Below are 144,179 nucleotides of genomic sequence, written 5' to 3'. Positions count from 1 at the left end.
AAACTTATTAAATTAAAATTTTATTTCTTTAATTTATTTATGTTTAATTAATTTTATTTCTTTAATTAAAATTAAAAAGTTGGAAGGGATCACCAAAAAAAAAGTGTGAAATACATTACTAAGGAAAATTTCTGTCAATAATGCATATCTTTGTAAACATTACTAGCGGAATTTTCCCTCGGTAATGAAGAGGTGGTTTTGACAATGCATTACTGAGGGATTATTCCCTCAGTAATTACTGACGGAATAATCCCTCAGTAATGCTTCATCAGATCACCCATTACGTTACTGAGGAAAAATTCCGCCAGTAACATTACTGATGCCAGTATTACTGAGGGATCGTTTTCGTCACAAATTCTGTCAGTAATGTGTATTATGAGGGATTTGATACACTACTGAGGGATTAGTTCCGCCAATAATAACCAAAATTTTTGTAGTGAATTAATATACCACACACCCTGAGCACAAGCCCGACCGGACAAATGGTAGCGGCATTGTGCGTGTGTTGGTCATGTTGATTAAATTATCAATTGCTTACAAAAATATATCACATATCGGATATATTAGACACATCACTAGTGTGAGTGCATTATCACTTGTTTACAAAAATAACTCTCACATTGGATAGATTACATACATCATTAGTGTTTTTGTGTTGGAGATCGTGTTGTGTGTAATCTATTTGATATGAGACATGAATTTTTCAATTCACACACTAACACTCATAGTGTTCCAACTCCTTGCCGGTGAATAAAAGACAACAACACAATTAATAAAAGATGCAAATTGTAAAGGTACAAAAAAAAAAAAAAAAGAGAAATAGAGTTTGAATTGTGTTGAAAATGTAAACACTTTTGTTGAAAACTATGCTCAATTCTTTGTTTGAAGAAAATCGTATCACAACCCGTTGTGACATACTCCCTCCGTCCCAAATTGTATGTCATTTTAGAAAAAATATTTGTCCCAAATTATATGTCGCTTTACGATACCAATGAAAAATTAATGTTACTTTTTCTATTATATCCTTAACTATTTATTACTTTATCTTCTTTCAATTCCTTCATTTATCTTTCTCATATAATTTATTGAGGACAATTTTGTAAAACAACTCATAATATCTATTCCCCACACAATATTAATTACATTTCTTAATATGTGTGAAATGCCCAAAACGTCTTACAATTTGAGACGGAGGGAGTATAGTGCTCCACTTAAAAGAGATTTTTCCTTCATGACTCGAAGGACTTAATCCACTATAATTAACTTAATCCACTATAATTAACTGGTTGAACAAATATATTAACCACCCCTCCAAATGTTTTTGTATTGTTTTCCAAAGCCTCGTCAGACTCCCTGAATTCAGTGGCGGAGTCAGAAAAAAATGTTAGGGTGGGTCACTAAAATTAACTATTGAAAAATTGTTTAAAGTCTCGCAAATTAGACCTATAATTGAATTATTTAAATTTTTCGGGTGGGCCACTACATCAATTTGCGGGAATTTGGATCAACCGAAACCTAAAACCAACATAAAATTGTATAAAATCTCGCAAAATAGACCTATAATTGAATTATTTAACTTTTCGGGTGGACCACTACACCACTTTACAGGAATTTGGATCAACCAAAACATAAAACCGACACAAAATTGCATAAAATCTCGTAAAATTGACCTATAATCATTAGTTTTTTAATTTTTCCGGGTGGGCCAGCCCATGTAGGGCTCCGCCACCTGTATTATAATGTGTCAAAGGGCAACCAAAAGAACCAGTTTTGGATTTGTCAAGATTTTGAAACATGCCTCTTTAGTTGAGTATTATTCTTGCCTCTCCTGGCCATACGAGTATTCTTTTCTATTCCTCACTAGGCTTCACAAAATTCTTTTCTCTACCTCTCCGAGCCTTATAAGCATATATTCTTTACTCAACCTCTTTAGCATTAACAAGTATTTCTTTTTTTATTTGCCACTGAAGGCTTCATGGGTATTCTTGTCTCTTTCTTTGCGGTTTTATATAAATAGATATTAAATGAAAATTATCAGTATTAATATAATATCTCTATTAAATGGAAAAAGTGATTAATAAGTTTAGTTAGGATATCTTATTTCATTGTAATGTACTAATGTTATCCAAAATTGTTGATCTAATAAATGTTGATCCAAATTTAGTATTGTGATTTACTTGAATTATGTAAAAGCACTCGTTATGTGATTTCTAGATTCAATGTGGTGGATTGAGTACAAAAACTCTTATACATAATCCATTTTTTCTTATCTATTTCGATCAGTAACATTTTTTGGTAGATTCACAATTTTTTAGTTTAGACAAGTTTGTGACATTTTTTACAGCTCTGTAACATTTCTTCATTGTTACTAGTGATGCAAAAAGTGTTACAATAATATAACATTTTGTTTTGTGACACTTTTTAAATGTCAGAGATAATACTATAAATTGTAACTAAAGCTCATTTCTAACAAGGGTTTTATCTAACAATTGTTCAAATATTACTAAATTTATTTACTAACATTTTTCTTGATTTTGTAACAATTGAAATAAATCTCAATTATGTTGTAGCGGCACTCAAGTGTCGTTCATACTTTGAATTTGCTCTATTATTAGCCATGCAGAAAAAACCATAGGGCACCTCGCATAGTGCATGTGTCATGCAATCCTGCCAATGTGCACGGGACGTTGATTATAAGCTAATAAGCCTACAACCAGTTGACATGTTCCCACTCACACCTCATACTGAGTGTGTTTGCCTTCTGGAGCTTTGTTTATTTGTGATCATTAAAACCTTTCCATTTTAAGGTTGGGCACGATTTCATTTTCACTGCTACATCTGAGGCTACTTTGCAGTTTGGACCTTGAATGTCTGATGAATTTTGAGCCAATAGTATCAATTCATTTGGATTATATTTGGGAAAAGATCAATCAATTATCATATTACTTCTACTTGATATATATCTTGTCTAATATGGCTGCCATATGCAATTACAGTTTTAATGAAATGTGAAGTTCAATACTTAGTGGATAAATGCACTCTGGATTTATGCTCTTCAATAGGATTAACCTATGAATTGCACCTAAGTGCATCAATTAAATAAATTTTACAATGCCTTTGGGGGTGCATGGGAGCAGTTTCGGAAGTCTAATGAGCAATTTTCCGATGATAAAGTAAGTTCGGACCTCAGAGACCAATCTAGTGAAAAAAATGTTATTTGGTAATGCACACAGATTATTACTTTTCCCACTCCATGATCTTCTCATGCGCCCTATTATTATTTCTGAAAAATGTCCTTAGGATTTTTGAACTATATAATCTGAAAAGAATTTTCCCCTATTTTTAGACGGAAAAATGAGTTTTTCACTGATTAGGATTAAAAAATCTGAAGAAAAAAAATAAATTCTTCGGATTTTATAATCTGAATATCCCCATAGAACATACTTTTAAGCATGTATAGGGGGAATTCAGATGATAAAATCTAAAAAAATTTGTTATTTTGAGTTATAAAATCTGAACCTCCTCTTATGCCAATAATTCATGGGAAAAATGGGTTCATGTTATATAATATGAACTCTATCAACACAAATACTAAACCCTTTTGTGATGGGGATAACTAGTTTAAGAACAATACTAACCATCATAACTCCCCTCGTTGCGTTTTAGGTCATTGTTAGTTGTTTCTACTGTGTTTTCCGGGTGTCCCATTCAAAAATACAGTTTTTCAGAGTGTTTGATCAGATTGCTCCTAAACTTGGCCACAAAATTAGAAAAAACCAAGGAACAAGACACTTACAGAAGGGACTTCTTGCGGGACTCCGCCCTCCAAAATTTAAAATTCCATCATTTAGACCTTTTTTTTTTTTCATATTCTTGAAAAAATCCGTAAAAATTTACCTTAGTTTTATTTGTTTTTAAAATTTTTTGGTGTTTTTTTTACATGTTTTTTTTGTTGTTTTTGAAAGTAAAATTCACAACTGTTTAAATGGGAGGAGTTTTGATTGTTGCTTATATATAAGTATATCTCAGATTAGATAAATCAAATGGTGTTTCGATCATATAATTCGAAAAGTAAAGATATTTTGAAAATAAGCATAGGCTGCGTAAAATTTTAAATTTATTATTTTTAGTTTCACTCTTAAGATGAATAAGTAGAAAATTCTAAATTCAAATTTCGGTTATTAAATATCGTAGTGCAACAACGTCGATGCAAACTAGGTATGATCACAAAGACTAATTCTTGCTATTTCCTAAAAAAAAATGAGAAAGTGGTTTACATATTTTATTTTTCTCTATCATTCCTATTCTTGTTTTTCTTTTTTTGTTGAAGAAAATCATTCCTATTCTTCTTGTTGTTGTTGTTATATTATTTTGTGTTATTAACTTATTATAATAAATGAAAAATTATGATAGTTTAATGATTGAGAAAGTAACATGCCTACCTGTTTATACATAAAAAAGACTGCGTTATCAAGTGTAAATTTATACATAAAATATCCTACTAAAATTTGTAGGTTTTTTTTTTTTTTAATTTCCATTGTATAATATTTTTTTTAGAGAAAAACACATAATGCAAAGGAAAATTATGTTATAGAGTATAGAATCATTGTTCAAGACCCTTCATCAATAAACAAGAAGATCATTCTTTAACATGTTAAAATTCAAGTGTGAGCAGTTGGTTTTACATTGATTATGAATGAAAAAAAAATATTGGATAAATAAGAGAGGTGACTCGTAAACGTAATGTCTTGAGATTTTTGGCAAAAATATGGTGTTAATGTCTCTTAAGGGTCTAAAAGGTTAGCTCAGTGTTGCTCTTGACACTCCTCGTTTTATACAACAAGTGGTATTAAAATCATGATTCAACTTGGTAGTTAGTCTCACATCGCGCATGAAAAGAGAAATGGAAATATAAGATAGTTGACTCATATACCAAACATCTTAATATTTTGGTGAAAATATGGTGTCAATGTCTGTAAGGGGTCCTGAATGTTTAACTTATTGTCTCTTCTGACGTTCCCTGGTCTCCCCAACAAGCTCTAATATCATATCTCATCTCATATAAAACATTCATGATATAATGTGAAATTTTAACTCACTTACTTGCTGAAACCACCTAGTCTCTCTATTTATAACCTTATAACCCTAGGTATCATCATCATAGATCAGAGTGGTTGGGCCTGCATTGTGTTCCGCATAAATTAATTAGTAGAGATTTAGCCATACTTCTCGTGTCACTTAAAATTCAAAAAGACACTCCAATTTTTGAAATTTATCCTAAAGGACGAAAAAAGTTTATGAAATTGCATTGTCACAAGAGTAGTTCGAAATATGTAACGTAACGAGTGTTCGGATTTCAAAATTCGGATGTGTCAAATTGACATTTTTAGAATCCAAATGTGTAAAAATTATGAACCTAAGATGCACCGCTTAATCAAGATTCCGTTCAACAAAAATTAAATGACAATGAATCATGGCGGTAGTTATATCTTTATTATACAACGCATTTCATGGTTACAAATTTACCACCAACTTCATTGACTAGTCATTTGTATAGAGTACAAAGTAAAATTATTGCATATCCATTAGTCATAAACAAACAATAGAATCCAGAGTAACAATTCACCAAACAAAAAAGAATACAAAGTAACAACACATGATATTCTTTCCCATCGAATTAGTTTTCAATACCATTCTCTAGCTTATCAATATAAATAAGAAATTTTAGATGGCCACGCATACTATTTAAGCACACATATACTTGAAAACTAGTAGAAAGAGAAAAGAATTCAATAATATTTACATTTAAAATAATTAAATAAAATATTTTTTTTGTATGTATTTTGAAGTAATGTGTTTAAATGATTGTGACCACTCGAATATTTTTCCAATATAAAATCTAATGACTTTGTAACACATATTTTCTTTTAAGACAACAAATGTCGTGAACATATTATTATATGGTGGGCATAATGTCTAAGTAATTTTTCCTCCTATTATTTTCATGAGATAAAAATGGAGAATTTTTTTATTGATGTGTCAACATGTGAACTTGCCTACTTCTTGAGGGGTGGAATATGATGAAAGTTTCAACCCACCTATTTAAATTGGACCATTTAATCCCACTTTCAAACGGGTTGATGATAAGACAAGATCAATGAAACGTACTTATCCGTTTTGTCAATCCTAAATTACATGTAACTTGCATATAGTGTACCCTACAAAACAAAAATGTTCTAGGCCAAAATATACAGGCACCATTAAAAATCTTGATTGCAATAAATGTAAGAATATATCGGGTTGGAACCGGCGTAACCATGAGCTAATGAATAATGAAAGAGATGACATGGTAATATCATTTCATGTGGAAATGAAAGAAAATAACAACAAAAACAATAAAGTCCCTCCCAATACTCGGATTAGAAAAGAATAAGTGCACCTAGATGTGAGTGCTTTCTCACAGTGTCTTGATATCCTTATCCCACAATTAATGAAGGAAGTAAAACTAAAATGTGAAAATGACATTGCACTTGGCCATTTAGAAGATACGTCAAGTCTCACAATCTACTCATGGAAAATACATATATTCAGGAAAATTTTGATTTTAGTGGTTGACTAGTCTTTTTTAACCACCTTTGTTTGTTGCCTTGCATTTTCCTATTCTTCTTTATATTTTTCTCCATTTCCCATTAGTCTTCTATCTCATCTCATGTGGATATTGTAGGTCTTTCCTAGGAAAAAACGAAGACAAAACATATTGACAATTTGTCACCTTGTTTCCGGGTAGTTACAATTTGGCTGTTCCCACTCCCAAACATGTTGCAAGTTGATGCTTGGTATCAAAATCAGAAAATTATTAAGTGATTATGTGAACAAAACTCACCTATATATCTAAATCTAAATAATAAAAAACTTCATATAATCATGATAATCAAAAATATTAAAGACAAAGAAAATCTTGCACTAAGAAATTGCCACAAGTATTTTTTTCAGACAAAACCCTTTTCCTTTGGGTTTAGTGTCTATTTTCTTAAGCGGCATCTACTACCAAAAAGTAAAAGAAAGTGCCACTATTTCATGGAACTTTTTTTTTTCTTTTCACTTTCACTTTAATGCGTTTTCCAACGCCCCTGCTGTAAGCTTTGTGCATTAAGATTGACATGAAAAAATTCATAAAGGATAGGACAATCAATGAGACCGCATAACATGTCCAAATCAGGCCACCGGAAAATTATGCAATGTTTGTGTCCCCATAAATTGGGTAAAATTGGAGGGAATTGATACAACAAACAAACGACATTGCTTAGTTATTTCTTCGATTTGTTTTGGACGATAAAGTCTTGCTCTGCTGATATCTAATATTCTATATAAAAAAAAAAGTTTAATTTGTCACTGGGAGAACTAAATCACAGCATCGTCATTGTTAAAGAAAATTTGATGCTCAAGTAAAACTTCATACAAAACTAGGGATCCAAATTTTTTGTAGTTATTGAACGAATTTTGGTCGTAATCGATGGTTAGTTAAATCAACTAGTTTGAACTAAATATTAGAAGAGTTTAAGAAATTAAAATATAGAAATCCAGACTATAATCTAACTAAATATGTATCAATAAATATACAATTATTGACATTCCAACTTCTCATTATCTAATCTCAAAATATCAATCATCTGATTAAAATGAACATTGTGTAAATTCCTAATAATATGAAATCCGCTTTCCAAAATTAGATTTTGCAAACAAGTAAGGTTACAAGACTTTAAATCATGCTTATCTACATTATTTATTAAAAAAAAAAAACTTACCTATATTATAAAATTCAAGTTAGCACTGCCAGTGGCGGAGTTAGAAATTTTATAGAGCCTGGGCAAAAAAATAATCGCAAAATGTTACTCCCTCTGTTCCTTTTTAATTGTCATATTTTGACTTTTTACACAAACCAAGACACTAAATGTATTTCACTACTTTTGATGCAATAACTTATGTTTTGCCTATAATATCCTTAATTATTTAATATCATATTTCCTATATTTCTCTCTCTGCAATAAATTACTAAGGACATTATAGGAAAAACAACATTTAATGTTACATTGAACTTTGAAAGTGACAGTTAATTAGAAACAAAAAAATTCTGTAAAAGTGACAGTTATAAAGGAACGGAGGGAGTACTTCATTCCTGCGAATAATTTCACATTTTCTGCAAAATCTGCAGGAAATCCTAGGCAAAATCTGCAGGAAATGTGTTTCCTGCGGAATTTACATAAAAATTCCCAGGTAAATCCGCAGAAAAAGCTAAAAGTTCTGGCAATGGCTACGCTTGCTACAAAGAAAATTGGAACTGAGCTTAGGCTAGTGCCCAAGCTAGCTGGGTGGTGGCTCCGCCCATGAGCACTGCCAAATTTCCATATGAAAGACATTTTTATTATCTTCAACATTTAAATTATTTCCACATATGTATTTGGAAATATCTACAATAGAAGACTTTATTGAAATGATATCATCGAGGTTTGCCAAGGTATTGTGTGTGTGGGTGAATTATTTCCTACAGTATGTCATTAGGATTACCAAAAGTACGTAATTAAGCATGATGTAGAATATTTACATTTTTTCTTCTAGATATAGTAATGAAATTTCAGCTTTCTAGAGTCTTTTCTTTTTTCTTTATTTTCTTAAAAAAAAATAAAAAAAAGAGTCTAGACAAGTGGGAATGAGATGTTTTTCCCTGAAATTTTTAACACTTAAATTTCAAAGGAGTGTGAATATAGGTAATGATATTAGTGGAGGGTCCAAATCGAGAGGACAAGTCCAAAGTGTTCAACTTGATTTCTAGAAGGGATAAGCTCCCCCAAATCTTCCTTTAATCCTTCTTTCTTTGGTGAAAACTGTGGAATTTAATGATTAATATTGCTACTGCTATAAAAGACAAATATCACTTTTTTAAGATCTTGTAATTTTCTTCAATAATAATGTATCTACCAACTCTTCAGCCTTTGTGTGTTTAAACGTCTAAGCACTTCCTAAATTCTTCTAGGTTGAAAATTTGTGAGGTTTTGAGTTTTGAACAAAAGTTTAAAGATAAAAGGTCTTTTCTTTTACAGCTAAAGATATATGAATCTAAAATGATAATAGTGCCATGTGATTAAATTCTACAAATACAAATTCAATTATCACAAATTAAAAAGTAATTATTAAAAAAAATTAAAAAGTAATGAAATAGGACTATAGACCTTTTTAAATGTCACCACAATCAACAATTCAATACATCTTTTTATCACTACCCCTCACGTTCCATATCTATATTCAACACTGTTATATGCAAATTAGAGATTTTATAATAGCTTTTACATAGATGAATTATATACATTTTATTCATATTAAGTATACATCAGCCTGCTAATTAAATAATAAAGTAGTACAAGATATCTATTTATTTGTCCAACAGTACACGATTCCAAGATGATTTATCTACAAAGACTAATTAATTTATCTTTAGTATAATAATCTTCTAATCCAAGAGGTTAACCGCGTAAGATAGACCCACACGATAATGCAAAAATGAATCTGTCAAACTTAGGCGCTGCATAATTAGCACACATTTAACATAACATTTGCAGTGCAAAGGGTTAGAGATGAAGGTGCTACATAATTAGTACACGCATTAATCTTTCTTCATTATCCTAATTAGTCGCCAAAATTGCAAATCACAAGCTGATGCTGCCTTTCGAACATAATCAATTAATTAATCAACACTACTATTTTATATTAGATTATATACACACATTTTAGCCTAAAAGCAACCTAACATATACTTTGTCATCTTAATTTATAGTAGAAACAATCCACCAACACATTAATTCAAAATTCAAATACAAACAAAACCTACCAGAAACTTGTATAAACAAATCATCATACATAATAGAAGTTTTATACCTAACTAAAACAAAATCTCAAAAATTTCAAATAATTTACAGGAAAAAGAATAAATACTACCTCTCAACCTCTTCAATTTCATATGATACATTGCCCCCAAAAATTAAATAGACTAAATGTATGTTTGGATTAGCGGTGATTTTGACATAATCATTATAATTTTAATGAATTCACCGTAGTACCAAACATACAGAGTTAAACTTACATAAACACACAGGGATAGACTATGATTAAATAAAATAAAAAAAGAATAATAATACTGATAATGTTTGATTCGGGTCGGAAAATCAAAACGGGTTCAAATTCCGACCAAGCCCGTTAACATTAGAGAAAAGTCCAACTAATTCAGGCTTGTAAGGCAAAAACGACTTCCTCTTACTCTGATTCTTTCCACCGTCATTCTCCACCGCCGGCGACACTTTACTCGCCGTCGTCTTCGGAATCTGAAACATCACCGGTTGTTTATCCTTCCCATCGCTATGACTCCTCAAAAGCAAGTTCCGTAGCTTCCACCGATTCGATCCTGAACCTGCTGAACTACTCTTCTTTCGCTCAATTCCAACCGAATTAGGGTTCCAAACGCAGTAACTCCCTTCCGCTACGCCTTCTAGGTCGATACTCTCGTCGGTTGAAGATGAACACGATGCCGTAGCTTCGCTGCTTTCTTCAAACATCAGCGTTCGTAGCGGTAAACGACGTCGTGTTGTTGTTTCGTTCGGAACCGGCGAAACGGAAGAAACGACACCGTCATCGTCGTCGTTTAGTAGATTTTGATCGAAAACTGGATAATACAAAGGTTTGATCTGACCGTTGTAGAAAATGTCATCGGCGGAAACCACGGAGAAATTCGTTGAATCCCTCGAAACCACCGCAAACTCAAATTCACTATCCTCGTCTTTTTCGTTGTCGTTTTGAGTCTTCAATTTGTTGTCGTCTTCCCATGGTTGATAAAGCGCGTCTTCGTCGGAATGAGGATCCCACCGAAGCTCATCGATGACTCTAGCGGCGATTTCAGCGAGTGTTTCCGACGAGTAACTGCTGAAACTGGGAGAAGGAGAAACGTGATTATTATGAGAAGAAGCAGAAAAAGAAGCTTCTCCTTGATCTCTCTGTTGTTGCGGCTGCATCGTTTCTACCTCAATCATGATAGCTTATGATTTTATTTGTTTTCAGCTTTTGAAACGCGATTCCGTTGGCTTTATTTATTTTTTGTGTTATCTCACAGCTATTGAGAAAAGGAAAGGGAGATGAAGGAAAAGAGTTTGGTTCAAAAATAAAGGAAAAGTATGTGGAGAGGTTGTGGGTTGGGATATATAGGATGTGATCAAATTAGTGCTACAAGATTTTTATTTTCTTTTGTGCTTTATATATATATATATTTCGAATATTGATAGGGATCTTATAAAATAAAAAAGGAAAATGGTATAGACATTTTTTTTATAAGAGAAATGATATTTGTACAATCATTTTGGGACAACTTTTTAATAATTATCAATAAGAAAAGAGAAAAATAAGGTTGTCATCAAAGTTGCCATAAAATAGATGTATATATATCACTACTCTTTTGTTTTTTAAAAAACACTCTTTAATCCATTCATAAGTCGTGATTATAGTTTGAATCCAATTCATTTATTTATGTGAGTTTTTAATGGTTTTTTCATTTTATTTATCTATAAAAACACTATTTAGTACACATATTTTTTTTATACTTATAAACATATTTCAATACATTATGAGCACCACTCTTTCTATTGATTTTAATTAATATCTTTTATTAGTGTATAAAATCGTTTTTTTGAGATCAAATGACAATAATTATTAAAAAATAACTCATATTTATAAGTGGAGGGGTTAGAGTTCGATCAAAACGTTCAATTAAACAATTTTAATAATTTAACGAATTTAACTAGAAGTTTTTTTTTGAGAGAAAATTTAACTAGAAGTTGTGAGCTACATCAAATCATTTTATAGTGTCTTTATATAAGATAGTTTTTCAAAATTTCTATTCAACCTTGTTTGATTAAATACACGTGTAAAAAATAATTAATGAGCATATTTATTGAATTCATATGGGTTTTATTGTATATTAATTTGAGAGATTATATAAATTTTAAATTTATAGAAAAGAGTTGTGGAATGTGTTAAATCATTTAAATTTATTACTAACACTTTTCTTATTTTTATGTGCATAAAAAGAAAAAAGAGAGAAATGAAACAGTAACCAATTCGGTAAGGTAATATACTTATCTTGGTGAAGTTTGGTGTGTGTGAGCTTAAATAAATCGTCTCCTTCGGCGCTCAAACTCAAATCTAAACAGAAGAGATTAGAAAAAAGGTTATTTTTATTTTTTTGTAGGTGGTGTATGAAATTATGAATGTTTATTTTCATGCTTGCTTCGTTAACACGTATCACGTGTTATGATATTGACACGTGGAGATCAAACAAGGTTTAATTCTATATGACACGTGTACGCTTGTAGGTTGTTATGCAGTCATTACCTATTTTTGTTTCTAGAAACAAGAACTACATCTAGAACGGTTGATTAAATTTTAGAGAAAATAAAATTTGGATGGACCATGGATATGAGGGAAGTGCTACTAGCTTGGGCCTAAGGTGTTCATCAACGGCAAAATCAATCAATAAATATCATAGCTGGTTGAAAATTATTGATTATGCTGCATCAACCACGAATTTGGACCACATAATTCACTTGATTTACATCAATTAATTGTAACAATTAAGATATTTCTTAGGGGAATTTATTAATGATAGATATGCTTAAGTGGAAGAGAAAAATATGTAAGCATGGTATAGTACAACTATAACATGAATGAATAAATGGACGATAGAGTATCCTTAAGAAGTGAAAATTGAAAAGGCAATGACGTTCACGGATTATGAGCAACAAAGAGATGATTCTAAGACGTGTTATTAACTGCATTGTTTGCTTTGTTTTGGGTCACTATTTTGGTGCCACATAATACAAGTGATTGATAATGACGATGAACGTATGAGGAAAGTAAAGCATCATGACAACTTGCTTAGCTTGAGGATAGAATTTGCAACGTAAACAAAAATCAGAAATACCACCAAAAATGTTTGCTATAACAATTTGGGTAAGAAACCTAGTAGTTGTGTTCACTATGACATATTGGCCTGTTTTTTATTTTTTATTTTTTTGGCTTTGTGGTTCAACAATATTGTTGCTTTTTATGTCTTTAGTGGAAAGTTGTAATTGGTCGGCTGAAAACTGAGATAGCTGGAATTCTCAATTATTTCCATTTAAATCCAATATGTCATTAAATTTTTTGGCTTAAATATTTAAGCAGAAGTCTTTTGAATACGGCAGGAAAATTAAAAGACTTCAATTCACCACCATTTATAGCAAAATAGTTTCTTTAGTTGTATGCTACAAGCATCTCCAATGGTACAATCCTTAATGGCTAAGGTAACTTAAGTGAGTCCCATCATCCCACACCACTTTGAGTAATGCACTCTTTTTTTTTTCCTTTCAATAGTACAACTTTAAAGAACATTTTGTAATTTTTTTTAAAGAGCTTATGTTAAATTTCACAATTTATTTCATTTTAACCATTAAAATATATTAGTGAGAAAGAAAAAAAAATACCATGTGAGATCGTTACTTCATTAACAACTTTCAATTTTAAAGAATATCGTTTGAAGAACTCAATGGTGCACCTTTTAAAGGACACACTTTATCGTATCAAGGACTAATGAAGAACTCCATATGAAATGTTTTAACTATGTGAAAGTCACATAATTTTAAATAGAATGAAAAATAAGGATATTGAATATTCCCTCGGTCACATAATAATTGTCACTTTCAACTACTAATAATATTTTAACGGAAGTAGCATGATCCTCATGTTAGAGATATCATGAGTATTGTGAATATATTTTTTGCAATATGGTGGCTCACACTATTCTATATGCTTGTAAATTAATTTTTTCAATATTGATAATTTTTTATTTTATTTTTTAGACATAATTATTTTATTCATTTTTAATTATTTTGAAGTTCTAATACTTTTCTTTTTTATATTTGTTGAAAATTCATGGTAAAACGAGGTAAAGAGATAAATCTATTTACTCTAATTTTTTTTTCCGTAGATTTTCTTCGCTAGAGATAAATCTACGCCTCTACTATATTTCAAGTACACAATTATATATTAAAATATTTTTATTTAATCAACTATATATTAAAAAAATTAACTATTAGTGTTTCCGATTGGACCAAGATTGCTCTACTCAAAAAATCATGCCCAACTTGAAAATGATCCGTATCCAATTAATAACTAATTGAACACTATTGGTTCAAAATCACATAAGATCACATTATGTGATCAAATCACGACCCTAGGATAACAATCAAATGACGGTATGTGGTTTGCTATAGATAATCATTTTAGAGTCAAAGTCCATTTATACATCACCTATAAAGAATTTTAATTTTTAAAAAATTGCACGTTTTCTATTCAAGTAACATTCAGACTCTCCTAAAACTCTCATTGGCTTGAACACTAGAGTCATTTCATGCACACCAATATCCCCTTAGCGGAGTCACCTTTGTGCTCTACTGCACCCAAGGGACTCTATTCGTCCTCTAGTTATTTATCGACTGTTACAATGAAAATAAGTTTTGATATAAACAAAATTATGAAAACACTAATTAATGCTTATTATTGTTTTCTCCAAGCGGCATGATGAGCTTTAAAATCTCATTAGACCATAAATATTGTATATCTTCTCGATTGTGACACCTCATCAAATATCTTGCGATTATTATTTTAAAAGAAATATTAAGTTGGGCACATATATGCAAATTAACTTATTCCACAAGTAATACAAGGTCAACATTATATGTGCATATATAGGAGACATCAATAGAGACTAGAGTGAGATTTGCATACACATGCATAAAAATAATACAAGTTGCCTTGTATCCGATAGATATCCCCACAAACAAAAACCCAATATTCTAAGTCGAACACTCCAATATATTTTGGAGTTTTATTAGATACATACTCATCATCTAATAATTTAATGTCATGGCATTTTTTTATGTAGTTATTTTAAAATGAATATAAATTTAAATAATTTTATCTACAAAACACCCAACCAAATATAATGGGTGCCTAAAATTTCTTCTTATTATATTTGTCAAATAGGAGAACACAAGATATATTGGGGATTTTCCCCCTAAAAAGGTTTTTGCTTGTGGGGATATATGGAGGACAAATGCACACACAAATATCGTGTTCACATGCAAATATTTTATCTTATCTTATAATTTAAAATATTGTAAGTGGTGTAACATTATCAAAATTTTACATTAGTGTAAACGTGCAATTAATCTGTATATCTTCATAAATGAATTTCCTAGCTTAAATATAGTAACTTTTAACTATATCGGTTGGGCATGTTCACATATATTTTTGTTAGAATATCATTCCAAAACATTAGTTTAAGCCCCTAATTAACGTTGAACAGTTAGAACAATGAAAGTGGCTAATTCATTCAAAAGAATACAAAAAGATAAATATATAAATTTGGGTGATATGAGATAGCTAGGTCGAGGTGGATAGCACTGCTTAGAGTGTTGCGTGATGTTAACCATCCACTTGGCAATTTTGTCTGATGGTTTACAACCTCTAATACATCATTCTCTTTGATGTCATGCCAAGGTGGTCTCAACAAGGACACTCATCATTTAAACAATTTTAAAATATATGTGTGAATTACGATTATGTATATGCTGGGATCAATGAATATGCTGGAGAAAAAGCACGGGAAGAAGGATATCTAATTTATTAGTCTGGCTGAATTGAGTTGGTCAGTGATGATTGATAAGGAAATTAAAAGTAGCAATTTTATATTAGATTCAATAATATTTAAACTTTTAAAAATTTAAATTCATCACTTTTCATTCATTATTTTTTATGTAATATTTTTCTTTTTACATCTTCTTAACTAATGCCTTAAGGCACTTTAGTATTTCTCGTAAATGAATGGGGCTTTCATAACAAGCTGCTTAAAATAAATCCTTGATTTAAAGGATGAATTCTGCTCATTATCTAAATGGATTCGTTCATTTCTAAAGTAAATGACCGAAATGCTCCTACGTATGTTTTTTTTTTGGGTAGATAGATGAAATGACAAAGCCATTATAAACTCACACACACACAAGTGGAGGTACCGGGGTTCGAACCCCGGTCATGGCATCCGGCCTAACAATTTCGGCATTTTGCCAGTTGAACTAAGACTTCTTGATATGCCCATACGTATGTTAACATGCGCTAGTGCAAATTACAACGTAACTTAAGATACGTTGCGTAGGTTAACATGCGCTAGTGATATTTGTAGAATAACTTAGCGTAAGTTAACATTCGTTAGTGTAATGTGTAATGTGAGTTAACTCACGTTGACATTTGTACTAGCGCGAGTTAACTCACGTTCATAGCAGACATCAGAAACTGCAATAAATGCAGTGCAGTAACAGAACTGAAACTTGAAAAGTGTAGAATGACCCGTAATCACGCCACATTTATAACTTAACCGAATTATGTCAGTTTAACAAGATTATCAGATAATACGACATAATCGATCCAAATTACTCAAAAACATTGTTTTTCTCACAATCACGTAATCACACATAAACTATCCAAACGGTCCAAATTTCACAAATTCGCCGGTAATGACCCGTAATAATTTAAACACAATTAATGACACGTAAACGATCCAAAATAATTCATTTCATATATTTATATAATATTAGTTACATATTGGCCATAAATATCAAAATTATACAACCGGCCACCAAAAAATATGTCAGGGTGTAATACCACAAAAAAATATGACGAACACCGACCGACTCAAAAGTGTCATAACCTATCTAACTAGACTAGTGATAGTGCATATTCTTCGTCTTCATTCATGACTTCGATCTCTTGCTCTGGCTTTTCCGAAGTGTCCAAATTAATAAGATTGTGCTCATTTGTTGGTTTCTTTGGCGGCATCGGCTCCTTAGACATGAGCTCATCGAAGGCGGCTTGTCTATCCAAAAACTGAAAAAGTCATTGCTCTGCCACACCAATCTTGTGAGTCATCCACTCCTTAGAAGGAGGTGGTAGCGGACAATTTTCATTCAACTTCACATGAAGAAAGTGTTTCGAAATTAAGCAAAGGCACATTATGTTGGAATGTGGATTAAGTGGTGGAGCCCTCCGGATTGGGAAATATATCTCACATGCACCACCCATATCCGGAGTGGTAAACCACTTCTCCGGTGGTGCATCACCATTTTTACTCGTTGGAGGGTGTAAACCATCAAAGATCTCTTAACGCTTCTTGGTAGCATAAAATGGGAAGTAGTCACTCTTGTGATTTTTCAACTCATTAATAAGTGCACGACGAACCAAAACATGACTATCCTCATTCAATTCCATGTGCCTAGCTACGACTCGAAAACCACAATTACCATCCCCTTTAACATTCACAACGTCTTCAATGTAAGGTCTCATGAGATTTGGAATTTGTGAAATGTATTGTACTTGCAAATAAGGTTCCTTTTTTGAAGTAGGAGTTGAATTTTGTGAGCGGGACCAAGTGCCAAGACGTGAACCTTTAGTCTCTGGAATATTACTCTTGGCATGTGAGCATTGACAATCGGGATTTTGAGCATCAATAGTCTCCCACCTAGAGGGGATTCGGCCCGTGGACCTCGTTTTCGGTGTAGACTTCACCCTTTTAGGTGCCCCCTTGGTGGCCAATTTTCTCGGAGGTGACTTCAACATTGTTTCCTCCGGAAATCCAAGTTCACGCAACTTGTATTTGATGAAAAGTTTCATCTGGTAAGGGGCCCTCTTGATACGTTTTTGAACGCCGTCCCATTCCTCCGTAACGGAAAAATTGGCATCAACCTCTTCTCCAATTACACTTAACCTTCGCCAATGAGGGTGTATTTCATCCAAAAGAATAGGTAATTTTTTCTTTCTCTTCTCGGCAAGAATACAAGCACAAGGCAACCCGAACGTTGCCATTTGCACACAACCATAATCTTCTTTAGCAAACCCAAATCTCCTAGAGCGTTCAAATTCATCATCAATGAAACCCAAAGCGGCCTTAGAGACATACCCCTCCAACTTCGAGAATAATTAGTTTGTTTGTTTTTTTTTTTTTTTTTTTTTTTTTTTGTATTTGTGTACCATGACGGTTATGCTCCTCTCAAAACTCCCTTGTATCTCACCAAATTGGTTTTTCAACATTTTGTCAATTTCATCCCAACAAGATGCCAAGTCTCCCACACTACTCCTCAAGTACCTTTTCAATTGTGCATGAGCCGATTCAACAATGTTGGTACTTCTACACCCTAGATGCAAGTATTTATTCGTCCATGCCCTCACAAAATGCTTCTTAAGGGGCAAAACGGTTTGCTCAACATATTTAACAAATAATGGAAACGATCCGCATACCTCATCTTTGAATGTCAACCATGCAATTGCAAATGAATCCTCCGTAGGAGAGTTAACCACATCTCTCCAAGCCCTCACAATTTTCTTAACAAGCTCACATTGCTTGTCATCATCTGCTTCCTTCGCATCTTTGCCTTTTCCTTTCTTTGGCTTGGCATTGACTCTACAATCCGTGATGCACCTACCTTTGACATTCTTCCCAATATGAAAGTAGAAAAGTACATGGTCCGTTTTAGGGAGAACTTCAGCAACGACTTTCATCAAAGCGGGGTCCCTATCGGTGACAATCACCTTAGGCATGTTGTTTTTTGAGGTCAAAAGACCAACCAACATCTCAAGTGTCCATATGAAGTTATTCTCTTTTTCAAAGGAAAGAATTGCAAATGTAACCGAATAAGTCAATTTGGTAGAGGTGACACCAACAATCTCAAATAAAGGCATTTGGTAGGTATTGGTTTTGTAGGTGGAGTCTATGACCAAAACAGTGGGAAAAATGTTGAGCATATCAATTGATTTCGGGTGAGCAAAGAACAAATCTTCAAGTATTGTAACACCTCGTTTTCCCAACTTGAATTTTTTTGCATAAATCAGAGTAAACAACTAAAACAGGATGATGCACTTCTTTCAAATATAAATATAGTAAAATTACTATTTGTTTCAATCAACTCATGTCATCAATTTAAATCTCAATGCAGCAGAAAACATTAATTAAACAACGTAATGACACAATGGCCTCAACTTAAATGACTTATTAAAATCCACTATAGACAAATCTTCAACATAAATTCATAATAAATACGTAACACATGGAAAACAAACAAGAATCCCCCATCCCGTTACGTATCAGAGCGACCCTAAGACGACACGTGAGAGAGTCACTCACTTCAACAGATAACCTTGATTACCTGCAAGTTACCCAATTGTAAAGGCAACATTTCCAAGCAGAAGGGGTGAGATTTCACATTCAATAATAATAAACATATAATTCATCAATTGCATTTAACAACTTAACCATCATCAATTAATAATAATAATTCTTCATATAGTACTTCATTAAATCATCAATCAACTTCTGATCATCATTAACATCATATACATTCATACAATAATCCACCAATAATAAACAACATCATATAACAACATAATCATCACATCATAGACATCATTATATAACAACATAAACAACAACGATTAATAAATATTAATACTTCACATAGTTCATCGTTAACAACTTATTGATAAATGATAACTTAATGACAACGACAATGCAACATTAACGACATCCACTCGACAATGCAACAACAACGACATCATCTCGACAAATGCAACTACGACAACTGAATCATGCATGTGGTACCAATCTAGGGCATCAAGCCCCCAACATATTGAGCATAAATACACTCCCAGGGCATCAAGCCCTCAACTTAAAGAGCAAAAGCTCACAGGGCATCAAGCCCTCAACGTATTGAGCATAAATACACTCCCAGGGCATCAAGCCCTCAACTTAAAGAGCAAAAGCTCACAGGGCATCAGGCCCTCAACGTAAATGAGTATGCATGGACTCAACAACTAATGCAACGACAACCAACAACTTCAATGACATCGACAACAACTTATAACTTTAACGACATTGACAACAACTTACAACTTTAACAACTTGACCAACATATGCAACTTAATGATTTAATAATCAATACAGCAGAGACAACAACATACAACAACTTCACAACATAGCATCATTAATAATAACAACTTGAATGATATAACAACATTATTTTCTATATCATACTTTTTCCACATAAATATATGTAACTCAAATTGTTCAACAACAACATTCACATAATATATGTATTTCAAATTATCCAACAAAGATATTCACGTCAAACCAAATTAGATCCATCACAACATAGGTTAAATACTCTTAAACACCCTAGTTGAACTCATAGTACTTCTAGTTTTGAGGTTTGAATTATTCCTTAAGTTTTGGATTAACTTAGAAACGGTTATGCTGAATTTTCATAAGATTTCACTAAGACCTCATGGGAGTATTTTCATCATATCTCAAGAACCAAAAATAATTTTCACGTCAAACCAAAGCCACTGGAAAGCTAACTCAATTATCTACAACTTTCATGTTTACACCAAAGGCCAATTCAAAACAGAAACGTGTGAAAAAGACGTAAGAACATGAAACAGGATGTGCTGTCAGGATGCAACTCGGGAAAAACCCACTTTTCACCCCCAAAATCCCAATTTTAACTTCCCTATGCCCAAATTTGATCCAAAAACTTGTCTAACCATTTCTATACATGTTAAGGCACTCAAAATTATATAAAACATTGCAGTAAAAATAACCCATGATCTGAACATCAATTCTACACAAATTCAACGGATTTTCTACTATATTAACAACCAATTACAACTTCAAAACAAAAAAAAATAAATAAAAGAAAAATTACAACTTCAAAACCTAATTCCCAAATTTCCATAACTACAACCTACAACATGCTAAACTCAATTTCAAAATTATACAACTTAGAATTAGAATTACACCAGATAACATATATATTTCTACACCAAATACAAAAAATATTTCTACATCACATAACATATATATTTCCACACCAAATAACATAATATATTTTACTATAACATAACAAAATATTACTCATCAAAATAAATCGACTAAATTATAAAAAGACATCTAAACTCAATAAAATAAATAAATAATAAAATAGGGCGTTACAAGTATGGTTTCCTCGCTATTAGCTCTTGTGAAGTAGACATATTGATTCTCCTCCAACCTTGTAATCAAGTATTGCAACTCGGTCTTGTCCTCTCTTTGCCCCTTGCGCCATCTAGCTCGTGCATTATACACTTGCTTGATGAGTGTCACACTTTCTTTGTTTCTTTCCTTCAAATCCGTGAGAATATTCCTAGGCTTTGCCAAGCTCTTTGTCATGTCGATAACTCTTTGCTTCTCCTCTCCTTTTAGTCGACCCGCAAGAAGCTGGCCGGATAAATTTGACGCCAAGTCATGATTATGAACTCCACAAAACATTGCAATCCACCATTCTTGTGTTTTTTTTTCAAAGAAGCATTTCAACTTAAACAGACAATTACACTTCCTTGAGCCTGTGCCTTCAAACTTCAGTTTCTTCCTCGTCTTAGGTGGCTTGTATTCACCACTCCTCTCACATTGCATCGTCATGTATGACACTATTGTACTAGATTTATCTGTAGAAATAGTAAATCCAGCCCTAGCCGCTTGTCGATGAATCCAACCAAGTAATTCTTCTCGATCTTTCCATCTTTCATTTGTTGTAAAAAATGATCCGGTGTTTACTTGAATAACACGAACACCGGTAGGTACCGGTTTAGGCTTCTCTTCAAAGTTACCGGTAGGTACCGGTTTTGCTTGGTTGTGAACTATGTGAGCTTCAACTTGAAAAAGAATTTTCACTTTAAACTTCACATCATTGGTTGGTTTGCCTTCGCTGGAACCTACGCCTACGCCGGTAGCTTTATTTTTGCCCGGTTTCACTTCAACGCCATCCTCCGCCACATTTTCAACCATGTCACTCAATGTCTACTCAATAAAAATAAAATAAAATAAATAAATAAGTGACTTGTGCGCAAGCAAAGAAAATAAAAAAAGTGGCGCAAAATTTCAAATTCTGGGCTACTGTCAGTAGCGTGAATTAACTCACGCTAGTGCTATCTACCTTCGCAACTTAAGTCACGTTGCCCTTACAACTAGCGTGAGTTAACTCACGCTGAGCCCTACACCTACTGAAATGAAAAACGAAACTATCAGCAAAACCAACAAAAATGAAAAAGTTTTGACAATACATTACCTATTCTTTGATACTTGATGAGCGTAGAAACTTGTTTCTGACGATTTGCAATGATTTGGATTAAAGATTTTTACCCAAAATTTCGCACTTTTGGGATTTTTGGAGGTGGAGGGAAAGAAAAAATAGAGCTTTGTGGTTGCCTGCTGGGTTTTGAACGAAAATAATACTTAACGCAAGTTAACATGCGCTATGTCATTTAAGTTACGTATCGCATGTTAACTTGCATAGGAATATTTCGGTCATTTACTTTAAGAATGAGCGGATCCATTTGAAAAATGAACGGAATTCTTAAAAGGAGAATAATACGGCAACGCAGATCTTATTTTTTAGAGGATAGTAATTTTTTCCCCCCTCAAGAAAAAGGTTACTGGACCTTTCAAATAATTTATTGGATATGTGATGTGATTGGAGTGATATATATACACCAAGTGAAAACTCTTACACACGGAATTATGGCTTTGAATTCAAGTAACCGCAAAAAAATGTTTATACTACGTGCAATTACAACATTGTCAGTAGAATTTGATTTTACAGACAAATTATTGCTTAATTTACTATTATAATATAGATCTTATTAACTAATGTCTTAAGGATTCTAAATAAAAAAGTTACTCATATGCATTTATTTGTGAAGCTAAGAAAAATTCACCTAAGAATCACGTTGTTTCGACAGAAGTAGAACACTATAAATGATGGATTGATGAAAAAGGAGGAATTTTGGAGAGGAGAAACTAAAATGAATGATTCTCTTATGTTTCTAACAGCAGCGAAGTTAGAGAAAATTCTACGCAGGGGCCATAAACAAATAAAATTATTTTTAAAATTAGCATATAAAATTTAAGGATAAAATATATTTGTTGTCCCATAAATTATAATTTTATAGGTTTAATCCTTACAAAAATTTTATTCAATTTTTGTCTCATCTTTTTATAATTTTACAAAAAAAAGTGTTTTTAATCTTGCATTAATCTTTATAACAATAAATTAAGGACTAAAATAAAACAAAATGTTAGGAACTTAACTTCAAAATTGCGAGTGTTGTAGATACTAAAAATAAATTTAATCTAAAACTTAATTGATTCATAATAGGTTATTAAAACATGTTTTAAGAAGTCAATTTTATCCATAATTGATTGTTTAATAAAAGATTACTAACGTCTTTTCAATGTAAACAATAGGTTATTTGTAAGAACTTATTATCTATTTCATTTGTTTCTCACTATTGTTGTTGAAATTTTCTCTGATTAAAACTAACAATTCAATACAAATAAATCTATCAATGATGTAGTACTTTTTCACTTTCTTATTTATGTTAATTTTCGACAACCAAACTTATTTAGAGTAGCTCAATATTTATTATTTGAGGTAGCTAAATATAAATATATACCAACCAATTCAAGAATATTTTTTCTACCCCATGAAGGGAACCGCCCCTGGTTCCTAATGCTTGATAAGTTTTGATTACTCATATCTTGATTTGTGATTTAGAGTTTGATTGAAAAATATTTTCAAAGTTTATATTTGAATTGAATTGCCTAATGAATTTTGTTACTAGGAATAGAGTTTGATGCATGTATTGATTCCTTTTTAATCATCATCTTAGTATCAGATCGTTTGTTAACTAATCAAGGAATTACTTAGGGAAGGAGCTTAGAATATCTTTACTAAGGAATTACTACCAACAGAGTGAAACTACAAATACATTAATAAGGAAAACACACGCCCACGCTCACACGCATTACTTTTCGTTTGGAATAATTTTCTATCGCTTACTTTGTTTACTCTTAAATTATCACTTTATAAACTTGCAACTTTAAGATTATAAATTTTGTTGATCGATATAATATCGTTGAAATCCATGTGGGTACAGTAACTCAATTTACTACTTTTGCAAACAACAATTTAGTATTTCAATGAAAATGCTCATCACCTAGGCTGAGTAAAACTGAACTTCCTTTGGCATCTCTTACATTGATAAGCCTACCCTCATATACTCGAATCATTATATTTAATACCCAGTCAAACCTAATGACACGGAAATTGGGCAAAACTCGAGCATAATACTTGGCCAAGAAAAGGCTGATTTAACCTAACCTAGCTGCGAAGCATCAACACCCCCAACATGATCCACACCAGAAAAGGGGAGACCTCGTTCAGTTTAAAAGTCAGACAACCCTCGAGAAGAAGAAATGCATTCTTTCTACCTAAACACTATCACCCGACCAATATGGAACATTTGGCGTCTACTTTGAGCTACATTAAAACACTTTCCGGCTAGTCGAATATACACTTCCTTAAAGAGAGACAATTATTTGTAACAAAATAGTATATTTTTTTATTAAGGGAAACAATATTTATTTTCTTATGTTTTGTCTACGGAGGGTGCATTATTCAATTACATTTTCTAGACAAAATATGAGACATGCCTCACTAAGTGGTTGGGAAATTCAAGTCCAGTACTAAATACTAATTTACCACTCCCTAGCCGTTGGAGACATAACCCCACCCTCCATCAACGAGCAAGAGGACAACAATTGAAAAAGGGAGCAAAGTGGGTACTACTGCAGCTTTTTCTCAACACATAGCACTATAGCTATGCAGCATCAACATCTTAGATTTAAAGTGTTTAGTATCTAATACGATGAATGTGGTTACATTCAATCAATTTTATTTTCTCAAATTACCATCGACGGGTCAGTATGTCATGTTCTATGTTTGAATTAGCATTCAAGTGTATCACTACTACCTTTTAATCACTACTCTTATCGTATTTTCCATTAGTTATAGCTACTGCTTTTGAGAAGCATTTACCACAGAAGAAAACTATTTAGTCAAAAAGAGGCAAAACAAAATCTATATGCTGAGGACATCATTCCAACTAGTAAAACTGAAAAATAAAGAAAATTCCTTTGCTATCTATGCGCTAATTCTTCTAAACTTATTGCTCCTCAAAGTTAAAGCTTTGTGTGCGTCAAAAATAAAGCTCATGAAGGAACTCATCCTATCTGCGTTGCTAGTTGCCATTCTTTGACCTTGCTTGCTGAAAACTTGTAGGTTTTTTCTGAAACACAAACAAATTCACCGAATTAGACTAAAGCTAGAATAGGCAATCAATTATTACATAGACAATAGCAGACATGCTCGAAGGAAAAAAAGAAAAGGGAAGAACAAAAAGATACTTTTGCTTCAAGAGATTATAGATTACGATGCTAACTATTTGTTATTCATCCAATAGCTTTGTCCTTTTGACTTACTAAGTAGAGTGATTTTTCCAACGGATATGATTCACTAGCTAGAATGACTATGTGTTGCTTATGATGAGTCTTACTTTGACTATACAAAAATGCTCAATCTGGTACTTAAGCTATGAAGCTCTTGTACTTAATAGACTAGTGTTTTGAATTGAACTCATCATGGATTTAAGTCAAAACAAAGTGTTTTGAATTGAACTCTTCATCCTATGTCTTTTTAGGGGACTTGTAGGTATTTAAAACACAGAAACTAGATGCACTTTTGGGGGTTTCCAGAGCAACCCTCAAGTATGAACAACATAGCAGTATATTCCACATATCTTATATCTGGATCAAATGTCGTATTTCCAACAGTTCATTCTTCTATTTTTAAAATTTTCTAATACAATGACAGATGACTGTGTCTATTAAGAAAAAACCAACAAAAGTAAATATGTAATTCAAGAAGTGATTATTAAGAATTCTAATGTACAAGGCCAATGCATAAGAATACTGATCAGAATGTTATTTGAACCAACATAGTAATAGTATTCATAGATATTAATTTACACAACAAGAGTGCCGCTGATGTTTGCCATTTTTTTAAGCATCACTACCTCAAATAGAACCTTAAAATTAAAAGAGATCAAAATAATCAGAATGAAACTAGTTGTACCTTGGCTCTATAATACTTAATGATTGAAAACAGCAACTTGTCTCCTGCAATTTGTCTCACTTTTTCTATCAATTCATGTCGGGAAATCTTCTTTTCCTGCAAGAAATAGAGCAAGTGATCAACAACAAAGAAAAAAACAAACAAAACAACAATATCAAGACTCTTAAACCAATATGCAAGTAGGAAGCAAAACCAACACTTACCTTTCTAGCTTTATAGAACTTGCAAATCAGGGCAATATCAAGTTGCGGCGAAACCTTGGAAAGCATAGAAATCAAAGTCGGAAAAGGCACCGAAGGTGAAGTTGGTCTCCCATATCCTTCAATCTCAACCGCTACAAAAAACAATAAAAAAAACACATCAATGACTAAATTCATAAAACAACATTAAGAAAAACACATCAATAAAATGTTAAAAACATACAGCACAAACACAAACCTTTCAAAGAAGAAACCTTGAAGCTTAAAACATATGCAGGCCAAACATGAGTATTCATTCTACTACTCCAAATCATGTACTTAGTTGGAGCTGAAAAACTATCAACCCCAGAATCATAATCCGCACAACTTGGATAACATTGTTTTGTGTCAGCTTGCACAATCTCAGTTCTTCCCAAAATAACCCTGCACAGTATCAAATGCCTGACGCCATCTCTTCCAACAGCACAACTTTTTACACTACACAAAAACAAATTTCAAAACTCATCAATATACATAGAAACATGTTTTATTTTGACTAAAATTGTAGCTTGTTTAATTTGAATTATTTGAATTTATCTAATATAAGCACTAGTGAGTGAATTGAACAATAAGTGTATGTATGGTTCACATCCACAAAATTGATTTTGAGTGGATTGATTCTAACTAAAAGTGAGTTGAAGATAAAGTGCTTTATGTTTGGATATAAAAGTGAGTTGAACAATAATATTTGAGTGTTAAAATCAATTCTAGAATCAAAAGCTCGAATTTCTAGCTCCAAGTAGAATCAATTCTTGAGGCAAAATCAATTCTACTCGAGAGCCATCAAACATGTGAGAAACAGTTCTACATCTCTAGAATCCAATTTTGGTCCCTCCAGAAGTGAAACCAAACATACATTAAGCGTATGTTTGGCCGTGCGGTGTGGAGAATTAATTTTGATAGAATTGATTTTGTAGAATTGATTTTAGTTCCGGACTAAAAGTGGTATGTGTTTGGATACATTCATGTAAAAAGTGAGTTGAACTGTATGAAAATCAATTCTATAATTAAAAGCTACAAATCCTAGCTTCATGTAGAATCAATTATCCTCAACAACAACCAAAATGGCAAAATCAATTCTAAGAGTGGAACCAAACATACAGTAGACATTTTGAGAGACCTTATGGAATGTCCATAAACATTTTACGCCTTATTTCTATAACTCGGTTGGAATAGCTTATGAAAATAACTTATAACTTATCTAAACAGTTTAACATAGAAATAGCGTATACACAGTCACATAATTACTTATGCTACTCAAACTAACCTAAATTCAAATACAAATACAAATACAACTTCAATTGACTAATAATAGTTAACATTGGACATCGATACAGAAAAAAAAAAAAAAAAAAAACATTGGATATTAAAGAACTAACCTTTGGAGAGGAGAATCATCTGGAGAGAGGCAGATGCTATTCCCATGGACATGACTGAACCCGTTTGATAGAATGCCTCTAACGTCATTCTCACCAGAACTCCCATACCAAGCATATTTCACATTCGAATCTCCACCGCGAAGTTTGGAAACAGCTTCTGCATAAACAAGAAAGGATCGAAGCCGCGCCTGTGAAACGGCGTCAGAACATGCGTTTCTTTGAATAGCAAGAATCTCAGCTTTGCTCGAAAGAGCGCCCAAGCCATGAAGGAACCTCGTCTTTAGTAGGTCATAAACAGAGTCACCTTCTCCTAACCAAACTAAAAACGAATCAGAATTTTGTCGTCGTTGTCTTTGTTCTTCGCCAGTGGTGGTGGCGGAAACACCGCTTTCGCAGTCGGAAACGGTGGAGGAGTCTTCACCGATGCTGGCACCATGATCCCATTGCTCTTGTTGTTGAGCGAATTCCATAGTGAATATTCTTTTCTTTGGTTGAAAAGTGGAATTAGAAAAGAAATAAAAGAGTGCGTGTGTTATTTATAGTAATGGAAATAAAACTTGGCGCGTACGAAAAGAAATATATGATTAGGTTTTAATTTTAAAGATTCGGTTATAAGTAGTAGTTTTGAGACATGATGAGAAAGAGTGTAGTTATAGGAATAAGAGAAAGATGGTTTGATGAAACAGGGAATGGGAGTTTGCGATGGGCGGTGCACAGAGGGGCGCTGGTTGTTTTAAGAATGAATGGCGGCACCAGCACAAAGATGCAATATGGGGAATAGGGCAGTTATACTATTTCTATATTTACATTATTTTGTCTTCTTCCTCACGTGTCTTCATGTAACTTGTTCAATAATTTATTATTTTATCAAAACTACTATTTTTGATTTGTTAGTATTAAAAGTTAAAAACAACTACTATAAGTTGATTGGATTGGGTCGGTGACAAATACCACAACACAAGCAAGCAATTCTTTTAACCAAGTTTCAGTTTATGATTTGGTATCTTGGATCGCAAGAAAGCGAGACCGCACACCATTCCCTTTTTTAGACCCGGAAGTTCTTCAAGCAAACGGGTTTAACTTTTTTTATTTTTATTTTGAAAGTTTAAGATATTTTTAATTTTTTTTCCGTGAAAGAATATATATTTAACTTTTTATTTTTCCAATTATATTCTGAGTATTTTACTCATTTCAATTAAAATTTATAAAACAGTCAATGAAAAAAATTAAGGCTTTCTGATACAAATATAATATACTTTTAATATTTTTATTTTAAAATAATTGATTTTTAAAGTTTAAGATATTTTTGACTTTTTCCATGAAAAATTATGCTTAACTTTCGTTTTTCAATTACATTTTGAGAATTTTAGTCATTACAATGAAAATTTAAAAACAATCAATGAATTTTTTTTACCTTAATAATAGTTTTAGTCCCCCTATTTTCACTTATTTACGGAGATGATCCCCTATATTAAAATTATCCAGTTTTGATCCTCTACCGAATTTTTGTACTTAAAAATGGTGATTTGCCGTATTTTCAATGACATAGCATACACTTTGATTATAAGAGGTGATCAACACTCAAGAATTTATAAGAAACCTCATTAAAAAAGTTAGTTTCAACTCTATTTTCACTGTATCTAAATTATAGTGAAATTGGAGTTGAAAAATGTAGTTAAGCCTAAAATTTAAGGTATTTTGATACTATTATACTCCCTTTGTCCCTCTCGTTTGACTAAAAAGTTGTTCTTAAATATAAATCTCTTTTCAAATTATTAGATGCATTTATTATTTTATCCTAAACATACCCATAATTAATACTACTAACTTGTATTGAAATATAAAAAGTCAAATTTAATACACATACAAGCAAATGACAATTTGGTAATATTAACACACAAAATAGACACATTAAAGCGTTAACTACTTTTCTTAAGAAATGTGAAAAAAAAAAGATGCTTACATATAGGGACTGAGAGAGTAATATAATTGTATTTAAATAATTGATGTGAATAACCTCAGAGTACTAAAAATATAAATTGCACGCAAAATTGTAAATATAAATATTTTTTTTTTTAAGATTTTGTTTGTATTTTGGACCGAGCAAACAGTTTAGCCCCATTTAGTTTGGTTTAATATAAAATAAACCCAAATTATACATTCGGTAAATTACTCGCAACACATCCCTTTTCCGTGAGGGGGTGTTAAGAGCAACCAAGACCTGTTCAAACTAAGCAATAACAGTTGCAATCATGGCTCCCGCAAATCTCTCCTCAATGGTTACTACTACCATGAATTCGTAACCGCCGAGCCCTACATGTGCCTTACAACGGCTTTGCAAAATCCCACCTCTTTGTATATAGGACTCTTAGAAGTCTCAAGGTTAGAATCTTTCTACTCTCAAAACCCCCCATTTTGATCTCATACTGACTTGATCGTCGGAGTGTCTGCAAGTACATTTTCCTCCCCACCCCCACCCTTGCCGTTCCAGTCAACATTGAGGCTAACAATCACCACTCAACCACCGTACAAAACTGTACCGTTAATCACCTTCTTATCAGGTACGATCAGTTTGATTACTTGCTAAAATATTGTTTTAATTACTTGCTAAAATAAAATTGAAAGGATAAAAGCTAATTTTGTTTTTCTTCTCATTTTTTAATTCATTGTATGGAATGAAAGAAAAACGTGAGTTGAGAATACAACGAAAAATACATAGGTGACATTAAGTTTTTATGATTTTGATGTATATAATTGATAAGTGAATGATTAAAATGAATTATTTTGATGAAAAAGAATAATTAACTAAGAGAGATAAGAGAATAATTAGTTAAGAGAGAGATAAAGACAAAATGATCAAACTTACGGGTGGGAGTGGGAGGTGGGCCCCCTCAGAGCTGATTTTATCCCGCTTTACTCATAGTTTTAAAACTCGGCTCGGTCATCGACTCGGCATGGGTACTGGGTCAGTGAGTTAATGGTCGAACCATTGGGTCACTGGTTGAACCGCATGACTGAACCGAATTAAACCAAATAACTCGATAAGTTGACTCGGTCTTACGATTAAATTTTTATATGTATTTAACTAGATTAAATTGGATTGAACCGATGACCCGGCCACTTAAAAACTAAAAAAGTGACATGTAATATTTATATTAATATGTATATCTATAATTTTTTAAAGAGTATAGTTATATTTTGTTGACAAGGAAATAGATTTTGTTTTACATATATATTAATATTAATATAATATGTACATTTTCCAAAAAAAATGTATGATGTGTATATTTTTTTTTAGGGGAGAAATGATATGTATTTGTGTAGGTATTATATTTAATAATGATGAGCTCTTTTTATGAGAAAAAAATGACGTGTTCTTTCTTTTTAAAAAATGAAGATATAATATACTTATATCTATTTCATTTGATAACACGAACAAGGTTCTTAGATATTCATTTCATTGTCCAAGGTTCGATTACTACTGTCCTCGACTTTTCATAAAATGGTTTTTTCAAAAAAATTATCAAAACTTAAATCAGCATTTATTGTAGCAAGCATGTAAATCGAAATAAGTGTGAATTAGTGCTTAAACCGTGAATAATTGACATCAATTATGTAAGGTTTAATACTCATTAATCTTATTAATGACTAATTAAGAAAATAAAAAAAATATTGAACCGGGTTCGTTTCAAAAACCAGCCCAGTCACCGATTTAAACTGGTTTTTAGCAAATTTAACCGATTTCCACCGGTTTAATTACATATTCGATTTGATGCTTGACTCGAACCGGCATACCCACCGATTCCAGGTTAGACCGTTTCGACCTGCCGGTTCTTAAAACTATGGCTTTACTATAGAGGCCGAAGCAAAGAATAAAGAAAGGAATGAAACAAGCAGACGATAGACGAGGACGAGATTTGATAAAGATACACGAGGACGAGATTGGATCGAATTAAACAACATTACACTGGCTTTTTTAAATGATGTTTATGTTGATATCCTAGGAAATATAATATGATTTATACAAAAACCTTACACTTTTTATTTTATTTTATTTTGATAACATGTATTATTTCTTAAAAATTATGACTTTTACAATAATATAATTACAAAGAGTAATCAATCCTTATTTTTTTTTCAAAGTATTTTACATGCATACAAATTTTAGTCTAAAAATGTTAACATATCTAGTCATATCTTCATAACCACGTTCCCAAATTGTATCATATCTGCACCCGTACAACGTATCCGAGATTCATAGTTGATCGCAAATTAGGAATTTATAGTATAAATCATCCAAATCATGACATTGCATCATTTGGTTTAATTTTATTTTTTATAAAGTTAAACTAGTACATCGAAATTGGCATTGGGGAAAATTGAATCTGAAATCTTGAGATGAACACACTCCAAGATCTCAAACCAACACCACCAAACCACCCAAGTGAATTTCATTTGGTCTTATTATTTAGGAGTGTACTGATCTCATTTCTCCTTTTTCAAACTTTAGAGCAAGTTTTATTTGGAGACAAACAAATAATGTTGTTCACAAGCCTACTAGGGAAGCTCTAGCTAGTCTCCAATTTTATTGCAAACGAATCAATGAATGGAAGGCCTTATATAAACACAAGAAACAAAAAAAATAAAAAATGAAAGTTTATTATACAATTCGAAGGAAAAAAGACCGACATGAATATAAGCCGCCTATACAAGATAACTCTACAAGGAAAAAAGGAGTGTCATAACCAAGCTCCCCAACCAGGAAACATTTGGCACAATCGATCAGAATCGATTGCATCTTGGATGAGTTGTTGTACCTGCAAATGGAATACCACAATTATATTTTCCCATGAGATATTTGAACATGTAAAATTATATTTCATTTATTCGCCCCCCATGGCATGTAAAATTATATTTCATTTATCCCCCCAGGTAACACCCATGGTTAAGGATGGTAATTATAAATTTATGGCAATCACCAGTGTAATGGAAGTACCTGGTTGGTATGACCGTATGAGTAGTCGTCTAGTCTAATATGCATATGCAGCTCTCTTTTAGAAATACTATTGGACATATGTGGCCATATATACAAGTACTCGAAAGTTTTGTCTAACATGCACAAGCAAAATGATATTGCATCATGCACAAGTGTCTTTTCCACCATTGGATCAAAAAGTCACATCATATTTAATTTATTTTATTGGAATCGATCCAATGGTAGAAATTAGCTCGTGCATGATGCAAAATTTGTCTCACTTGTGCACTATAGAATTGGCCGTACTTAAATATAATGTATACAACCTTATGTTTCCAAGTTTCCAACTTTCAATTTAGAATAACTGGGAAAGAAATACTAATGCATACTATCTGAATTCTGAAGGCTGACCCATTTTATCAGCCAAACAACAATATAGAAGAAACATGCGTAATCAATACACTAATTTGGCAAGGGATATATCAATAAAACACCTGTCCATGGATACTTCGCATTTCACCATCTTCATACCCATCCAGCTTTTGCTTTACACGTAAAAGTGCACGTGCAGCATCCTTATTTCCTTCATACTCGTTTTGAGGTTCCTCCAAACCTGTATCCAAATCAACGTCCATTTCCTGTGGAGAAAAGAGGAAAAAGATCAATGGGGATAAATCAAATAATGCAAGATGAACAAACTTCGCCGAATGGGGTTGCCATGCCACCAAATTCCATAAGATATGCCGGACAAAAGGATTCTTTTTGTTTCAAAGGCTAAATAATGAAACTAACTTTTGAGGATTTAGAATACCTTTTGACGCTGCAAAGCTTTCAGAGGAGATAGAGCCCACTTATAAAGAGGATCATGGATGAATACCTACAAAAGACACATTGATTATGAAAATAAAAAGAAATTAATAGGCTCAATTCGTTCAATATAAATTTGAGTGAAGTATGATTACTTCCACAATTGTCAGTAATGCCTCTTTGTTTGTCCGCATAACAGAGAGAGTTTTCTCGCAACATCTTCGGAAAACCCCCTCTACACCAGTTACACCCATTCCATCAATTATGTCTCTTGTGAGCCTAAATGGAACCTGCAGCACATAGAGAAGATATCAACAATGTAAATGAGGCAGCAAAGTTGACATTGGACAGTTAACATCCTAGTTGTGATAGAGGTTGCAAAGTCCCTCATGGTCACAAGGTCATCTGCAGTAATGGAGCACAGGCACAAGCCTCAAACATATTTGGGAGTATTTAGGGTTCTCTATTTCTAGTTACAACTACTTCTCTTTCTGATCAGTGTCCCATTTTAGGGTTTCTCTTTCACTAGTTTCATTAACACTGGCTGGAGATGGAAAACTAACCTAATTTGCAAATTTGAAATTACATATTCCTTTCAGTAGCCAATAAGAAACCTCATACGATCAATTGTTCATTGCTATTCAGTGGTGTCAACTAAAGATTCGTGGTGAACTATATTCTTTGTTAGTTCATCCTAGTCTCTGTTTTGATTCTATAATAATTTTATGAGTTCTATAATAATACATGCAAGCTTTCTAGATCATTAATGAAGGATTATCAAAGACATACCCGTTCTGGGGTCTTAAGCATCAAGCCTTGTTCAAAAGCAACACCAAGATCAATGTGAACAACCTCTGCAGTGGTCTGATCAATTAAAATATTCATTGAATGTCGATCTCCAAGGCCAACAATATAACCAACCTGAATATCAATCAATGAATAAATATACCAAGGCCTGAGAATGAGATATTTCTGATAGAAAATAATTAGAAAATATTCTGAAATTAGATAAAAATATAATTAGAATATATTCAGAAAGAAAATAATTAGAAAATAATTATTCTGAATGATCATATTTCAGATAGAAAATAATTAGAAAATATTCTGAAAGAAAATAGAACTAATGAAGGGTTAGTTTAGAAGTCAGAGCTGTATTCAGTGCAACCTAGCTACACTATGAAGGCTAGATGTTTGCTTAAAAAATTGGGAAAATAAAAACTTCAACCAGTGCACTGGAAAAGGACTTAAATTGAATCATGTTAGTGTTGTTGAATGGGACACTTTACTTGGACAAAGAGCACTGACACTTCAATTCGATCAAGGGTGGATCCAATACTGAAAAAATAAGCATGCATGGAAAAGTAGAAGGCACTTACCATAGAACTAGCAGCAACACTTCGGGTATACGCAAGTCTCTTGTCAAACCACTCAGCTGGGTGTAGAAACCTCTCCAAGAAAAAGAAATGCATGACAGGCCTGCAAAAGACAATATGATCAAGCTAACTTGACTATGACTTCACAGTCCTTTAAAAGAGAGTGAATAGAGAAGAAGAGACATGAGAAGATTGTAAAACATGTTGCCTGGAGCCCATATACTCAATACTAAATCCTAACGACCAATTATAATAACTCTTCACAGGAAATAAACCTGAAATTCCTGCAAACTTCCTGAAATGCTTTGCGCTTGTCCCTTTCCTATCAAAAATCATCACTGTATTACTATTCTACTTGGTATATCATAAAATGAAAGATAATATATATAAGCTGTGTCAGTCTTTTCTATTTGTTTTGCATTCTCTTTCTAAGGTACATTTTAAGTTGAATAAGTAAAATAATATTACAATGTACAGCATTTAATAATGAATTTTACATGAGGGTAATGAATTTTACATGAGGGTTTCTCAAATATTCTCTCCTGACATTAGTGATCCCGTTATAGGAACTAAGGTGTCTATAAGAACAGTAACAACGGCAACATGTAGATTGTTGCTTCCTCATAGATTAATGAAATTATAGCCAGCCAGATCCCCAAGTTTCCCTTGGATCATCACATATTACCACTCAAGTTTATTAGCGGTTTTTTGACAAACATAAAAAATTAAGAGATTCAATTTAGATTGTAGTTCATGTGTTGCCCTTATTAACTTTGGAAGGGGAAGTCTACTCCTCACCTGTAAAGATTTTGTTTTGAAAAAGACATCTAGTTGGGAGGAAAATCAAAATAATTTCTATCTTGCACTAGATGCTTTGCAGCATAGTTTCTTCATATTTTTCATTTTGATAAAATAAGAAATTACAGGGAAAATGGAACTCTCCATATTGAAAACAGAAAGATAAAAAAAAAGGAAACAGGTTAGGTAATGAGGGTACTAACTTCATGAATTTATCTCTAACAAGGTTAGGAATGAAAATAATAAAATCAAACCAGTTGAATTCCAAAGTAAATGAGCTCCAAACATAAAAATGGATTTCCAACATAAATTCCTAACACAATGTGATTTCTAGACCTAATCAATTCAAGTCAACATCATTTCAAATTTTAGTTGATTCCTAACAACCTAAATAATTGTAAATAAAACACTGCTATTTCTTTCTTATATATGAAGTGGCAAAAATAATTCTGTCAGAAAACAAAAAGTACCAAGAGTATCCAAATTTCATATAAACTAGAACTAAAACATAATTCTCTCAATAGCCTTAAAGATTAAATTAAAAATATTGCAAATAACACATGCACTTGAATGGACAGAGTAATTTACTGAATAATTTACACATACAGTACATAGTACAGACATTAATTACATTATATGAACGAATGTGTAAATTCTTTACTTGCTTGCCTATAATTACAAGAAATGAACTGTCCTAGTGATAATAAATATATAAATTTACAATGATGCACAAATACAACGAGTATCCAATACAATGAGAATCCGATACAACTCACAACTACTTTCGAAAAAACATGGTAAATCTAGAACACACATTATAAATGCATAAAAAAAAAACATAAAATGAATATATAATTGTAATTCCAAAACTTCAAACTAAAAACATACATCTTGGACATTATTAGATTAATATTGCAGAGTTCATAGGTCTTCTTTTTCTCTATTCTTTTTTTATTAAAATTGAAAGAACCTACCAAACAATCCATATACGTAAGATAAGATTTGCGAGATATTTACTCATGTTGACACAAATACTTAAACATTATTTGCTTACATTTGACATGTGCGTTCGACATTTAGAGAATAACCAGTCCCCTACTCCATAGCGACCATGAGCACCACCATCTCTCGAGCTGAAGTTCAAGGAAAATTGTTAGATATAGAACCATATGCGTGTTTTGATTCAACAACTTAAGCTGTTGGAATTTGGTTCATGCATGAGATGGTATCAAAATCTCAATAACCATGAGTTATAGAATTTGACATTATTGCATTCATTCTTAAAAGCTTTGGCAGTTGATACATGACAAGGACCAATCCTTTTTGAAGTTGAATAAAGCAATAAATTTTGTAGTAAAATAGGTTTCTCTTTGACTGACCTCCCTAAAAGATATTCACCGAGAGGAAGAGTGCCATTAACCCATTCAAGAACACCAGCACTTGGAGTAAAAGGAACAACCTATATCATAAAAAGCTATTCTCAATCAATTAATAGTTCAATATTTTTCAGTCATTACTTTAAAACTACATTACAGTACACAATCTCATGCAAGTAGCAATGACATTTTCGTCCATGAAAAATATTTAGGATTAGTATTACATTACATATAAGATGTCTAGGGAGTATACAACAAAGAATTTCTCCATGTATTATGTGGTTCATGATGAACAATTAGTAACAAACCAGAAAGCAAAAGTAGGACAAGAAAGGAGAGACTATGTATACACAAGTGTACAGCTCAAAATAAAAAAAATTAGACATTAATCTTTGTGTATAACCCTGTCATGGAATTAAATTTTATAAATGCTTCCAACCAGCAAAGGAAAAAATTGTACTTTTGCTTACTGTATCATTTTTCAGGAATAGAATTTCCCTTAACATAATATGTATTGTGAAGCTTATCATAGACAACGAGGAAGCAATTTTTCTAGTTCAAGGAGAGGGTTATAAGATGAAGAAACCTTGGGAACAGGACCCTGCTGCAAAGGTATATTCTATGGGAAATAGACATTTCTAAGAGCCATACGTAATGAAAAATAAAGGAATCTTTAAACTTATTCCCGCTTTCATTTTTGCTTATATAAGGCACTGCATAGCAGGAAATTCCCTAAAATGTTTCCTAACAGTTTCTTCTTTACAGGAGAGTGGAACAACTTACCAGCAAATCACCAACACTAGAGACCAAGAACAATAAAAAGCAGAAGATACCTTGTAGGTCCGAACACCAAGCCTTCTTCTCCATGTATCTTGATGGTTCCTCAGGAATGTGTTAACTAAACCAAAGAATTGTTCCATTACCTATAAAGAATTCAGAAGCTTAACCATCAAAGCAAACAACAAATCCAGGGCCAAATTGTTTTTTGATAAGCTAATTTTTTTTATTACGGCACCAATATTTAGCAGAGTGCCAAATATTGGAAAACAGAATTACAAATTGTGAAATAGAATACAACCTGAAATTTTGACCAGAAAAAAGAAAAGAACACAACCAAAAACCCATTAAAAGATAAAAAACAGCAAAACAGCCACTCAACCAAAGCGGACGCAAGAAACAGAAACATTAACAACAAAATAGGTCATATGATGAACCTACATGCTATACAAATCAGCAACCACCAAGCCTCCTATGGGTTAATAAACGAAGATGATACCAGGTAAGTAAACCCAATCAATTTTCGCTTAACAATTAACCAGTAATCATGTTAAGATCTCATTGAACGTTAACTTGTACAGTTTCCTGGTGTGTAAAAAGCACAGTGAACATCTAAAAGGACGAGAAAACAAACTTTTTTGCTATGACTAATCTATACTGAAAGATTTAACTTGGACAAATCACCATGTTAGCAAGCCAGATGGAAGGTATCATTTTTCTAAAACAGGCCGACTCAATTTGATTGAAACTTACAATTTATAGAAAAGTAGGCTTAAGAACCATATCTGCTATAAAAGCTTGCTTCGGGAGTAATTTCATTTTTAAAAATGGAAAAATAAATTTAGTTAACATATGCAACAGATGCCAAAACAATTAGAAAGCATAAGCTGTTAGAATTCATACAGCATCCTGTCTTAGGTCATCATTTCCAGATTTTGCAAGTTGCCGATATCTACAGCCATCAGAACCCAAGCACTCAACCACTTTAGGAGCATTTATACCATTCATTATCCTGTATGTTAAACCAACATACAGCAGATTTAATAATTAATATTGAATGCACGACAAAAATTGCCCCTGAATTCAATAAACAACCAAGACTTACATAACAGAATCTGCTAATCCTTTGAAGTAAGGAAACGTGCCTTCATGATATTGACAACTACGATCAATTGAAATGGTAGCTGTCACTACAGGTACCTGAATGGCCAAAAGAAATGCAAAAGGAAAAACTTTAGCACGTAAATAGCTCTAAATAAGAAGATTAAGCAAACATAGGCATAGCAAACCTAACACTAACAATATACAAATAATGCTCAAATAAAAGGTTCCTTCAGAATTTATTACATGTTACCATTCACTTGTCACATGTTTATATCCTTGGCTGTACAACAATAGTGACTAGGAGTAGATTAAGCAATCACATCAATTTAGTATTCATTGTATTTGCACCCATTCATTATATTTCTGACATCAATTTTTAAGATGTTTGATTTTGGATGAAAATGACAACATATGCACTTCAACAAATTGTTTTTGTATATTCTTGGGTCTTTGAAATATAATTTGTCCAAATTTCAAAATTTAAAAGTATTTTTTTCCAGCAAGTTTTGAAGGTATCATATATTAGATGTATATGCATATTCTGTACCCAAAACTTTGTTGCTCTTCATGTGTAATTATTTTCCTGCCATTCCATAACTCATTTCTGATATAGCATAATACTACGGACTCAAATATAAGCAAAAAACAGTCAAACATGTATCAAGTTAAAAATTTATTTGAACCATATACATCAACTTTGTTTGACATTTTTTTTGTTGCTTATTTTCGAGACCGGAAGGAGTACTATGTATTCACATTGTTTTCTAAAACATCATTGTTGTGTTTTGATGTGATGTTTAGTTTTATAAAAGAGCTACTTACCAGTTGAGACAACATTGATGTAAGTCTAATGTGTTATTGTGATATACCGTTAAATGTTGTTGTTGCTCAATAATTGAACACAACAAATTATAAATCGTAACTAGAGAGAATAGTTCAATTGAATGAACCAAGAGTTCATCTTTAAAAAAATTTAAAAATATATTCAAGAAATTCTATTAAAATAAACATAATAGAAATAAAGAAACGAAAAAATATTCAAAAAATGAATAAAATGGAAATTTAGCAATTGACTTACAAGTTCTAGCACCGGAAGATTACGTAAATCCCTTGGTAGTGTCATTCTTTTATTAGTATCCTACATAAAGAACTCAGTTAGAAGGTTGTATAAAATAAATATTTTTTACTTTGTAAGCTACACTAATAGAAATTTATCTTCAAATAAATTCATGGACACAAAAGAATGGTTATGAAATATAAAAAACGTGTAACCTCTTTCTTTGTTTCCATCTCAGCAAGTTTGATATAAATATCCACCATTTGCTTCATCTACATATGTGACATTCAAAGTTTGGTGATAATTGATTGATTATTAAAACTTAGAAAAAATATAAAGAAAACATGATGTTACTTGTCGTATGATAGCTCCATGATAAGATGACAACTCATTTAGAAGGTTTTCTGCTGCTAGTTTTTTGTCCATATCCACGACAAATGAACTTCTACTACGCTGTTTATCCTTTATACGGTCACCATTTGCCAGGGCCAGAAGCTAAGCAAAATATATAATGAATTTTTTAAATAATTGGATGAGTAATGTTTTTTTTTTTTATGAGGCATTGGATGAATAATGATAAAAACAAATGTATAAAATGCATTCAAAATTGAAAAGTAAAATAAGTAAATATACGATTTCAAATTGGAAATTAAATATATGGTCTGACAAAATAAGGTTTGGTTTATGTTTCCCTTAATCATTCATGTACATTCACATATTTTACTTCAGAAGCATGCAAAATAAATGCTTGATGATAGATAACTGGCACATACTTGAAGAATTGTATGGTATGGATGATCAATAGCCATTTTCTTCACAAGAGAAACCAAAGCAAACTGCATGGACCATGTTCATGTTACCTTACATAAAGAAAACAAAATATGAAAAACATTTGAGATGTATAGTACAGGGGAAACCAGAACCTGGAAATTAAGAGGTCCCTGACCATCCTTTGAGCTACCCATTCTGGAAGCAATTTGGTATACTAACGGTATAAATTTGAAGGATTGAACCTACAAACAGATTCAAATGCAATCAACATACAAAATCCACAGATACAGGTTTGAAAAACAGGGAAATCATACAAATCAGAGAGTACTTGGTTGCCAATGCTTTATACTACAAACCTCGTCAATTGTGCTAAGCATGCTATTTACAACATGTTTTCGAGAAGAAAGGCTGAACCACAAGGAAACAATTCGAAACACCTGAAAGAAAATAAACTTGATAAAGTAAAGGGTTATGCTAACTAACAAGTGCCCTAAGGGCATTGTTTAAGAAATCCATTATAAGAAATTTTATCTTGAAAACCTAAGTCAAACACATGTGAAAGTAATAATTACACATGTTTCTATGCAAAAGTGACTACTTTTAGTTGCTTAAACAATGCCCCAAGGGCACTTGTTAGCCTTTCCCAAGTAAATTGTACTACCCTGCAACACATACAATGTTTGAATATAGTGTATATGCATGAAGAGATCAGTGGTAAAAGAAACTAAGAGCAACTCCATACCACTCGCACATCATACTTGTCACCTATGACTAAACAACGTTTGTATCCCTCCAATGCCAGATTAAGAAAATTGTCCCGGTCATCCTGAGATGTTCAAAGACATGGAAATGACACATTATAAATTGAGGGATTTAAAGAATATATTTATCAGATTTTGTGATTTTGTTGAACACAGAATTTCAAAAAATCCTTCATAACCGCCGAAACAAAATAGATACCTGTAATTTCTGGTCTTCTTCCTTATCCATAGCTACTTGCTTCTGTAATTCTTGGATTTTCATAGTGTAGTCAGTTTTCTCCCCCTATGTTATGTATTACAAGTGTTAGAGCATTGGAGAATACATACACGATAAAGAAAATGTTAGTAACTACCTTTGTTGAACTCCTGAACCTTTTAATGAGTGCTTCCAACTCTACTGTCTGTAAAATCAACAATATCATGATCAAGTAACTGCAATTAATGTCAGTTATAACTTCATTATTTTTTAATTGACCCCAGTTTCTTTTTATTTCAATTGGTAAATTAGGTACCTTATGCTTTCTTAACCGCATTGCTGATTGCCACTCATTAGAATTAAGTCTTTCTTCATGGCTCCTAAATAGAGCATCAGTATAGTGTGCAAGATGAAAATGAGTTTGACATTTCTTTTCCATGGCCTTCTTATCTGTACTTTTCACATCCTCAGCAATAGAGACTGCAGGTTTCAAATACTTCTCCAAAATTGTTCTTGAGCTGCAAGTTAAGATAAAAACAGGAGAAGACATGAACTCAAATGAGTCAGGCATCACAAGGGAGCATCCATTATTTAAACATTAAACAGAATTCAGTTTGTCCAATAACTTGCTAGATCTGGTCTCTGCCAGCCACTTCCCAATCAAGCGATATACATCCGAAACCTCTTCATTACTTTGATAATTTTGTGATATGTACATTCCAAGGTTGATAGCCATCTCATTTTGACCTTGAGCACGAAAAAGCTTTGCTTCTTCAATCTGCCATCCAGAAGCAGAGCAAACAATTAGTACTGCCAAATCTATAATACTACTGCTGATTTCTTTCAAGCAATGTCTCAGCAAGAAGAAGCACTCTAGCACAAGTTAATGCCAATCTATAAGAAGTATTCAAAATAACAAACAATACATTATTAAACTTTGGTACTTAAATTTGTAGCCTTTAACTGTATTATAATGGATAACTATTCCATTCTCACACAGCCAATTCGAACTTTTAAAGCACATAGCACAAGACTGTTTGGATCGAGAATTCGATAGCATTTAAAACAGGAATTTTGTTGAACTGCAGACGAAGAGTACACAAATACACAAATCTGGCAGATGAACTTCTCCTACCAGCCTTAGGGCCGGAGGCTATCAACCAATAAAACAATTCTCACCCTTCGTAAAAGGAAAACAGAATGCACACCTAAAACTGACAAATCTTGCCTACAACATCACTTACAGTTAAATAACTGCTACATAATTTCCTATCATATAACTGCACTATTACATATACATGACTATCCTACTATATAACTTCACAATTACTAATGCTGCTCCTTTATTTTCATATTTCTGCAAGAGTACTTGCTAGAGTTGCTGTAAATAGGGTAATTATGGGCTGCTTATATGTAATTACAGTAACAAGGGTGACTGTAAATATTCTCCGTTTGTAATTCAGGCAGATGGATTCACTCATGCTACCTTGATATCCTCTTTCTCAACATGGTATATAGAATCTAAAGAGAGGCAACCCCAATCCAGGCTTATTTAATGAACCCACCAGCCCATCATTGATTTTTTTTCCTTCCGAAAGGCATGCCCTTCAAGTTTCTACTTTCTTCCATTGTGTCATCTTTTTCTGCTATGTAACACAGTTTGCAGCCACTGCCACCCGCATTTTTTTTTTTTGCTGAGATCGCCACCATCAAACCGCAGTATCTCGATCTACCAATCCACAAAATCTTAGAATTACCAAACCTTACAAACACTCTCGCGTGGCAGTCTTCTCTACTTTAATTCTCTCATTGACGTGTACATGGAGTCTCATTCCTGACCACAATTTGCTTCATGATAGTCGTTGGCTTCTTGTTCCGGCCATTTCCATTCACCTTCTTCATATGCATCCCGCTGCTGTCAGTGTCGACTGATGACCCATTTGAGTATGTATCCTTAACTGCATCCCACATCTCCCTAAGTTCATTTATAGTAGTGTTGAGGAACCAAGAGTAAGGCCTGACCCATATTCTAATATGATATTAGAGCTTATCCAAGGTTCGTTGGGCCACCTGCTATCAGGTCACGCTCTAGATGTTCAGGCTATCAGGTCACCACTATCGGGCCACACTTCATATGTTCAGTCATGGGTGTGAGCAGAGAGGGGGTTAGGGGTGGAAATAGGATGGACCGAGCCAGGCTTTGTAAGGCCAAGACTGATCAAAATATTCAAGGTCAGCCTAACCCAGATTCTAACAGTGCAATCTCCTTTTTGGACAAACTCTTATGTCACTCTCCATGGTAGAGTCGATGCTAGGTTAGGATGGAACAAACCTTGCTCTGATACCATACAAAAAAAGACTATTTCCTTTTGATGATCAAAACAATTAAGTAGATGCTACAACTAAAAAAGGAAACAAATAATGATACATCCCTAATGCTTGTGGGACAGGACAGGAACACATGACTCTGACTGATTTCCACAATCTTCAACAGATTTCAATAGTAAATGAAAAAAAAAAAAGGATTTTATAAGTTGAAGTATTTGAAATTGCTGACTCCAAACACAACCTAACGGTTAAAAAGAAAATCACACTTGAGATACAATCATATTTCGTACTCGTCTTCATTTGAATGTGAAGTGTTTTTCATTCAATTTGTACCTCAATGAACAGAAGCTATTGTCTATCACCAGGCCAATACACACACACACACACAAAGTCATATCAGCTCTCTTACCCTTCCAAGCCAATATAAAGATGAGCACTGCCCTTTAGTTCCAACACAAAGGGACTTAAATTCATGCAAAACACCAGCTGCTTGAGAAAACCTAGAACCCTGCAAAAATGGTGAATAGCATATAAGAAAAATAAAGTGGGATTGAATATGACATTATGATATTATCAAGGACCGGTTCTCATAAAAGCTTATGCTGTTAGCTAGACACACTGATTCAATAATTATTTTATCTATAACAGACTCTCTCATGGTGAAGCCCTTGAGCATGAAGGTTGAAAAAAACAATGCAGATGCCTACCTTATGAGAGTAAATTTAATTTTAATCAGAATGGAAGAGGCAAAGCATAGGATTCTGCACCAATTGGTCAAAATGGTTCTAATAAAACCCTTAACGCTCAAGTTGTTAATTCGAGGAATAGGAATGTTTTTTTTTCATCTCCAACAATGATGATATACCTTATAAAGTATGGTAGCAGACTACATAAGATGTTGCAAAACACAATCTCCATAACTAAGCTTAACAATGGTATACCTTCCGAAGTGTCGTAGCAGACTGCAGAAGATGTTGCAACATACTATCTTTACAACTCAGAGTTTGAAGTAGAACTTGTCGAAATGGTATAAATGGTTCTAGCAAATTCATATGCAGTTGCGTCCGTTGCAAAATTGAGCACCAATCCATATCCAACCATGACAACTAGTTGACAATATAAACAGTGCAAGACATGAAAATCTATGATGAGCTCTGAGGGAATAACAAATCACCGTCTGAATAGCACAAAAAAAATAACCAAGCACTTTCCAATAGGTGAGGTCAACTACATGGATTAGCCATTAAATTCCTACCAGATACTAATCACTGTCTGAAATCTTAAAATATTTTACGTAGTGAAAAGCAATGCACTCATGCCATGAAAGGCTCAGATACAAAAAATACCTGTTCACTAGAAGGAACCACGGGCTCAAGAGACACATTTCGCTTCTGAAGAGAGAACTTTCTGATATCGTCTTGGCAAGTTCTCCAGCGTAAATCCCAAGCCATGCCAAGATGATAAAGCATCTGTCAAAATGATCATATGGAAGAACACGAAAACAGCCTCATTAGTTTTAGTTTTATTTGTTTAAATAAATATACGGATCAAATATTCTTTTTAAGATAAATATTCTTAAAATAAGTTTACATGTACATACTTAAACTGAGATTACGTAGAATCATTGAACAAGGTTGAACTTTTAAATGTACACTTAAACTCGGTTTACATGACCTGCTGAAACTAAGTTTACATGACCTACTTAAACTGAAGAGAGATTTTAGGGTGTAACCAAGAAAAAAGGAAGATGCTTTTTGAAAATTAAATTTTATGGAAGGGTAATTTTGTCATTTTGGGGTGCAACCAGGATTAAAAAGGGTGTAATTAGAAAAACTCCATAAAAAATTATCAAGAATTTATACTCACGTTTTCAAGCAATTCTACAAATTATTCTGTTGGCAAAAAAATAAACAAGAAAACACATTCCACAGGAAGAAAGCTGCTATAATGATAAACCCATAGTGAGTGTGTATCAGTAGTAGGGGTAAAAAGGGGGATAAGGGGGATAAGGTAGATGGGATTTGACAAGACCTGAAGATTTATTTGCATGAAATGATTGATTTCCTTTCTTTTAATTATGATTGATTTACTGCTTAGTCTTTCTAGAACATCAAAATAAAAATAAAACCAAAACCAATTCAAAGTTTACTATTTTTTATGTGAACCCGATAACTTCAACTTATCACCCAATATCAACTATAACAATAGAGCATAGATATAGTGGCAATAGATTTCGTGTTAACGACCTAGAATTTGGATAAACTGGTACCTGGAGTCTGATGATTGTCAAATAAATGTACTCGGTACTCTCTTCACTTGCATGAGAAACGGACCACACAAGCTCCTGTAACACAACATTTTTAATTGCCTGAAGTCCTCAAGCACATCAACACAACTGATGAAACAAACATTACCTGCTTTGAATCTCTCAGCTTTCTCTGGAAATCAATTAAATCACCTTCCTGGAGTGCCCTTAAACAACTGAATTTAAAAAGTATTAGACACGCTGTGCATGAAAAAAATTCTAATGATAGAAAATTAGAAATTGACTTTCATTGAAAATTACAGCCGCTGCACAGTGCAGCGGTTGTGGGGACTGTTAGATCTAGAGAGATATAGTAGTGTGCCCTACATATTTCTGCAAGTTACCCGATACACATACATTTATTAACACCAAAAAAGAGATACAGAATATGGATAGATAATGATGTTTCTAAACGTCTTCTACTGCAAAAATTCAATTTTAATATATTAAGAGGACAGAAGAAAAAAAATAAAATTCAAAGATAAGGAATAAGCCATACTATCAAAATTAATCACTCATGACCAGCAACCTATACACTCAACTATTGCCATAACGTATGTTAAGAGTCCCACATCGGATAGGTGATGGCCTGACAATGTGTTTATAAGTGGGGGCAATCCTCACCTGACAAGCTGGTTTTGTGGGGTTGTGTTAGGCCCAACCACGACTTCTAAGATGGTATCAGTGCCTCTCCAAGATCCATTGGGCCACCTGCAATCAGGTTTCCGCTATCGGCCACCCACCATTTATGTCCACGAACCAAGCCCAATAGTACTGGTCGTGAGGGGGTGTGTTAAGAGTCCCACATCGGATAGGTGATGGCCTGACAATGTGTTTATAAGTGGGGGAAATCCTCACCTCACAAGCCGGTTTTGTGGGGTTGTGTTAGGCCCAACCACGATTTCTAAGAATGTATTAACTTGGGAATGCAGTCCAAGGTTCATGTTCACGCAGAAACAGAGGGGCTTATGTTCATACAAAAGCAGTATTTGGTTTCCCAACTCAAGGGTCTACAACAGCACAATTAACAGCTAATTAATTACATACCACATTAATTGAATAATATTTACCCAATACAAACGAGGGAATTATTCACTTTCTTAAGGTTTTTAACATATAACAAACGCAACTTGTTAATTTACAGGTATGAATAAATGCAGATTAATTTACAGGTGTCAAGTGAGAGGAGTGTTTTATTGTGAGGGGTGAGAGGATTAAATAACCACCATCAGATCAAATTGAATGGTTCAGATTAAATTGACTTAAAAAACATATGTGTGCCACTGTGTATGCCATCACTCTACGTCTTCTTTGGCGAACTCCATCACGACCTAATTTCTGTACCACTCATACAATTAACTCAATCTTTTACGGGTTTTTCAATCAGATTAATAAAAGGATTCGATTCGTTTCAATGGCCATCTATATTAAGATGTTGGATTTTAAAGGGTTATGTCAATTTTGATTTCATGCATATTTGGTTTCCACCATGCGTCCATGGTAATGTGACGATGCTTATATCTACTAATTGTCAAAACACTATACAAATAATAAATTAACAAAATCTATAGTTTCAAAAATAAAGAAAATATAGATTTTTGGCTTTGTTTCAAGAACATTCAATTAATTACGAGAAACATGACACCAAAAAAATTAGGGATAACAAGGTAGGAATATGAATTCGAGAAGTGAGTTTCAGAAACGTAAAAATTTCAGATGGAGAACGAGTGGAGTTGATGTGCGAAAGAGGAGTTTTAGATCTGAGTGATGAAGTTCAAGAGAGAAGACAAAAAGGGATGCATACAGCAGACGTGTTTTAAGATAATTTAATCTGATGGTGGTTATTTAATCCTCTCACCTCTCAACATATATAGAAAAAGAATTTTCAATATAGACTCAACAAATGAAAACAGCTAACCATATTACCTGTGCAAATTTTCATTAAACTGATCATATTTGATGTTTTGAGTTGGAGGAAAACTAGTTCCTACACATGGTAAAGAGAAATCCCAGTTCCCAGCACGCCAGGCTGCCTCATATTGCAATTCAGCAAATTCTCTGTCATGCCGAAAATCTTCCTTGCTTGATGTCAACCCTTGACAATACATGTCAAGCACATGCGTGCAGCCGATCTGCTGCAATGATCTAATCAACCCTTTGTAAGCTCTACTCTGCCTCATCTCAACCTCTGAGGCAAAATATGAAGATTTTGCTGGTTCAGCATGTTCCAGTGACAAACTTCTCGAACTGCTATCCTTCGGTAATAAGACGCCTGATTGAACTTGCAAATCATAATACTCAAGAGCCTTTCCCCAGTTTCCCTCATGCTCGAATGTGATTACTTGGGAAGTCAACTATTATTGGCAATATAAAAGAAATTAAGAAGTATAAGGGAAAAACCAAAACAAATAGCACTGTAAAAAAAAGACTAAATCCAGAGAAGCTAGGAAAATTATATTCTTCAGAAAATTGAGTAGACCAATTAGTCAAACTCTATCCTCACAAGTTGAATGTTAATAGGCCTGCACCTAAAGCCAAGTTTAAGCTTTTCGGATAATTTGCCTCCTGGTAACTTATTACTCAAGCATTCAGTCATGAGATAAAAAAACAAGGAGAAATCATGCTCACTAACCTTGTGTGACTGAAGGATTCCGTATAAGCTATCAGGTTCATTGATTCTAGTGACTGCCGAAACGAGTACTTCAATATGGTCAGGCAACTGATATGAAGGAAGCAATAAAAAGAGAAAACGATATCATTGGTTACGGCATGAACATGAACCAAGGCAATCTTCACTAGCAGTTTACAAATTTATATCTATCCCAAGCATCTAGTTTACCTATATCGAAATGAAATGACCTAAATAGTGTAATGTATAATATAGTCTGAAGTAAATAAAAGGAAAAGCATCCCATATAAAAATATTCGGTACACAGCTTACCGTTTCGTTGTGAGAGAAATCTGGACCTCCAACAGTCATAGCTTTGAATTGCTCTTCACACCAGTGTTCCACATACATCACTGAAGTAAAATATGATCCACAACTCTATAATGACGACAAACACATGTAGTCAAAATTTATATAAACAAATTTGAAGGAGAAGAAAGGAAACAAGTGAAAAAGAGAGAGAAAGAGAAAGTGCAGACAATCTGCCACTTACAACTGCTGCCTTGGCAACAGGTAGATAATCAATTGAAAGCCAATAAACCTTGGAAAATATAAGAAAAGATAAGAAAAAATAAGCAGTGTTAAATTCAATTTGAAACAAATATATTTGCAGTCTCTAGGTTCAAATTCTTCATGAAACAATTAAATCTTTGAAGGCAAAGTGCAAGGGAGACAATACTTTTTCCCATGAAGACGGTGATTCTGACAAGCCACTTGAAATAACAGCAGATTGTCTCTGTCTCGCTTTTGCAGGAGTGGACCGAGATTTTGAGCTATAATTTGGAGTTCTTGAATTCTGCAGAATCACACCACAATTACAACCTATCTTATCCAACCAACAAAGCAACAGTTATAAAGGTTAAATATATTTTTCGTCCCTACAAAGTTACGATTTTCATTTCTAGTCCCTACGGAAATTTCCGTCGAAGTTTAATCCCCAATATATTTTTTATTAACACTTTTGCTCCCTATTGTTAACTCTCTGCACAGCCACTATCAAAGATTTGCAAGCAAACCTTAAAAACGAAATTTAATCCATTCATTGTTGGTTGAAAATAGGGTGTTGCCCAACTCTTATACCCGCCAATCCAAGTGTGACTTCAGACATGTCTCGTTATTTTTTGTTTTAGTTATAAATCAATTGCAAGCCATTGTTTCATTGTGATATGGGGGTCATACAGTTGAAATATTTCCTAGTATCTATTATTGTGAACCTATTAGATTTTATATTGGGCCTAACTCATCCTAACAAAACCGACTTGTAAAGAGAGGGCTGCCCAAGCTTTATAAATAGAACACAAGCCATATCTCTAAGAAATGTGAGACTAAGTCCACCCCTTCAAACCTAACACAATGAAGGTGTTGAAGGTTGCAACGAAGGCAACTCAAATGTCGCAATAGGGTGGCTAGGGAACGCTATGAAGGCAGAATTTCCAACAAAACCCATTGATTAAAAAAACCCAAATTAATATCATGAAAAAAGTTTTTACCATTTCAATTATTGTCTTCTTATGTTGAGAAAAAACCTACCCTACTTGGCATTTCTTAGCAGCAAGGAGATGAAGTAATTAATAAATTATTTTGTATATAATCTTTGGCGGAAAGGATGGAAGTGTAGACAACGCAAATGAACGGAGGTAAGGCACAAATGCAGAATGAACTCCAAAGGAAAAAAAGATCTCGTGGCCGGGTTGTTATATGAGGGGAGTGAAAATGCTGATTGCATTTCAGAAAAATATATGGCAAGGCGCTCGTAATACCAAAGAAATGTGATAAGAGGGAAGAAGCTTTGTTTGTAGAAGGTATCGAGACATGATAAGGGGGATGGAGGTCGACAAAACGAACCTTGATGAAGATGATGGATTATTAAATTTGGGGATTTTGTTACTTGATCCCTAAATTTTAAAAATTAAATTATTAATTAACAATTATTTATTTTATTAATATTTTTATGAGTCCACATGGACTTCCATCAGCCACATGTGCAAGGAATTAACATCAAGGACCAAAAGCGCAAACAAAAAGTATATTGGGGGCTAAACTTCGAAGAAATTTTGTATGGACTAGAACCAAAAGTAGTGAATTTTGTAGGTCTTTAATATTTATCAAGAATATATTTTTTGCTTTACATGAAATTTTTAATTAATTTCATTTTTTTATTGATTATTGTAGAAGTTTAATTTAAAATGTTCGAAGTGCAAGGTAAGTGTGAGTTTTAATGCTTATATTATGTGTAGGGTGCAGGTTTATCCGTTTGGGTTCGAGCCACATTTAGGTAAAGCTAACCCATCTATACCCACCTAATTGCCAAGCTAACTAACATCATCAGACCCTCAGATATGGTGTCCTAGAAACCCTTGATTGTTAAGTAGATTGGTATTTAAATATAGGTGAACAAAATTATCTTGATATAACTTAACGATATCAGTACTACTATAGCTGGATGACTGATAAAATATCTCTTTAGGTTTTGGACCTGAGTTTAAAGTTTAAACTTCATCACCTATTGAAACGGATAAATGAAGCATTATACTAGACTCATCAACAAAAAAAAGACCATACCATTTTAAGAACTACTCAAGTAAAATAAAATATTACTATTTATTAGCATTGTAAAATTCTCAAACTTATAAACAAAAAGGATGAAATATCATAAAAACAAAATAGGGTACACAAATTATATTCACCTTGGACACTTCATGCATTGATGGCACAAGTGATGATCTTTCCATGACATAACAAACACGAAGTTCATTAAGGCAATTCAAAATCACTTGAATTGATTTGATCATCTTATTTGACTCCACAAATATATGCTCCTTCAACTGCAAAATTCAGCAACAAACACATCAGATCTACTAGCAGAAAACAAAATGAACTTGAATTTATGTATAATGTACATGTTAAAGTTATAGGGTTTTAGATAAGGAGGGAGAGAAAGAACAGTTACTTTGAATTATGATTATAGTTTTATTATGATGAAACAAAAGACTAGTCTTGACCCTTACAACAACAACCAAGCCTTATCCCACTAGATGAGGTCGGCTACATGGATCAAATAACGCCATAGTGTTCTATCAAAAACCATATTTGGATCCAACTCATTGACCTCTAAATCTTTTCTAATGGTTTCTCGAATGGTTTTCTTAGGTCTTCCTCTACCTCTTTTAACCTGACTCTCCTCCATTTGATTTACTCTTCTTACAATGGCATCTACGGGTCTTCTCTCTACATGTCCAAACCATATAAGCCTATTTTCTACCAACTTTTCTACTATAGGTGCTACCCCCACTCTCTCTCTAATGGATCAAATGACGCCATAGTCTTGACCCTTGTTTAAACTAAAACTGGATTCTTTATCTGAATGAAATAAGGAAACTAATCTTTTTTTATGCAATAAGGGAACTAATCATGATAATAGCTACTAAGATATATGCCTTTAGGGGACATGTTTGGAAATGCCTCTAACTATCGTGGCTGAATCACCCAATCATGCTTTCCTTGGATCTTCCCTCGTTTCTCCATTTCAATTGTAGGAGAATCAAGAAAAATCAGTTTTGATTCTCCATGATTTTATTTGATTCTCTTTATTTTAATTTCATTTGATGTGTGATTATTTATTTCATGTAGCCGACCCCACTTAGTGGGATAAGGCTTGGTTATTGATGTTGATATGTGATTATTATTCAATGAATGGGAGAGCTACCAGTGTAATTTCTGTTTAGATGTAGTAATAAAATATGGAAGTATTATTCCATTACTTTCTACATCAATACACAATTGAATATGTCTCTTTGCAAACACAGCTTTCATGTCACTCCTTCGGCACCTGCTCTTCCTGTGTGCTGCCTTAGGTTGATTATCTTTGCAATTAGATTTTTACAGGTTGCTCTGTTTTTGCCCTAACTGGAATATTTTGCGGGCTTCAACTTTAAGTTGCTCTAATATAAAGTATAAGGAGTATCTTAAAGTTTCCCAATAAGTCTCTTCCAAAACTACTCACACACCAGTACAACTATAGTTGGCATTTCTCACCTGACAATATAGGATCTTGGATTTTGAATTCCAGTACTTCTTATCACATTACTGGCAATGCCTCTTTTTACTTCAGCATGTTCTAAGTTAACTATTGACATCTTCACCAAATCATTTCAAGGTATTCTACATGTGTAACAAACAGGATGCATATAACATATATGCTCTGGCTTTAAGAAAGTGTTGATTGAATTGATTTCTTTCCTTATGTTTTCGTTGATATGAATAGTTTCATTAGAGTAGATTCATAGCTATGAATTATCTCTATTCCTATGTTGTGGGGATTTAGCATCAAGATATACCAGATACTACAACATCAAGATATTATAATATATTATCACACCATCCAAAAAGACATACACTTGCAGCAGCTAATAATAAGCTCAATAACTTAGTCCAACAAATCAGGCACTAGACTGGTAGTGCCGTCAAATCAAATTTATATAATCGTCATTTTCAATATAATTAAACAACAGAATCAATATCAATAAAAATAAATAAAACAAATAAAGGAGAGAAGCAGAGTTCAATCTATAGACTATGACCTGCAAAGAAATTAATTTGTGAAGATCAATCTCCAGATCCTTCCTCGCAGCAATATTGACAAATATACTTGGCAAAAGAAGCTCGGCGAATTCGGCTTTCAACAATATCATATCTTGACATAATCTGGAAGCAGTTCCCAAAGAAGATGAGCGGTGAAAAGGGAAGAGAGCAAGATAAAGGCCAGCTATTTGCTAAAAGCTAGTGGCTTTTGACTGTCAACATTTAATTAGTAACGTAGGGCCATAATAATACCTCAGTACTACATCGTTGCAGTAGACAATAAGAGAATACACCAAAGGGCAAATCCACGTCTCAAAAGATTTACCATCTGTCAACCACACGGTAGACTTCTCCAGTGAAATTTCTGCAACTGAAAATAAAGGATAATTATTGCAGTGTTAAATTTTATTCCCACGTTGAAGAGGTAAAGCTTAAAAATAGTTTTAAAAAAGTGGCATCCCTCACTTTATAAGACAGTTTCGCAAGAATGAGTTAGGCCAAATATAAAAATCTATTACAAGCCTATCCATTTGGGAATCCCACCAAATTATCCACACACCAAACTCAATATTGTTGAGTGTGAAGAGATGTATTGGAAAAACGTGTGCACAATTAAAAGAGATAAAGTCTGAAAAGAGCTTATAAAGAATATTGCCCTTCACCCTACAGCCCGAATTTGTAAGTACAAGTTAGTCCTAATATAAAAATATTAAAAATGTCACCCTCATCCCTTGTAAAGTTTCTGGTGTAATATAAATGTTTGCTAAATGACTTGCAAATTCATCAAAATTTAGGTGATAAGGCTTAAAAAACAAATGGAGAGGTAACTTGTGATTTCACTCTGCCTACTTGATTTCAGGACATCTTTGTCTTGACACGGTACTGGTGAGCCCAACACATTGGGTGCAAGGTTAGACTTCGGTGTTAATAGGACTTCGCTTTAGATTTATAATTTGGCAAACTATTACTTCCACTAAATATAATTATTGATGATCTGAATTCTCCAATTGGAATTTTTCACTTCTGAAATAGCAAAGTAATAGATAGTGTCATAGTGAAATATATGAGCAGAGGCCCTGTAACAGTTCAGAAAATTCTTATGAACTACGTGCATGTTTTTATTTCTGAATGTATTTTTAGTAGATAATAAAGCGGAACCTAATAAAGCGGCAACAAAGTAATATATAATTGTTTCTCTGTTTTATTGTCTATAGATCTGTGGCTTAGAGACTTCGGCAATAGTACAGAAATTGTGATTGTTGTTGGTGATGTGAGCCACAATTCTTTAAAGACAAGATAGATCAAGGCTGAGGGGCTGAATCAGGAGAACGGTTTTCAGAATAAGTGTATATAGACCAGTTTGCGCTGTGAAGCTGTGAGAAGGTCGCATCGGTTTCATCCTATACCCCCTAAATAGAAATTGAAGAAAAGTCTAAGTATAGAGAAAAAATAATTGAATGGAATTCATTGATTCCATCTTGTTACAATCAATTCCAACCTATTTTAAACAATCCAAGAAATGAAACCTAGTATCATTCCACTCCACTCCATCCCTTTCCATCTTACCTAGCATAACCTTGAATTGAAGTAATTAATAGCATCCTAAGTTATCGCTTATGATTTCTCTTTTAAGGGTTGCAATATAAATCTTCATGCAAGTACTTGCATACAGTTCATGGAACTGCCGAACTGGAAGCCGTAACTTAAGTAAAACTAACTGGTTTTCACTTCAGTTTAACCTCCTATGAGCTTAAAGATACAGCGTCAAAATTCAGTGATTCTTGGGCAGATATTATATTTAGCCATTTGAAGTAGTGTTGTGCTAAATATTATATTAAGGTTGGAAAAGAAAAACGTTGAGGATGATAAGAATCAACCCAACACATGTCTATTTAAATAAAAAAATTACAGGCATAATGTTAATTCACGTCAAACTAGTTCTACAATCATTCACGATAACATATTAAGATTCACATAATAAATGAACAGAAACTGACCATTATACCTTTTGACTTCCTATCCAGATCCAAAAGGAAATTTTCCACAAGTTCGATGTTAACGCCTTTGGAATGTATCTACAATAATACAAAATTATTATACGATAAGTACTAATAGCAAAATGGAAATGTACAAAAATTCAGAAACCCAAGCCTGATAACAAGGCAAAAGTGCAGAAAATGTGGATGCAGAAAAGCAAACTACAAATTCAGACATGCCCAATAATTTGAAATGATGACTCTGTTAGAATATAGTATAGATAGAGGCTAAACATTGTAACTATCTAACTAGTCTTAAGCTCTAGTCTATCAGATTGTGACATGTGTCACATATCTCTAGCTTATCTCTTGCATCTATATAAACTCTTGTATCTCTCAGATTCATTTAATACAAAGAATATATTTTTCCTATTTTCTCTTCTTTCTCTCTCTCTTCTCTTTCTCTCTCCTCTAACAAACTTCTGTAACAAACTTCAACCTTCAAGGTTCATCAATGGCGGTTTCAGTTTCTATTATGGTATCTTGAGCTTTTTCTTCGATCCAAACCATGTCTTCGCCTTCGTCACCAGTCAACAACTCTGAGACGCAACGCGTCACCGCAGCGGCCTCGAAGAACTTCAAACAAGTCATCTCCGTCAAACTCGACGAAACAAACTATCTTCAATGGAAGCAACAGGTAGAAGGAGTGTTACGCGGCACAAAAATGGTGCGTCACGTTGTTTCACCGCAGATCCCACCGGTTTTCCTCAACGACGCGGCGCGTGAGGCTGGAACTGAGAATCCGGCGTATACTGAATGGGAAGAGCAAGATTCGTTGCTCTGTACGTGGATTCTTTCCACGATCTCGTCTTCTCTACTATCGCGTTTTGTTCGACTTAGGTTTTCGCATCAGGTATGGGATGAAATTCACAATTACTGCTACACTCAGATGCGTACTAGGTCAAGACAACTTCGTTCTGAACTTAGAACTATTACAAAAGGAACGCGCTCGATTGCTGAGTTTATCGCTCGCATTCGTTCAATCTCAGAGTCTCTCATGTCTATAGGGGATCCTGTGGCTCACCGTGATCTGATTGAAACTGTTCTTGAGGCTTTACCTGAGGAATTCAATCCTATCGTTGCCACTGTTAATAGTCAAACAGAAGTTATTTCTCTGGATGAGTTAGAATCTCAGCTTCTTACTCAAGAAGCACGCAATGAAAAATTCAAGAAAGCATTAGTTGGAGAAACTGCTTCTGTTAATTTGACACATGCTGAAAATTCTGGAGAAAAGAATGGTCACAATCAACCTCAAACTGGATCTTATCCTGATCAGCAGTTCAATATTTCTGGTAATCCTACTGGTAACAATTCATCTCAGTACTTTAACCCTAATTTTGGTGGCAGAAATGGATCTAGAGGCAGAGGTTTTCGTGGTAATCGCTTCAGAGGAAGAGGAGGACGTAATTTTGGCAGAGGAAATATTCAGTGTCAGATCTGCTATAAGACTGGTCATGATGCCAGTATTTGCTATCACAGGCTCTCTGTTCCTCCTCAGTATGAAGGATATGGTAGTCTTGGTGGAAATTTTGGAGGTAACCTTGGAAGTGGCTATGGTCCTGCAACTGGTTTTGGTACTCATTCAAATGTTTGGATGCAAGGTGTTGGTCAGAGGAACCCCTCATATGGTGCACCCAGAGCTCCTTTTCCTCCTCAATTTGGCAACTCTCGGCCCCCTGCTCCTCAAGCCTACATAACTGGAAATGAGTCCACCAGTTCTAACTCATTCAACAATGGTTGGTACCCTGACTCTGGTGCCACCCATCACGTTACTCCTGATGCTAATAACCTCATGGATGCTGCCTCATTCTCAGGTTCTGACCAGATGTATATTGGAAACGGTCAAGGTTTGGCTATCAACTCCATAGGCTCGATGAGTTTCCCTTCTCCCTTCTCTCCTAACACTACTCTTACTCTTAACAATTTGCTTCATGTCCCTTCAATAACCAAAAATCTTGTTAGTGTCAGTCAATTTTGTAAGGACAATAATGTATTCTTTGAGTTTCATTCTAACATTTGCTATGTTAAATCTCAGGATTCTACTAAGATCCTTCTAAAGGGACATCTGGGAGATGATGGTCTCTACCAATTTGATCAGCCATATGTGCCTTCTGTGTCAAGAACTGCTTCTTCAAGTTCTGTTGCCACTTCTTCTCTTTCCTTAAATAATTGTTTTTCTCCTTCTAGTCTTTCCCTATCTAGGTCCCAATGTAATAATGGAAGTGTGTACACTCCTATCCATACTAGCGGTAGCAGCAATGATAGTTCTAATTCTCTTTCATTGTATAAAGTCTGGCATAATAGACTTGGCCACCCACATCATGAGGTGGTTAGAAGTGTTATGAAATTGTGTAATCAACAATTGCCTAATAAAAGTTTCACTGATTTTTGTTCAGCTTGCTGTTTGGGTAAATCTCACAGATTACCTTCTGTTTCATCAAAAACTGTCTATAATAAACCTTTTGAACTCATATTTTGTGATTTGTGGGGTCCTGCTTCTGTTGAGTCACATGGGGGTTACTCTTATTTCTTAACCTGTGTTGATGCTTACTCTAGATATACCTGGATATTTCCTCTTAAGCTAAAATCCCACACTCTCATCACATTCCAAAATTTTAAAACTATGGTTGAACTTCAATATAACCTCCCAATTAAATCCGTTCAAACTGATGGTGGTGGAGAATTTCGTCCCTTTACTCAGTTTTTAACAACTTTAGGGATTACACATAGACTTACCTGTCCCCACACCCATCATCAAAATGGCTCTGTGGAAAGAAAGCACAGGCACATAGTAGAAACTGGCCTAACTCTCCTTGCCAATGCCAAACTACCTCTACACTACTGGGATCATGCTTTCTTGACTGCAACCTACCTCATTAACAGGCTGCCTTCACCCATTCTCAACAACAAATCCCCATTTTTCCTGCTTCATCTTCAAATTCCTGATTATAAATTTTTAAAAAGCTTTGGGTGCTCATGTTTCCCTTTTACCAGACCCTACAACAATCACAAACTAGAATTATGTTCAAAAGAGTGTGTGTTTCTTGGTTATTCTCCCTCTCATAAAGGATACAAATGCTTAGATCCTACAGGCATAATGTTTATCTCTAAGGATGTTATTTTCAATGAGTATAAGTTTCCCTACTCTGAGTTGTTCACTTCTGGTCAGCCTTCCTCACCCCCTACTACCAGTTCTGATCATACTCCTTTACCTTCATTTTTGTTTCCCTTAAATAACAAACAATGTTCTACAACTCAGTCATCATCTACTCCTACTACTACCCTCCATACTGCCAGTCCTCATTCTTCATTTCCTGAGTCCAACCAGTCTAATCATCATCATAGCATCCAAGATACTCATGCTTCTTCTCATTCAAATCACCACAATATCTCACCTGGACCTATCTTTAATCCCACACCTATTTCTACTCATCCTCCTTCACCTTCTCCCTCTTCCCACTCTCATAATACTTATCACAGTATATCTGCTGAGTCTGTCACTAGTCAACCTTCAACTCAGGCTGAACCTCATCGTATTCATCCTAATAATACACATTCTATGGCAACAAGAGCAAAACATGGAATTGTTCAGAAAAGAAAGCATCCCACTCTTCTTCTTACTCATATTGAGCCTACTGGGTACAGACAAGCCATGAAACAGCCTCAGTGGCTGCAAGCTATGCAGCTTGAACATGAAGCTTTGATGAAAAACAACACTTGGACTCTTGTTCCTCTACCTGCTGACAGACAAGCAGTAGGATGCAAATGGGTGTTCAGAACTAAACAAAACCCTGATGGAAGCATAAATAAGTACAAGGCAAGATTGGTTGCCAAAGGGTTTCATCAAATGCCTGGCTTTGACTATAAAGAAACATTTTTTCCAGTGGTAAAGCCAGTAACTGTGAGAAGTGTGCTGACACTAGCAGTCACAAACAAGTGGTGCATTCAACAACTGGATGTAAACAATGCCTTTTTAAATGGCTATTTAGAGGAAGAAGTGTACATGACACAACCTCCTGGTTTTGAAGCTGTTGATCCCTTTTTGGTGTGTAAACTGAATAAAGCCTTATATGGGTTAAAACAGGCCCCAAGAGCCTGGTTTGAAAGGTTAAAATCCACTCTGCTTAAGTTGGGTTTCTGCTCTAGTAAATGTGATCCATCTCTGTTTATCTTACATGCAAATCAGCACAACACCTTCATGCTAGTTTATGTTGATGATATACTCATCACAGGCAGCTCTGCCTCCTTAATTCAGCAACTTGTTAAAAAGTTAAATGCAGAATTCTCTCTAAAGGATCTAGGCAAGCTTGATTACTTCTTAGGAATTGAGGTGCATTATTCAGAAAATGGGTCTCTACTCCTATCTCAGAAAAAGTACATACAAGATTTGTTAGTTAAGGCAAATATGGCAAATGCAAATGGAATTGCTTCCCCTATGGCCTCTAGTACAAAGCTAACAAAGTATGGCTCCAATCATGTATCTGACCCTACATTTTTTAGGTCAATAGTGGGTGGCCTACAGTATGTTACTGTTACTAGACCAGAAATCTCCTACTCAGTTAATAAAGTCTGTCAATTTCTATCAGCACCTCTAGAGGATCACTGGAAGGCTGTAAAAAGGATCCTCAGATACTTAAAAGGCACCATTCATCATGGTCTTCTTATTAATCCTGCACCTATGCGTCAACCTCTTTCTCTAACTGCCTTCTGTGATGCTGACTGGGCTTCTGACCCAGATGATAGAAGAAGCACCTCAGGTGCCTGTATACTTCTGGGGCCAAATCTCATATCTTGGTGGGCAAAGAAACAAACACTGGTTGCAAGGTCCAGTGCTGAAGCTGAATACAGAAGTCTGGCTCAAGCTTCTGCTGAAGTTTTATGGATACAATCTCTTCTTAAAGAACTGAAAGTTCCAACTGCTATTCCTCAGATATTTTGTGACAATTTGAGCACTGTATCACTGGCTCATAATCCTGTTCTTCATTCAAGAACAAAGCACATGGAGCTTGACATTTTCTTTGTCAGAGAAAAGGTCATCAGCAAGGACTTGATTGTCTCTCACATTCCTGCACAATACCAAGTGGCAGATATCCTTACCAAGCCCCTCTCTGCTTCCAGATTCTTGGAACTAAGAAACAAACTAAGGGTGTCTGACCCCATGAGTTTGAGGGGGGACTGTTAGAATATAGTATAGATAGAGGCTAAACATTGTAACTATCTAACTAGTCTTAAGCTCTAGTCTATCAGATTGTGACATGTGTCACATATCTCTAGCTTATCTCTTGCATCTATATAAACTCTTGTATCTCTCAGATTCATTTAATACAAAGAATATATTTTTCCTATTTTCTCTTCTTTCTCTCTCTCTTCTCTTTCTCTCTCCTCTAACAAACTTCTGTAACAAACTTCAACCTTCAAGGTTCATCAATGGCGGTTTCAGTTTCTATTAGACTCCTCCACAACATTCCCCATTCCCTTCACATCACCCTTTTTATTGTCCATTTATTATATCAAATGATGACTCCTCCATTCCCCATAAATCCCACCCACAATGAGCTCACCTCCTCCTCAAGGTATAAGTTTAGGGAAGTGGACTAAATGAGAAGGAAATCCTCTTTTCATGGCAAGTGATATTCCCTCACTTTATGATAACCTTGGTATGCCTATTCAATAGTTCACATACGGTGAATTTTAGGAAAAACTTGGAATTCCATCAAATTCAAAATCTCTTAACCATTCCCATGTCTCAAGTTGTGCACCAACACAATCATAGAAACTTTCAACTAATTCAAGTCTTGAAAATTCTAAAAGAAAATAATTACAAAGTCGATGAGTTTTGTGTGAATTAAAATATTACCTTGACGAGTGACCTTTGGTAAGAATCAAATGACAGTAAAGCTTTCTGGCCTCTTTCAGTCGAAAGAATTCCCTGTAAATCCAAACCAATGATGCAATCAATCATAACAGAAGCAAGGAATCATTTGCATTTAATTCATCACAAGTACAAAACACATGCAATATTAAACATTTAATCTATTTTTAGTAGTTTACAAAGCATTTAAACTTCCGGTTCCAGACCAATAAATTACGACACTGCAATTATTCAAATAAGGTACAAAATGTAAAAGTGCTTCATAAACAGTTAGCCAAAAATCACACTTACACGAAGAGTTTGTGATGCCATATCCACAATTTTCACTGAATCATCCATCAGATACTTCATTAGTAATTTCATAAGGACAACTAGAAGTTCTTCAGATATGCACGCATCTAAGTTGTAATTGGTTTCCCCTGTACTGCCGTTATCAATAAACTTGCTTGGATGGATATGAGTACTCTTTCCTGGAAGATGGAAAACAACAGAGTGTGGGTCCCCAGCACCAACCTGCAGCAGTGCAGCCTCAGTGAAGGTTCTTTACAAGAAGGAATATAATCAATTTGATAAGCGCATAGTTTGGCATGATAATTTAATTACTAATTTTTTTTTAATTAGTGATAGTTTTGCATTACATTTACTTTAAAATATAAACTGTATTTAATATTTAGTTATTTCTCTTCATCTAACAATTATTTAAAAACTAGAACTGTAAAAGGTAGAAGATATTTTTAGTCCAAACAATGAATGATGGTGGTCAGCAAGATAGGAGATAAATAGTTGTATCAAATCATAGTCACCATTAGGGAAGTGGAACTTCAGTAGATCCTATGAGAACTTCTACTAGTGAAGAACATGTTAATCCTAGCATTCCTCAAAAATTAATTCTAGAGGAGCCCCAATAAAATTATACAAGTGGTAGCGACTTGTGTCTCCTAGGGAAAGGATCCCTGTTAAATTCCTGGTATAAAAAAATTCTGGAGGAAGGGCTGAACCATTGAACTACGGGATCCCCAGAGTGGGCCATGCTCACCCATGACTTGCCGCTTACCATCCAAAAGTCCCATTCACTATTTTGTTGTGAGACATGTAATATTCAAGTGTTATGTATGAGTGAAAAGACGAGGAGAACATGAAGCTTCTGCTCATGCCTCACTCTGCCATACCCTAGAAATGAAATCTGAAACCAATTCTCTGACACCACTTGCATCATCCGAGCCACCCATGTGAACAAGTGTCCAAACTGCATGCGCAATTTCATGGTCACCATGCCAATACTTGTCTTTAAATTGACCTTCTTCTCTGCCTCTTATTTGAAAGGATTCTTCAATCAGTAACTTCTTGTGCAATGCCTGGAGACTGAAGAAAAACTGTATTTAAAAATCACAAATCACAGAAACTTCAACACAACACAACCAAATTGTGAGTTATAATGCTGTTTGTCTAATATTTAATATGTAAATACTTGTCCTCCAATTCTCTATCTCTCGCTCTCTCTTTCTCTCTAGAAAAACTCATGCACACAGTATAAGTAATATTTTCACGAGATTTTGACTTAAAATTTAGTTATTTAAATAATATGAAAGATAAAAAATAGGAAAGACCATTAATAAAGGAAATCACCTTGACGAAAGTAACCGCGGTGGAAGGTAGCAAGACCTCTTTGCAAACTGAGAATGAACAATGTAACAGATAACAAGTTAAAAGAGAATTAGCAAACCTCATGATCAAGATTTTTGCTTTAACCGGCAGGAACAATTGGAAAATAGTTTCCGCTTTACATAAAACATGTAAAAAATAGATGATAGGGACAAGGGTATTATAGGGTGCCCAAGTCCTACATCAGGTAGTATAGGATGCCTGGTGGAGTATTGATGTAGCTTAGTTCTTCCCCTTGATAGCTAGCTTTTAAGGGAGGGTTCTCCGAGTCTCAGGATACTTATCAATTTGTATATAAGTCTGGCTGTCGGTAGCTCAAAAAAGCTACCTAATGAGGAGGGACTGAAAAGGAAAGGCCAAGTAAAATGTCGTATAGTGCAACCGCCAGAACATCAACACTCACACGGAAGTGCCCCCAAGTCTTACATTAAGTGGTATGGGATGCTCGATAAAGTATTTAAGTGGCTTTGTGCTTCCCATTGATAACCGGCTTTTAAAGGAGGTTTGATAACAGGCTTTAATGGAGTGGTAATCATGTGTCATGGACCCTAACAAGTTCATAAATATGAAAATAGATTATAATTCATTACCTTCAATATGTGGTCACGAATAGAGTAAGTGTGGCATAATTCTTCATGAAACTTCCGTATCTTGTCGAATATTTTTAATTCGGGAAAAGGCTCCAATTCCTGCAAGAATATTTTTTATGCATCCATAAAGCATAACAAGACCAAATCCTTAAAACAACAGAGAGAAGTTGAGTAGAAGAAACTCACTTTGACGTAATCATGCATGGATGGATCAGAATCCAAAGTAAACATATGGAGGAGAGATAAAGCTCCTGATACAACGCTATCACATGATTCTTTCCTTTGCGAAGGAGTGCAACATGCCACTAACTTTGAAACAAGAAACTGAGCAGAACACAATGTAGTAAATAATGGAATAAAAAAATCAAATGAATTGATAATGTTGTAAAAATGAAACAATATAAACCTGGAGCTGTTCCCCAAGCATACTAGTGATATCTGCTGATAGGTGCTTCTTAAAAGATAGCAACAATGCAGAAAGTATACGACAGCATTGGTCTTGTAAAGCAGGATATCCAATCAATGGTCCAATCAAGTTGAAAAGATAACTGCATTCACTCAATTTAAGAAAAAGTAAATGAGAAAGAAACAGATCAAAACTTCAAATTTGATAATTGTGCAAGATATGGATCAAATGGACACTGGACAGGTTGGCAAATAGCATATATCTATGCATAAAGACATATATATATACATAGGGATCAGGTAAAAACAACCAATCTGCTACGACTAAGGAAAATACAAAGGAGATAAATTAACAGTAAAAAGCTAAAACCTATCACTGTCCCAATCAGAATCACAAAAGGCGGCACGAAGTGAGAGCAGGTCATGTGGTTTTGCATGACCAAACCAAGAGGCCCTTTGTTAATACATAATTATTTAGGAACCCATCAAGGCAACTCAAGAGGCCCTGACACAGTAAGAGATCTTTGGTTTGGTCAGACTGTTAGAATGACATATTACAAAGCACCAACAAACGGATCCGTATAAGAGAGGTTCAGGCAAGTGATCCTTTCCATGCTTGCTTAACTGGAGCTGCTAACCATTGGAGTGGGAACATTTTAAGCTTCGACTATGTGTGCTAAGGAGATCTAACATTTACTTTCTAAGCTTTCTATGCATTTAAGCTTGTTATACAAATATAATCTTTGTAGAGAAAATATAGAACACCAAACATAATCAAACCCAAAAAGATATATTGATAAACCAACAGATAACACTATAACAATCAGCAATAAGGTTTGTGTCAAAGAACAAACCACCAAACTCCAACTGAAGAAACCGTTACTGCCATTCATGAAGAGAAAATAAAACAAGAAAATGAAACTATTGCAGGCCGGCAATTAATGCAGCTGAAGCGCAAACCAGAATACGTCACAATTTCAAAAGCAAACAGAAAGAATAAAATCAACACTCTAAAGCCCTAATTTGAAGGTGACACAACTTCAAACAAAATAAAAACAATATTGAGAATAAAATCAACACTCTAAAGCCCTAATTTGAAGGTGACACAACTTCAAACAAAATAAAAACAATATTGGACCGGGATACCGCTAACAACTAAAAATGATGGTGGTATCAGTGGGGTCACAACTTTGAACCAAATCAAAACAATAAATTGAGTCTGGAAATAATTGTGATGTAGTTAAACACTGCTAAATAGCACTCAGGAGACATTGAAAATTCTGCAACAAGGGAACCGAAAAAACACTAATGAAAAAACAAAAATCATTGATGGAGATCCCCCCGATTAAATGTGGCTTTAATTCCTTGATGTCTTCTTGAAGGCCGCCTCTAAGTTGGGTAAAAGATGAATGTCTAAAGAATAAAAAATGATTTCCCTCACCACAATTCATGTTAAATTGCTAAATCAATGCTAAGTTTTTACACAAAGCTCAAGATTATTGTTTTTGGCCATAAAAGGGTTTTTATAACCTTCAAAAAAGATCTGACTCCCCCTAAGCAACAGAACCAGGTGGTTGCTGCTATTTTTCGCCACAATGCTTACTAGACTGAAATGTAATGCAACAGAGGGTGCTATAGCAGTCACCCTCTGCTGCTCCGCTATAGCATGCTATTCAGTACACTGATTAAAGGCAGTTGTATCAAAGAAAGTCTAGCACAAACATAAGTTGGAAATTATAGACTGTTTTAACAGATGCAAGATAATTGAATTGATTACCATCTACTCAACAATGCACATTAGACATCTAGTTTACAATATCTTTCAAATATGAGATACATGCTCTGTCCATAAAACTTACTTGGATGTGCTTAAAGCAGTAACTCTCTCACCAAGAACACTAATAAGAACTTCAATTCCAGATAATCGGTGGCACTTATGCCTGGAATGAGACGCTGCTGTAATTTTATAATGAATTTCTACCAGAAACTGTCAGTTACAAAAGAATTGAGTTCATTATAATCACCAAGGCAAGAATGGAAGAAAAGGGGAAAAGGATATCTGAATGGTGTTGTCAAGTTGTATGAAGTAAAAAGTACCATGAAAACTCTATCAGTGCGAAAAATGTTGATCTTGTCAGCAACAGCAGCAGTTGTGTGACTACCATCCCTACATCTCAATAAAAATCACATATCAAGATTCAAATAGTAAAAGGATTAAATATAAGCAACAAGATAGAGAATATAACTCACGATTCCAGAAATCCATCAACAATTGTTTGAATTTCAAGTGACATTGTTTCCCTAGAAAAGAAAGGGACTACGGGGTCGGAAGAACAAGAGCACAAAGATAAAATACTGCTGACAATAGAGACCTAAAAGTACACATGAAGAATAATATGTTAAAACTTACAACCAAAATATCTCCTCAAACAAATCCAGTAATTGATGATAAAGAACATTATTACTACATATGGCAATGGGTATTATATAATTATCGTAGAATTTGTTCTTGGGCCTAACTCAACCTTAAAATCGGCTTGTAAGGTGAGCATTGCCCCCACTTATAAACATATGTTCAAGCCATCTCCCATCCAATGTGGGATTCTTAACAAACACCCCTCACGCCCAAGCCTATCCAATGTGGACTTTTAGAGCGTGACCCGATTGGTCTAATAGCGGAAACCTTATAGCAAGTGACCCAACGGATCTTGGATAGGCTCTGATATCATCTTAGAATTTGTGGTTGGGCCTAACTCGACCTTACAAACCCAGCTTGTAAGGTGAGGATGGCCCCCACTTATAAACATAATATCAGCACCAACACTTAAAGCCACAGCATGTGAAAAATATAAATAAAAAGGCAAAACGTGTGTGAACTGTAAGAAAACCCGTCAAATTTGCAGTCCACTTGTTTTCCCAGAAAACGACTAAGCAAAAATGCTTTGAGGTTTGATCAATTGTCAATAAAAAATGTTGAGCAGAAATTAACAAAAAAGTTATTAGTAGCTATTAATATCAGAGAGATCCTACCCTGACTAGTGATATGGCCAAAATAGTGGTTATAACTTATAAGTGGGGGGCTCTCCTCTCTCCCTGAGCTAGTTTTTAGGATTGAGCTAATCCCAAGCTCAAACTCTGAGAAACGATTGTCGAGCCATCCGCACATATCCATTCCCGGCGTAGGGGGGGTGTGGGACAGCCCTCACCACCAACCAAAATCCAAAAGTAGAAATTATTTCTCAATATTTTCAAGTAGGATCATTTTCCTGATAAATATTTTGATCTAAACAATGTTTATAGAAAAAGAAGAATTTTCTAAAAATATTTTAATTATTTAATAAGTTAGGAAGGAAAGTCATTTTCTACTCATTTAATGAATTGAAATAAGATAATTCTCCTTTAAAATGTTACAATAAACATAAAAGACTGTTATCCAGAAATATTATTTTCTGTAAAACGAGCAAAGCCTCAAGAGCAGAGTAGCACACCATATGTCTCTTTATGAGTTTGTCCCGTTCATTCTCAGATATCTGACCAAAATGAAGAATAGAACTCTGAAGCACATGAGTTCCCCTCTCTGATCCTGGTTTCTTACTGCAATGCAAAGCCATAGAAATTGAAAATATTGAAGCAAAGTGTTGCTTTACGAGAACTGTCATAGGTTGACCAGTGACCTGCAAAAAGGAACTCTGTTAGAGAAAACAACAAACAGACACTGCACTTAGAAATACATGACACAGGTACACGGTGAAAGAGTTGGTGCAAAGTTTTTATCATTTCACCAATGGCAATTCTAAAAGCATAAGCGCATCTAATTGAAACCTTTATAATTTTTATTTCCAACAGAATGAAATCTAGAAGCTTCCATACTATAGATTGAATATAATATTTTTTTTGAACAAGATATTGAATATAATATTAGTTATGGAAACTGTTCAGACCTTGGCAACCCAATTAAGATCAGGACTATTTTGATGAAGAAGCAGAGCAGGAAGAAGCCATGTACAACAATACTGAAGGAAATGACCAGGTTGAGCATCTGGCGCAAAAAGATGCCTTGTCTGTAGAGCAACAAATCAATTATTAATGCCAAGGAAAAATTTCATCAGAATACCGCAAATGAAAGTCGTTGTCCAAATAAAAAACTTCACCATAGAAAATGTTTTAGATTACCACATTGATTCATCAAGAAAAAGAAAGATTACCGCAGGGAACATTTGCTTGCTAGGAGATGAATCAAAAGATGAAATAGCACAAAAACCGTATTAAATTAAATGTAGTGTGACACGAGATGAAATAGCACAATAATAGCATTAAGTTAGATGTAGTGGAACAAAACAGACAAGTTGGAATTTCCTTAGGTTCCTATTGCATGGCCATATACTACAAGGCTGGTAGCTCGTTCAGTTATGAGTTCAGCACAGCATTCTAAACCTTAACAAAGGAACTTAAGGAGTTAATTGTGCTTTGAGTTCCGCGGGATGACTGAACAACTGTTGGATATCTTGGTTGTGTTTCCCAACTTTGGAACTTGACTTTTAAGCCTACCAAAAGCTAAATTAAAATCAAATATGAAAAGACTTGCTCCAGCCACTCTCTTTGCTAGTATAACAATTGGGTACCTTAACATCAGAAAATGTAACCGGATATAGTAAAGAGAAAACTAATAGAAGGTCAAGTCAAGGCAACAAAATAAAATTAGGTTTTTCTTCAAAAAAAAATTAGGATTTAGCAAATTCTTAGAATAAGGGATAGACCTAGCTCAATCCCAATAGTGAATTTGAAATGTGATGATTGCCTAGGCCTTGTAAAGACTACTTTGTCCACAATAGTTGAAGCTTGGTTTCAAACACACTCAGCAGAATGAAGGTGCTGGAGGCTGCAACAAAGGAAGCCCAAGGTGGCCAGTGGCATGGGAAGTGTCTAGGGTTTCTAGTAAGACATGAACAGCAGCCTATATAAATCTAGTAAGACATGAACAGCAGCCTAGTGTTAGGTGAAAGCTTGTGAATGTTTTACTACATATGTAACATTTTGGACTTCCCTCTTGAGCACGCACAATGCACATATCCATCGTTCCAACATGCTAAAATTTAAGGGTCCGTTTATTTTGGCTAGTTTCTGTTTCGATTCCTACATAAAAAACAAAATGAGAACGAAAACATGCCTAACTTGATATTTCAATTTTAGAAAACAAGATCAATATTTCTGATATTTTTGAAAGTAAAAAATCATTTTCAACGTTTCTGAAAAAAGTTCCACCACTCCCAGCCTGCATAAGAATGTGTCCTCTCTTCGTCTCTTCTCCAACTGCATCCTTCTACCCCAAAACCCTCCTTCACAAGATCTCAAACCAGATCTGCAACCCTCCTTCACAAGTTCTGAAACTCATCTTCCATCCCCTCCGTTGAGAACAAGATCAGCATACACCGTCACACGCAGCTCTTATCTCCACCAACCGCTGCTCCGCGAGGACGTGATCCTTGTCTGCACGGCCACCATTCTCCTTACTGTATCCACATGCGCATATGATACAATACCTCATGTCAAGCTGCCACGGAGTGTGTTTCACCCTTCGATGGTAGCACAACATTCCTCTCTTTCCAACTGCAGTCCCACGCATGCAGCCATGCATATGGCCTCTGTTGTACACAACACGTTTCCAATCACCCACACCCTCATCCCTCTTTTTGAAATTTGGGGCCAAACTCATACTTACAAAACCGGCTTATAAAGTGAGGATTGCCTCCTCTTTATAAACTTTTATCAAGAGTTTTATCTATCCGATGTGGGACTTGGCTTTTTCCCAATACACCCCCCTCACGCCCAGCACTCTTTGGGCCTGGTACGTGAATCGGTAGGTGGCCCTTGAATTCGACAAGCTCTGATACCATGTTAGAAGATGCAAATCTTCATTGATGAAGATGAAAGATGAAAACGGTTAGAGGAGAGAAAGAGAGAGAGAAACTGAGTTTGTTATTATTGATTGAATCTCTGAGATTACACATATTTATAGAAGCATATTGAATACACAGAATATGTGATAGGTGTCGCAATCTAATAGGCTAATCTAATGTGCTTATTCAATTCTCTTAACAGCTCTCTCTCTTTCCCCAGTCGCTGGTTTAAATAAGGTGTTTTGAAAATTTAGAAATAAAATGATATTTCAACTTTTCAATTCGGAAACATTTAATTTTTGTCAAATTCGAAATCGAATTTAAAATATCACCCGCAGCTTGTTGATGTCCTATATATAAGTAACACAGACTGCCTTTGCAACCGACAGGCTTTGTGGAGCAGTACTAGAAGCAAAACTAGGGTACTACCTTGTAGTAAATCTCACTCAAGACATGGTAAACTATATAACGAACAAATTACCTCAACAAGTGCAGGCAAACTTACACCACAAGCTACCCAACAAAAGAGAAGTGATCCCAAAAGTTCCTCTAAATACTGCATAAAAGAAAATTGAAGTCAAAAGATAACGTTTAGTGTTCATAAGCTTTTTGAAGCTTCAATACATAATGAAATAATTTTTGTAAGTACCAATCTCAGGTCTAGAATGTGAATGCAGTTTAAAAGCATGAAAATCAAGATATTGTCTGAGAACATAATAGAGCAAATCAGCATCTGCCTTTAGAATTTTCCATAAAAAAATGGGTCCATCTATAAAAAATTAAAAAAAAAATTGCATCTAACTATAAATTTTCTTTTCAGAAAACGAAAAACTAACTTTTGGATCAATCTGATTGTTACAAACGTATATTTGGTAATACCAAACTACAGAAACCGGATAGGCAATTACAATCATATAGTCATTGCACAAGGTCAAATTAAAACAGAGACATAAAAAACAATTACCTTCATTCTAGTTGTATACTGAAGTTCTTTAGAAAGATTGTCAAGTACAGCGCAGACCAATTCCCTAGAACACATTACGGCAGATAAGACACTGAAGCAAAGGTTTTAAAATGACAAGGAAATATTTTTTTCGTACCTTTGACAAGGATCAATGGCAGAAACCACGCATATCATAAAAACAGCCTGGAAAAAAGGCATCAAGAATAAGAAAGGAAACAAATGGCACTGCTAAATAAAACGAAAAACTTGACTAGTTTGTATCATACACTAGAATAGCATTAGACTGTGGCACAAGAATGTATCAAAAAACTTCAAAAGTAAACAAAAAAAGAAAGGTCACATCCATAAGGTTACCTCTAACTCCACCTTCTCACTATGCAATGCAACATGCATCAGTGTAATCAAAACTGTTTCCATTATAGGTTGAGGCTGAGGACCAGCAGCTAATACCTCCTTCGCATTGATAGTTTTCACTTTGGAATAGACCACCAATGGAACACCAAAGTTTGAACTGGGAAAACAACCAAAGCAAAAGGATGATCATGAATCTCCTTACATAAAAATATTCTCGCAGGGGGGATGGGGAACTAATTGATGGTTCAATGAGTGACCACCATAACCTACGCATACATGGTTTTAAAATTCTGAATTCATAGAAATTAGAAAATCTAAGGAGTATTAGAGTACAGTGAGTAGCTTCACTCTTACGTAACGAACTGAGTAAGTTAAAGTACAGCACACTTACTGTAGGACGTAAATAGCATAGCACAACCCTGTAACTAACTTGATGAAGTTAGTTACAGGTGATTCGAACTAGTGTTCAGATTTAGCTATCTATAAATAGATCAAAAGATTGAGCACAAAGTGTTAAATTCTCTCTAAGTTCAACTTCTAATAGGGAGAATAAATCTGAATATTTTTCATTCTGAATCTGAAGAGATACAAACATAGAGGTATTTACGCAAGGTATTGACAATTATAACTGTAACTGCCTAAAGCAGATACCGCTGGCACTAAACGAAAGCAGTTAGACCACTGTGCTAAGCTAGAAGGCCCAGATACAACAAATACTACAATAGCATCAGTATTCCTAACACACAGAAGTGCAAAATAAAATTGGGTAATGGAAAAAAAAAATATACAATCCTAAAACTCCCAAAAAGCATCATAAAATAAGGTCTAATCGTAAAATAATAAACATGAGCATCAAGTTGTAAAAAACACATTTCAATGAAAATATCGATGTGCCAATCATTTGAAATGAAACTAACCACAAGTCCTGAAAAAGCTCTTCATGGCCATCCCATGTTTGGAAAAGAACACCAACCCTCCTTGCAAATGATAACCGAACTCGATAATCGATATCATTGATCATCAAAAGTAATCTTTCTATCATTGTCTGACAAAAGAGAGAAAACAATGGATAAATGGATAAGTATTAAGGTTGGAACTAACACAAGGCATCACTATGTAGCAATTAGCGAGTTAACCAGTTCTGTTATTTTTCTGTTGCAGACAGTTGAATAGTTTTTTTTTTTTTTTTTGAATTAGCAAAGTACTATTAAAGCTTAGTCCGTACAAGACGCACAAACTAGCTGCAATAGTAAGATTATGATTAGGTAGTTGCAACTGAAAATTGTAACTATGCATAAGTTCAGGCAAGTCTAACTGAATCTTGATATATACCGTTATAATAGCTGAAATCGGACAGCAAAATTATTTCTACCAGAAATATATCAGAATTCTCTCTCATTAAAGTAAAAATTTCAGCAAAAACCCTATTCTCTCATCTCTAGGACATTTTCACAGTATCTAGAAAAAATATAAAAACCAGGCCAAGAAAGTTATAAAAATCACCTGACCAAATTGAGGGTGGAGTGAAATAAGATTACAGATGCAATCAATAAGCTTCACCCGTCCAAACCAATCAAGATCAACTTTTGAAAGGTTATGTACCAAGTCTGTTAGTGACTGAAAGCACTGCATGATTAAATCAATATTAACTTAATTTAATAACAATAACATTCATACATAACAACAAACCATCTTCAGTTCAAAATTATGAAGCACCATGGTAAGATATGAAATTGAGTACAAAGCTACAGTTACGACAAAATAATGAAAATATGTAGTATCATAAAAAAACTACATTAAGCATGTACAAACTGATAGCCAGAAGAAGAAAATTTGTTAGTCTTGTAAATAACGTATAATTGTCATTATATTGTATTTAGCCCACTAATCAGGCCCATTAGGTTTAGAATAGTATATTTAAACGAATTTGTACATGTACTCTGTTAATAACTTTGAAATATTTTTTCTATATTATGCTTGGATTATATCGAAAATAGTATATTATGCTTGTCTGATGCCCTTAAATATGTAGACAATTCAAAAGCATGGTGGAACAGAAGTTTAACTTACCCATCAAAGCCTTCCAATCAGATCTGTTGAAATTTGGGGCCTAACTCATCCTTACAAAACCGGTTCATAAGGTGAGGAGTGCCTCCTCTTTATAAACTCTTATCAAGAGTCTTATCTACTCAATGTGGGACTTGGGTTTTTCCCAATACACCCCCCTCACGCCCAGCTCTCTTCTTGGACTTGGTGCGTGGATAGGTAGGTAGCCCTTGAATTCGACAAGCTCTGATACCATGTTGAAATTTGGGGCCTAACTCATCCTTACAAAACCGGTTCATAAGGTGAGGAGTGTCTCCTCTTTATAATCTCTTATCAAGAGTCTTATCTACTCAATGTGGGACTTGGGTTTTTTCCAATAAGATCAGAGTAGTGAGTTTTTAAGCAATATTTAAATACTTGGCTGATTTAGGCATCAACCAGTAACCGCTGTTTAATTTTCCCCTGTACTCGCCATCAAAATGACAAAGTATAAAGGAAACACAGATACACTAAAATTGGGTTTAAGTCTTTTTGCTAAAATCACTCTCTTCCCTTGAAAACAGTTTTCTTAATCAATAGACTTCACTCTTCATCCCTACCCACTTTATTTCCAGCAACAACATAGGCTTTTTCGGAAACAGCGCTTGCAACTGCAAATGGGACTGTGAATTCCAGGTTTACTACCCTTCACAGCAATGTTTCTAGGAGGTTTACAACACCATGTTCTGTTTTCAGCGAAGACCAGCCAGCACCCCTCCCCTTTACATTTCTGGTAACAGTGATTGTGACATCGTCAGCAAGGTTCTCAGCCCATCTTAGTTCGGTTACTAGGAGACTCTCACCTGTTCTTCTCATATATGTTTTCCGGGTACGGCGACAGCAACATACTTGAGAAATCATGCCAAGAGTTTATCAGGTGGGAGATTGTAGAACAAACAAGTGAGAGTTTACCAAGTGAGGAATTGTCATTATGGGGCATTCAATTTAAAACATAGCAAGCCCTCAAAACATCTTAACTGAAATGGTACACTACCATGTAGAACAAGTGTCTAAATGATTTCAATGAGTTGCCAATTCTTGTGTTCAGCAACTGTATTTCGTTGAGATGTGTGAGCATAAGTGAGCACAAGACATTTGGTGAAACCATTTTCTATAGTCTCTTAGAACGAGCTAACCAACTAATAAAGAGTAAATTAAAGGGAAATTTAGGGACATAAGAACATCATCAACTGATAGTTTAGGGAGAGGATACGCAACTCAATTCTAAGGGATTGAGTTTTGAAACCATTTGCTATAGTCTCTTAGAATTTGGGATAGGTCCAATTCAACCCCTATAAAACCGATTTTTAAGGTAGAATGACTCACCACTTTTAAACACGTTGTCAGGTCATATCTCATCCAATGTGGCACTTTTGAACACAAGTCACTCACTCCCAAGACTACACATCTGGAGTGTGACCAGAGTGGCCTGATAGCAGGTGGCCTAACGGATCTTCGATAGCATCTTAGAATTTAGGTAAGGTCTAACTCAACCCCTATAAAACAGGCCTTAAGGTGAAGACTACTCGCCATTTATAAGCACGTTGTCGGGCCATATCTTATCCAATGTGGGACTTCTCAACAATCAAATAACAAGATGTTGAAAGAGAGAAGAAAGGTGTCCGACCACCACCAAAGATATGGTCAGCCGCACCAAAAATCAAGAACCCAGAGAGCAATGGGCGGTGACTGAGATACGCGGGCAAATTTATTACCAATTTTAGCAACCAAAGCAATACGTCAAGAGGATTTGCGACGCTTAAACCAACAAAGAAAATTTTCATAATTAGCCGAATAGGCGTTCGGAGGATTTAGAGTACCAGATGAAGCCACCATCAGTCAAAGCAGAGAGTAAAGAAAACAACAATAAAAAGTGATGAAATACAATTGTCACAGCATAATGGTGGGTACCCACGTCCAAAAAGGAAGGTCAGAACTAGGACAAGTAAGGTTCAACGACCTGAGCTGCGGAAAAATTGATTGGCAAAGTCGCAAAGATGCGCCGTCAATGCCACGTAAATTGTATATCTACAACTTCAGAATTGCAAAGATTGGGATCTTCTCTCCTGGTTATGGTGCTCTCACAGGAAAATTTCTGGTAGCATTGGACAGTATAGGATACGTGCAGGAATATTGTAACATAGCAGCAAGTGGCAAAAATCGAAAAGAAAACATGGTTGTCAAAAAAATTCGTTCCCAGAGGACAGCTAGTTCACTAGACAGGCACGACTTTTCGGTTTCCTTCACCAGGATCTAGATACCATGTTTGAAGAGATAGAACAGAGACATTAGATGTTGAAATGAAACTGCATTTCAACTACACAGCGGACTCCATTTTATATAGGCTTAAAGTAATAAATACAAAATAAAAGTAGGAGATTATATTTCAATTTAAATGAAGATATGCCTATCGTAAATCTGTAAAGTAATTACAAAAATTCTAAACATATTTTCAACTAATACAGTATTAATTGAAAAGATATCGAAAATCAAAATATATTGAGATTCAAAGATACCTGTTCAGTTTCCACTTCACTTAAATACAGGCCGCATTTCTCCTTACCAACAACATCCAGGGAGGCTAAGTTACATAGTAAAGCATGTGTAGAAGTCAAAACATTCCCAGAAGAAAGCTTAAGTCCAACTTGCTCTGTAATGATATCACTCATTACATTAATCTACAAAACACAAAGCAAATCGTGATGTGTTCACATACAAATAGTTCACTGAAATCTAGACCCAGTTATTTTCATACCAAATCTATTAATCTTGACGAAGAGGACCAGTGAGGATGTTCACAGAGATGATGCAATATTTTTCCACGCACCTGTTTTTAGAAAGAATGGAAATAAAATAAATAATAAAGTCATGTCTTAGAGTAATTTAGAATACATTAGATTAATTCGTAGGACTCATTTCCTTTATTTCTTTAAATTTTATAGAAGAAAAATTAATTACAATAAGAAATCTGGTAATTATCATAATTAAAATAAAAGTAGAGAATCAGAGAAAGTAAAGTAAAGATAAGAGAGAAAGAATTCTAGAGAAGTATATTTTGTTGTGATGATCATAAGAGTACAATGGTACATTTATAGACCGTTAAATTTAACTAACTCCTAACAGAATTCTGACATAGAGATAGGAGAGGAGTGGGCCAAAGCCCAATCTCCCAGTACAAGATAGCAGCCCACTATATAGTCTAAGGAGATTGACCAAGTGAGAACTTGTCAACCACCTTGGCTAGTCTTAAGCTCAGTTCCCCAAAATCTAGAACTTTACTTTAACAATGTCATCATCTACATTATCGTAACAAGATAAATGTTTAGTAAGCTTGAATTAAAACGGCTGTTAGAATATATGAAAAAAAAAAAAAAAAATATTATGGGGTATCTTTGGATTAATTGGGAATGTCCTACATTATTTCTTAGGATTAGTTTCCATATTATTTATGTTCCGTGATAATTTCTCTTATATAACTAGGTAAAGGATTCAGGAGTTTAATAATTATCAAAATTAGTTTACTTATTTAAGTAGATTTAAGAGTCTATTATTTATATAAATAATATTGTGTGTTTAGTCTCTCTTCATTATTTCTATTCCCTTGTCCATGAGATGTTATCTTAATGATAAGACATTGTCTTATAACCTCAGGAGACGGAGTTTAAATTTCCATGGGGACAATTGTAAAATGGCCATCAGTGCCACTTCAATAAATAATAACTTCCCCTTCCTCAATTTTAGAAATTTTTAAAAAATAAAACAAAAAATATCCCGTTCATTCATATCTTAAAACCCTGTAAATAAAAAGAAACTGTTCAATAACAAAGAAAATAATAAGTTTGCAACTGTAAAGAAAATATGACAGTGTCAAGAGTCTACCTTGGGGTCATACTCTTCCTCCATTAGTTTGAAGAGTGTACTCCACGTCAGAACAGGTGAAGCATAGAAAAAACAGGAAATAAGTGATATCATGCCAACTTTCCACTTCTCTACAGAAGATGACACACCACTACCAATTTTTTTGACAACAAGTAAACTATCCGCATCTCTTGAATCGTCATTAACATCCAACTCCATATCAACAATCCTGCTTTTGCTTATGTCATATGAGCAAGAACTTGGCACACTGTCTGTAGAAGCTGTATCTTGCATGATCATATCAGACTGAAGACTCGCCAAATGTTGAGAATAACCATCATATAGACCAACAAATGATTTCAAAAGCCTCTCCACAGATTGGATAACCTCGCCAAATGGAACAAAGTCCAAATTTTGATCCCTCCATTCACAAAATATAGGTGATGACAAAAAACAATGAACAGAAGCAGCGAGAGAACCTGTGTCCTCACATGTAGGAACATAACTTAAGGAACTAGCCCGATGGTCACTTTCTTCTTGAATGATTCTTACAGCATTATTAAGCCTCACTTGCAAGTATTGGCTTAATTTCGAACAGAATGAAACATTTATTTTCCTGAGAGCATAAAAGCATATATCAAAATTAAATGCTGATATGGCATTAATGGTGAAATTAGGTGACAAGAGTCTCAAGACTAAAAGCAACTAAAGAGGAGATTTTAACTAGGGAGATTTTACCCTCATTCTAATCTAATGATAGTTTGCCTTTCATCCAATTTGGAAAATTAGTTTTCAAAGGACTGGAAATGAATCGAGCCGAGTTCATCTCGACTTGACTCGATATGAATTGGTTCAGCTCGAAAATCAATTGGAGTTCGTTGTGAACCTTATTTTCGAGCTCGAATTCGACTCGATTCAAGATCACAAACAACTCGGTTCAGCTCGATAGCTCGAATTAAATCAAATGGACCAAAAGACAACTTAAAAGACCGCATGGGTTCCTTCAGCTTTGAAGTCAAATCTCAATAAATAAATAAATAAATAAATAGAAGGCCAAATGCATCCCGTGGTCTTTTAAGTTTAAGGTCTCTATCACATTGGTCCTTTACGTTATTTAAGTTCCATATTGGTCCTTTATCTCTTTACAGTTTACGGTGTTTCCCTTTTAATGAACCTTCGTTACAGAAGGATGATGTGTCCGTCAAAAGTGTGACATGGCAGTTTTGATGTTGATGTGGCGGGTCCAATTCAGCAAATTGTATTTAATTAATAATTTTTATTAAAATGAAAATAGTATTCATCTTCTCCATCAGCAAATTGTATTTTTTAATGATTACTCCAGTTCTATTTGCAATCATAAACACCATAACATCAGTACCATAGTTATAACCAAATAGATAAAGGATGACAGAAAAGTGACAACCTTGTGAAGACATAACCATATAGTAGGTTCGACAAGAGAGAACATTTTAAGAAAATATCAGGTAAATGTGTTTCGTTATTTTCCTCTTCCACCAACACTTCAAGAATAGAGGACTCCATTTCAAGCAAAAGCTGATCACTTATTTCTTGGGGAACCCGTATGCCTGGAAATATTTGCAGCTCGGAAACCTGAAAAATCATAGCAGCCTTTATGAAACCGTGAGAGTTAACACATACAAGCTTCTGTAAGTAAAGGATCACACCTCAGCATTGGAAACTTTGTGAATTTCTGTGAGAACTTCCACAGAGCAATCCAAAAATTCATGCAAACATTCGTGCTTAGGGTCTTCCAACTACAAAGATCATAATGAGTTAGTAGTAACAGATCAACTAAACATATTCAATCGAAAATCAAACTGCGGAAGAGTGGAGGCTATACCTTATGACTATTATCAAGGGATTCAGTGACATCAAAAGAGCTGTAAACTAGAGGAATTTCTTTAAAGCACTCAGTGAACGTCACACAGCCTACACAAAGTGCAAACATAGCACACGGCATGTACAAAAGAATTCGCTCATTCGATGAGGAATATCCCTGCACAATAAGGAACAGAAAACTGAAGCAAATGCCTATATATTATTGTAAGTTATAGTGTATGTGAACATAATGCTATTACATATTAGTGCAAGTGTATAATATCGTAATACTAAATCAACGGGTAGTGGTGCCCTTTTATTTTTTTTGGATGGCGAATATAACATATCGATAGAAAGGCAAAACACGCAGAAAAGTACAATGGCAAGCCTTCAGAAAAAAGCTAAAAAAGGCCTACCCACGAACCACCGACAGAAAGGAAAAAAACAAAGCACAAGAACAAACCAAGAAGCCAAAACTAAAATGGCACCCCTAGGAACATCCACAACAAAAGCACTCCAAAACCTCCCCCCCGCCAGCACTACCAGAAGCAGCAAAGCCAAGAGAAAACCACCAAGCAGAAGGACCGCAGAAATCTAGGGCCCACCCAAACGCACAAAGCACAGATCAAATCCATCTATGCCCAGCACACAAAACCCTACTCGTGCCAACAAAGAATCGGCTCCACCTTCCACTCATAAAGAGAACAGTGGTATTGAGTGTGTTTAGCAAAGAACCACTTCCGAACAGGAATTGGACCCTATCAACCAAATGCTCAACCTTGATGGGCCTCCCGAAAAAATAAAACCTAGCCTAGACTTCTTGCAATTCCCTAAAAAAACTAGAACCTGAAACAACCCGACCAAATTACCGGGTAAAACCCACTCCCAGCCTAGCCACCTACAAACAGAATACCAGACCTTGGAAACCACCTAACAAGTGAGAAAAAGGTGATCCCCTGATCCAACCACCCGTAAACGATAGCACCCTAAATATGAGGGGTCAATTAAGACCCTAAGCTTGAAGAGATTATGACGAGAAGGAACTCTGTCAAGGAGGAGCTGCCACAAGAAGACCTGGACATTAGACGGTGCCCAACTCTTCCAAACCAAGTTCAGAGCACTAATAACATGCCGAGACCTAGAGCCACCCACTAACTCTAAACCTGAGAGGGCCACATAAGCTGAGCGGGCATAGTAAATCCCATCCGTCCTATGCCTCCAACACCACGAGTCTACACCCTCAGAAAGGACAACTCCATTCAGGATATCCAACAACTTCACCAGCAAATCCTGCTCCCACACAAAAAAGGGTCTCAGTCTCTCCGCTAACGTAGATCCCACTCCCAAACCTATGGATCCAACAACCTGACTCTGGTACTCAGATAGCTGGTACAGCCTAGGGAAGCGCAGATGGAGGTGAGTATGACCATCATAAATCACCCCAGAAAGAGGAGGTCTCCTGGTTATCCCTAACTACTCGTGAAACCCCCTCCACAAACCGATCCGAGGTGGAATCAATACTAGACCCGAGTAAGGCAATCCCTCTCCATCACCACGCTGAGGTTGTCCTCAAGGAACCATCTCTAAAGACCCTATGGGAAGTTATCATCACAGGCCCATACCTCGCGCTCAAAATAGCTCGCCCACCACTTTCCTCCATTAGCAGCATCCACTTACCAAGAAGAGCCAAATTCATTAGGCGAAGATCTCGAATCCCAAGACATCCACGGTTCTTAAATTACAGACCTCCGAACAACGCACCTAGAGGATTTTGTAAGCCCACTTAGATCAACCCCACAGAAAGCACCTTTGCAAGCGAACGATATGTTCCCAAACCTTCACCGGCAACCTCATAAAAGAAAGGAAAAAGATAGGGATTGAATTCAGAATTGAGTTAATCAAGATCACTCCCAGGCTCACAAATTTGTTACTCCAAGAGGCTAACCTAGAGGAAATAAGGTTGACTAAAGGTTCCCAGGTTCTGGCAGAACGAGGATTAGCCCCCACCGCTAACCCAAGGTATTTGAAGGGAAGACTACTAAGCATACAGTGGAGACAACGTTGTTAAACTCAGAGAAATGAGGGATATTAAACTCAGAGAGACTAAGAGAAATGAGGGTCAAAACTGTATCCCCCTTCATTCTGATTTCTCATATAAATTCCGCCATCCTCAAGAAAGAATCTTCCACATGGATCCCCATTAAACAACTTTTAGCAAAATTAACACTGAGACCCAAGGCAAGCTCAAAACAACGGAGGATGGTATTGATAGTCCACAAGTTCGTCATAGTCGCTTCACCAAAGAGAAGAGTATCGTCTGCATAATGCAGATGGGAAACAGCCACATCGGTGTTACCATTGTTATTGTTGTTTATGGACATATTTAGAATTACTTTCTCCCTATGTTATGATTATTTGATATATTTTCCTCTTCTTTTCCTTATTTGCAGAGATTCTCTCTTATCTATATATTTCCACAGTCTCAATGAGTAACACAAGTAATCTTTTATTAATTATCAGGTTGATATATGGAGCAAAGGTTCCGAAATCCGACTTCCTTATCTTTTGAGTTCAGTCATTGTGGCTAACCCCTTAATCGTTTTCAATTTGGTTGACAGGTGTGCAAGAGACACTACCATTTCTTCCCGAATAGTCGTAAGAGCTTTTGTCGGAGCCACAGGTGGAGTTGTTAGTGTCACCATCACAGTCAGAGATTGTCGATCTGAAACCAATGTTATCAATTGTGAACAGCGGACCAAGGCAGAAAGCCAAAAGTCCACCATTTTGAGGCACCACGGCTCTGTCATCCTTCACAAATTCACCATGGCAGTTGTCAAAAACTCAGCCATCACAATCCACAGCATTGTCTGAAATACACCGAAGCACCATCACTGGGATACAAGCAACGCACCCTTACACAACACCACCGACAACACTTCTTACCAATGCGAGAAGTCCACATACCACTTTTGAGCTGCCACTTCTACTATTGTGTTCCCCAGCCATTCTTGCTTCTATTGAACTTCCTTCAAGTCGGTTAGTCCCACTTTTGAGGTGTGTCCCAAGTCACTCTCTGTTGTCGTAGTTTTCAAAAAAAAAAAAAAAACTCTGTTGTCGTTTCAGTATTGACTCCACTACTGCATCTTCGTTTTCCGAAGTTTTTGCCATTATTTGAGTGATATGGTAGTTGTTGTTGAATCCCATATTCAGATGGTTCAGTTTCTAGTTATTTGGCTCCACAGCAGGCTCTTGGAGCCTCCTCGTTTAGCGCAAGATGATGTTTGAGTGATTTACAGACTATTTGGAGCGTTGTTTTTGGTTCCATGATAATTTGTGGTTGATTTTTCTAATTAACCTCTCGACTTTGACATTGTCGAGGCTAGTTACTATTGTGGTTTAGTGGCATTTCAACCTGCTTCCTCCTCCACTACTCTTAACTCTTTTTCTACTCTTTGCCTATCTCACAATGTGGAACCCTGGAGTTTAGATTTTGGTGCTACAGATCACCCTTGATAATGCTTCTAAAGCACAGGAATCTAATATTTGTCAAGTTTCACCTCTTCCACCCATGTAGAATTATGTCTAGTTTGTTATAGGTTGCCTCTCTTTAATTGGATTTATGTTGACTAACCTACTTCCAGCGTATGCATTGTTTTTACATCACAAAATACCATTCATCGCTGTTTGGATCATCCAAGTCCACATAAGTTAAAGATATCAGTTTCTCATCTTTCACATAAGTCCATGGATTGTAGTCATGTCTGCTTATACAACATGTTAGGGAATCTTTTCCTATTAGTGCCAACAAAATAGCTTTGTATCCATTTGATATTGTTCATTATGATGTTTGGGGTCCTAGTCATGTACCCTATTATTTAGGATACAGATATTATGTTAGTTTCATTGATGATTTCTCGAGATGCACTTGGATCACTTTATTGACCCAATTTAGGAAAAAACAATTACATTTTGCAAAGTAACGACGCCAAAAAATACTTTTCTTCACCATTCAACTATTTCATAGCTTCTTATGATGTAATGCATCAACCTAATTGCCTACACACATCACAACATAATGGTCTTGCTGAACAAAAAAACTTGGACCTTAAAGATCATAGCTCGAGCACCTTTAAAATTGAAGAGTGACCTTAATCTCATTGCATGTTATTCGATAAATCACATGTCGTCCTCAATATTGGATACTAAGACTTCTCACTCACTCATGTTTCCTAAAGACCCCCCTCTATGTTGTCCTTCCTCAGGTTCCCCTTATTTCATCATGATCTTTCTTTCAATTGTGACAAATTGTTTGTTGGAGCAATTATGTTTGTTTCTTGGGTATTTCAAAGTTCAAAAGGGGTTATTGGTATTATTCTTCATCTACACATCGTTTTTATGTCTTTGTAGATGTTATTTTCTTTAAGGATGCACCCTTCTTTGCATCATCAGCTACATTAGATTTTACAATAGACGTTACCCACTATCAGGTACTACCAATTCCACTTCCTTCTAGAAAATCTATAGTTGATTCTCAATGGGTCTTTCCTATAACAGTAGGCCTTGATGTTCAAGTGGATGGTTTTAAAACTCGACTAGTAGCAAGTGACAAAATTTTTGTATAATCTAAAGCAATAACCTCGAGCTTGGTTTGGTAAATTCAGCAAAGTAATTTAGTAGTTTGACATGATTCTTTGTGAGGTGGGTCATTTTGTATTCTTTAGCATTCATCTATGAACAAACATAGATGATACTTTCGGTACAGGTAATGACCAAGAATGCATTGTAGACCTAAAGCAACATTGTAGACCAAAGATTTAGATTGATTGCATCATTTTCTTAGGATTGAAGAAGCTCACTCATAGGAAGGCATTGTTATTTCTCAAAGATATTATGTTTTTGACATTTTGAAAGAGACTGTGATGCTTGACTGTAAACAAGCGATACTCCTATGGATCACAATGTGAAACTTCTACCAAATCAGAGTAAATTGTATCCCAACACAGATAGATATAAGAGATTAGTGGGAAAAATGAATTATATTGTTGTTGATTATAGTCGTAATTATAATAATTCACTCTATTTAATATTATTGAGAAAGGTTCCTCAGATTATTATCTTTTCCATGATTTTAAGAGAATCTCTCCTGTATAAATCATATTTCTGCATTCCATTGTGTAATGCAAGTTGATCATTCTAAACTATTCAAATTGGTATCAGAACCTCGTTCAAAATCCTACTCTCACTATGACCACACCAGTTATCTCATTTTATGTCAGTTTGCAAGTCAATTTCTTAACTCACCTTGTGATGGCAATTGGAATGAAGTAGTTCAGATCTAGAGGTATACTAAAGGGTCGCCTAAAAATATTAACATTTTTGGATATTCAGATGCAAATTGACCAGGTGGTGCGAGTAATAGATGATCCACTTCAGGTTATTGTGTTTTGGAACTTAATTTCATTGATAAGCAATAAGCAAATTGTTACTGCAAGGTCAACTACAAAGGCAATGCATCGTGTTATGAACCGCACTACTTGCCACCTTGTGGTTGAAATATTTACTCCCAAGATAAATTAGGTCATATGAAACTAATATTTAATAACCAGTCAGCATTGTATCTTTCTAAATTCCCCGGCTATCATGAGCGGACTAACCACATAGTAGTTGATTGTCACTTTATCTAAGAGAATATCCTTCCGGTCATAGTTAGAACCTCATCGGTGAGATCTAGCAATTAGTTGGCCAATATGTTGACCAAATCTCTACGGGGACCTGAAATTGATTATATATGTAATGTAACAAACTAGATGTATATGATCTATGCTCCTGCTTGGGGGTGGGGGTTTGATTATAGTCAAAATTAGGAATATTCCATCAATTAATTAATATTTATATAGTTACCTATTCTTTTTGAGAGATTCTCTCTAGTATATATATTTGTACAATCCCATTGAGTACAAGTTGTCTCTTCTAAATTATATATTTTCCTTATAGTATAAACATAATGAAGAATAAAATACTTTTTTAATCACAATTTAAAGAAAAACATACCTTCCAATCAAGATGATTCAAAACTGCCTTCAAAAGTTTTTTTCTAAGATGTAAAATATCCCGAAGATCAGTCTGCATGAAATGAGGACGGTAGATTTAAAACAAAAGTGGATCAGCATAGAAATATTTTTAATTTCTACCTAAATAAAGCTTGAAATTAACCCACACATTCTTAGATTTTGGACATAACTCAACCGAACATAATTGCCTTGCAGGGTAAGAATTTCCTAATCTAAGAGTTGTAAGACTTGGGCTTTTCTCCAAAAGACCCTACAGGGCTATGGGGCCTGGTGCGTCAAAAATAAAGGTGGCCAAACAACATATCTAGGATAGGGGTTTAATACTATTTTAGACTTTGAGCTTAACTGCATAAAACTAGCTTGTAAGGATTGTCAAGAGAATTGTATGCTTTATTGCGATGAGGGAGTTTTTCTCCATTACATTTGGAAAACTTGCCTTTATTGCGCAACAAGAAAAAGAAAATGTAACCACAATTAGAGTACTATAAGAAGAGATGTTCAAATGGACCGTACGAAGACTCAAAGCTTTCTCCATTTTTTTTGCAAAAGATATGTAAATTAAACCACCGGGGTGGCAAAACAGACAACCAAGTATTGTGGTCTACTTGATGGTCCATAGGAGGGCTAACTATACCCACGACTATGGGTCTTTCAAAACAGACAACAGAGTAAAAAACAGATGGCGTTTTGGTTATTAAAAATAAAAATAAAACATTTTCTTAATCCTTTTAGAATTTGGGTTTGGATCTAATTCAACCCCAAAAGCTAGCTCGTGGGATGAGGGTTTCCCTCCATCTATAACCATTCTTTGGGACATATTATGGGACTCTCAGAATCCAAACAGTCCCTAAGATTTGCAAGTTTAAGAAGGCTACGTATGGATAGATGTAGTCTCCCCCAGCATGTGCTACCACTAATTCTCCTAATCTTCTTGTATCAAAGTCTAGGTTATCCAAATTTGTCAAAATTCCAACACATGCTCTCATGCTTTGCAAAATCAAAGCCTTGAAATTGAATTTTGCAACATTGGAACACACATGCACTCCATTTCCAAGTAAGGTCAAAAATCATACAAAGCCTATTTATTCATTCAATTTAATATGTTTGAGTCATGGCTAGCAGGTCTTACGTATTTGATTTTCTATATTGGTTCCTTTCCACAGTGTACTTTTTTTTTTTTAAGGATCGTTGAGTTATTTTCCACATCCAAAACTTTCTATATGGAAATTTGAAATCAATTTGGTAACACAATTCTATATTAATTTAAGCTTATAGGTCAATTACTAATCCAACATCAAGTAAATATATCACGTAAAAATATGATGCTCCAACGGAAGCTTACATGCGAATTTTTCCTTGAGAAGTAACATGAGAAAAAATGCAAGATAGATCTGCAAAAAAGGAAGGAACATCATGAGCTACATAAGAATTTAGAAACTGTTAGGAGTTAATTCATAACTACTTCATTCTAGGTTGTTAGTGGTTTTTACAAAATAACAACTAGTTAGTTAGAGATAGCTTGTGCTACAAGCATATGATACTTTGGCTATGTAAAGCTTTGTAATGTGTATATTCAACACTTAATGAAATTCATATTGCAAACAATAATTCTCTCTATTCTATCTTCTTCTTCCTGTCCAAACCCTAGAAACCAGGTTATAACTGTTTTCCAGTTTTAACAGTTTATCCACCTTGTTATAGGCTTATCCACCTGGTTCTATAAAGAAAAACACCATTGCTGCGCTAACAGAAACAAAATCAAGCATGTAAAAAATTTCACATTCAGAAAAGAAACAAAGAAAAATACTAGAAGGGGGGCAAAAACTATAAATAATTAATTGTCATAAATAATTTTTTAGTCCATAAATAATTATGCTTTTGGTCCTAGTTGTTATGGTTTCAGTTCTTATAATAGCTGTTCATGGAGGAATGGTCCTTGTATAATCCTATTCCAAGAACCTCATTAAATTAATTCCAAAAATTGACAAATATTACAAAAACTAAAGTCAAAACGGGGATGGAAACCAACTTTTTCTATGTTATATGGACACAAACTGGAATAAAGTTTATTTCGGTCTAATTAATTTAGAAAATTTGGTTGATGCCTTTCCTCAGTAATGTCCGTATCTTCTTTTGAAATATAACGTCTCCCTATGTCCTATTTTCTCTGTTCCTTTAATTTTCATAATAAGTATCAACTATAAAATAGAATAGGTTTTTGACTTTAATTTGAAGTGTAACATCTCCCCTTCTTTGACCTATTTTCTCAGTCTGCCTTAGATTTTCAAGTTCTTTATCAAATAAAAAATAAAAATTAGAATATTAATAATGCAATTCTCCGACGTAAATAAGAAACTTCTAGCTAGAATTTTATTGATATTATTCTAAGAATTTGTTAGGCCTAACTTAATCCCCAAAACCTAGCTCATGATGTGAGGATTGCCCAAGCCTCATAAGAACTTATAGCAATGTGGTCATATGTCCAATGAATGTGGGACCTCAACACGCCCCCTTATACTCAAGATTGAACATTAAGCATGGACAAATGTGGATGGCCCAATAACAGAGTTACTAACACACACCCTCACACCTAGGACTAACATCTAGACTTCGGAGCATAGACAAATATGGGTTAGGACTAACTCATCCCCAAAAGTTAGCTCAAGAGATTACGATTACTCAAACCTTGTAAGGACTAATTTAGCCATATCTATAGTCGGTGTGGGATCTCAATAATTATTATAAATATTAGTTACCCTACAATATCATTTAAACTAAAATGATTTAATTTTTGGAAGAATTTTACAATCTGCGTTGCAGTCATAGTTTTTACCTCCAAGTCCTAGGAAGGATCTCGATTTTGACTTCCCTACACGTCAAAAATAACTCCTACTTCCCCATACTACAACACATAAGTAGGTAGAAACATAACTAATCTCTCCACTCATAGTATATGCTCTACAACATAAAATAAGATAGAAACATAACTTACACTCCCCTCTAACAGTAACTACCGTTAACAACAATTCCTTAACTCTCCCTCTCTTAGTAATAGCCACATATAGCAGTTCATTTGATCTTGTGGTTCTTGGCGTAAACCTTCGAAATGATTGGTTTTTTCAACTTGGATCTAGCAATTGGTCCTTTCAAACATTTTATTGTAATCAAGTTAAAACTGTAAAAGGCACTTACATTGAAGTTGGTCTTTTGAAAAACTGAAGATCCCACACATCTTGTGGTATGAGACATGTATCTACTAAATCCTAGTAGAAACATGTGGCGTTAGAGTTATAAAATTTTATTAACATAATGCCAAAATGTGTGAAGCCTGCAACTCACATTTGAGGTTATATTGCTCAGAAGTGTCAAAGCAGCATCCACCTACATCAGTGTACCATTACCAAAATTAAAATCTCAGCAGAAATTTACCGGCAGAGAAAACTTCTAGTTTAATACAAATAATGATAATAACAATATAAAGATACATTGTTCTTGAAAATAAAAATAAAAAACATATATGGATAACAACAATATACATAAACAATGTCAGAGAGAAGATAGAATCAGGCGACATTGGCGCAAGCTTTGTGGATTCCAATGATCAATTGGTGGATGTTTTTACAAAATCCCTGTGAGGTCTTAGAATTAGTTATATATGTAGCAAGCTTGGTGCATTTGATTAATATGCTCCAGCTTGAGGGGGGATGTTGATGTTTAAATTAATAGTTGTAGTATATTATATGTGTCTTTTACATACTCTGTTGTAATAAATGGTGCTAATTGTATATTGATTTGTTTTTTAACCTACATAATAGAATTTGTGTTGTGGTGTAGTTTAGACACACGGTTTCACCATATGCCTCTCGTTTTCTCTCTTACTCAACAACTTTGTTCATAGTTCTTCATTTAGGACATATCTTATCTCCAGAATATATTGATATATCTTGTAGGATCAGATTCTTATGCCTTAGTTATTTTCATTACTAGTCTCCTTATTCAATTAGGATCCGGAGTCATATATCTATAATATACATAAAGAAAGTAGACCGTTTTGGGCTGGTTTTTTCTCCTTCCAATTATACCCTTAAGCAAATTTAACCATAAGAATGCTATTTTGTTGGTGTCATTAAAAAGATAAGAGTTTATATTATATTTGTTGTATTGTTGGTATCATTGAAAAAGATAAGTTTAGTTTGTTACATCCTTAAAAAACAAAAAAAAAGAGTTTAGTTTGTAACGGTATGAAAATGCAAAATATATATTATCTAGGGTTAAATATGTTTTTGGTCCCTATAAAATTGGGAACATCTAAGTTTAGTCCTTACTTAATTTTAATAGCTTTTTTAATCCCTACAAAAAAAATTACATATAATTTTAGTCCCTGCTAAAACTAAATTTGTTTAATTATCCTTAAACTATTAAATTTTAGAACGATTTTTTTGGAAACACTTTTAGAACATTATAAAAGGTTCATTTACTAAAATTTAGAATTTTTTAACATGAGATGAATTAAATATGATTTTTTTTAAATGACAAAATTTCAAGATAAAAGTCACAAGCTTGGACGTAGAAATCAATTTTTGAACTAATTTTTCGTGGAGCAACTTTTAGTAATGTTTTGAACACGTCTATAAAAAATTGTTCAAAAACTCAAGCATAATTAAACAGATTTGAATTTAGAAGGGACCAAAAGTGAGTGTAGAATTTTTTTTATAGGGACTAGAAAACCTATTAAAATTAAGTAAGGACTAATCTTAAAAGGTCTCAATTTTATAGGGACCAAAAACATATTTAACCCTATTATCTATACCTATAATTTTAATCAAAATCAAATTAATTTTAATCAAAATTTCATAAAAGCTATTGTTCATAATTTATACCCATTAGTGCAATAAGAAGAGCGGATAGACAGACAGGCACGGAGTGTCCGTCTAAACGCTAGTCCCTATAAATGGGATTAGGGCCTAACCTTTTTGAATCACCAATCATAATCATATTTTAAAAGCCTTTATTCTTCCACTCCTATCTTTATCTGAAACCCTCTAATTTCGAAACTATTTAATAGTAATTATATCTTAAAGGAATATATTGATACCCCGTAAAAAACTACAACTTAAAATTGAGAGGATGGTTCTGTAAAGCAAACATACAAGAATGGCTATATTGCTGAAAATCGGCAACCCATGCACAATAGTACTCCATAGTACTTTCCAACCATTGATGACCTGCAAAAATTCACTTGATCAAAACATCAAAACAATACATACTTAAAGAAGAATATACGATAGCAGAGAGGCAACAAGGATAGTAACAAATGAAAAAATTCCCGAACAACCTAAAAGAAATAATCAACTTCAATGACAAAACTCGTAGAATTCAGGGACAGATAGGGGATGTGGTTTATTTAAATTAACCCTTGAGTTTCATTGAAAAAATGTTCAAAAATTTAAATTCCATTTACCATAAACCAGACAAGTAGGGAAATAATTTGTTTGTACTCTACTCCGTTCTTCCTGTAGAAATTAATACTTAAAATTTTCTTTACAATGCTTTCATGGAAAGTTTGTCCTCATATCATATAGCCAACTAAAATACAGATAGTCTGAATCAATTTCTCCCTTGAGAACTCAAAATGGTTAAGGGGAAAAGAGTGACACGAAAGAGGAAATAAGTTATTCTACTTAACAACAAAAAAATAAAGGAAAACACAGCTTAGGAAGTGAAAAGACACATTTATTCAAAAGAAACTGCCCAAAAGCAATTTCACATGTCATTGTTGGTCCTCCATTGCCCTGACTATTATATGTAAGCATTCAGAAAAATAAGTGTGGCATGCATCAAAGAATGACTGCAAAAACATGTGAGAGATAGAAGGACCTCGTTCAAGGTGGAAGGTGGCATTGATGATATCTTTATCATTGAATTTGGAAGCAACAGAGCAGACGAAAGTTCCTGCAAACTCCTTTGGATGCAATTGAACAGACATAAATTCACAATATTAAAAGGGTGGCCAGTGTCCAAAGTATAAGTTTCTAGAAAATATCTGAATTGCACAAGAGACAATAATATAGAGTAAAAAGAACCCTTATGCCAATTCACAGTAGCATACCGCAGAGTCCACAGCAAACCATCGTAGGCCCGATCAACATTTGCAGAATTAAGAATTCTGCAATATCAACAAAACTTCGTAAACAATGAAGGTGATCATGAACATTCTTTATTATAAATATGTATTTCACATGCATAGAGAGATGTTCAAATCAAACCATGAGAAAACTAATAAAGTGTTTGAAAAAACTGTACGTTACAACCAGCAAATTAACAATCATAAGTTGTCTCTCCAACCATCCACAATATTCTCACAGATAGTATTAACTTTTTGTCATTAAATTTAAAAAATATATACTGCAAAAAATAAAAGGCAATTTGCGTATAAGAGAAAGGGAAAAAAAGTGAAGACGTAACACGTGAAAGAAACGCATAGTAAAGAGAGGGTGTGAGAGAAGATGTGTCAATAAAAATGTAAATTATTATAATCCAAAAATATTCAGATTTTAACATTGTAAAATTAATAGAGGGCAAGAGAGTCGGGAATTATAAAATCCGCTAATTCCTAAACAGTATTCTGTGCAGAAAACTGCCTGTAATGCTGAACCAGTGATTAAAAAAAATTGCCACAGTAACAGTTCCTTTGTTTATCCTGCCAATACTTAATTACCTGTCAAAGCTCATACATATGCCTTCAAACCAGTAGAGGAACAGATCTTTGCACATGCGAGAATGGAAGTTTCGAGTTAGATAACAAAATGCAGCATTCCTGTAGCATAGATCCTTCATCAGATTTTGGCATGATGAAATTTAATTTAAATAATGTAAATTAACACACAACAATATTAGTTTCTGCATTATGATATCAGAAGATGCATTCAAGGACTTCACTTCAGATTCTAGCACAAGACCAATTGTTAAATGAGAAATTAAGATAAAATGATAACAAAAATCCAGTAAACCTAAAACTATGCCCAGAAAAAAAAAATGTTTTCAAAACCAAATAAATTGAAAAATGAAAAAAGGCTATGTGAACAAAGAAAATCAGTTTCTATTTAAATAAAGTTAAGGATTTGAGAAAACATTTTAAAATATTTGTTGTATGTTTTCATTTTTAATTAAAAACTGCCACCTTGTTTTCACTGTTTCTTGTTTTCACATATTTTTACATGAAACAACGAAAACAACTTTGACTGAATTGATCGCTTTACTGTCTTAAAACCGGCTTGTGAGGTGAGGATTGCCTCCTCTTTATAAACTCTTCTCAAGAGTCTTATCTATCTGATGTGGGACTTGGGTTTTTTGCTCCAACTTATAAACACATTTGTCAGACCATCACCTATCCGATGTGGGACTCTTAACACACCCCCTCACGACCAGCACTATTGGGCTTGGTTCGTGGACATAAATGGTGGGTGACCCGACAGCGGAAACCTGATAGCAGGTGGCCCAATGGACCTTGGAGAGACTCTGATACCATCTTAAAATTGGGGCCTAACTCATCCGCACAAAACCGGCTTGTGAGATGAGGATTGCCTCCTCTTTATAAACTCTTCTCAAGAGTCTTATCTATCTGATGTGGGACTTGGGTTTTTTGCCCCCACTTATAAACACATTGTCAGACCATCACCTATCCGATGTGGGACTCTTAACATACTGGTACTGTCAATCCACAGTATTCCTTTTGGAAGCAACAAGGTCAGCTGTTTTGTTTGCTTCAATCCACTCCCGGTCATTATGAGAACAGTTGAATATATTGTGGAAGCTTTAAAAAAGCTATAGCATACGTGCTGATAAGAAATAGCAACTTAAGAAAGTAAAGGATAGAAACTGTATTGCAATCTAAGTACAAAATGAAAATGATAAGAAACACCAACTCAAGTCATTGTTTGCATTGTTGAAGGACTCCATGAAAATGGAGGCAGTGGCGAATTTCTAGTCGCATGAATATGTGAAGGGAAAAACATGGTTTGCTTGCATCTAAGTACAAAATGATCTTTTGCACGTTATGTTTCATCATAGTTGTCCTACTATGATGAAACATATAACTTATAACAAACAGCTGAAGATTCTGTTGAGAAATCCCAAGCAAAAACACAAGATATAGAGGTGAACAGGTGGAGAAAGCCCAAACCCAAAATAAAGCTTTGGTGGTATAAAAACTATTTAAAAAGTAATTCGTGAGGGAACTATAATTATAGAATAGGAAAAAATAGTACAAAGGATAAAGAAAGATAAAAACTAGCACTTCAAATACGAATAAAACTAGTAGCTGGTCCCAGTATGGCATACTACAGAAAATGTTCTACTGAACAAGCCCTCAAATTAGCTTATAAATTACCATAGCCATTTTCCTTTCATGAGTGCCTCCCTCAAGACCACAGCAGCCGGCTCTCTCTTAACCCGTTTTTCACTTGGTGACGCTCTGGTTGTATTAAGACACGCCTGCAAAGTAAATATGATTAGACAACAATATTGAAATTTTTGTAAGGAAAAAAATTACTCCCTCCGTGTCATACCAAGTGTCCTATTTGGAAGGAGAAAAAAAGTATGCAAAATAAGAATGTCATGAAAACTTTTATTACTTTATTCAATGTTACCCTTATAAATCAAAATTTAAAACAATTAAAGTGCGAGACATTGATAAGTAGGAGTAGTTGTGACAGTAAGTGGGTTGATTGTGGATGGAAGTACAAGGATGTTTTAATCCGGACACATCATTTTAAAATGAGAATTTGTATAATTAATCATAGTACAAACAGTACTAATATTAGAAAATACCATACTTAAATAACTCTAGAGATTCACATAAATTGTCATATTCTAATGAATGAAATAATAATAGTAGCGAAAATTCACAAATCTGCAAAACCAAATAGATCGACCCAACAATAAAAAGAAATGTAACTAGAGAGAAAGAAGGGATAGTAAAACAAGGAGGAGTTAAGCTCCAAAACAGAAATATAAAAACAAGGAAAAAAAACGTATAAGGAGAAGGGAGAACCTTACAAAACAATGAAGACGACACCACCCAATTCAAATCTAAGGAGTTTTGCATAATAAAATCATAACCCTAATAATTATATTTCTGAGAAAACAATTTTCAAGAATAATACTCTCAGGTATAATTCATGTGTTTGATAAGTACTGAGGTGGGAGTGAGAAGTTATAGTTGGATGAATTACAAAATATATCTTTTATTCCCATTGGAATGTAAGACTCTCACCATTTGATATGGCAATACAAAGTGGGGAGAGATGCGTAAATAGCATTCCTAATCAATAATCCCCAAAAATATTTTTTTTTAAAGTTTGATTAAAACACTGGAATGTTACATTCCCTACCTCACTTTCCAAGGAATAATTTTATATGCCTAAGAAACACACTATAAACCTAAGGATAAAGAGAAGCCGAAAGTTAAGTGGGCATTAAAACAAATACGCAAGAGCTCTGCAAAAAAACTACACAGTACCATAACATTTTCTGCTAGTTGCTTTTACTAAAACCTCTAAAGACAAAGCGTGAGAAAATGCTCCATATTATACCAGCTGACCCTATATTCATCACCAAACTAAAACGATGAAGTGAAAGGAAGAGCATGACAAAAACTATGAAGATTCTTATGCAACTAACTAATTAACTAATTATTTAAAAAAAACAATCTGTGTGGTTGTAGAAAATGATAAATTATCAAGAATTGAGAACAGAAACTTAAATACTAAGTCCAGGAATGGGTGGCTGAGTTTCTGGTAGCTACCCTATAGAATAAAACTGCTGCAAGCTCCACTAAGCCACATTGTGAGCTACTCAAAGTTCCAAGTTTATCATCCTTATTTCCATCACCCCTGCGTAGAAAATTCAGTAAGATCATCATAAAACTACCAGAAGATCCATCATTAAAATTATAAAATGAATAATATTACAAACGCTCACCGCGGCATTGAAGTGCTAGACATGCTACCCTGATCAAGATCCTTATAAATCACATCCAAAAGCTGTTCTACCAATAAACACCTATCAGCAGCACCTCTCGTTAAATTTAACTGTGTCCTAGCATAGAACATTAGTGAATCCTGCAACAGAAATAATGATAAAGCTATTTGAAAAATGAAGATAAAGTTCATAAGTTTAATTGTTATAAATACAAGTATAAGAGACCTTAAGAACTCGATCATGTGTTGTCAGCCAACAGTGAAACAGAAACTGCTGAATAGCTTTATGAATCTCCAACAACTGACAGCCCAAATTTGGACCGTCGTTTAACAAATATGTATTGATACACTCAACAAGTTTGCGTGAAACCTTTCCTTCTTCCCTGAAGAAAGTAACAAAAACAAAAACCATATTTTACTCTAGACGATCATTTTTCTGACTTGTTACTCTAGCAGATCATGATAATAGTAAAAAAGAAAAACATAGAATCGCCTTAAGAAATACCTGATGAATGAACAGATCCTGACAAACCCCTTAGCAATGTCTTCTCTTAGATTAACAGGGTAGTCTCCAGGAGGATAATCCAAAAGCGAATGAAGAGTTAAGATATTGCGGAAGACCTCTTCTTTGGAAGTACAATGACTAATATTTTTCCCATTCAAGCTTGCTTCGACTTTCTCAATGTACATTAATACCAGGCCTAAAAATAAGGAATTTGATCAGAAGAACGGGAAAGGAAGAATAAAACAGATGGTCGTGATGAGATGTCAGAACAATGCACGCTTCATGTTTGCAAAAACTTACTGCAGTAAATGCGCTTCCTCATCTGAAAACTGTAATCCCTAACTGCCAATAGATGTCGGAGGATAATGCCATACTCTGACTGAAAGCTTGGAACATTGCTCAGGACATCCGAAACATGATTAAAAAGTGGTTTAACCACAGATGACAAAGGCAGAATTTGGCCTAGAATAAAGAGGAAACAGGTAATTAAGAAGTTTCTAATATTTTTTGTAGAATTTGAAGCTTCAAAGTGATAAAGAATTACTTTATTTTCACACCTGTAATAGAAAATGCATGCTAACCTTACTGAGTGCCACAACAGTGACGAAGGTAATTCAGAAAAAAAGAATTGTTGATAAAGAAGTATTTATCATGCAAGGAATAACCATTCATAGTGGATATTTAAGGCAGTATATTAAACACAATAACCATTGCATGTGGTTATTTATTATTCTACTTAAATATTTAGTAGTTCAATTTGAAATTTTCCCAAAAAATCATCAGAAATTCTAGAGTAGAATCCGTACTTTTCAATGATACTGATATCACTAATAAGTCTATATGCACATTTGACTTTATTTTGTTTTCATAAGGGTGAATCAATTTGCCGCTGCACATTATGTGTCTGTCAGTTAACAATCCATCACTATTTAACCACTAAGAAATTTTTTCAACTGATCATAAGTCATCGTCTGATTTAAGCAGTTAATCGCCGGTGCAAGCTGTTAACATGATTATATTCTCGCTACTACCGGAAGTTGGATGATAATTAATGCAGAATATTTTAAGGAAAAGGCGCCAAAATATATGGTGGAAAATTACTTGCTTTAAGTTCCTAAAATTGGGGCAGCATCAAGCGAATACTCAGTAAGTTGACATAATAAAAACAAAAGTTCCCCTCTAAATTGAGTTCCAAAGGATTGAAATTCATGAAAAAGAAAAAAAAAAACAACAAAAAACTACTATCCTACATGTGTAAAAACACAATAACCACAACTATGCTAAAAAGGGATTTTCACAATACATCAGTATCACACATCATACCAAAAGCAAGAGTAGAACCATCGTCAAAAGAGAGCAAAAGAAAAAAGAAATATACACTTACTATAAGCACTAACATGAGCAATGACTCCCGTAACAAGAAGATAAGAAAACTCTTATCACAACAATGATATCCAAATGAAACAATGAACATATTCACGATCAGTGTTTAACTGCTCTAAAAGTCATTAAAATACCATTAATATGTTACTCCCTCCGGTCCTATTTATAAGAAATATTTGAGTCAACAATAGTTGATGTATCTAGTTAAAAAAGTGGACCAGATAGATCAACTTTTGTTGACCCAAATGTCTCTAATAAATAGGACCGAAGGGAGTATATGATAACTGGAGAAAACACCCAAAAAAAAACATTTCTTGCATTTTCTAATGTTGATATAGCTTTGAGTTTGAGGGACTAGGTACTCTCTTTGCAATGTGTTGACAATATCACCTAAGGACAGTACGTCCTCGCAATAAGTGATGCCTTAAAGTTGTGGTTACCTTTGAAGTCTAATAGTAATCGATTATTGTTCTTCTCTCATTTAAAGTTGGAGTGCATTTTAGTTTAGAATTTAACTTCATATGCGATTACTTGCTTCTCATCAAAAGAAAAGAAAATAATAAGCATATTATAAATTAAACTACATCAAACTGACCTGAGTACTTAGCCTCTTCTGCTCGTTGCACAATGAGTCTAAGAGTCTTTGCATATATCATTTTTGGATTTCTCCGCTTACTTGACGATATTTCCGATGATGCAGATTGAATAAGCAAAGAAACAAGAAAAGGCCATGTTTCAGCTGCTCCCAAAAACAATTTAAAATGGACAAATTAAGTATGGGTAAAATTTACACCTTGGCTTGATAAATGTATATTATTGCATCCAAAAATGCATGTAAATTTGATTTTGAAAACAATCTTACAGTGAGGAACTTCATCTGGCCTAAGCTTTGACGTGCTCAGTCCAATAAACTGGCAGAAGTTATATGATCTTTCTCCTTCTAACCAACTATTTAACAACTTGATCCCTTCCTGGTAAATTACAAGGCAGAACAACTAATTAGAATCAAACATGCAAACCTCAGAGAATGTACAGAGAAAACAAAATCCAATAATAAATAAATATATTTTTTTTAGGGTATAATAAATAAATATTATCCAGCACAATCATAATACAGCAATGCATATGAAAATTAAGTGATAATGTATGACCAACAATAACTTTTTGCAAACAGGCTAAATGTTATTCTTAAATCCAATATGTTCAGCAGCAATTAGGATCAAATCATATGAAGCACTAATACACACAGATACCATACATGACAATGACACTGACACAAAAAGAATTAATTGAACGTAATTACATGTGTCGGCGTCGGAAATGTTATTCTTAAATCCAAAAAGTTCAGCAATTAGGATTAAATCACAGACACAGACATGTTGACGCCGGTAAAAAATTTGAAAAAATGAATAAATCTAACGTAATCACATGTGTCGGTGTAGTGCCGATGTCTGAAATGTAATTCTTAAATCCAATAAGTTCAGCAATTAGGATCAAATCATAAGAAGCACTGACACAGACACAGATACTGGCATCACGACACTGACACACATGTCGACACGGGTAAAAATTTGAAAAAATGAATTAATTGAACCTAACCACATGTGTCATGTAGTGTAGGTGTCGGAAATGTCAATCTTAAATCCAATAAGTTCAACAATTAGGATCAAATCATACGGAGCACGGACACCAACACCGACGCGAACACACCTTCCGCCAAAAGTATCAGTGCTACAGATTCATAACTTTGGTGAGCATTCAACGTATGTAGCTTATTAAGATTCATTTTCGTTCAGAATGTTGCAATTACTCTAGTGGTAGAAACATGAAAGCGAAAACAAATCATCACTGGTTAATTAAACGATTCCATTATAATAATCCGATTAAAATTAAAGTAACAGATTAACAATTACTTCGTCCAAATCAAAACGGTGATAATCATTCAAATTGATAACTGATAGAACAGAAAAACGAATTTCGAAACTAAATTGAACGCAATATGCATGAAATTAAAACGAACAGTGAAAATCTTTTCGCAGTGATTGATTAAAGGAATGCGAAAAGTGAGTTATGAAAGAAATTGAAGCTTACTTCGCGAGCTTTGACTTTATCCGACGAGAGTTTTTCTACAATCTCACGAACGTCTCTGGAACTGACTTTCGCCATTGTCGCTACGAGAGTAGCGGTTACACATGAAATGCAAGAAATGAAGGTAGTAGAGGTTTTAGAGTGTGTATTGTAGAGGTTAGGGTTTGGGCGGTTGAGATAAATGGCGGGAAAATGAAGGGTTTTAGGCTCTAGAAACCAGGGTTTACTTGATTCAGTGATCAAACTCAGAGGAGACCTACTATACTATGCTCAGTGACCAGAGAGAGTATGAGACTACAGTCGCACATGTTTGTTCCAGTTTTGATTTTCGTCTTAAAAAAAAAATTTGAAATATATCTTTGTAAAAAAAATGTGTTTTGAAAACGGTCCTTGACCCCACTTCATCATTGAGTTGCCATAGTTTTATCCACGTGGCAATTGCTGGCTATGCAACATTTGCCGTATAGCAGTGACATGGCATGCCACATAATAAAAGATATTTTTAAAATTTTGAAAATAGTTTTTAAAAATAAAAAAACTGAAAATAAATTAAAAAATTATAAAAAAATTCTAAATATTTTTTTCGATCATATAATTTTTAAATATATATTTTGTTTAAAATATGAAAAAAAATTGGAAATTTTTTTTTAAAAAAATTTTTCCTCAAAAAAAATCAAACATTTAATTTTCACTTTTTTTTTCAAAAAAATATTTTAACAGTGTTTTTTGTCAAGAAAATAACTTTTCAAAAAATAAAATAATCTTGGAAAAAATCTGAAAATTATATGTTCAAATTTTTTTAAAATATTGACAATTTTATATTCAGATTTTATTTAATTAAATGATTTTCCGTTTTTATCATATTTCAAAAAATTATATTTTTAAAAAATATATAAGCGGAAATTTTTTTATGATTTTTTAAAATTATTTTCAGATTTTTTAATTTCGAAAAACAATTTTCAAAACTTTAAAAATGTTTTTTTAAATTTAATATTATGTGGGGGCATGCCACGTGGCCAAAGTCATGTCACTTCAGCTGAATAGTGGGGTCATGGACCATTTTGAAACAAAAAAAATTTTACGAGATGTATTTCAAAGTTTTTTTTTACATGGACGAAAATCAAAATTGGACCAAATTACACAGACGATTATTATATTTAACCAAAAAACAAATATTTACACTTACCTTTTAATGAGTTGTTACCCAATTGTCCAAAAGAACGAGTTAGATAAAAAGTTATTGGTAAGGCTTATGAGATGGCCTAACTTCAAATTCCTTTGATCCATTTTCCATGATAATTGAAGATTAGCACCAAGAAAATACGATTTTACAAAAAGGTCCTCTTCATTTTTGAACTCAAACTCAAGGTCTTAAAATTGGTACAGTAGTTCTTTGGTTGGTTTGATCTCGATTACTTTAAACCCTAGCTAAACATGTTCAAATGTGTGTTGGTTCTGTTAGCGCAACAATGGTGTTTTTCTTTATAGAACAGGGTGGATAAGTGATGACAGTCAGTCATTCGTTATTTTTAGAGTCTTTTTATGATATTTTTGAGTTCACAAGCAAGATTAAGCAACAAGAAAAGCAAGAAAAGAAACAAAAAACTGAGAAGCTGAAAAAAGGCATCGTGTCACGATTACTGAAAAACGTGACACGATTTGGAGCTTTCAAGAAATATGTATTCGGCATTGGTGAAAACGTGTCACGATGGCAAAAACGTGACACGATTATGAAAACCCTAATTTGGGTGGTTTGTTACACAAGGAAGAAACGTGACACGATTTACTTAAATCGTGCCACAATTTTAGGAGCAGTTCTTGCCTATTTAAGCTGAAGACTATTCTGAAAACAAGGGTTACGAATTGGAGAAAGCAAAGTGCGATTTTGAGACCTAAAGACGGTTAGGAGGGCAACTTCTTCAACCTTCTATCAGTTCATGTATGCTTTGATTCCACTATTGATTATGCTATTTGTAAAGTCAATTATGAGTAGCTAAATCTCTTAGATATTAAGTCTGAGATGATTGTTTGTAACCCTAATTGAAACATGTTGTTGTGAAACTCTATTTATTGTGAATGACAATCTAGTTTTTATTCAATTCAATTGTTCTTAATGCTTTTTATATCCTGATCAAATATAAACATGATTTAGTGAGAACGAATGACTACCGACTCTAACTTTCAACTTAGACCTAATTGAATTGTTCTAATAAACATGGTTAGTCTAAGAATGGATAATCATTTATTAGTGATATTAGGTTAAAGTGCTTAAACCTTCAACGGTTATTAGACCACCTAAGGAATTAGGGGCTGTAACCCTAGAAGATGGTCCTAACTCAAGGGATTGATTATGACTCTTTTGTTAACTATCGTAGAACTAGTGAATCATTCACAAGAATAGGTGCGGTATACCAATCAGGGGAACATAGATCATTCGAAAGACCTAAACTCATCTCTCTCTCTCTCTCTCTCTCTCTTTCTCTCTCTCTCCCTCTCTCTCTCTCTCTCTCTCTCTCTCTCTCTTATTCTCAAAACCAATCTTTAATTTATGTCATTACTTTTATGCAAACAAACCAATCAACTGCCTAGTGGTAAATCAAAAGAACTTTTATACATTCTAACTTACAACGTAATTGAATTATTGAGATTAAAATCAATCCTTGTGGGAACGATATTTTTACTACTTCGATAGTATTTGGTACACTTGCCAAACATCTATCAATAAGCCTATAGAACAAGGTGGATAAGCTGTTAAAATTGGAAGTTTCTATGGTTTGGATCAGGAAGAAGAAGATAGAATAGAGAGAAATATTGTTTGTAATATGAATTTCATTAAGTGTTGAATATACACATTACAAAGCTTTATATAGCCAAAGTATCATATGCTTGTAGCACAAGCTATCTCTAACTAACTAGTTGTTATTTTGTAACAAACCACTAACAACTTAGAATGAAGCTGTTATCAAATTAACTCCAAACACTCCCCTTTAATTCTTAACTACTGAATATCACCAAGTTTCTTCCTAAGGAATTCAAACATATCCAGCTTTAGTGTCTTGGTGAATCCATCATCAAGTTGCAGCTCAATTGGACAATACTTCACATCATGCATTCCATTTGTAACTTCCTCTCTAATAAAATGGAACACAGTCTCAGTGTGCTTGCTCCTGCCATGAGAAATAGGATTCTTTGCAACTTGCAAGACTAATAGCAGACTTATTGTCAATCATCTGTGTTAGAGGCTTCACCACTTCACACTTGAGCTCTTTCATCGCTAATTCCAACCATAAAACTTGACAAGTAGCAAATGTTCATGCAATATACTCAACTTCACAGGATGAGTGCAGTGACTAGTTGCTTCTTGGTACACCATGAAATTGCAGTATCATTGAATTTGAACACATAGCCTGATGTGCTCTTTCTATCGGTTAGATCTCCACACCAATCACTATCTGAGTAACCTATGAGCTCATTAACTTCACTTTTAGCTCCATTGGGGAATAGCAAACCAAATTCCATGGCACCCTCGATGTATTTAGGGATTCTCTTTGCAGCTATCAAATGAGATTTCCTTGGATCATGCATAAACTTGCTAATTACACTAACTGAATAACAAATGTTTGGCCTGCTATTGCATAGATACCTTAACGAACATCACCCTCCTTTTTTAATTGAACATCACCCTGTTTCTAAGACACATTTACACAATGCAAATATCAATGGTCAAACCTACTCTAAAGTCTAATCCTAAAAATTCTACCATAATTTTACAATTTCAAACATCTAACAATTTCTACTATAATCAACATCTAACAATTCAATCAAAAAATAAAAAATATAAAAACCTAAATATGTGACAATTTATCCAAAAAATCTAACAATTCAATAAAAAAAAAGGCAATGCAATAGAATAATAAACTAATTTTGGGATTATAATTGGCGTTGAATGACTCAACTTAGACAAAATCGCAATAATGGAGATCAAAACTACAACAATGGAGTTTTGAAAATTTATATGGTGTTGTTATGTTTTTATAACAAAACTCAACGTGAGTTAACCCACGTTGACTTAAGTCATGTACCGAGCGTGACTTAAGTCACACTGGTAATACACATACGTGAGTTAACTCACGTATGAGTATTTTGATAAGTACGCTTGGGATTGAGCAAAACGTGATGAGAGAAGAGCAATTTTCATAACTTTTTTTATGGCTTTTTGAAACAAAAAAGGTGACCCACCCCAAGATTAAATAGTCATTTACCATTTGTTTGAAGTATTGGACCTTTGGAAATTAGTTTTGGGCTTGTTAGTTTATGCCCGACTTTTTTCGGACAACATTAGTTTATAAGTTTTAGAAATTGTTAGTTTACCCCAAAGTCATATATATAATTTTGTTTTTTGGAAGAATCATATTGGTTCTCTTGTTTGACACTTTTGTCTGACTGCTCATCTCTCGATTGGTTTCTTTTGATTCTTCTGTTTGATTGATTATTTTGTTTGTTTGATTGCTCTCTTCGTATTGGTTCTTCGGTTTAATTGATTCTCTCCTTATTAATTTTTGTTTGTTTGATTGCTCCTCCAATATGATGATTACTTAATTTGATTGCTCATTTTCATTGGTTATGGTTTTAGTTGGTTTGATTTATATGCTGGGTTAATTTGTAACAAACTTAAAATGTAATAATCGTTAGTTTGATGGGTAGTGTTAGAATATTATATATTTTGAGTTTATGTTATTAGGTATATTTTTCGTATCTACCAAATGTTTTTCGTTTGATAGACTCTCGATGCTTTTTGTTGATACGTCGTGATAACAAGTTATTGAATCTTTTACTAAAATTGGGTAAATGATAGTCTCGTCTATTTATATTTCACTTTATATATTCTTAGAGTAACGTTTTGTAGTTAGAAAGTCTGCATTTGTTGTTTTGTTCTCTTCATTCTCCATATTGTCAACAATTGTTGCAATAGATGGAGACATTCTGCCCATAACATAGAACGATTCAAGCTCTTTAAAGAGATGTTGAATATTTCAAATAAATGCCAAGTGATAGGAAACCAACAACAATTACAAATGATCTTAAATACATACCGAGTTTATCCAATATTATGTATGTGTTCTCTTTTCAATCAATCCACATAAGAACCACAAGGCTATCTAAAAACTACTCGAAACAAAATCAATAGTCACATAAGCACACGAACTAATAGAATTTCATATTAGTTATAATATTGGTATATATTTTTTAGCTCTTATATTTAGACATCATTTAACTCCAACATTCATTTTGGCTCTCTCTACCTTTCTTCTTTATCACATTAATTTTTCTTTCAAAATGTAAATTGCATGTGTGAGTCTTCAAAGAATGTTTTCCTTTTTTTTTCTTCACACCAGATGACCAGAATCACAATTTGTTTTGGCCTATATGTACATAGATCTTGCTTTGGACCCTACAGAGTCTCACTTTGGAGTTCACACTAGTCCCAAGAAATGTACTTCTCCGTGATAATGCTTGCAATTGGCAGTGCGATCCGTAATTATATGGTGCTATAATTTAAAACTTTATATACCATGATTTATATAATTATTATGAGATGAATACCGGTCTCCTGAGGGTGTTTGGAGAGCTTCTTCTGATTTGGTTTCTTGGGTACATTATTGCTGTACATGTGAATGGAAAACTTTGGGACAGATAGAAAAGAGCTCTTGTGGTGGGGCCCGATCACTTGAATAGGACCTAAAGAACCCAATTAGTGACTACACCAATAACGAGGTATAAGTGTTCGAATTTTTGACCATCATCAAATAATGCGGACCACATCTATACATTACATACATATATACTAATAATATTGTAGCACATTCTGGAGGGAGTATATAATCAATATTGAAGCTAAAAATATTATATTGCATGCATGATGGCTGTTCGATTTAACTGAAAAAAATATACAGCTCATAGGGACCAGTAATACGATTTGCTTTCTATGTACAGCGGAAATGGCCACTCCAAAAAATAGTTGATATATATCCCATTGATGGAATTAATCGTAGCTTATTGCTTAAGACGATTTGAAAATTAAAGCAAGTAAAAAGTGCGTTAACGTTGTAACTCAGTACGTGTATATATAATACACTTAATAATTGAATTAAAATAAAGTGTGAAGGAGGTGAGTATCTAATTCCAAGGCAAAAAATAACAAATTTTTTCTCTAAAATAAATCATCCTAAAAAATTTCCCGCTTTCAATATTTTTGAGAAAAACTTTGGCTTTTAAATTTATGTGGTGTTGCTTGGCCTTTTTTGATCTTTCAATATTTATGGTTTCTTTAAGTAAAAGAAAAAAAGAAGATCAAAGAAAGCAACTGAGTAAAAAACATGTAGCTTGAGAGTGAAGTATATGTTCGCAGTTTAAAGTTTCTATCTCAAAAGTTGATACTTATTGTTAATTTACAAGATACCTACAAAGATATGTACAAAGGCATATGCACGGCATGTGAATATATGTACGTATATACGCATATAGCGTACACTACAGCTAGCATTATTGAGTTAGTAATCATATACAAAAATCTTTAGCAGTGCACATGTCATATGATGCAGTGAATAATTAATTAAGCAGATTCTTGTTTACTTGGGAAAAAAGAGTATTTTTTCTGTTAAGGACAAAGTGCTTATAAATTTAATTTCATTACATCAAGTTTATGTGTATACTTATTCCACAAATTGTTAGTACAAAGCAGTGAAGCACACACAAATTAACTAATTTTCCTCCACAATCCAATGCAATTGGCGTTTTCGTTTGTAGCTTTTTAAATTTTCTATTTACTATATGATTCTTACCAACCGACAACAGAGTACTTGATGCATGATTTTACACTCGACAACATAAGCTAGCTAGGTAGCTAACAAGTACTACTGATCAGTAGATAGAAATGATAACATACTTATGATTGATGATATTTATGGGGGTAGCTAACAAGTACTACTGATCAGTAGATAGTATGAGTACTATAGTCACCTTAATTTCTCACTATATCGAAATTTTAAAATAGTTTTTAATTGTGCATTTTGTTAGTCAAAATAGTCTCTCACATTAAAATATTTCGTTAATATTATCATATTAGTCATTCAATATACTTACTTATTGTCATATCAATCGTTATAAATATTCACTTATTGTTATTTTAGTCCTTATATAAAAAAAGATTTTGTAAGTATTAACGTAAATGACTATTTTGACTAACAAAGTACATAATTATTGGGTGAAATAAGTATTAATATATATAATGTCTTTCGTTTTTACATTGGGTGAATGAATGGTTATTTTCAACCTTTGAGTATTAATACACATCTTTGCACCAAAGGTTGAAAATAACCACTCATTCACCCGATGTAAAAACTAAAGAGATTATATATATACTCATACAATTTCAGATAGCCACTCATGAATGACCAGAATGAATATATTGGTTATGAAGTTAGGGGAATTGAGGAACGTGGGCACACACAGATCACTCACTCACTTTATTCACCTGACACATCTGCATGTACTTTAGATCGGGGTGTGTTCCTCACGCCAACCATATCATATCCTATAATAATCTTACTCATCTTCTACGTACTTAATATGGATATAAAGATAACATCCCTCTCGTTTCTCTTTCTGGTGTCACCCTTCCTATGGAAGCTTTTTAGTTTATTCCCTGATATCCACCAACCCGCCTTGTTTTGGAATATATATTCAAAGTTTGAATATAACACTTGCAACCTAATTCCAAACAAGAATAAAGACATATTATATTATTATATAAGGCCAAACCTAGCTATAACTCTACGAAAAATTATTGCAATGCAAAAATGGTATAAAAGCTTTCTTTTCTTTTCAATTTTCCCCGGGCAAGCAAAAATTGAAGAGTAGAGGATCATTTGAAATTGATTTGAATTCCTGCAATTCATTTGAAATCTCAGTAAAAAATAATCTAAGTTGATTTTGATCACCCTATGCACAAAAATGTGTATAGTTTTTAGATTTTTTTAATGAATTATGGAATTACACCAAAGGATTGTGTCTAACAAAAGAGTTTAGATGTAACGAGTGAAAAATTAATGTTCAAATTTCAATGGAGAAAGATACAAATTTAATGTCCATCTAAAATAAGATAACATCAAATGGAGAGTAAGTCCACGAGAAACAAACCGAGATATTTATATGAATTATCGGATGAAAAAGCTAAAATTGCACCACATTTAACATATGCTTTCAAATATAAATATGAGGGAGGGTATCTCGAAGATCATCACATTGAACAAAAAAACGACAACACAGAGAATTTGATACGATATCAATTTTAATATACGATTTCCAATCCACACTTGCCACAACATAAACAAATACATAAATCATTTAAAGTAGGACCCCAAAAGTGTATTTGATCCAATAATATTTTTGGTTTTTAGACTAATGCATCTCAAAGAAGTTTTTAATTTTTTTGACAGAATTTTGAAATATAACGTGAGTTTGTTTGTCTAGGGAAAAAATAGAAGAAAGAAATGAAGGGCATGAAGGGAGAGTATCGATGGCGCGTGGAGGATTGGAATTTGCAAACTGCAAAATGAGGAGAATATATCCCTTGCTTGTGGGAGGAGGTGGAGTGGGTCCAAATATTGTGGGGCTGCTAAGTAGAGTGCTCTTTCGGTATGCGTTCTTTATCGAGAAGAGAACCCTAAAATATTCTCACATACCTTCTGTCACGTCAGATACGACTACGTGACGTATCTTTCTTCTAATGGTTCTCATATCCACCAAATCATCATCAACGACTCTCATTCATCCACGTCAACAATAACACTCACTGTGTCCAAATCATGACCGTCCATTTTGTCACTAAATAGTAAGATTTAGGACTCATGCTAAGAAACCAGAGACAGGTTAAGGCCCACCATTGTTATCACCGACGAGTTTTTTTTTTTTTTTTTTACACACTGTAGTGAGTCTGTAGTATAGGGACAACATGGCAAAACTCTCACTCATCATCACTTCACCTTTTTCTTCCTTCTTATTCACTTGTCCCGTCCCATGTAGCAACCACAATACAACACAAACACATGCAATTGCTAGCTACTACACACATTCCTCTATCTCTTCCTCACTTACCACACTCAAATAACACTATCCTCTTTCATTTTCTTCTATTCTCTCTTTGCAATGCAATGGCAATAACTCACTGATACTAGCTAATAGTTGCACTTTTAGTTTAGCTAACTACACTGCTTGATCACAACTCTGAGCTTGGCTTTTGAATGGGTTTATCTTCTCTTCACGTCTGCAATATGGAATCATCTGCAGATCATTGGTTGCAGGTAATTATATTATACCATGCACATTGTATACCATTTCCCTCTCATTTTCTTTATCATGTTCATATATCACTAACACATGCATCAAACAAATCAATGGTGTAGTAGTTTGGCAAAGAGAATTTTATGCTTAGGTTTCTGCTTTCTAAAAACTATGTTTTTTACATTAATTAGTTTAATTAGATTCATGATCATTTGAATTACTATAGAATTTAATTAAAAGTGCTTTGTATAGCTTCTTCAAAAGAAAGTGCTTTGTATAGTATATGTTGAACTCCGTTCTCATGATTAAAAGTGAAGTAGAACGAAAAATAAAAGAAGAGAAAGCTAAGAAAAACAAAATTAGGAGAAGCTAGCTAGAAAGAGAACAAAAAGAATGAAAAAGAAAAAGACCATGTAAAATAATCCAATTCCAACAAGACAAATTAACACATTTTTCACTTTTACTTTTTATCATAAATATATTAACTTCTAGTTTCTTTTATACAAAATTGTCAGGGCACAATTCACGATGAGTCAGGAATGGATTCATCTTCACCAATGTCTGGTGACATGCTAACATGTTCAAGGCCATCATCCATGATAGAGAGGAGGCTAAGACCACCACATGACCTATCCCTAAAATGTCCAAGGTGTGATTCAACTCACACCAAATTCTGCTACTACAACAATTACAGTCTCTCTCAGCCAAGGTACTTCTGCAAGACTTGTAGAAGGTATTGGACCAAAGGAGGAACACTTAGGAACATCCCTGTTGGTGGAGGCTGTAGAAAAAACAAAAAAGTTTCTTCCAAAAAATCAAATGATCACTTAGCTAATACTAATATTCAAAACCAACCACATCATGTACCTTCCTACCATCAAAACCCTAAAGATCTTCAACTTTCTTTCCCTGATGTGCAATTTTCTCACCTAAGTAACTTATTTGGAGCCAATGGAGCGTTAGGAAACCCTAATTTCATGGAGAACAAGTATAGTAATGTTGGCATGCTTGAAAACCCTAGGCCTATTGACTTCATGATGGAAAATAAGTTAGAAGGCATAATTGGGAGTAGTTCTAGGAATTTTGATAATTATTTTGGAAATAGTGATCATATGAATATGAATATGGGTGTTGGGATTGGAGGAGATATGATGAATGGACAAAATGGGTTGCCACAGAATTTTCATCATGCATTTGGTGGAATGTCATTTGAAGGAGGAAACAATAACAATGGTGCTTATTTAATGGATTCTTGTCAAAGACTTATGCTTCCATATGATGCTAATGATGAGGATCACAATGCTTCAATTGATGTGAAGCCAAACCCTAAACTATTGTCACTTGAATGGCAGCAAGATCAAGGTTGCTCTGATGCTGGAAAAGGTCAGTCATTTGGATATGGATCATGGAGTGGTATGATGAATGGTTATGGATCTTCCACAACAAACCCTTTGATCAACGGCTAAGCTCTCTCTTAGCTTGCTTAATTTGACCAATGACCTAATCAATCACTTTCTTCATATATAATTTATATATTATCTACATAAAGTCTTTGTATGGGAGGGTTTAAATTCCATGTATTTTTCTTATGTAGTGTTTCTTTCTATGATCAAGGGGTGTCTTCAAAATTCTATTGAATTAATCAAGAGATGGCTCGAGTGTGAATGAGAAGCTTCAGAGTCCAAATCTACTGCCTTGGTGTGTTTCCTTTTGGATTATATAAATATATGTATGTGTCTTTGTGTGCGACACGTCATGGAAACTTTAGGACTATATGCTGTACTGTAACATCGAGGAAGATATGGTAGTTCTTCTTTTCTAGCTGAAGAAAATATGCAGTAGTACTATATTATTATCTTTTTATGAATTTTTTGTCTCTATGTTTGTGGGGCTGTTATTAAAATGTTATGTCCATAATTATTATTATATAGTATTGTCTGACCTCTGACTTTGTTATCCTCACAAGACATTTTAAGCAAAAAATATTCTTAAGGGAAGATGAGTTAAAGTAAAGGAAACTGAACAAAAAATATGACAACAAAAAAGGGGCATTCGGAGAATCGAACTCCGGACCTCTCGCACCCAAAGCGAGAATCATACCACTAGACCAAATGCCCGGTTGTTGATATTTATGAACAAAACTTATATAACACTTATTCGTAACATAATCCATCGTCATAAACATTTATAACTTTCATATAATGTATACTGCAACACAGATATCACTGTGTCTCTTTGTTTTTTTTTTTTGTTTTTTTTTAAGTTATCATTCTTGTTTTTTACAAGAATCAAAAGGTATAAAATATAACCTTTTTAATAGTTTATTAACCCTCAAGAGCTTTTTTTTTTTATCACAGAAAAAATTCAAGAAAACACCATATTCTAGTAAGAGTTAAAGAGGCATGCACCGTAAGTGTAAATTTGTTTTATGCTAACAGTGAACATGAACAAAGATTTATCACTTTGTCACTTCATACAAACAATTTTAAAATTAACTTATTAGAGTGAAATGACGTGACATAATAGTGGACTCCTGTTGGATGTTAGTGCAAAATGAATTTACACTCACAATTTTTTATTTTATTTTTTGAATAGCAAAATCATCATCATCATAGACACAAATCCGTTAAACTCGTAGAGTACTCATACATTGTTAGTTAAGTCACTTAATGAAGATGATTAAATCCATCACCATCGAAGAAATCTAACTCTAAGTATGATGTTTTATACATAGTTAGATGGTATTGTAACAAACATGGAGGTATATGACGCATAGGACAGAAGCAACAATATTTTATGAAGTATTTTTTGAAGTACTTTATTTCATTGTCTTTCTAATATTTTTATTTACTGTGTGCATTCTCTTTCTTGCTGAAACTTTGCGGTGACTAGAGAGAATCCCATGTCAATTTATGGTGGAGTGTATGATATGTTGGTTCAACTTAGCCTTCTTCCCCTCACCAAATGCTGTTATAACCTTTTCCTTTTAATTTACAACGGCTCAAAGCTCTGTTATAACTAAACAACCTTTTGAAGTTCCATGGTGATAAGTGATTTCATATATATAAAAAAGAACAATTGTTTCAAGCATCTAAAAAATATTTATAGAAAATATGACAATCAAAAGGAGCTGTTATTTCCCCACAAGTTCCATATGGGCATCCTGTTGAAAATTTCTATACTAAAAAAACTTGCAACTGTACAAAAACAAAAGGCAACTATAAGGTTAAATTTGAAGGTGTTCCTTCACCTAGAACCTAAAAATTACACAATCAGCTTATTCATGGAAGCTTTCAACTAGCAGGCTGGTATTTGCAAATACAGTCATATATGTTCCCTTTAATCAACTTTTCAGCCAATCTCTGATTTTTCACCATCGCAAGCTGCAAAGAGTGTTGAGAAAAGATAAATATAAAATGAAAAAGAATGGTCAAACTATTAGAATGCAAGTAGGCAGTTCAAGTGCGTTTCGATAACACCGAAATCACGGTGGAAAAGCCAAATTAAATTCTTCAAATGTTATAAGCCATTAACCAAAGGATGTGTTACCTTCAAAGCATCACACTTAAACTGAGCATAGAGGTTAGTATGTAGAGATCTACCCATCCCTTCCAAAATTATCTGCAAATAACAAAAACTCAATTAGAATATGATTATCCTTGATATTCTTAGATACAAAGTGGTTTTGTCAACCAAAAATAAGAATGATCCTCCTACCAAATCGGCGTCTTTTGCAGCAGCAGCCAATTCCGAGCTGACCTGTCTTAAGTCTATGCATGGACTACCACACCCATTCTCAACAACCATCAAGGGGACCGAAGATGAATTTTCTTTTGAGCTATCTGTATTAATCATTGCATCGACAAGCAAGCCTCCAGCTTCAGCAGCTCGCCTTAGAATGTCACAATGCTATAAACAAAAAGATTAGTTTCACTGAAGGATTATATTATATGGTCATAATAACATCAACAAAAAGACATTTAACATAAGGTCAACAATTATTGTAAAAAAAAAAAAATTAGGTTAATGATAATGGGAACTTCTAACGACCATCTCTTTTTAGATACTTGACATTGTACCAATGACCTCTAATCATTATTTTTTAATTCTCATTGAATGCTATGCAACTTTATTTTAATGGTAAAGGAAGATCTACGAGACAAGAATATATAAATATCATATCCCCTTTAAATCAATGCAGCCATTTTATTAGATTGAAGAATTGACAAAATGAAAGGATAGTTTACATGGAGTGAAGAAGGAATGTTATTTGAAAACAAGAACATGAGATAGTAAAGGTGTTAGCTTCCATTAAAACCAGCGCATTAGTAAATTGAGGTTTTCAGAACACAAATGTGTTGGGCATAATGCGAGACAGGTCATATATTTAGAAAGCTGGAATGGCAACTTTATTAGGGAGACATTTAGAAAGTGAGAGATGAAGGCTGAGTAAATGAAGATTATTGAGGATCATCCTGAGTTTTGGCAGAGGAGTTCATATATTGAAAAAGAACCAAGTCTCTCAAATATCTGGGTGCAACAGAGATTTTTAATCAATAAAAGCAAATTTCTTCAATATTCCGAATATGTGAATAAACTTTAAATTCTGAATATGTATCTACAAAATGTGAATAAACTTTAAATCCAAGGGGATTCTTCATTAATTATTATGACTAAAGCAAAGGGGAGGAGACGGGGAGGGGATAACAAAGAGAAGTAACTGAACATGACAAAGACATTCAATTGAATTTTTGAACAGTCTCCCTAAACATGAAAAAAAATAGAGACCGATCAGAGTTCAAAAAAATAGACAAACCTTGGCAGCCTCAGCTACAATATCAGGAAGCTCCATTGCAGTCACGTCATTCAAAGCAGGAAGCGAGTTTGCAACCAGAACAACCTGCATACATTGTTATCATGGTATAAAAATGTATAAACATTGACCAAAGTGACTGTATAGCAGCCAAAGAACCCGCAAATATCAATGGTAGAAATTCGTGCAGAGAGGAATTTGAGAAAGACAGGCTATTTGGAAAAGGGAATGCTTAAGATCAAACACATAAAATCTTATATAGAAATTTTAAATTTTCCGAAATATAGAAACTAGAATGAACTCACTTCAGTTCCACGACGGAGGAGCTCCCTAGCCAGAGGAAGCATCCCTAGAACAATGTCAGCACCTGAATTATCAACAAACAGTAAAGCTCTTCTATGAGGGGCCTTCTTCTTGTCCCCGGTCCCTAACATTCTCTCTTTGAAGAGATCAAAATCATCAACCTAGATAAAAAAATATTATATTGGTATTCAACTATCAACTATGATGGATAAATTAAAAAAAATGATTAAACTTGTATGTGCTTAACTCCACCTACCCGCCAAGGTCTGCGCATTTTATTGCGACTCATTCTGTAAATTTCAATAATTGTTCCTTTATGATAGAGATCAACACATGCACGGGATCCCCAGTCAAAAATGTTTGCAGCGAGAACACCTTCAATTAGAGTAAGCAGTCTCGTTTCCTGCAACCGAAGAGTCTCATATTACTGGCAGCAACAAGATTTATTAGAAACTAGAGCAGCTTAAGAGTATAGTATAAACAAGTAATAATATAACACATGGAAAAATGAATATTAACTCCCCCCTATATGGAAAATTGAGAGGATTGTAGTATTAATCAGGCATACCTCATCCATACTATCAAGTTCTACAAACAAGTCGGGTAAAACAGCGAGTGATGCCTCATTTTCCCTATTATCCACATACAAATCATACAAATAAAAATGTCAAGAGAATATATGTAAAAAATATCAAAAATCAATTTCGTACAGATTTAAATAGATAAGGCATAATTACCTCTGCTTTATACTTCTATAGGCATCAACAAACTGGAATTCCCTCAAGCACTCTTCCCTCATTTCCAATAGATTGGCCAAGCCTAACTTGCCGTATGCAGAAGGCTCCTCCATCAACCTATTCATTTGGTGTGCAAGTGCATTAATGGAAAGAGCTTAAAATAAAATCCATGATTTTTTAAAACTTATTAAACATTATAAATACAACGACGTCAATAATACGACAAAACTTATCCAAGACGATTGAAACTCTGAACTATACATTTCAATATATATGCAACAACATGCATTTCACAAGAGGTACGAGTTGAGTTTTGATCAACTATACTTCATAATCAACCCAATTTAGAGCTGGAATACTTATTTCTGGATGTCCACACAATTTCTAGCTACATCTAGGCAACTTATATTTTTATCCCGTGGGATTCATGATCCAGACAGTAAAACTGTGAAAGAGGAAGAGTGGAAGACATCCTTAAATCTTTTTTATGCTCGAAATTTGGTTGACTTGGTGAGTAGATATAATTCCCAAGTTGTTACAAAAACGAACAAATTAGGTTTTCGCTCGCTTGTATATCCTATCCACAAAAAATAGAATCACGGTGTTCGGCAACTCAAATTGCTTCTCATACACATCTTTGTGTCGACATGAGCTTCTCAAAAACCATAAAACACACTGTAAATCATTAATTTGAAACTAAACCAGTTGATCAAATATAACATATAGATAAAAACTCTCCATTTGTTGTTGCACAAGTTTCCATCTAGATAACTAGAGTGATACCCATGCTTCAATAATTATACTAAGCTATCAAAGCAGGAATGTTATGTCATTATTACCTTGACAAGTGGGCAGAAAACGCACGAGCAAAAGCATCACCCCTTCTTTTGGCATCATCGGTTCCACCTTCACTGGCAACAGCCTGCATATGTCACAATCGTAAACTTCATAAGAACTTGATAATGTGTGTCACACGCTACTTCCTTTTATAGGAGGGACAATGCAGTACAACTGAACAATAAATTAATAAAAGCTAAAGTATAAGTAGTAAAATTTTACAGCAATAAAACGCAAATCATTCAATATCCCTTCGGTTTACAGATCACATAAAATCCTTTTCTCCGAGTGTTTATATTGAACTTCTACAGTTCTGCCTGACTATGAGACTAGTTGCAATTATATTTACACAACCTACCTGTATTGTAAAGGCTCTTAGGTACTTTTGGTGAAAAAATTTGAGTCATCCAATAAGCCAATACATTATGTATGTCCAGAGGTTTAAGAATATTAATGAGAGAAAAGCACTTCAATATTTTTGGTGCATTCTTAGAAAGGAAAATCATGTCTATAAAGTAAATTTCTTGCGCAGTCTCTTATCAGGAAATGTGATATTTTTGGCCTCTAGTGGTCACGTAATATTTTTCAGGCTCTACAAAGGGATTTTAATGATGGACGTGTAGACAAACTGTCAAGCCTTACCTAGCTGATATGGTTTTCTAGTTTACCATGTTTGAATTTCTAGGCTTCTTTAAGGAATGAATCTTGTTGTCCTTTTTTGTATTTTTTAATATAAAATATTTCTTGACATAAGTGAAAAATGATTATAGCCTCATTAACACTATATATTATTATCACTTTTGTAATACAAGGGCTTATCTTTAGAGTTTTAGTTTCTTTTATATTTCCAATTTTGCTGTGGCATAAAGGAGACACAAGCATGAAGATAGGGGTTTCAACTTTCAAGACAACAATTGTTTATTACCTTGTCCACAAGATCTGGTAAGTGCTCTGACAAAATAGTGAGCCAATATCTACGTCAGATGCAAACTGTGTTAGCTACAGCATAAATACTACAAACTATGAAGCCTTAAATGAGAAATAATCAACAAAAATTTGCTTACTCTAATTCACTGGGATCTGCAAGGTCGATTGTATTGGGCTCATACCTGAGAGATGCAATTCAGTATTAGTTTTCAAAAACAGAAAAACTAAAAAGTGATAACAAAGGATTGCCTTATAAAGCTGATACTTTAAAGTAGCACACTTTCACTGATGAAATGGCACACAAACCGTAGTTAATAGATACGAAGTGGCATATCAAGTGATAGGAGTGGATCAAATCTTGACCATTGGACCCTATGCGGATGGCCAAGATTAGAAATTAGTGTGAAACAATCTAACAGTCAAGATCTCTTCTTGCAATAAACCACAATATGTGTGTATGAATGCACACATGCATGTATTTATGCAAACACACACATATATATAGTTCTCTATTGCCATCTTATAAATGACCAGAATATATCAACTCAAGGGCTGCCCAATAGATGGGAAATTTCAATCTAAGAGGAGCTAGCTAGCACATTCCACAACCATTCTTACAATTTTGGGTCTGCCAACAACGGAAACACTTCCAAAGTTGGTACTAGATGAAGAACACCAACATTTAGAGCACTCGCATCAGATCGCAGAGCACTTCCTTTTGACAGAGGGACTTCAAAACCCCCAAGTCCAGTAGTTCCAGCAACAGGAGTCATCGGCACAGGTGCAGTAATTTCTGTTCCTTTTTGTAGAAACTTTTCCATCCACGAAATCTGCATTGGAACCTCCAAATCAAATCAAATTTCCAACAGATTGAGCAACTTCAGAATTTAAGGAGAAAAAAAAAAAAAACTATACATGTAACTCTATCGCACATCAGAGTTAAAGCATCTAAAAGAATTTACAAGAAATGATAAAATCAATCTATCAAGAATTCAGACAAATAGCTTTATCAGCTCATTTGTTACAGAAGTGTACTTCTTGTCAAGTACAATGTACCTATCGCCCACTCTTCTTCTATGAATTCTAATTATAGGTGTGTCAATATTTACAATTTGATTATTCTTTTATTTTAAACAAATCATATCACAGGAAAAAAAAAATGATTTTCTGAAGTATAACCAATTGTACTTCATTTCAATTTATAATTTCATGCCAAAAGGAACTTTACTATATTCTAGACTTTTTGTCTTTAGTAGATACACAAGTGGGTTTACATTATTCCAACTAAATTGGATATGATTCCATATGATAACATTAAAAGTTTATTCCAGAGAATCTTATTAGTGGAGTTAGTTTAATTATTTAACTATTTCAACCTCAAGAGAAACCACTGAGGGAGAAAATGGGACGTTCCTGATGGTAAAGGAATTGATGCTTATTAAATTGACCTCAAGAATTATGGTTGCTAGGATTAACTTTTTGTTGAAAAACTAAGCTAAATTGAACACACCAACTACATAACAAGAACACCCAAATTAGATATTTTGAATTACTATCACTTGCCTTCTCATTCAAATCGCCAAGTGGCGGGCCATGTATCTTGCCACCAGTATACGGAGCACCCATTGGAAACCTTTCAACTAACTGATGCACCATGAGGTCATCTAAACCATGCTTTTCATAACTCATAAATGCACCTAAAGCTCCCAGAAATCCTTCATGTCGCAAAAACATCGCCTGGGCTTCCCCATTAGACCTAAACAAAAAATCATATAAGTTGCAAATCAATGCAGTAATTTAATTTAGGTGAAAAAAACATATCAAGTTACGTCAAGCCCTTGGGCATTTTATGTACCAGTATTGAACAGCAAATGAAAGAGTGTCCATGGTATAAGCATGACCCCTGATAAAAAATCCTCCGAAAAATATTCTCTTCAACTTAAATCGCAATGCATTTAAGTAAGCTATCTACAGAGAGATGAAAAGAACACAGGATTGTCAGGTATTTGCTGAAAGAACGGAAGGTAATGGAATATAATATTGGAATTGCTGAAAGGAATTCCTTGTAACACGTGTACTTGGATTTATATTCAATACATAAACTAAATACAAAGAACTTTGTTTTTTTACATGTCTAATTTACAAAACTTGACATTGAGATTTTAAATAATAGATTAGATGAGGCAGAATAACAGTTTTGGCTGCCTATATTTATGAACTAAATGGATAAAATTATATTTGCCAACTCACCTGACCAATATTGTATGAAATCATCCGTAGAAGAGAGAGTGATATGTCTTCAGGTCTGTAGTCTTGAAGTTCCTTTTTTTCTGATATAGTTTTTCCAAAACTTGAAGCAATAGTGGAAGCTGATAGGCCAATCTAGAATTATTTAAGACCAGATAATACTCAGCCATATTAATTTGGAATTTTTTTCCCTTCTCTATATGATGGACATTTATATATAATAATAAGATCAATTGCAAAATTACCTTAGAATAATCCAAACCACCATAAATGTCCCCAACAAGCATGTCAATAGCTCTATTATCTCCTTTCTGGCTCAGCTCAAGCAACTCATCAAAGCTGGAATTCATTTCAACAGAACACCTTGTCAATAGTTTAAACATAGCAGTAGATCAAAATGATAAAAAGTCTCATCAAAATGACCTCTTGCACTTTGTTAACAGTCTTCCCAGTCCCCAATAAGTACCACCACCAACATTTGTCCCACTAACCCTCTCAAACTTCCCATCCCCATCAACCTATGACAAATAAAAAGAAAGCATCATAGCATGTTAGCTTTTATCGTACATTGTCCAAAGAGATCAAAAGTGTAATGAAGTTAGGATCCAAGAAAAATATACCTTGATCATACTAACACCGGAACCGACATTAACGAGAAGATAAGGGAACAAATCATTTTGGTCAATTTGCACAAACTCTTTCTGGCCTTCCATGTGCGTGAAAGCTTCATGGCGAATTGCCTACTAAGAAGTGTTAGAACTTCTAATCAGAGATATCAAGAGAAGAAGAAAACTATAGAGTACAGATCAGTTAAAAAAATGAATTAGTACCATATCACAGTTTGATCACAAATTCCAATTAAATGACAACTTGTTTTATGATAATAGTAAAGGACCAACGTAGTTTTCAATTCGATCTTGGCTAGTAGCCCCAAACATTAAAAGTTAAGGAAAATACAGTAATCAGCAATATTCAGCTATAGCTGTAAAAAAAATTCCTGCATATTTAAATTTTAAGCTTATTGCTTGAACCAAAGTGTAAACATAAGGTAGTCAAGTTTAGCCGAACAAATGCTCTTTACCTTACAAGGGAAAAACACAATAATATGACTCAAAAAGAAGCAAAGTCAGCGGAACAACTGTTTTTTCTTTTTTTAATTATTTATTTCTGATTACTCATCTCAATAAGTAAGGTGTATTGTACCTATTCAAAGAAACAATACATCCTCCCTATCAAGCTGACTTAAACAAAATGCAGGCGAAAATGATAATTTATAACAGGCGTCCACCTTAAGCAAGAAATTTGCTCCTGCCACAAGACAATTCATTTCATCTTCTTTGTCAAGACTAACACCAAGTTTTTCTTTGAAAAGGTCGGTAAACTTGTATGCTCCACCTCCAGTAGCCTTCATCACAAAACGAATGCATTAGTCTAGTACCTCATAGCATCAAAGCAGAAGACAAGCGGAAAATGTGTACAAAATTATCCATTTTGACAGCTTTCTAAAGTAGATAATGTTACAATTAGATATGATAATACCAATAACAAATTAAATGAACGGAAAAATCATCGACATTGGTTTTTAATAACGAGAGGGCAGAGCAAATCAGATATAATTTTTACAATAACTACTCACACACGTGATAAATTATAATTGATAATTTGAAGAAACAATATAATCCAAACAGAAAAATACAGTAGAGCATAGCATCTGCACAAGCCAAAAAAACAGACAAAGACTCAAAGTTACCTTAATTATGGCATTTCGATCAGCCTCAGTATCTGAGTAACGTGACTCCAACCCTACAAGCAAGAGAAGAATTCCATAATCATAAATTCACTATGTTGTGCTAATGTGCTAAGTTTTTATAGCAATGTTGAATGTAGTTGAATGAACACATAGAACCAACAAAATTAAAATGATATTTGAATGTATAATAGCAAACTATATCCCACCACGGTGAAGCTGCTTTGAATGAATGAAATCTAAGCATTCGTTGATCTTTCCCGTTTCAAACTTGACAAAGTGAAGCCTTCCACCAAGAATAGGAAAGCTTCTCCTGTTACCATTAGAAAGCCCTAATCGCTCTTTCAATGTTTTCTTCCTTTTATCATCGTCTGATTGGCCTTCGTGTCTTGAAAAGTACACCAACTTTATCAGTGATCCTGCCCATATGAAGAAACAAATCAGGTTTCGGACACATTTCAGACTCTACAAGTTCCTTATTCTCTTAAAAATTAACTAAATTTTGATACAATAGACTAATGACAAGTCCTTGAATATGAATATAACCGTGAAAATCCAAAAAAGAGTAAAAGGTCAAATTGCTATTAGTATTGTTAGAGAGTGCTCAAACTCTATAAAAGATGTCAAAAATAAGGGACACGGCTAGGCTGTAAGAGAATGACATAAAAAACAAGAAAAGAGAACAAAGAATCTCTTAAGCTGAAAAAGGAAAGTTGGTTAAAACAAATTCATCTCTACCCTCCCGTGTTTTCCGGCTTGACCAATCTTTTAAAACAACAGTACGTAAGCATCCGCGGGTTTCCTGATGCATAGTCTATACTCTATAGTAATACTCTAATACATAATAATGGTAAGAAAGAAGTAACAAAGACAAACATCTTAACAAAAGAAAAACAAAACAGCAAAAGACAACATGACAAGTGCGAGGTGAGACAAATCATCAGACTGATACATTGATAGTAAAGTTGGTTAAAAGATGGTGGATGTTTTATACATTGCACATATTATATTTTTGGAGTTAACCCTCCGGTTCCTAGGGGAAAGGTGCCATAGTAAGTTGGAGTTCGGCTGGGAGGTAAGTAAAGTCTGGTCAATAATTGTTCCCATTAGGAATCGAACTCGGGTAGAGGGAGCTCGTTAACCACCGAAGCTCAATCACCTGGTTTACATTTCACATATTTTACTAACCCAAAATGCTAACTCTAACCCCCCACCTAAAAAAGGAAAGAAAAACAAAACAAAACGACAAAATACATAATGGTAAGAAAGACAAGCAATTTAAGAAAAGAAAAAACAAAACACCAAGAGAGAACATTACATCACATGAGGCATGAGCAATAATAAGAATGAAAGATGAAAGGTAAGAAATAGTAATAAATACCTCCAATATCAAGAGCAAGATGAGACAAATCATCAGATTGATTAGGCAACAAAATGGTGGGATACTTATCCTCAACATTAGATTGAATTTCAGCTTTGCTAACATCAAGTTGAGGCCTTGAACTGGATCTATGTATTGGGTTGCCTGTAGGAGCCATGTTGTTGGTGTTGTTGTGTCCCTCAGATTCGTCAATACCAAGAACTTGTTGTTGTTGTTGTTCGTCTTCAACGAAATCAGCCATACTGTATTTACTTATATGATAACCCCACCAACCAAACTGTATTTATTTGGTTATTACCGCTTACTGGTCCAATCCCTACATTCAAACAAACAACCAACCAACCAGCAACGTTAATCTTTATCCATTGCCACAAATAAATCATAAATTATATTTATTTTCTAGGTCAGCAAATGGGAATAAAAAAACATTTTTACAAATTGTGAATGGAATTTGGATATTGGGGTTATGGAAAAACGAAACGAAAGGCTGAGATTGAATAGTAAATAAAAAAACGGAATTTATGAATTTTATTGAATAAAGACGAGTTCTTTTTTTTGTTTTGTTTATAGTTATACGAAGCACGCAAGCAGCAATAAAAGGAAATGGAAAGCGTGCAAGATTAGTTTAACTAGGTAGAGTGATAAACGAAGGAACCATAGCTAACTACCTTGGAGAGAAGAGTGTTGTGGTAGGTGACGGCTCACGTGGCAGTTGTCGGCGTAGACTACTAACTAGATCTCGATTATGAATGATTTACGATCAGTTTTGGTCAGAGGTAAACTCTGAATTTTTTGCTGTTTACTTTTGGCGCCAGCTCTATGTATCTATCCTACATTTGGGGATGGTGGTTGGGTGGTTAACTGTTTATCAAATTTTTACTTTTATTCTCTTTCTCTCTAATTCTTAGTTTTTTTTTTTTTTTTTTTTTGTGTCCGGTGTTTGAACCCTACACCTTGCATATAGTATGCATTGTCCTTATCAATTGAGTTAAGCTCACGGCTACCTTTAATTCTTCGTTTGATATTGATAATCAGTGCCCAAGGACACGAGTTAAATCATTTTGTGGTTGCACTTTATCCAATCGAAGTACCAACATATGTCTTCGAATAGACACATCTGACAGTGGTCATCATAAGGGTCGAATGTCTTGTCGTCCGGCGACTATCTGATCAAAGAATATCATGTAGTTTTCTAGTAACTTGTGGCCCTATCCAAGGACGAATCTCATTGTGTATGGCTTATCTACGATATAGTTGGGGTCAATATATGTGGATACATCTCAAGAAAATGCTCCATAACTCAAGCCTCGAAAAAAAATGTTTCATAACTTTTACGATCAAAGTAGAGTTTGCCGGCACCAATCAAGGACGAATGCATGTTAAAGCATGGGTGGGCTTGTGCCTACACAAAGTTTTTAAAAAACCTTTTTAGTAGTATAATATATCAATGGTTGACAATTTGATCGCATGACCCACACTTATCACGTATCATTTTTCTCTTCGCCCACATGTATCATCATATATATTTCAAATCCTTTTTTGATAATATGAATCAGATGTGAAATCGAATGGAAAATGACTGTTAAATGATTGTTTAGTTATTTATATAGAATGAGATACTTTTTATTGATATTGAAAACGAGAAAATCATTCAATATTTCTAGAATATTAAAGATCGCAGAGGAAAATTATTATGGGTATATATGCTTTTGAAAATGAAATGTAACATGTATATGATGCTACAAATTTTAAATATATGATGCCTTCACTAATTGACGAGTCACCAATGATTGCAAGTACAAGGAAAGTGTCCAAGATTTGACCTTAACAATGTTGGATGGTAAGCATGATGAAGTGACCCTCTAGAGAGTTGTCGCCACATGTTTACCGTGATGGTTATGTTGAAAACCCTCTAAGACCACTTGGTCTCTAGGAATTTGCACAAAGTTGCAACTATCTATGTTTCTGCAAACCCATGGTCATAGTTTATTCATTGTTCTTAACTATGTCTTGTCGTTTGATATCTCCTAATTAAGTTTTTTTTTTGTTTGCTTTCCCATATTTTGCCGTTTTCAACTTTATTTTGATTGTTGCTACTTTGAATGAGTTATTATATTTTTACGTAAACAAGTTTACAAGCTGAAAAAGTTACAGGATGCTACATCGCCTCAATTCATGTGAGTTCGATATTTTTATACTATTACTTAAGACAGTGTATAGTGTTGCACCCAGTTAGACTCTAGAAAATACAATAGTGTTTTCAAAGCTATCAATAATTAAACACAAACAAGATAATGAATCAGCCAAACAAACCTCTCCATCTATCTCATCAATATATACCCTGATTTCTTCATGTCCTAGGGCGAATCAAACTGACCAAAGATAGAGAACATGAACCGAGCGCATTCATCTAAGTCGATCGACGAATGACGATATTCAGCACTGGCCACTCTTCTCGTGTCGTTTTGGTTGAGTTGAAACGACCATCAATTTTATCCTAAACAGAGAGTGTAACATCAACATTGATCCAAAACATATAGGGTTCCCCCTTGTTGTAGTAAATTGTAGCTAGTTAATTTTCATATCTACTGGATTAAGTGTTTATTGTTATGTTGTGCAGAATGAAAATGAACCAATTTATAGAAATTTATTGCGTTGTAGACCACAGAAACTCAGTGTGCTGTTGACCCACATAGTTCGGATTATAATGCAAATTGTTCCAGACCCCCAATCCACAAGTTATCAATTTATATTGACAGGTTTTAGATTATAAAAATTGAATGCGTAAAACATTGTTTCAGTTTATAGAATCTGGAATAGTACACTTACTAAACATAATATAACACTCTCCCCTTTCTTCCTCTCTCTTCTCTCCTTCTCAAATCCTAACCGTCACCCCTTACTTTTTCTTCTTTTCAGAGGGGTGACTTAGGGTCAATTTTGACCCAAAAATCACCCCTCAGAATTGTTTTTTCTTCTATTCTAATTGAATAAGTGATTTCACATATTTTATGTTTTCTTTCGTTTGTTTTTGTGATTTCATCGTCTACGACTTTTGTTTTGATTTCTCGTCTTTGTGCGGTGTTTATTTGATTTCCTGTCTTAGTGCGGTGTTTATTTTCCGATCAATGACAATGACTTTGGCGTCGTCAACGTTGCAGATCCGGAGACATAAATACAGTCATATTTGTAGGCATAAGTATTTTGCCGTTTTATGTTATTAACATGGAAGCTGTGAGTTTGTTTACATATTCATCCTTTTTGTTTTTAGCGAATTTGGATTTATATTGTATCGATGTGTCTATCAATTTGAATGAATGAATATCGTTTATTTTTATAAAAAAAAAAACATAATATAACAAAATATAACACCATAATAACTTAATGTAATAAAATATAACACCCTGTATTATCCAGAACATAATACACAAATGTTAACGCGTAGTATCGTCAAAATGTAATATATAGCCATAAAACTAGCTATCTGGCCAATTCAACAAAAGCTAAAAAAAAATAAAAAAAATGCATAATTCATATAGCGGAGAAAGGATGCATTGAGACAACACTACATCCTCAAAGAAAGAACCGCAAAAGAAAGGATGGTCACTGTAGAAACTATACAATGTACATTTTATAAAATCACGGTGGTTGTAATATAGGCAAATCCACCGTATTATCAAACAAGCATATCAACATTGCCATTTTGGGTTTAGGCCCTTTTTTTGGTACAAGGTGTTTAGGTACTTCTAATCACTAAAATAATCTATATCATCATTATTTAATAACAACTCTAAAATTAACTACCCATTACCTCTAAAAAAAAACTACCATTAATAACTAATTTTACTCGATCTTTTTTTGGATAAATTTATCCTTAAAAAAAAAAACAAGAAGAAGAAATAAGAGTAACATAAGGGCGTTGTTTATCCTTTGACTTTTTATTTTAATTTCAGTTTAACCCTTTGACTTTTTGAAAAAGGGTGATATAATCTGGTACACCCAGGTACTGGTAATGTACTACCATCTTACATTATAGTGCCAGGGCAGATATGAATACCATAACTATTATTTACTAGGCAAAACCTGAAGCACACGGCACAGCCAAATAAACTCTTCCACAAAAACCAGAGCATGTGTGATCTTTTCCATAAATTATTGCTAATATGGCTATAATATTCATTCTTATCTGATTTCAAAGCTAAATCACAAAAATATCCAACATCCCTCTTCTCTGTCTTCAGATGATACATTAATGCAATCTCATAATCCTTAAGAGAGAAAATATAATATGTATCTAATTTAACTTTATAAGTTCTATTTTAACTTATAACTTAAAAGACCTTGTCTAAAGGTATACAGATACGTTGTGTAAGAGTGCTGCCAAAGAGGCTTTGCAAACAACAAGAACTCGAGAACAATTGTTCTTATGTGACATGATTCTTAGGTCTCTCCTGCCATTATTCTTATGTGACATGATTTATCCAATTGTTGCTAGTTGAATAGGGGATGATCCTGGGGCTATGCTATGCCCCTTTGCTCCCACAAAGATGGAAATAAAAATTAGAGGACAATCCTAAAGAGCAACATATGGCAGAGGTTCACAGGCCCTTGAAAAGAACTTGGGAACATATGGCAGAGGTTTGTGCAGAAAATTGAAGATCTATTGTGTTGTGTGTGCATGTGTTCTTTCTCTGTAATCAGGGGAATCATCCATGTCTATTTTTCATAAAACACCAGGTTTCTATCACAAAAATATGGTTTCAAACAAAATCGTGTAAGGTCGAAAATATTACATATACATATTCTGATTGTACTGTGTTGCTAAAATATTATTTGATTCCTACGAACAAACCATTCAAACAAGAAACTTCATCCCGCGATACAAGTATTTATAAGTCTTTATGACAATACAATATGGCTGCCTAGCTCCAATCAAGAAAAGTCTGGATAAAAATGTCCTAATGATATGCAATCGACTCATTAGCACCATAGGAGAATCACACTAATGAATTTTTTCATCATCATTCCAGCAATGGAAGATATCATGCAGTGGCAGATTTTATCTCCCGTGGCCGCAGTAGCCGAGGCACGCTTAGCTTCATAATCTTTAACAGCTGCTTTTATAGCATCCTCAGCAAGCATGCTGCAGTGAAGCTTAACTGGTGGGAGGTTAAGATGCTTTGGAATCTCACTGCACAAGATTAATTTTGTCACTTCAAAAACTAACAACAAACAGACCAAAACTACCAATCATAGAAGCATTAACAAAGATAAAATTATTTACTAAAATTAAATCCTACAGATGGGCACGATTCAGAAACCAAAAGATCCTCCTTCCGGGAAGAAAAAAAAAAGGATAAAAACGAAACCAGAAGGTTGAAAACATAGCAGCAAAAGACGATGGCTTATAATTCATCAACTTGTCATCATTAAAAAGGAGACAAGAAGAAGACATTGCGAAAAATAACAAAACCAAGGGCCTGTTTGGATTAACTTGTTTGAGATGATCTATTGACCTAAACACTTGTGACACTATTTGGGAGAACTTGTGAAAACAGCTATGAAATGGTTATAAGCTATTTTCATAAGCTCTCCATGATAGGTTATAAAACAGCTTGACTTTATTTTATCTTGTGTTATAGAAATAGTTTATTCATAAGTGCTTATATGATGCACGCTTATGCTATAAGCTGCAGAATAAGCTGTTTAACCAAACAGGGCTCATATCTTCAAACCCCAACCATAAAACCAAGCAGATATCTTTGCTCTACAACTAATCTTGAATAGCAAAAAATCCACCTTCTACAAAATTCATATACCATCAAATTCAAGCACCAAAACCAAAGTCTGAAGTTTAAGAAATGTATAGCCTAGAGCTTAAAACTTAACATTACAGAACAGAAGAAATATAAAAATATAATAAAAACTTAATATAACTCAGAACTGTTCCCATGCTTATTGTGGCAACATATTTTATTCTCAAGCACATAATTATTCGTTACTTTTATGAATATCATCCAATATTCTCAAGCAAATAACTAGTCTTCACCCAATCCTAAGTGCGAAAAATACAAGAAATAAATCACATAGTAATACACAAAAAATAAGAAATAAATCACGTAGTAATGCACAAACTACAGCCAGACAAAAACTCAATTTGCAACAAAGTAAAAAATTCTTACACCGTTACTTACGTGTTCTTAATGGTTAAAACCTCCTCGATTGTCTTTCGCTTTACCCATTCGGTAGCTGCAAAACGATACTCCCTTCGTCTCTAAATAATAGTCGTTTAAGGTTTATGGACAATTACTAAGGAAATGATTAATTGTGTTGAATTTGATGGTAAAATTTGTATAATTTACTTAAATATCCTTATTAATTATAGTTAGTGGAGTAGTTCAGTTAAATGAAATTCAATAAATAAGGATATAGTAACGGAAAAAATAATAAATGTTACATTGGTATTTTAAAGTGATAATTATTTTGAGAAAAAGAAAATGGGTAAAGAGGCAATTATTTTGAGACGGAGGGAGTAAACAACAAATTAGAAACATAATTAATAGCACAATTAACAATAACATATTTGTAATAATCACCATAAAAGGAACAAACCCTAAAAAACAAAACAAATTCCTGAATTTCCTATAACAAACCAATTCATGAAAACAACCTACCAACGGACGATGAAGCAATAGTGGAACCACATCCAAAGGTCTTAAAGCAAGCTTCAACGATTTTCCCATTCTCAACGACCTTAATATGAAGCTTCATAACATCACCTTCACCACAAGCGGGTGCACCAACAAGACCAATTCCCACATCCGGATTATTCTTATCGAAGGATCCAACATTCCGGGGTTTTTCGTAGTGATCCACCACCTTCGGGTGGTAGAATCATGGAAGAACCCTAACTGCTGGATTCGGCGTCTCAAACGACACCGTTTGCACAAATTTCTTTGCGATTCCCAGCATTTTTTTCTACACTTGTGTGTGTTAGTTTATGATCCAAAGGTTCGAACTGGTACTTCCACTTATGTGTGAGTTTACAATGACTCATCTATCTATAAAAAATAAAATAAAAAACTGTATAAAATACATTCTATACGTCTCACTTGGGTTGACCTGATAGTGATGACTTGAGATTGAAAGTGAAAAGTGTTTTTCACAAGGCCTCAAATTTGATTTTTCCTTATACCGATTTTGGTGAACTAATTTGGTTTCTTCAAAAAGAAAAGAAGTACATTCTTCAATGATGTATAAGAATGATTCAAGCTCAGATTACAAAGATATAGCTAAAAGGCTCGACCTTTCCATGAGAAAAATGTTAAGACATAACTTAACAATAATGGATGGTAAGCATGATGAAATGAACATCCAGAGAGCTATCTCCACATGCTTACCATGATGGTTGTATTAAAAAGTCTCTAAGGCCACTTGGTCTCCATGAATCTATATGAAGTTGCAACTGTTTGTGTTTTTACAAACCTATGGTCATAGCTGACTCATTGCTCTTAACCACGCTTTGTCATGGGAGATCTGCTAAGTTTTTTTTTTCTTTACCATATCTTCCTATTTCCAACTTTATTTTAATTGTTGTTACTTTGAATGAGTTATTTTTTTACGCAAACAAGTTTATAAATTGAAAAGATGCACAAAGCTACATCGCCTCAATCCATGTGAGTACGATCTTTTTATACTATTACTTGAGGCAATGTATACTTGCATCCAATTAGACTTTAGAAAATAAATAGCATTTTCAAAAGCTACCAGTAATTAAACACAAGCACAGTAATGGATCAACCGAACAAACTTCTCCATCTAGTTCATCCATATACACCTTAATTTCTTCATATGTCCAAGACGAATCAAACTTTGCTGAATAGATCACCAAGGTAGCTTCTAACTCATTTGATCCCTTTGAAATATACTGATCAAATATAAAGAAAATGGTTCTCACAACGCGTTCATATGAGTCAATCAACGAACAACGATATTAAACATCAATATGGCGTCATTTACTTTTGTAGTCTTGCCTGCGAACCAGGTACTGATAGGTAATGTACTACCATCTCATATTGTAGTGTCAGGGCAGGTATGATACCATAAACTATTGTCTACTAGGCAACACCTGAAGCACACTGCACAACCAAATAAACTCTTCCACAAAAACCAGAGCAGGTATGATCTTTTCCATAAATTCTTGCTAATGTCGCTATAATATTCATTCATAACTGATTTCAAAGCTAAATCACAAAAATATCTAGCATCCCTCTTCTTTGTCTGATACATTAATACAATCTCATAATAATTAAGAGAGAAAATATAATGTATCTAATTTAACTTATGACTTATAAGATCTATACTTATAACTTATAAGACTTTATCTAAAGTTACACAGATATGTTGTGTAAGAGTGCTGCCAAAGAGGCTTTACAAACAACGAGAACTCGAGAACAAATCATGACTTTCTAAGTATAATTTGGCATACGATCTCAGGTCTCTCCAGCCATTATTCTTATGTGACATGATTCATCCAATTGTTGCTAGTTGAATAGGGGATGATCCCGGGCTATGATGCCCCTTTGTTCCCACAAAAATGAAAATAAAAAAGTGAGGACAATCCTAAAGAGCAACACATGGCAGAGGTTTACAGGCCTTTGAGAAGAACTTGGGGGGACACCACTTGTCTACCATTGAGATATCAATGTTATATAACATTGGTATCCCAATGAAGGTGTGGCACATAGGAATGTCTAAAGAGGAAAGAGAAAAGATATGCATCTGAAGTGCTATATGACACACCTTCATTGGCCAATGTTATATAACATTGGTATCCCAATGGTACACAAGTGGTGTCCAACTTGGGGCCGTATGGCAGAGGTTTGTGCAGAAAATTGAAGATCTATTGTGTTGTGTGTGCGTGTGTTCTATCACAAATATGGTTTCAAACAAAATCGTGTAAGGACGAAAATATTACATGTACATATTCTGATTGTATTGTGTACAATATTTTAGCAAAAATATTATTTGATTCCTACGAACAAACCATTCAAACAAGAAAATTCATCCCGCAATACAAGTATTTATAAGACTATGACAAATACAATATGGCTGCGTAGCTCCAAGCCGATACAGATACAAGTATTTAGAAGACGTTATGACAATACAATATGGCTGCCTAGCTCCAATCAAGAAAAGTCGGAATAAAGATGTTCTAATGATATGCAATCGACTCATTAGCACCATTGGAGAATCATACTAATGAATTTTTTCATCATCATTCCAGCAATGGAAGAAATCATGCAGTGGCAGATTTGTCTCCTGTGGCCGCAGTAGCCGAGGCACGCTTAGCTTCATAATCTTTAACAGCTGCTTTTATAGCATCCTCAGCAAGCATGCTGCAGTGAAGCTTAACTGGCGGGAGTGAAAGATGCTTTGCAATCTCACTGCACAAAAGTAATTTTGTCACTTCAAAAACTAACAAACAGTCCAAAACTACCAATCATAGAAGCATTAACAAAGATAAAATTATTTAGTAGTAAGATTAAATCCTACAGACAGGCACAATTCATAAACCAGAAGGTTGAAAACATAGCAGCAAAAGATGATGGCTTATTAGATTCATCATTCATCAACTTGTCATCATTAAAAAGTAAGAAGAAGACATTGTGAAAAAGAACAAAACCAAGGGCCTGTTTGGATCAACTTATTTGAGATGATCTATTGACCTAAACCCCTGTGACACTATTTGGAAGAACTTGTGAAAACAGCTATGACATGTTCATGAGCTGTTTTCAGCTTATTTTCATAAGCTATCCATGATAGGTTATAAAACAGTATACAGATTATATGAAAACAGCTTGACTTTATTTTATCTTGTGTTATAGAAATAGTTAGTGCTTATATGATCATCGCTATGCTATAAGCTGTTTATCCAAACAGGGCTCATATCATCAAACCCCAACCATAAAACCAACCAAATATCTTTGCTTTATGCATCTAAACTTAAATAGCCAGAAACCCATCTACAAAATTTATATGCCATCAATTTCAAGCACCAAAGCCAAAGTCTGAAGGTGAAGAAATGTAAAGCCTAAAGCTTAAAACTTCACAACATTGCATAACAGAAGAAATATAAACATATAATAAAACTTAATATAACTCAGAACTGTTTCCATGCTTATTATGGCAACATATTTTATTCCCAAGCACATAATTATTCTTCACCCAATCATAAGTGCGAAAAATATCATATCATATAATTAACAAATAAATTACAGAGTAATACACAAACTACAAAAACACAAATTTGCAACAAAAGTTTTCAAGAATACTAATTCCGATACTTACGTGTTCTTAATGGTTAAAACCTCCTCCATTTGCTTTCCCTTTACCCATTCAGTAGCTGCAAATAAAAATAAAAAAACTTTGAATTAGAAGCATAATAGTTAATTAATTAACGAAAGAACACAATTAACAATACCATAATCACAATCATAAAATTCTAAGAAGAGAAACAAACAATTCAATAAAAAAGGGAAATTTAAAATTCAAACACCGCAAAAAGAACAAACCCTAAATACAAAAAGACCTACCAACAGAAGATGAAGCAATGGCGGAACCACAACCAAAGGTCTTAAAGCGAGCATCAATGATTTTCCCATTCTCATCAACCTTGATTTGAAGCTTCATGACATCACCACAAGCGGGTGCACCAACAAGACCAGTTCCCACCGTTGGATCATTCTTATCGAAGGATCCAACATTCCGGGGATTGTCGTAGTGATCCACCACCCTCTCGTGGTAGAATCGTGGAAGAACCCTAATTGCTGGATTTGGCGTCTCAAACGACGCCGTTTGCACGAGTTTCTTTGCGATTCTCAGCATGTTTTTATTTTCCTTTTTTGTGGTGGAAATGAATTTATGCTGAATGAGAATTGAGAAGAAGAAAATAAATAGGTTTGTTTATCTTTTATTTTACTTTCAAGGCGGTTTTGCTTATCTACGTGGATAGCTGAAATTCTCCTGAATTGTTGGAAAAAATACAAAGCCCAGTTTCAGTGAGGTCGTTTGGATATTGCTAACCAGACCCCATACATTACCAACGCCACCGCGCAAAAATCTTATGAGTGATATTTGAACTTGTTGAGAGAACAATTTTTTTTTTGTTTTGAGAAAATTCAATTCAGGTAACTGCTTATGGTCAAACTGTTAGATTAGATATAGTTAGAGATTTATTAGTGTTGATTAAGACAATTATTTATAATTAGTTGCTAGTTGGTTACGCTAGTTATCACAAAACAACTCTATAAAGTACATTTTACGCGATCTATTTGAGTTGATCTCGTGGTGTTGACTTGAGATTCTGGAATGTGTTCTTCATAAGGTCTCAGATTTGATTCTCCCTTGTGTCAATTTTAGTGAACTGGTTTTGCTTTTTCAGAAGAAGAAAAAGTACACTCTTCACGACCCATTTAGGTTGGTCTAGTGATGTTGGTTTGAGATCTGATCTTAGAGTGTGTTTCTTTCAAGGTATAAGGTTCAACCCACCGCTGACAATTTTGGTGGATTAGTCCATACAGAGCAAAAAATGGGGCCCTCACAAGTGAATGTTGGGATTTGATACCTTGAATTAATCGATTTTTGAATCGGATACCGACTTTTAAAAAAAAAGTACATTCTATACATTTAAATTAATCCATTATGTGTTTATATTAGATTTAACTCATTTTAGCTTGCAAGACAAGAGATGTTTCTCTTTATAAACTTCCATCTTATCTTTAATCTATGCAATATTTACTTTTTCGAATACATACGCTATCTACAAATTTTTATCCTTTGTATGGTTTATTAACATTTAGGTTAGTTAATTTGGGTTGAAAGTTAATAACTAACCCATGTTACTGTCTTGAGTGTCTTCCAAGCAAAACATTATTCATAGAGGAAATTTGTGGGTGCTGTTATTGGCCATAATTCAAGTTATATTTTGTGTAGTATTTGGATTTTCATGATTTTGTTAAAAACATTACATTATTGAAAGATTGGCGATGGCTCATTTGTTAACATTTGAACCGATCTTCGACTTTGGGACATGACGTTTCTTATCATCTCTTAACTCAATTTCAAATTGTTGGCCAATTGATGTATAATTTATACAAAAAAATCAGAAGGAGAGTATAATCAAAGTGACTGTGATGTTTATGAAATTTTGACAATTCCTTTGATGAGACTGAATAAAATTATATGAGGGAATATGAAGATTTGATGCAATAAGAGTTCATATTGTTGAGAGTGCTTACAAAGTCTGTGTTAGGCATCTTATTCTTATAAATTGGTATGAACTTAAAGTTCATGGAGATTGGATTTGTTCATGAAGTTGGCTTATATACCAAGATCGAAACTTTTATGGGAAGCTTGGAAAGAATGAATGGTCTATCCAACAGAGCAAAATTGCGGACTAGAGGAGTTGATTATCTTATAGATCCATGCGACTTGACTTTTTTAAAAATAAATCGTAAAAAACTTATATCATCACATTTGTCATTTCATTTGTGGTTACCTGTCCTAATTTTTTACTAGTCACTAAGCAGTGATTTCATAACCAAAATGTATTTCCTTAAAATAAAATAAAAAATCAAAATGGATTATCACCAAAAGTTCCGTACATGTGTGGGGTATGTGATATTTTCGGGTAAAATATACTGTTGTGTAAAAAGAAGAAAGGAAAAGCAAAAGGAGAAAGTTGTTTATTTTCAAATGATTTATATACCGAGTGAAATAAATCTTAAAAAATTTATGCTTTTGCCTTGTAGTTTTACCTTTCTTGTTATAAAATAGGTCGTAATTTTTCAATATTATAGATTTATATTATCAGTTGTATTATTTGAAGTTTTTTAAGGGGTATTATTTGAAGTTTTGAAAATCAAAATATAAACACTTGTATATGTATGTAATATTGTATAATCATATCTATTTATTTCTTATATTTTATTTTCTACAACTTAAAAGTATTTAAAAAATACACATAAAAATTCCTTTAAAATAAATATTGTAACAACCAGAGATTTTAAAGTGAAAATTTCCAATAAAAGTCCTACACAACGGACATAAATTGAAATACAAAATTTGAGAACTAAAATAGAACTTTAAATACAAATCAATCACCTTTTACAAAAAGGGTAAAACTTAAACTAAAACTGGGAATTCTAGACTCTAGACACTTGTGATCCAATGCCCATTTGACTCCAAGATAGCTTATAAGTTGTACCTGAAAAGGATTGAAGAGAGTGGGATGAGATATTACTATCGCAGTGAGTTCCCAAACTCGGGATAAAACATAGTATGCTAATTATGAAAATAACTCCTGAATATAACTCTGGAAGATTATGATCATAAAACATAATAGGGTAATGTTAACCGGTGCTCCTGGGGCACGGGTTAAGGAAGCAAATATAGTAACATCACATTGAAACTTGTGCAGTCAACTCATTAAAGGTCTAAAAAATATTTATTTTAATTTAAAATTTTCTTTTTTTGGTTTCTTTAACCAATGCCCGGAGCACCGGTTAACATAACCCGACATAATAATATATACTTTAGTCTTAAACTCTTTTGTTTACCAAGGAACTACCTAAGTTATTCTTTCTTGGGTTAAATATGTTTTTGGTCCCTACGTTTTGCACAATTTTGAGAATTAGTCCTTACATTTCAATAAATGTTTTTAAAATCCCTACATTTTTCCTGAGTTAGTGTAAATAGTCCCTGTTGTCAAATTTCTAACATGATGCCAATGTTGGCGGTCCAATCTCCCCGGAAAACGGCGGAGAACTTCACCACGATCTTTCTCCGCAGCTTCGTAGATGCGGATCGCCGGTGTTCGTCACACTTCCGGTGAAATATGTTGGTTTAGAGGGGAAGATTTGGAGGCCGAAAGCGATGATGTTATCGTTGAAAGCGCTTGTTGTTGCGGGTGTGGAAGGTGTTGTGGTGGAGATTTGGTGGGGTGGGGTTGAACTTGTTATGATGGCCTGTGTTTCATCAACATGGCACTGATGGCAGGGACCAATTGCACTAACGGAGAAAAAATGTAGGGATTTTAAAAACATTCATTGAAATGTAGGGACTATTCTCAAAATCGCGCAAAATGTAGGGACCAAAAACATATTTAACCCTTCTTTCTTTATGATAAATACACTACATTTTTTTTTGGATGAAAATAAACAATCTTATTTTATTACTTTGCTCACCTATATTATATACAATATGACTGTTTAGCTCCAAGCCGATACAAGTATTTATAAGACGTTATGACAATACAAGTGGCGGAGCCACATATAGCTCCCTCTGGGCTTGTGCCCCCGCTAATTTCAAGGCTTCATGCATATTACATAGAGTGGTTATACATGAATAACCCCATGTGGCAAACCACCTTCTACACCCCCTATGTGGCATGGGCAATTTTGTCCATTCATAAAATATAAGGGGTAATTTTGTCCAAAAGAAACATGTAACTTTCTCACAACCCACCCACACTGTCTCTTTCTTTTTCTCTGTTTTCTCACAACCCTCACCGTCTTCTTTCAGTTCCCTCCCGCAGCAACACTAGTCCACCACAACCGTCGCGAACTGCTCCGTCCACCTTCACTCACCACCACCGTCGCCCCACCGATAACACCCTTCCCCACCACCACCGTCGTCGCCCCGTCCACCCTATAACTATAATTAATGGTCACTGAGCAGGATATGGCAGCCCATTCAGCTTGTGATTTTGGTGGGGGTAAAGCTGATAAATTTGCTACCGGCAGGTGATTTGGCAGGGAAGAGTATTGAATTCCCAATTCAATGATCAAGAGTTAAGAAATCATGAGTGTTGTCCACTGACTCCTGAAGAGTTTGGATTGCTCCTAGCTGCTTTCACCGATCAAGACAGAGGTGGGGGCGACGGTGGTTGTGGTGACGGATGTGAGGGAGAAAGAAAGAGAGAGCGGGAAGGAAAGGGGAAGAAAGATGATAGAGGGTGAAGGTCTGAGGTGGGGGAGAGGGTGAAGAGAGAGAACAAAGAAAAGGGGAATTTTTTTTTTTGGAACAAAAGAATGGAAATGTTATATTTTATACTATATTATTTTGGTTGAAGAAGACAAAATAAATTGCCACATGGCAGTGGTGTATAGGGTGAATGAATTAAAAGGGTGTTCATCAATCTTTACCCTATTACATATACACATACACACTAATACACATTATTGTTTTATTTATTTATTATATTTACTCAAAAAGTTTTATCAACCTTCCATACATATGTTTTGGAACCCATTAAACAAAAACGTCTAAATAATTAATATATGATAATAGTGTAATTATATATTATAGAAAAACTTCATAGGTTTATATTATAAAAAAATAACTTAAAAGGTTTTGAATCAAAAGAAGTTATCAATCTTTCTATTAAAATTACAAAAACAAATTATGTTTTTTATTAGTTATTTGATTTAAGCGTGTCTTTAGTTAATTAATTTAAATAGAAGTGCAATTTTGTAACTAGCATAAAAAGATCCTTAAAAAAAGAAACAAAAAAGACAATGACATATGTTTAATAGAGACAAACTTTTAAGGAAATAATATTTAGAATGATGGAAGTGGGTGTAAATTAATGAATGTTGCTAACTTTTCCCTTAATAATACTTATAAAAAAGAATGTAAATAATCAAGTGGATGTAGATTGCTAACTTGCACCCTAATAATTTTAGGTGGGTGAGGCTTGCTAGTTTGCACCTTAGTGTTTTTAGATGAGTGTAAGTTATATATATATATATATATATATATATATATGTGTGTGCGCGCGCGCGCACGCGCACTAGTGTATTTACCTGGCGTTGCCTGGGTTAGACATATTCAAGAAGATAAAAAAAATTATATGTATGATATCCGCGAATAAAATTTATCACGGATTGATATAGGATGAATATCTTAATAAATACACACAAATATAATAAAATATACCATATTATAAATACTCATAAATTTATAGATGCACATACAGATAAAAATTAATTGGTAAACTTTTAGGAATTTATGTTATTTCTGTTATATAAAATATTAGGAATTCAATGAAAAAGTTAAATAAAATATTTAATAGATGAGATCAAATATTGGTTTTAAAAAATAGAAAAATAATAAAAATAATACGAAAAACGTGAAAGTGGCACGTGGCATAAAAAACTTTAGTTTATATATATACTATTGATTGATTGATTAATGATTTATTATTGAAGGGTATCGTATGTAATTTGTTGAAAAAAAAGTTAAGTAAAATATTTAATAGATAAGATAAAAAGTTTATTGAGATATTTATGCCAAATAAAATATTAATTTTGAAAAATTAGAAAAAAATAATAAAAATATTGCGAATAAACATGAAACTGACACGTGGCATAAAAAACTTCACTTTATATATATATATATATATATATTGCCCTAACTATTCAAAATTTTTGGCTACGTCACCGGTTATAGAGATAGTTTATTCATAAGTGCTTATGTGATCATTGCTTATTCTGTAAGGTGCAAAATAATCTGTTATCCAAACAGGGCTCATATCTTCAAACCACAAGTCACAACCATAAAAACCAACCAAATGTCTTTGCTTTCTACATCTAAACATGAATAGCCAGAAACCCACCTTCTGCAAAATTCATATACCATCATTTTCAAGCACCAAGGCCAAAGTCTGAAGGTGAAGAAATGTAAAGCCTATAGCTTAAAACTTAACATTACAGAACAGAAGAAATATAAAAATATGATAAAACTTAATATAACTCAAAACTGTTTCCATGCTTATTATGGCAACATATTATTATTTTGTTACTTCTATTAATATCATATACAGTAGAAATTCTTTAAATTAATACTCGGTAAATTAATAAACTCTCTAAAATAATAAATTTATCCGATCCCAACTTGGGCCAGTGTAAAAAATTGGATAATTCGATAAAATAATAAGATAATAATTTTTTGGGAGATCCCTTTATAATTTTCGATCCCATGAAAATCATAAATTAATAATTCATAGAAACTGAAAAAAAATATATTACACTTTGTTGAAATATGATTCAATAGTTGTTTGTTTTCCTTTAAAGTTCAAGTCTGTTTGGAGCTCATCTCTAACTTTTCTTATTGCATCCAATAGCTGAGGTGTTGTATTTTTGTATTGTATCATAAAGTTGTGAAGAGTGTTCGACGCCATAAGTGCTTCCTTTCGCGTAACAGGCTCCAAAGACACCGTATCATCTTCGTCGTCATCCTCTGCATTGTTCTCAATGATAGTACGCACAATATCTTCTAAACTCTGAACCTCCGAACATGCTTCATTTTCACATGGGTAGTTCATTAGATTGTCGATATCCATCTTATTACGATAGCCACATTGATTGATCATAGTCTGGAGGTCTTGAGTTTCTTCATCAAAAGTGGATTCATCCAAATTTCCTACAACTTCACTAGCTGAACATCTATGGAACAAGCTGGGATTGCCAAATTGATAGCATCAAGGACATTTATCTTCCCTGGATCAGATTGTCCCACCTCATAACCTTCCAATATTTTGCGGTAAAACCTTCTACGTTAATGCATCTTGAAAGCTCTTATTATCCCAGCATCGCAAGGTTGAATCTTTGATGTCACGTTGGGTGGCAAGAAGAACAACTCAACGTTTCTTAGCCCTTCAATATTTCTTGGATGTGCTGGACAATTATCCACCACAAGTAGAACTCTTCTACCATGCATCATTTGGTCAAATGAACGAACATATTCATCAAAAAGCACACTAGTCATCCATGCTTTTTTGTTAGCTCGATACTGACAATCAAAGCTATTCATGTTGACATTCTTGAAGCAACGAGGCTTTGCACATTTCCCAATAATCCATAGAGGGATTTTTTCAGAGCCATCTTCATTGCAACAAATAACTACTGTCAGCCTTTCTTTATCTTGTTTTCTTCCTTCAAGTTGTTTTGTTGCCAGTGAATGATCAGCTTGTAGCCTATAAAACAACCCAGTTTCATCCATATTGAAAACATCTTTCATAGGGAACTGATCAATTTTCTCTCGAATCGATACCAATTTCTGCTCCATGTCTTGTACATCAACAGACCCACTCTCGCCAAAATGACGAAATGACTTTATGCCATGTCGGTGCTTGAATTTCCCAAGCCATCCTGTAGAGAAGTTAAAATCTGAATCATCATGAGGGTGCAAGAGTTTCATTGTATCTCTTGCCTTCTGCAAAATTAATTCTCCTGTGATATTCACACGTTCTTGATGTTGTAGAAACCACTCATAAACAACATTCTCCATGTCAGGATATTTTGCTGGTTTGTGTCTTTTGATCTCCGCTCTTCCCTTTTCTATTTCAGCAGAGAGATAGTCATTTGACCGCTTAAGTGTGTTTGATATTGTTCCTTGACTAACTTTCAACTGAAATTTTCCCTCAAGCCATCTCTGCTAGTCTTTTTGTGTGCTTGCAGGATTATCTCTCTTGTACTCGCACAACTCCTTACGTATTTGATATGACATAGTTGATTTTGCAACACCTTTTAGATGAGAAGCCATCTCGTGAGTGAGATATAGTTTGAATACTTTTAACACATTCATGTAATTTATATATGCCAAACTTGCTTAAGAATACATTGAACATTCCACTTGTTTACATTTACTATACACTTCAAAAGTCAAAAGTCATATTTCCAATGGATATAAATATAATATTTATTAATTTACATTGAGTCCAAGATTTGGTGCAACGTAATTCTAAGAGACATAGACTAATTTGCCCTTTTGTTTGGTATGTACAGTATAATTACTTAAAAATTCTTTAAATTAATAATTATTAATTTATCGATAAATTAATAACTCTCTAAATTAATAAATTTTCCCGATCCCGACATTATTAATTTATAGAGATTCTACTGTAGTATTCTCAAGCACAACTATTCTTCACGTCTTCACCCAATCATAAGTGCGAAAAATATCATATAATTAAGAAATAAATCACATAGAAGTACACAACAATTAAGAAATAATTAAACCACGTAGTAATACACAAACTACAGCAAGAAAAAAACACAATTTGCAACAAAGCAAAAGATTCTTAAACCTGTACTTAAGCGTTCTTGATGGTTAAAACCTCCTCCATTTGCTTTCCCTTTACCCACTCAGTACCTGCAAAACGATAAACAACACAAATTAGAAACATAATTAATAGCACAATTAACAATAACATAGTCGTAATAATCAAATTCAATAAAAAGGGAATTGAAATTCAAACACCATAAAAGGAACAAGCCCTAAAAAAAAAAAAAATACCAATTTCTGAATTTCCTATAACAAACCTACCAACGGAGGATGAAGCAATGGCGGAACCACATCCAAAGGTCTTAAAGCAAGCTTCAACGATTTTCCCATTCTCATCGACCTTAATCTGAAGGTTCATAACATCACCACAAGCGGGTGCACCAAAATTCTGGGGATTGTCGGAGTGATCCACCACCCTCTCGTGGAAGAACCCTAATTGCTGGATTTGGCGACTCAAACGGCGCCGTTTGCACGAGTTTCTTTGCAATTCTCAGCATTTTTTTTTCTTTTCCTTTTTTGTGGTGGAAATGAAATTATGGTGAATGAGAAATTGAGAAGAAGAAAATAAATAGGATTTTTTTATATTTTTTTAACTTTACTTTCAAGGCGGTTTTGTTTACCTGCGACCTTATCTTTAATCTATCCAATATTTGCATTTTCGAATACATACGCTATTTCTTAGACACCCTACAAATTTGCATTTTTCGTATGGTTTATTAACATTTAGGTTAGTTAATTTGGGTTGAAAGTTAATAACTAACCCATACTATTGTTTGAGTGTCTTTCAAGGAAAACATTGTTCATAGAGGAAATTCTTGGGTGCTGTTCTTGTCCATAATTCAAGTTATATATAGTGCAGTATCTGGATTTTCATATTGTTGAGAGTGCTTACAAAGTTTATGTTGAGCATTTTGTAAATTGGTATGAACTCAAAGTTGACGAGATTGGATTGGATTTGTTCGTGGAGTTGACTTATTCCATGCGACTTAACTCTTTTAAAAATAAATCATAAAAAACATATATATATCATACCATTTGTCATTTGTGGTTAGTGGTTACCTGTCCTAATTTTTTACTAGTCGCTAGGTAGTGATTTCATAACCAAAATGGATTAACAAAAATAAAATAAAATGGATTATCACCAAAAGATCCGTACATGTGTGGGGTATGTGATATTTTCGGGTAAAATATACTGCTTCATCACATAAATAGTTCTGATAAAAAAAGAAGAAAGGAAAAGCAAAAAGAGAAAGTTGTTTATTTTTAATGATTTATATACTGAGTGAAATAAATCTTAAAAAATTTATGCCTTGTAGTTTTACTTTTTTTTGTTATAAAATAAGTTGTAATTTTTCAATATTATAGATTTATATTATCAGTTATATTGTGTCAAAAGAAAATATTATCAGTTGTATTATTTGAAGTTTCTTTTAAGGGGTGTTATTTGAAGTTTTGAAAATCAAAATATAAACAATTGTATATGTAATATTGTATAATCATATCTATTTATCTCTTATATTTTATTTTCTACAACTTACTAGTATTTAAAAATATACATTAAAATTCCTTTAAATAAATATACACAAAAATTAATTTATCTCGTCTATATTATCTTGATCTACTTATATAGGCTAAGGATTTGATAGCATATAAAAAATAGACGAGATAAATATTTTAAATGCAATGTCATTTAATTTTTATGTAAATGATAATATTATCTTGGATTCACCAACTCCAATCCTATTGTCAGTTCAGCACCATATAATTAAGGCTTAATTGCACTTTTGGATCCTATCTTTTTAAAAGTTGTGGTTATGGTCCCCTAACTAATTTAAATACAAAACAGCTCCTATGTTTTGATTTTTTGGCAGTTTTGAACCCCAATTAATTAGTGAGGTGCCACGTGTTTTATTTAGGGGGCCACGTGGCACCTCACTAATGGACTGGGGTCCAAAACTGCCAAAAAAATCAAAACATAGGGGGTTGTTTTGTATTTAAATTAGTTAGGGAGTCATAACCGCAACTTTTGAAAAGATAGGAGTCCAAAAGTACAATTAAACCTATAATTAATTATTTGCTTTTCGACCGGTTTACGATGAAAGGTTCACGATTTCCTTTCTTCTGCTTAGCAAGTTGGATACTTGGACGTATTTTTTTTATAATTTTTTTTTTGTTTTAATAAAAGTTGGAGGTATTTATTATCCTAATAACAAATATTTTAACAGTCTCCATTAACTTAGATCAGTTAATAATATACATAAAGGTTGATGTTCGAACCTGAACACTATATTTATTCACTTTAAACAATCTCAAACACTTTACTTTTTTTTTTTTTTTTTAAGACAAAATGGGTTTAAACCATCGACATTACCTTTTTTAAAACCTATTAACTTTGTAGGTTTGTTCGGTTACATTTTTTTTTATATGTTTGGATTCTTTCTTAGGTAATACAAAACTGATTTCAATGGTGTATAATTGAAATTTTTACCGTTACAATTGGTTTTTAGACATAAGCTTGTTGTTCAACCAAGTTTTATAAGAAATTATCTCCGTTGCATTCAACTCATGTGGTCAACTAAATATTAAAAAATGAATTTAATCGCAATGTCTCAAGAAGTATTTCAATGATTAATTCACACGTTGTTTATAAAAATGGTTGAACATTTTATAAGTGATGTGATGCATCAAACTATTGTCTTAAGGATTTTTTATTAAAGTGAGATGTCTCTCATTTGTATGGTTGCTAGGAGTCTATTATAGATGATCACTCGGGCTATCCTTGTATCCTAATAGTGGTATCATATTTGTGGTTCGATAAAGATTCGACCGACTCCTTATGTCGAAAATCTTCCCGATAAAATGTTCAAGCGACACGTTTCGTTTTGTGTGGCGACAACAATGGTACAAGTAAAATGCATGTGGATGAAAGAACTTCTGTTTGAGGAGTAAAGTTGAACGTTTTATAAGTGAGAAGACCCACCGTAAATCCATCTTAATTTTTTTGGGAGTAAATAGTCAATTTCCCCCTCTGAAATTGTAAGTTTCATCAATTACCCCCCTGAAATTAACAAAACTTCAATTACCCCCCTGAAATTTCACAACGTCAGTCAATTTACCCCCTCCGTCAAATTTTTCTGTTAGTGAACATGACGTTTTGCAAATACTCCCCCTGAAGTCTTACACTTATGTGCAAAATGCCTCCCAAACTTAAAAATTTATATTATTTTTTTCTTAAAAACAAACAATTAATAGTTAAATATTAAAACTAACTATTAATTTTGGAATTTGGGAAAACTACATGCATATATACATCAAAATAGGCTCCAAAATGGGGGGAAAATATGTATTTTTTAAAGTGACAATAATGGGATGATTTGTGGATTAATATTGGGGGTTGTGTAGTTTAAATGGTTTGAGCAAATTGTTGAAGGAGTTGGAGGAGTTAAA

At 34.0% G+C, this 144,179-nt stretch overlaps 8 protein-coding genes, 1 non-coding gene and 1 pseudogene across 15 annotated transcripts; 1 reads left to right on the top strand and 9 right to left on the bottom strand.

Moving 5' to 3' along the window:
• Positions 1–9,854: 9,854 nt before the first annotated feature.
• On the bottom strand, positions 9,855–11,268 carry LOC11435651 (uncharacterized). The gene has a single exon (XM_003601222.4). It carries the CDS (start codon positions 11,073–11,075, stop codon positions 10,218–10,220), a length of 858 nt encoding a protein of 285 aa, XP_003601270.1. The 5' UTR covers positions 11,076–11,268; the 3' UTR covers positions 9,855–10,217.
• Positions 11,269–25,027: 13,759 nt separating this feature from the next.
• LOC11431728 (probable inactive poly [ADP-ribose] polymerase SRO2) lies at positions 25,028–28,563 on the bottom strand. 2 transcript variants are annotated; one of them, XM_039831490.1, is made up of 5 exons: positions 27,805–28,563; positions 26,625–26,863; positions 26,390–26,517; positions 26,187–26,282; positions 25,028–25,341 (listed from the first exon to the last, which is right to left on the bottom strand). In XM_039831490.1, exons 1-5 carry the CDS (start codon positions 28,272–28,274, stop codon positions 25,294–25,296), a joined length of 981 nt encoding a protein of 326 aa, XP_039687424.1. In that variant the 5' UTR covers positions 28,275–28,563; the 3' UTR covers positions 25,028–25,293. The 2 variants fall into 2 exon arrangements, with proteins under 2 accessions (XP_039687424.1, XP_003601269.1); XM_003601221.4 differs by having other exon boundaries at positions 26,390–26,520; positions 27,805–28,562.
• Positions 28,564–32,292: 3,729 nt separating this feature from the next.
• Positions 32,293–99,588, bottom strand: LOC11443014 (serine/threonine-protein kinase ATM). 5 transcript variants are annotated; one of them, XM_003601220.4, is made up of 78 exons: positions 99,274–99,588; positions 98,045–98,153; positions 97,778–97,921; positions 96,100–96,261; positions 95,800–95,995; positions 95,521–95,677; positions 95,296–95,435; positions 95,120–95,207; positions 93,704–93,807; positions 92,033–92,131; positions 91,424–91,480; positions 91,192–91,276; positions 90,465–90,539; positions 88,654–88,695; positions 88,507–88,577; positions 86,657–86,705; positions 85,295–85,366; positions 79,266–79,421; positions 79,090–79,179; positions 78,828–79,015; positions 77,426–78,020; positions 76,302–76,373; positions 76,063–76,224; positions 72,965–73,087; positions 72,379–72,506; positions 71,462–71,618; positions 71,244–71,290; positions 71,108–71,171; positions 70,625–70,699; positions 68,188–68,307; positions 67,735–67,920; positions 66,497–66,618; positions 66,344–66,413; positions 66,106–66,233; positions 64,248–64,389; positions 64,028–64,165; positions 63,842–63,940; positions 63,216–63,262; positions 62,759–62,951; positions 61,881–62,102; positions 61,575–61,646; positions 55,687–55,756; positions 53,934–54,051; positions 53,681–53,804; positions 51,788–51,925; positions 49,780–49,896; positions 49,594–49,641; positions 49,374–49,478; positions 49,065–49,151; positions 48,359–48,786; positions 46,542–46,608; positions 46,397–46,471; positions 45,474–45,596; positions 45,069–45,233; positions 44,537–44,635; positions 42,426–42,577; positions 42,116–42,317; positions 41,957–42,004; positions 41,803–41,886; positions 41,585–41,668; positions 41,199–41,279; positions 40,995–41,084; positions 40,845–40,907; positions 40,426–40,566; positions 40,287–40,343; positions 40,093–40,152; positions 39,016–39,110; positions 38,814–38,922; positions 37,967–38,056; positions 37,137–37,216; positions 36,812–36,890; positions 35,235–35,281; positions 34,963–35,062; positions 34,376–34,507; positions 33,742–33,876; positions 33,591–33,656; positions 33,274–33,417; positions 32,293–32,621 (listed from the first exon to the last, which is right to left on the bottom strand). In XM_003601220.4, the coding sequence occupies exons 1-78, from the start codon at positions 99,346–99,348 to the stop codon at positions 32,544–32,546; spliced, it is 9,102 nt and encodes a 3,033-aa protein (XP_003601268.2). In that variant the 5' UTR covers positions 99,349–99,588; the 3' UTR covers positions 32,293–32,543. The 5 variants fall into 5 exon arrangements, 2 of the variants coding, with proteins under 2 accessions (XP_003601268.2, XP_039687423.1); XM_039831489.1 differs by lacking the exons at positions 92,033–92,131; positions 93,704–93,807; positions 95,120–95,207; ... (5 more) ...; positions 98,045–98,153; positions 99,274–99,588 and having other exon boundaries at positions 88,507–88,570; positions 91,424–91,475; XR_005645203.1 differs by lacking the exons at positions 32,293–32,621; positions 33,274–33,417; positions 33,591–33,656; ... (11 more) ...; positions 40,426–40,566; positions 40,845–40,907 and adding an exon at positions 41,441–41,504 and having other exon boundaries at positions 41,027–41,084.
• A 2,680-nt stretch (positions 99,589–102,268) lies between these two features.
• On the bottom strand, positions 102,269–102,855 carry LOC120579605 (secreted RxLR effector protein 161-like). Its single transcript, XM_039832074.1, has 2 exons — positions 102,605–102,855; positions 102,269–102,437 (listed from the first exon to the last, which is right to left on the bottom strand). Exons 1-2 carry the CDS (start codon positions 102,853–102,855, stop codon positions 102,269–102,271), a joined length of 420 nt encoding a protein of 139 aa, XP_039688008.1.
• Positions 102,856–108,310: 5,455 nt separating this feature from the next.
• Positions 108,311–110,479, top strand: LOC11430187 (dof zinc finger protein DOF5.6). Its single transcript, XM_003601212.4, has 2 exons — positions 108,311–108,632; positions 109,128–110,479. Exons 1-2 carry the CDS (start codon positions 108,573–108,575, stop codon positions 110,076–110,078), a joined length of 1,011 nt encoding a protein of 336 aa, XP_003601260.2. The 5' UTR covers positions 108,311–108,572; the 3' UTR covers positions 110,079–110,479.
• A 178-nt stretch (positions 110,480–110,657) lies between these two features.
• Positions 110,658–110,729, bottom strand: TRNAP-UGG (transfer RNA proline (anticodon UGG)). The gene has a single exon. It is a non-coding gene; the product is annotated as a tRNA-Pro (tRNA).
• A 919-nt stretch (positions 110,730–111,648) lies between these two features.
• LOC11439453 (pantothenate kinase 2) lies at positions 111,649–122,419 on the bottom strand. Of its 2 annotated transcripts, XM_003601211.4 has the most exons (23): positions 122,273–122,419; positions 121,605–121,920; positions 120,433–120,642; positions 120,227–120,279; positions 119,765–119,881; positions 119,097–119,216; positions 118,900–118,994; positions 118,722–118,815; positions 118,480–118,611; positions 118,085–118,197; positions 117,793–117,985; positions 116,848–117,059; positions 116,367–116,411; positions 116,228–116,276; positions 115,305–115,387; positions 114,466–114,582; positions 114,297–114,360; positions 113,985–114,131; positions 113,731–113,889; positions 113,429–113,512; positions 112,330–112,521; positions 112,162–112,233; positions 111,649–111,995 (listed from the first exon to the last, which is right to left on the bottom strand). In XM_003601211.4, the coding sequence occupies exons 2-23, from the start codon at positions 121,843–121,845 to the stop codon at positions 111,906–111,908; spliced, it is 2,682 nt and encodes an 893-aa protein (XP_003601259.1). In that variant the 5' UTR covers positions 121,846–121,920; positions 122,273–122,419; the 3' UTR covers positions 111,649–111,905. The 2 variants fall into 2 exon arrangements, with proteins under 2 accessions (XP_003601259.1, XP_024634072.1); XM_024778304.2 differs by lacking the exon at positions 122,273–122,419 and having other exon boundaries at positions 121,605–122,169.
• Positions 122,420–126,424: 4,005 nt separating this feature from the next.
• On the bottom strand, positions 126,425–128,576 carry LOC11438491 (iron-sulfur cluster assembly protein 1-like; annotated as a pseudogene).
• A 1,970-nt stretch (positions 128,577–130,546) lies between these two features.
• On the bottom strand, positions 130,547–132,548 carry LOC11439452 (iron-sulfur cluster assembly scaffold protein IscU). Its single transcript, XM_003601209.4, has 3 exons — positions 132,200–132,548; positions 131,955–132,009; positions 130,547–131,050 (listed from the first exon to the last, which is right to left on the bottom strand). Exons 1-3 carry the CDS (start codon positions 132,489–132,491, stop codon positions 130,903–130,905), a joined length of 495 nt encoding a protein of 164 aa, XP_003601257.1. The 5' UTR covers positions 132,492–132,548; the 3' UTR covers positions 130,547–130,902.
• A 6,675-nt stretch (positions 132,549–139,223) lies between these two features.
• LOC112420230 (CENP-B homolog protein 2-like) lies at positions 139,224–139,955 on the bottom strand. Its single transcript, XM_024778963.1, has one exon. The coding sequence runs from the start codon at positions 139,953–139,955 to the stop codon at positions 139,224–139,226; it is 732 nt and encodes a 243-aa protein (XP_024634731.1).
• Positions 139,956–144,179: the final 4,224 nt, after the last annotated feature.

The sequence above is a fragment of the Medicago truncatula genome, chromosome 3 (assembly GCF_003473485.1).
Source record: "Medicago truncatula cultivar Jemalong A17 chromosome 3, MtrunA17r5.0-ANR, whole genome shotgun sequence".
Taxonomy (NCBI): domain Eukaryota; kingdom Viridiplantae; phylum Streptophyta; class Magnoliopsida; order Fabales; family Fabaceae; genus Medicago; species Medicago truncatula.
This window is presented reverse-complemented; position numbering and strand designations above follow the sequence as displayed.

Excerpts from the sequence above, each read along its gene's own strand:
- LOC11435651 (XM_003601222.4), bottom strand. The coding sequence starts at position 11,075 with ATGATTGAGGTAGAAACGATGCAGCCGCAACAACAGAGAGATCAAGGA.
- LOC11431728 (XM_003601221.4), bottom strand. The coding sequence starts at position 28,274 with ATGGAATTCGCTCAACAACAAGAGCAATGGGATCATGGTGCCAGCATC. Across the intron at positions 26,864-27,804 it reads GATGATTCTCCTCTCCAAAG|TGTAAAAAGTTGTGCTGTTG; the intron begins GTTAGTTCTTTA and ends GTTTTTGTGTAG. Across the intron at positions 26,521-26,624 it reads CAAGGTTTCTTCTTTGAAAG|CGGTTGAGATTGAAGGATAT; the intron begins GTTTGTGTTTGT and ends TGTTTTTTGTAG.
- LOC11443014 (XM_003601220.4), bottom strand. The coding sequence starts at position 99,348 with ATGGCGAAAGTCAGTTCCAGAGACGTTCGTGAGATTGTAGAAAAACTC. Across the intron at positions 66,619-67,734 it reads AACTCATAAAGAGACATATG|GTCTCTATTGTCAGCAGTAT; the intron begins GTGTGCTACTCT and ends GTGTACTTTTAG. Across the intron at positions 63,263-63,841 it reads TTCGTGACCACATATTGAAG|TTTGCAAAGAGGTCTTGCTA; the intron begins GTAATGAATTAT and ends GTTCATTCTCAG.
- LOC120579605 (XM_039832074.1), bottom strand. The coding sequence starts at position 102,855 with ATGCATGATCCAAGGAAATCTCATTTGATAGCTGCAAAGAGAATCCCT. Across the intron at positions 102,438-102,604 it reads CTAGTCACTGCACTCATCCT|GAGCAAGCACACTGAGACTG; the intron begins GTGAAGTTGAGT and ends TTCTCATGGCAG.
- LOC11430187 (XM_003601212.4), top strand. The coding sequence starts at position 108,573 with ATGGGTTTATCTTCTCTTCACGTCTGCAATATGGAATCATCTGCAGAT. Across the intron at positions 108,633-109,127 it reads CTGCAGATCATTGGTTGCAG|GGCACAATTCACGATGAGTC; the intron begins GTAATTATATTA and ends CAAAATTGTCAG.
- LOC11439453 (XM_003601211.4), bottom strand. The coding sequence starts at position 121,845 with ATGGCTGATTTCGTTGAAGACGAACAACAACAACAACAAGTTCTTGGT. Across the intron at positions 113,890-113,984 it reads AAATGCGCAGACCTTGGCGG|GTTGATGATTTTGATCTCTT; the intron begins GTAGGTGGAGTT and ends TTTTTTATCTAG. Across the intron at positions 111,996-112,161 it reads TTAAGTGTGATGCTTTGAAG|CTTGCGATGGTGAAAAATCA; the intron begins GTAACACATCCT and ends CACTCTTTGCAG.
- LOC11439452 (XM_003601209.4), bottom strand. The coding sequence starts at position 132,491 with ATGCTGAGAATCGCAAAGAAACTCGTGCAAACGGCGTCGTTTGAGACG. Across the intron at positions 132,010-132,199 it reads CATTGCTTCATCTTCTGTTG|CTACTGAATGGGTAAAGGGA; the intron begins GTAGGTCTTTTT and ends TTTTATTTGCAG. Across the intron at positions 131,051-131,954 it reads GTTTTAACCATTAAGAACAC|TGAGATTGCAAAGCATCTTT; the intron begins GTAAGTATCGGA and ends ACTTTTGTGCAG.
- LOC112420230 (XM_024778963.1), bottom strand. The coding sequence starts at position 139,955 with ATGGAGAATGTTGTTTATGAGTGGTTTCTACAACATCAAGAACGTGTG.